A 144,179-nucleotide genomic window follows, 5' to 3' on the forward strand; every position below is an offset into this window, starting at 1 on the left:
CTTTCTCTGACTGTGGCGAGCGGGGTCTACTCTTCGTTGTGGTGCACGGCTTCTCATTGCGGTGGCTTTTCTTGTTGTGGAACACAGGCTCTAGGAGCAGGGGCTTCAGTAGTTGTGGCACACAGGCTCAGCAGTTGTGGCTCGCGGGCTCTAGGGCGCAGGCTCAGAAGCTGTGGCACACAGGCTTAGTTGCTCCGCAGCATGTGGGATCTTCCCAGACCAGGGCTCGAACACGTGTCCCCTTCATTGGCAGGTGGATTCTTAAGCACTGCGCCACCAGGGAAGCCCCATCCCTGGGAGTTTTATGATAATTAAAGGAGTTCATTTTTAAAACATACTTAGAACAGCACCTTGCAGGTTGCATACATAAATATTCATAAGAAGGTAGTACTTACCTTTTTTTTTTGCGGTACGCGGGCCTCTCACTGCAGTGGCCTCTCCCATTGCAGAGCACAGGCTCCGGACGCGCAGGCTCAGTGACCGTGGCTCACGGGCCCAGCCGCTCCGCGGCATGTGGGATCTTCCCGGACGGGGGCGCGAACCCATGTCCCCTGCATCGGCAGACGGACTCTCAACCACTGCACCACCAGGGAAGCGCTAATTGGTCATTTTAAACTAATTAGAACCCTCCCAGAACTTTTATGTGGAAGCTACACTAATATGACCTTCTCCCTCACCCCACCGGAATCGTGACCCAAGACAAACCTGTAAGAGTTGAGTAAACAAAACCCACACAGGCTGCAGGAGTTTAGCCTATTGGAAACTTAACATAAGAAATTAGTGACTAGAGCTACTGGGAGGCATGCTTAGAATGCAGTTGTAATTAAGAAAGCTTAAATCTAATTTAGTCCATTGCCTGAGAATTGACTGTATTAAAAGAAGGGGTTAGCCCAGAGCAGAAGTGGAGGGTGGTTGGAAAATAAAAAGGTGTCCATGAGTCTCTTGCACTGTCTAGGGAAGGAGGCACGCTGACCTATGAACACAAATATGCCAATCTCTTTAACGTACATATCCCTACACTATGGAGGTGCAAATCCATATGATTGCATCAATTAAGTTTTTATTTATGTTCATTTGTTCTGATCCAAGTTTATCAAGCAACATTCTGGTGATAATTTATGGCTTCCTGTGTGGGTTTGTCTATGAATATAGTTGTGCTCATCGTAAAAGAATAAAGTGGCATTCTGGATTATTATTATTATTTAGCAGTTACCATGAATGAATTTATTTAGCATGAGTCCCAAGGAAATCCTCAGCTCTGAGTGTCCAGCAGGAATCAGGTTTAGCACCTTCAGAAGGACAGACCAGAGGACAGGACTATGGAACGAGGGGACCACAGGTACTCCTGCCTCACTCCCAGCTGTTGTCTGTAGGTGACAACTTTCCAGCTCACCTTCTGTGACAGCAGCTTGGGCCAGATACAGAGCTCCCACTCCCAGTGCTGTTTAACTTTGGGTTTTCCTAGTAAGGAAGGTCTCCTCCTACGTTGTTCTCCCCCAGAAAAGTGGGCTAAGGTACATTTTTGGTTGATTTGGAATGTGTGCTACATCAATTATTTAAACTATTTTCAACAACCATTTCCATACTATATTGATGGATTCAGTTCGCTAGTCATCTTGAGCAATGAACAAAACAGTTTGTTGGGAGATGTATGATTATAAAGATGGAGTACGAAATTGTGGAAGCAAGCCAAGTGTCCCACAGATGAATGGCTAAGCAAGGAGGGCGGGAAGAATGGGAAATTGTTGATGAACGGATACAGAGTTTCAGTTTTGCAAGATGAAAAGAGCTATGGGGAAGGAGGTGGTGATGGTAGCGCACAGTATGAAAGTACTTCATGCTTCTGAACTGTACACTTAAACACGGTTAGCACGGTACATTTTATGCTAAGTGTATTTTACCACAATAAGAAAAAATTAAAGAAAATAAGATGGATTTCGGTTCCTGTCCCAAAGTGCTTACTGCCTCCCTGAGAGCCCAAGCAGGGGGGTAGGAACAGTGTTAGGGAATGCAGACTAAAGAGAGGTTAATATGAGGAGACCCCGGCCCATTTTACGAAGAAACGACACAAGAGGCAGGCCATTATGTAATTCCCTCAAATGCTTAAAATCCGTTGAGCAGAAGCTTCCCATTCCAGCTTGAATAACCTAAGGTTTAGGAGACCCTGACCACGATGGACCCCTGTTCTCGGTTTGGCTCTCGCTCCAAGGGTTAGACCCGACAAGCCCTCGCTGCCCAGCAGATGGCGCTGGGGCCCGCAGGGCACCTCCAGGCGCGCAGGGGGGCGCTCCGGCCGCCTCTTGTCCCCGGCCTCGGTGACCCTTCCTTCCGGTTGCCGAGCCCGCCCCTCCACGCCTGCGCGTAGCTGCGCGAACGTTGGCCCGTGGCGGGGAATGGCGGCGTCTTCCAGTGGCGAGAAGGAGAAGGAGCGGCCGGGCGGCGGCTCGGGAGCTGCAGGAGGTAACAGCACGCGTGAGAGGCTGCTGTCTGCGCTGGAAGATCTGGAGGTCTTGTCGAGGTGAGGTCGTCGGCGTGACGGTCTGGCTGGGGGTGAGCAGGGAGGACTGACTCGGGACCACCGGCCTGTCTTGGGCTGGTTCCCGGGGCTTGGTGGGGAGGGCCGCGCTCGGGGCTGCGGCGCACGCTCCCAAGGACAGTGCACGAGGGTCGGGACGTGGGCCTGCAACCCTCAGGGGCTCGGACGGCATATTCTCCCCTTAGAGGACATTTTAATACTGACAGTGACTCTGAAACCCCAGACTGTCAGAATCGTAGCGAAACTTAGAGGTCACCGGGTGTGAGTCCCTTCGTCCACCGACACTCGACAGACATGTCAGGAAGTCCCCTGGGTGCCGCGCGCTGGGAGACGGTCCTGCGGGGGAAGCTAGATGTCGACGAGAAGGAGCCCAGTGTCAAGGGGGAGAGACTTCCGTGTCAACAGTGATTGTGGCGCGGAGCTGGTTTTGATAGATAGTTAGGTCAGGCTTCCTGTAGAAAGCACTGTATGGGACGAATGAGTCCCGCAGACCCACTAGGCGGCATGTGGCTGGAACAGCATGTGCAAAAGCCTGGAACAGGAGCACGCACGACTTGGTGCTGGAATTACCAGCTTGGGGTGGCTGGAGGGCAGCGTGTGTGGCAGAGGTAGGAGATGAAATTGGATGTCCTCCTTATTCTGCCATCTTTCATGGTAATCTGTAAGACTGAAGCGTTTCTTAGCTCCAGTGCATTCACTTGGATGTTAAAATTGTTCTGGTTCTTCCTCCTAAAATGTTCCCATCCCCACAGTTACAATTAATTCTTTTTTTTTTTTTTTTTTTTTTTGCGGGCCTCTCACTGTTGTGGCCTCTCCCGTTGCGGAGCACAGGCTCCGGACGCGCAGGCTCAGCGGCCATGGCTCACGGGCCCAGCCGCTCCGCGGCATGTGGGATCCTCCCGGACCGGGGCACGATCCCATGTCCCCTGCCATCGGCAGGCGGCCTCTCAACCACTGCGCCACCAGGGAAGCCCTATAATTAATTCGTAATGCAGCTTCCCAGCAGTTTCATTTGCCTTAATGCTTCTGCATTTTATCCTTCTATATTACCCGAGAGCAGAGCTATCTTTTTTAAAAAGGCTCTGGTATTACTTTTCTGCTGTAGAATATTTGGTAGTTTCCCATTGTCCAGTGAAGTAAAGTTCAAACTCTTTAGCTTAGCGCGCAGTAAAGCCGTTCTCCACCCCTGTTCATCCATCTTGTCCTTACTGACTGCCGCGTCCCTCTGCCCTCCCATACCCTTTATTCCAGCCTCGGTGAAAACTCCCCATTCTCAAGCTAGCCAGCTTCCTCATCTTCAGTACCATTGTTACTCCACCGCCAACATGATGAATCATTCCTTTATCCTCCAGAATCCAGTTCAGGTGTCACCTTTTCTGTAGTCAACATTCTTTGACGTTTTGGAATAAGTCATATATAGGCATACCTTGTTTTATTCCACTTTATTGCACTTTGCAGATACTGCATTTTTTACAGATTGAAGCTTTGTGGCAACCCTGTGTCAAGCAGGTCTGTTGGTGCCATTTTTCCAACAGCATTATTTTAAAATTAATACTGTTTTTATTTTATTTATTTTTTAAACTTTCTTTTTAAAAATTTGTTTTATTTTATTATGTTTTTAAAAAATTTTTATTTTATATTGGAGTAAAGTTGATTTATAATGTTGTGTTAGTTTCAGGTGTACAGCAAAGTGATTCAGTTGTAAATATATATCTGTAACCAAGTCCAAGCTCATACTGCTCACCACATGACAGGCTAATAGATCAAGAGATGAGTTGTTGGGGCAGGGAATAGGGACTTTATTCAGAAAGCCAGCAAACCGGGAGGATGCTGGACTCATGCCCCGAAGAACCATCTTGCCTGAGTTAGAAGTCAGGCTTCTTTTATACTAAAAGCGGAGGGGCTAAAGTCAAAAATTTAGGTCCGCCTCCAGAGGGGCTGTGTTAATTTCTTCCTCCCCCGCAGTCATTCACAGGTGGGCCTGGTCAAGATGTTTCTCCTGAGCTCAACAAAGGTGTTTTAACTTAATGCTCATTACCTGGGAGGCAGGGCTCCCAGAGATGGGCCATTATGTATAATTTAAGCTTACAGGCAACGTCTCTTTAGTAATTAACTTGTAATAGAATACAAGGTTCTTCCCTATTACATATTTTTCTTTTTCGATTCTTTTCGCTTATAGGTTATTACATACAGAGGTCCCTGTGCTATACAGTAGGTCTTTGTTGATGATCTATTTTATATATAGTGGTGTGTATATGTTGATCCCAACATCCTAATTTATCCCTCCCCCCCACCCGTCCCCTTTGGTAACCCTAAGTTTGTTTTCTAAGTCTGTGAGTCTGTTTCTGTTTTGTAAATAAGTTCATTTATATCATTCTTTTAGATTCCACATATAAGTGATATCATATGATATTTGTCTTTCTCTGTCTGACTGACTTCACTTGGTTTGATAATCTCTAGGTCCATCCATGTTGCTGCATATGGCATTATTTCATTCTTTTTTATGGCTGAGTAATATTCTATTGTATATATATACCACACCTTCTTTATCTGTTTGTCTTTTAATGGACATTTAGGTTGCTTCCATGTCTTGGCTATTGTAAATAGTGCTGTGATGAACATTGGGGTGCATATATCTTTTCGAATTATGGTTTCCTCTGGATATGTGCCCAGGAGTGGGATTGCTGGATCATATGATAGGTCTATTTTTAGTTTTTTAAGAAACCTCCATACTGTTCTCCATAGTGGCTGTACCAATTTACATTCCCACCAGCAGTGTAGGAGGGTTCCCTTTTCTCCACACCCTCTCCAGCATTTATTGTTTGTAGACTTTTTGATGATGGCCGTTCTAACTGGTGTGAGGTGATACCTCATTGTAGTTTTGGTTTGCATTTCTCTAATACTCAGTGATGTTGAGCATTTTTTCATATGACTGTTTGCCATCTGTATATGTTCTTTGCAGAAATGTCTGTTTAGGTTTTCTGCCCATTTTTGGATTGGGTTGTTTGTTTCTTTGATATTGAGCTGCATGAGCTGTTTGTATATTTTGGATATTAATCCCTTGTTGGTTGCATTGTTTGCAAATATTTTCTCCCATTCTGTGTGTTCTTTTCGTTTTGTTTATGGTTTCTCTTGCTGTGCAAAAGCTTTTAAGTTTGTAAGGTCCCATTTGTTTATTTTTGTTTTTATTTTCATTACTCTAGGGGTGGATCAAAAAAGATCTTGCTGCTATTTATGTTAGAGAGTCTTCTGCCTATGTTTTCCTCTAAGAGTTTTATAGTATCTGGTCTTACATTTAGGTCTTTAATCCATTTTGAGGTCATTTTTGTGTGTGGTGTTAGAGAGTGTTCCAATTTCATTCATTTACATGTGGCTGTCCAGTTTTTCCAGCACCACTTGTTAAAGAGACTGTCTTTTCTCCATTGTATATTCTTGCCTCCTTTGTTGTAATTAACTGACCATAGGTGCATGGGGTTATTTCTGGGCTTTCTGTCCTGTTCCATTGATCTGTAAATGTGTCTTTGTGCCAGTACCATACTGTTTTGATTACTGTAGCTTTATAGTATAGTCTGAAGTCAGGGAGTCTGATTCCTCTGGCTCTGTTTTTCTTTCACAACATTGCTTTGGCTATTTGGGGTCTTTTGTGTTTCCATACAAATTTTAAGATTTTTTTCTTCTAAAGATCTGCAAAAAATGCCACTGGCAATTTGATAGGGATTGCATTGAACCTGTAGATTGCCTTGAGTAGTATAGTAATTTTGACAGTATTGATTCTTCCAATCCAAGAACATGGTGTATCTTTCCACCTGTGTCATCTTCCCATTTCTTTCATCAGCGTCTTATAGTTTTCAGAGTACAGGTCTTTTGTCTCCTTAGGTAGGTTTATTCCTAGGTATTTTATTCTTTTTGATGTAATGCTAAATGAGATTGTTTCCTTAATTTCTCTTTCTGATCTTTCGTTGTTAGTGTATAGAAATGCAAGAGATTTCTGTGTATTAATTTTTGTACCCTGCAGCTTTACCGAATTCATTGATGAGCTCTAATAGTTTTCTGATAGTGTCTTTAGTATTTTCTTTGAATAGTATGTCATCTGTGGTGACAGTTTTACTTATTTTATTTCTTTTTCTTCTCTGATTGTCATGGTTAGGGCTTCCAAAACTATGTTGAATTAAAGTGGTGAGAGTGGACATACTTGTCTTGTTCCGGATCTTAGAGGATAATGCTTTCAGCTTTTCATCATTGAGTATGATGTTAGCTGTGGGTTTGTCATATGTCTTTATTATGTTGAGGTAGGTTCCCTCTATGCACTTTCTGGAAAGTTTTTAATCATAAATTGGTGTTGAATTTTGTCAAAGGCTTTTTCTGCAGCTATTGAGATGATCATATGGTTTTAATTCTTCAGTTAATGTGTATCACACTGAATGATTTGTGAATATTGAAAACTCCTTGCATCCCTGGGATAAATCCCACTTGATCATGGTGTATGATCCTTTTAATGTATTGCTGGATTTGGTTTGCTAGTATTTTGTTGAGGACTTTTGCATCTATGTTTATTCGTGATACTGGCCTATAATTTTCTTTTTTTGTGGTATTTTTGTCTGGTTTTGGTATCAGGGTGACAGTGGCTTCATTAAATGAGTTTGGGAGTTTTACTTCCTCTACAATTTTTTGAAACAGTTTCAGAAGGATAGGTGTTAACTCTTCTCTAAATGTTTGATAGAATTCTCCTGTGTAGCCATCTGGTCCTGGACTTCTGTTTGTTGGGAGTTTTTGTTTTGTTTTGTTTTTTTGCGGTACGCAGGCTTCTCTCACTGTTGTGGCCTCTTCCGTTGCGGAGCACAGGCTCCGGACACGCAGGCTCAGCGGCCATGGCTCACGGGCCCAGCCACTCCGCGGCATGCGGGATTTTCCCCGACCGGGGCATGACCCCGTGTCCCCTGCATCGGCAGGCGGACTCTCAACCACTGTGCCACCAGGAAAGCCCTTGTTGGGAGTTTTTAAATCACAGTTTCAATTTCAGTACTTGTGATTGGTCTGTTCATATTTTCTACTTCTTCCTGTTTCAGTCTTGGGATATTGTACCCTTCTAAGAATTTGTCCATTTCTTGTAGGTTGTTCATTTTATTGGCATATAGTTTAAGAACAACTAACGGTTAATTGGAAAATACCTCCCTTGCTACTTTTTGAGCCAGTTTTTTCCACTTGCTTGAATTCTGGGTCTTGTTCTGTTTGAAATATTCCCTTGAGCTCTTTCTTCTTTTGGGAGAATTCTCACCAGAAGCCCAAATCTAATACTTGATTGACTTCTAGCATTTTTGCTAAGGAATCTTGATGACACTGATGAGTGTGAAATTAGTTGAGTTAAAATGATCCTTATTATTTTTTCATTTTGACCAACCACATGGTATGGATGGTGGTAATTAATTTTTCTGTAAATATGTTGACTTTGTGAAGAAGTAACATCCCCTTTGGGAAGCAATGGATGATGCTGCCTTTTGTTCTGAGTAGGTCTTAGTCTGAGAATTTCAAATCTTTGCCTTAGTATAACCAAAGAACTATTACATCTCACCCTTCTACTCTGGAGCCCAGTAAATTCGTTTCTTTTCTCAGCTTTACTTGCTGTAACATAATTTGTCTGTTTTGCTGAGTAACCCTAGTATATATTTCATGTCCACCAAGTTCAGGAACTGTGTTTCTGAGCCTACCCATTCAGTATAATGGTCTTTGAGAACATCTCCTGACATTGGACAGCCTGGTAGTCAATCTTGAGATCTTGCCTCTAGATTGTTTGGCTCCTGGGCTGTCTATATGTGGTGTGTTTACCTGATGTTGTCGGTACCTATAGGAGTGCATATACTTGGTATTCATGTACTCTTTGCTTGAGATAACATAGCTAAGTAATTTATCAGTTATGTTAAATTTGAGACTAAATTGAAATTCTCTTGTATCTACTTTTGACCAATTTATCCCTCTCTATATTTCATTCTTGATTGTCAAGTATAGCATTTTCCGTTTGGTGAAGTGTATTTATCCACTGAAATTTTGAATCATTTAAATTTTCCCCAGGAACCTCGGTGTTTCTGAAACTTTCTCCTTCAGCTTTCCCTTTGTACATGATCACCTGAAGTGCCGAGTTCTCTTTTGCTTCCTCTAAAAGAAGCTGTAGTTCTTCTGCTTCCTATTCTCCAGGAATGCCAAAAAGACTTGGATTTGTCGTTAATTTGTAGTACTCCTCACTGAATCTGTTGACAGATTGGTTAAAGCCACCTTCTTTCTTGAGGCGCTCTGCTGCCTGTGGTAATAGCCATTGTGTTAGAAGTTCATTTTTCTTTTTCTCTGATTTTCTCATGCCGTATCTGCCACATTGTTTTATTTGTTCATCTCTAAAGAAAGACTGGGTGACAGTAGGCAAGTGAGAATTTCTCTCTTTTATAATCCTGGAAATGGTTGTTGGTGGTGATGGAAAAGATGTCACTTTGGTTTGCCACCTAAGACTCACTGGAACCCCTCCATAGAATGAGGCTGCTCCAGTGTGATTGGCTTTCCCAAAAGTCCCATTATGTGGCCAGTCACACATAGATACTTATACTGATTCTGTGATATGTGAAGTTTGTCATTATCCTATGAGTGAACTTTTTATCTCTGCACTTTTTAAATGAAAAATGAAAAAAAAAACCCTCATTATTGTAACCTCTTGACTTTAGAAAGTAGTGGTTGTGAAATTTGGCATGTATGTTTTTACTCTTACCTGATTATATAGGCTTTTAGTATATTATTGGGGTGGCCAAAAAGTTCCTTAGGTTTTTAAGTAAAAATGAAAGACACATTTTTCATTTTCACCAAGAACTTCATTGAACACCGTATTCACCCTTTTGTTCCACTACCTTCTCCCATTTTTAGGCAACTTCATAATTCCATCTTCCCAAAACTTTTTATCCTTTTAAGCAAAGAACTGTTCCAGGTGCCTTTTACAGTCTTCCAGGGAATTGAAATTTTTTTCATTAAGAGAATTTTGTAAAGACTGGAAATAAATGGAAATCTGAAGGTGCAATGTCTGGTGAATACCGCAGAGGAATCAGAACTTCCCAGCCAAACTGTAACAGTTTCTGCCTGGTCATCAAAGAAACATGTGGTCTTGTGGTATCCTGATGGAAGACTGTGCGTTTTCCGTTGACTAATCCTGGACGCTTTTCATGCTTTCATTTGGTCTAACTGGGAGCAGTACTTGTTGGAATTAATTGTTTGATTTTCCGGAAGGAGCTCATAATAGAGGACTCCCTTCCAATCCCACCATATACACAACAGCACCTTTTCTGGATGAAGACCGGCCTTTGGTGTGCTTGGTGGTGATTCATTTCACTTGCCCCACGATCTCTTCCTTTCCACATTATTGTACAGTATCCACTTTTTATCACCCGTCACAATTTGTTTTAAAAACGGAACATATTCGTGACATTTCATTAGAGAATCACATGCGGAAATACGGTCAAGAAGGTTTTTTTCACTTAACTTATGTGGAACCCAAACATCAAAGCAATTCACATTACCAAGCTGGTGCAAATGATTTTCAGCGCTAGGTTTCAATGTTGTGTGTCAGCTATCTCCCGCGTGGTCTAATGTTGACTGTTCTCGATTAATGTCTCGATTTGATTTCTATCAACTTCAACTGGTCTGCCTGACTCTGGAGCATCATCCAGCGAGAAATCTCCAGCACAAAACTTTGCAAACCACTTTTGACATGTTCGATCAGTCACAGCGCCTTCTCTGTACACTGCACAAATCATTTTTTGCATTTCAGTTGCATTTTTACCTTTCTTGAAATAATCAAGCATAATGTGCTGAAAATGTTGCTTTTTTTCTTCCATCTTCAATATTAAAATGGCTACACAAAAATTCACCAGTTTTTATAAGTCCTTTTTTAAATGCATGCTGACATGACAGCTGTCACAGTACAGTCTAACAAAGTTGTTTCTAATGAAGTTAAATAACCACTAAGCACTGCTAGATCCATCTATGGAAAAAACCGAACGAACCTTTTGGCCAATCCAATACTTTGTAAGATGTGATAGAATCAGGTAGTCTTTGGAGGAATTTAAAAAATAGAAACCTACAGGTAGATTGTAGTCTAAAAAGTTTTTCTTAACCTGTTTGTAACGCAGAACTCATTGTGGAACAGAAGCCACAGTGATAGGAGTCTTGAGGTTTCCCCACCAGCCTATTAATTGTTTACCTGGGGCTTCCCTGGTGGTGCAGTGGTTAAGATTCCGCCTGCCAATGCAGGGCATGGGTTCAAGCCCTGGTCCGGGAAGATCCCGCATGCTGCGGAGCAACTAAGCCCGTGGGCCACAACTACTGAAGCTCGCGCACCTAGAGTCCGTGCTCCACAACAAGAAGCCACCACAATGAGAAGCCTGTGCACTGCAACGAAGAGTAGCCCCCGCTTGCTGCAACTAGAGAAAGCCCACGCGCAGTAACAAAGACCCAGTGCAGCCAAGAATAAATAAAAAAGATAAATTAATTTAAAAGAAAATTGTTTACCTGAAGTGTAGTATCACACATACTATAGGACCTAACCCTGTATAAGTTGTATTTGTGTGGAAATGTGGGAGGATTCTAATTTGGCATGCCAGGAGTACAGCTGCTTCCTTTGTAGCACCACGGACCTCCCACTCCCATAATGAGAGAGAGGACAGGGGGTCCTTCAGCCTCTCTTCACCCTTGGAGTGGACAGAGGTTTCCATTTTGTCCTAGACAGTGAAGAGCACTGAATCTTACAGACCTCTCCCTCCCTGTACGCCTCTGCCTAAAGTGAGCCCTCGTAAGGTTTTCTGTTGATTTATACTCCCAGATTGGCAAGAAAGGGTCATTCTGCATCTCCCACCATACCCCCAACCCCTTACCACCATCCCTTCCCCCACAGAAACCAGCTTTTATTTAGGCCAGGGGTTCTCAGCTCTCTCCATCTCATTAATGGGGTGCAGAAAAGGGCTAATATAACATGCTATTTTCATAAAATGTCTGTTTAATCGATTAGCAAGTCCTGTCAGCTCTGCTTCCAAAATGTATCCTAAATCTGTCCATGTTTCCCCATTTCCATTACTAAATCCTAGTGGCTAGGACTAAGTCAAAGCCAGTGTCATCTTTTGCCTGGGACACTACAAAACCCACCTAACTTGATTCCCTTTCTAGCTCTCTTACAGTCTGTTCTCCAGATAGTTCAGCAGTTGTTTAAAAACGTAAATCAGGTCATGTCCTTTGCCTGTTTAAAATAATCCAGTAGCTTCTCTTTGCACTTAAGAGTGAAATACTAATCCTGTACCCTGACCTACAAGGCCCTACACAATCCAGCCCTCCCCCTCCCTCTCTCTTTCAATCCCTCCCTCCCTCCAGTGTCTTTATTTTGTATCCTGCTCCCTGGTGCCTGCTGTGCTCTGGCCACATTTCCTCAAACCCATCTTTGAGCCAGTGAGCTAGCTGGTTCTTTGACCAAGCATTCTTTCCTCCCACATCTCCTGGCCGGCTTCTCTTGTTTAATTCATGTTTTACTTTAAAGATATTCCCATAGAGAGACCTTCCCTGACCACCCAGTGTAAGTAGCCAAACTACCTCACCGACAGTCTGGTTTAACACTCTGCTTTATTTTCTTCCTAACCCCTGTCACTCTGGTGTTTTACTTATATATTTTTTTGTCTTCTCTATTAGAATTTAATTGCCGTTGTTCACTTTACTAACCCAAACATCTAGAATGTGCCTGGCACATGATAGGCACTCAAGAAATATTTGAATGAGTGAATGAAGACTTTTTATTCCCTTATCTACTTTTTTCATTAATTAGGTAATTATTTCATACATAATGGTGTATGAGAGGGAGGTTGAGTCCACTTGGCACCATCCACTGAAATAGCCTGAGGCCAGTGAGTGGAAGGTGGAACTCTGAAGGTAAAAATAGCATGGCAGCCAGTGAGAAGGTACAAACCCTGGGCTGACTAGTAGTGTCAGGTAGTTAATTGTGAAGCTGTCCTCTCCTGGGTAATTTCTGAATTAAGTCCCATCTATCAACAGTTTTGAAACTAACATATAGAATATTACCTGCTACACATTTTTCCCAATCATTCTACTGTTTTTCATGTAGAAAATTAGCATATTTAACAAATGAGCATTCTAGAAATACACGATTTATTATGTGTAAGTATCCCTCTTAGCTGATACCTGTTTGGTTAATTTAAAAATTTGCAGGTGAGAAGTTCTGTGTCACAACTACTCAGTTTTGCCGTGGGAAAGCAGCCTTAGCCATATGTAAATGAAGGGGCGTGGCTATCATTCAAGAAAAGTTATTTATAAAAACCACAGATGGGCTGCATTTGGCCTGTAGACCCCTTATGTAGGAGTTTTTCTTGCATAAACCACACATAATGCATTGTCTGCATTTTCTACTTCGGTTTCTTTAAAGTGAAATGAGCACTTGGACACTCATCAAGCAGTCTTAGGGCAGGCTCTGAGTTTTTATGACTTTACTTCTCCTGGTTCGATAGTTATTCTTTGCAAACCTCTGTTAAGTGTTTCCAAGCTTAAGTTTTTATAGAAACAGTTTTTCCTGTTCACAGTCATACTTCATTTGTACTTATATACTCAATTTATACAATTATAGTAAAGTTTGAATAAATGGGTCTGGTAATGAACACAGCTGAGTCTTGGTGAGAATGCACTGTGCCAGTGAGAGCTGAAGTCCACAAAGTGGCCTGTGGGGCAATAGCTCTGAGTACTCAGCTTGCTGTGGGTACCGTGAATCCAGCAAGTCAGTCAGGTGGAGATCAGGTAGAGCCTCTATTGTATTTACTTTGCAAACTTTGTTTTTGTTTTATAGAGAACTTATAGAAATGCTAGCGATTTCAAGAAACCAAAAGTTGTTACAGTCTGGAGAGGAAAACCAGGTAAGTGGTTTCTTTTTGAATTAAACACAAAAAACCTCCATCATTTCTACAATTTCCTATTTATATTTACTTTGTGGGAGAACAAGAGGATCAGATTCTATTAAATTATTAATTGCAGTTTTTAAATTGATTTTTTTGCATCATTTAGGTAAGATATAATTGACATGTAATACTGTATTAGTTTAAGATGTATATCATAACAATTTGATATTAGGTACATAATGCAGAATGATTACCACAGTAAGTTTAGTTAACATCCATCACCTCACATGGTTAAGTTTGTTGTTGTTGTTGTTTTGGCCACACCACGCAGCATAACCCACGCCCCCTGCAGTGGAAGCGTGGAGTTTTAACCACTGGACCACCAGGGAAGTCCCCAGTTTTCTTTTCTTTTTTTTTCCTTAAACAAATTTTATTTATTTATTTATTCATTCATTCATTTATTTATTGCTGGGTTGGGTTTTTGTTGCTGCACACGGTCTTTCTCTATTTGTAGAGAGCAGGGGTTACTCTTTGTTGCGGTGCACAGCCTTTTCATTGCGGTGGCTTCTCTTGTTGTGGAGCACAGGCTCTAGGGCACATGGGCTTCAGTAGTTATGGCACGTGGGCTCAGTAGTTGTGGCGCACGGGCTTAGTTGCTCTGCAACATATGGGATCTTCCCGGAGCAGGGCTCGAACCTGTGTACCCTGCATTGGCAGGCGGATTCTTAACCACTGTGCCACCAGGAAAGTCCTTTCTCTTCTTATGATAAAAACTTCTAAGAAAATTGCAGGGAAAGTGGCACCTTTTCATGTACCTGTTGACCATTTGTATGTCTTTGGAAAAATGTTTATTCAGTTTCTCTGCACATTTTTTAAGAACTTTTTAGTTGCTGAGATTTATTCTCTTATTTTCAAATTTACAGTACTGTATTCTTAATTATAGTCACCATGGTGTACGTTATATTTCCAGAACTTATTTCTCTTATAGCCTGGAGTTTGTACCTTTTGACCACCTTTACCCATTTTGCCGCCTTCCCCCTGGCAACCACCAATCTGAGCTCTTTTTCTATGTGTTTGGCTCTTTTTACATTGCACATATAACTGAGATCATACGGTGTTTGTCTTTCTGTCTGACTTATTTCCTTTAATGCAATGTTCTTAAGGTCCGTCCATGTTATCCCAAATGCCAAGATTTCCTTCTTTTTTTGTGGCTGAATGATATTCCTTTGTGTGTGTGTGCGTGTGTATAGATTTACATCATGTTTTCTTTATCCATTCATCCATTGATGGACACTTAGATTACTTCCATGTCTTGGCTATTGTGAATAATGCTACAGTGAACATATGAGTGCAGATATATTTTCGAAAATAGTGATTTCATTTCCTTTGGATAAATACTCAGAAGTAGAATTGCTGGATCATATGGTAGTTCTAATTTTAATTTTTTAAGTAACCTCCAAACTTAATGGAATGTTTTCCGCAGTAGTTGCACCAATTCAGATTCTAAGGGTTCCCTTTGTCTCCACATTCTCACCAACTTTGTTATCTTTTGTCTTTCTGATTATAGCCTGTCTAGCTGGTGCAGGGTTCTCTCCAGTTGCGGTGTTGATTTGCACTTCCCTGATGATTAGTGATGTTGAATACCTTCTCATGTACTTTTGGCCGTTTGTGTATGTTTGGAGAAATGTCTATTCAGTTCCTGGTGTCAACTAATAAAATCATCTCAAATTTTACCTTCCCTGAGAAATGAATAAACCTGCTCATTTTGGCATATTGTTAGTTCTGAAAGGTTTGTTTTATTTTGTGTGAAAGAATAGCATATAATTAGAAAAAGCAGAAAACCTTGATATTAATCTCTTCTAAAATAATCATAGGTAGGCTATTTTTAACAATGATTAGTAAACAGTACTTTGAAAGTGTTAAAATTTTATGGACTAGCCAATTCATGTGTGGATTCTCTGTTTCATTGGAATGTAGTTCTTCAGTATTCTGTTGTCTGCATTAATCACCTATTATCTGACAGGTCCTGGAGTTGTTAATTCATAGAGATGGGGAATTTCAAGAACTAATGAAATTGGCACTTAATCAGGGAAAAATCCATCATGAAATGCAAGTTTTAGAAAAAGAAGTAGAAAAAAGAGACAGTGATATTCAGCAACTACAAAAACAGCTAAAGGAAGCGGAACAGATACTGGTAAGTTGATAGAGGCTGGTTCTTAATGTAAAAAAGGATATTATTTACTCTATTTCTGAAAAATAAATCTATTACAATTTTGAAGTGGTAGAAAACTTGAATTTCCAAGTCTAAAAGTGACCCCTTGTCACTTTGGTTAGATGAAAGACCATGTCATTCCCTTTTTTTAAAAAAAAATACTTATTTATTTTATTCATTTATTTTATTTATTTATTTGGCTGTGTCTGGTCTTAGTTGCAGCACGCAGGATCTTCTCGTTGTGGTGCTCGGGCTTCTCTCTAGTTGTGGCGTGTGGGCTCGAGAGCAAGTGGGCTCTGTAGTTGCAGCACGAGGGCTCTCTCGTTGAGGCACGCGAGCTCAGTAGTTGTGGCACATGGGCTTAGTTGCCCCGTGGCATGTGGGATCTCAGTTCCCTGACCAAGAAGAAGGCGGATTCTTTACCACTGGACCACTGGGGAAGTCCCTCCCTTTTTAATTATTGTTTTCCGATAGTCTGAATTACTTTTGAACCATATTTTCATTATTTGAAGATTTCACAAGTTTGAATTAATAGAAATGGGAAGTTTTACTTTTATCCTATCCTAAGTTTTCATTTGTTAATAGTCTAAATCTCTACTTCAGTTTTAGAAATAATTTCTGAAATCAGTAAAAGTATATACCAATTTTATATATTGATTAAAATTTACATTTATTTAGGCTTCCATCCTAAACTAGATGGGATTTGGATATATGTTAAGGACTCTAGTTTTTCCTTTCTTGTTCTTGGCTACTATTTCAAAGAGACAATTTATTTGTTATTATTTGGTCAGTTATTTCACTAAATACTAACTAATGTAATTGTTATGTGGTGGTATTGCAGGAAGACCTGAGTTTGAATCTCATATGGACCAGACATTGCTGGCTCTTCTCCAGATTAGATTTCCAAAAGACAGTGAACACAAGGACTATAAAAAGACTAAATTTTATGATTTAGATAGTGGCAGCTAACAGTTATTAAGTACTAGTGCACCAGGCCCTGTATTTCACACTTTATGTGTATTATCTCAATCTTCATAACAATTATATGAGGCCAGTACCATTATTCTATTGTTTACAGACAAAACCATGATTTTATTTTTTTTAATTTTATTTTATTTTTTTTTTTTTTTGCGGTATGCGGGCCTCTCACTGCTGTGGCCTCTCCCGTTGCGGAGCACAGGCTCCGGACGCGCAGGCCTAGCGGCCATGGCTCACGGGCTTAGTTGCTCCGCGGCATGTGGGATCTTCCCGGACCAGGGCACGAACCTGTGTCTCCTGCATTGGCAGGCGGATTCTCAACCACTGCGCCACCAGGGAAGCCCAAAACCATGATTTTAAATGAATACCTACCTTGCCCAAGAGGTAAAAGTTGAGAGGTGGAACATAAACCTAGATCTCTCTGACTCCATACTCTTAAACGCTGTGATATGGTGGAGGATGCATATACTAGGTTAGCTTCATTTTACCCTTTAGTTTGCCGTTGCCCAGGGGAGGGTGGGTGGAAGAGTTCATTATAATAGTCATTAAGCATGGAGGTAATAGTAATGTATAAATGAATGAGACTATCAGTCCAAGAATTTATCTTATAAACTAGAAAAAAAAAACTTTTGCTATTTTATCCTTGAACTAGATATAAGAATAGGATGCTTTGGGAGTAGTACGTGGTCTGTTTTGCATATTTATGATAGATGACATAAAGAAAAAATGGTAGTGAACAATCCAATTTACATTTTGTTTCTAACAACTAACATGTATGGAGACTGACTCATAAATGTTTCTTTTTTTCATTGACTGTAACTGATACAAAGGACACCCAAGTGGTGGTTTAGAATATTACAAATAAATTGTGGGGATTTCCAGATTTTACATATTGTTTCTATGGGATAAATGATTTTGTGAATTTAGCCAAAAACTGGGCTTGGTATAGTTTTGAATAATCCATATTTCTTTTTTTAATGTTGTTTAAATTAGGCAACAGCAGTTTACCAAGCAAAAGAAAAACTCAAGTCAATAGAAAAAGCAAGAAAAGGTTAGTACTATGGGAACACTGAATGACTTTCTGAAAAATCCAAATTTTGGCTTCAAGAAACTGATGAGAGGATTATTGGTAATCATTTGCGCTGTTGAAAAGTTTCCAATAAACTTTAATGTAAAATTTAAATTGTAAAGTGTCTGCTATGTTATAGCACTATGCTGGGCATTGCTAGGGAGGTGTCACATCCTTTTTCAGGTTATAAGAAGCAATAATAGAAGTTACGGCTATTACCCAAATGTGCAATAAAGACAGTGGGTTTTTTAAATTGTTGGGAGAAGAGAATATGGGCTGGAAGCAAATGGGATTTGAGGTGGATCTTGAAAGACACCGTGAAGTCAGAACTAGATAAGGCTTTGGGATGTGTGCTGCACATGTAGTGGTGCTTCTAGAGGCTCAGTATGACTTCTTTGTCCTGTCCTGCTTCTCTCTTTAAAAGGCTTCCATTTTGGATCTTTTAGACTGCATACAGAATTATAAATTATATAAATTTATATTATAAATTATATAAAGTCAGAATTATAATGAAGACTTTGGTTACTTTTAATGATTTGTAGGTATGCTTTACACCTAACTCGCCTCTTGTCCTAATTTAGATTAACTACTGTTAATGTTTGGTTTGTGTTCTTCCAGATTTTTCTTAGATCTGTAATACATATGTAACAAGAACAATACAAATACATATATGACATATATTCTAAAATAAAAACCAGGTTGTGCTATACATATTATTTATTGTACTTTTTTAACCTAATGAATATATTTTAAGTATGAAGTGTATCTGATGTATGCACTTACAAACTTGTATGTTTACTAGACTGAAATGTTAACACTCTCCTCTTGACTCTCTCAGGTGCTATCTCCTCTGAAGAAATAATTAAGTATGCACATAGGATTAGTGCAAGTAATGCTGTGTGTGCCCCACTGACCTGGGTCCCAGGTAAAAGTAATTCTCTTTTTACTAGATATATGTAGTTTTGAAAGTTCTTAGGTGACTGTACACAAAAAAATAGGAAGAAAAGATTTAAATATGGAATGTATGTATCCTTAGAAACATGTTTCATATTTTCACATCTTTAATGTCTTATAAGTGATAATACAGGCCATGGGTTTTATCAGTTTGGTTTTCTACAAAGCTGTTGCCACTGGAAACTGTGTTTCTTTCCTTTTTTTAAAAAAAAAATCAGTAATAAATTAATAAATTTTAAAAGTATAGTATGTGATGATTCTAAAGCTATAGATTTATATACCTGTAAAACCCAGGCTGGCCAGAAGCTAACTTTTTTGAGCCATTAGGATTTCCACAAGGGTTCCAGCCTGAGAAAGAGACAGTTCCAACTCTTAGGGGATAAAGATGAAGCACTAGACACCCAGCAGCAGACACACAGGACTGCAGAGAGCTGGAGTAATGAGAAATAGCAGAGAAACAGACTGCCACATACATAAATGTATATATATATATATGTATGTATGTATGTATGTATATATATATACACATACATACATACATATATGTTTTTAAAATATTTATTTGGTTGCATCAGGTCTTAGTTGCGGCATGTGGGCTCCTTAGCTGTGGCATGTGGGATCTAGTTCCCTGACCAGGGATTGAACCCCGGCCCCCTGCATTGGGAGCGCAGAGTCTTATCCACTGCACCACCAGGGAAGTCCCTTGCTACATATACTGACAGCAGAGACCTCAGGTAGAGCAGCACCCTTTTGGGAGGAATGGGAGGTAGTTATCTCAGCTCTAGTCACTCCTGACGGTGGTATTTTGCCATACCTGAAACACTAAGGGTAGCTATGGTTTTGGAGGATAAATAATCTGGAGTTGGTGAGAAAATATTACCAAAAATTGGTCCAAATCTGGCCAAGTTTTTATCAACCCAGAACTAAAAAGTGCTTTCATGATTGGAAATGAGTTATTTATTGGCTCCTGATACTCCACTGGAATGTTACAGGAATTAGCCTTCCTTCCTCCCTCCCTTCCCGCAGCGCGTGGCATGTGGGACCTCAGTTCCTGGACCAGGGATTGAACCCGCGCCCCCTGCAGTGGAAGTGCAGAGTCTTAACCAGTGGACCGCCAGGGAAGTCCCCAGGAATTAGTCTTTAAATTACGTGATCAAAGAGGTTGGTTAGGAAAAGGTTTTAATTTAGAAGACTCAAGATTATACTTTTCTTACTTTGTCATTTGGAATGTTTGCTTAAATGAGAGACTTTTCTTTCTTTCATATAGAGAATAGTGTATTATTGTGAAGATCTAGAGGAGAAATGAAAATACATGTATTTAAAAATTTAATATATTATGTTTTAACAATTGATAAGATTACCTTCATATTCCAAAATTGAAAATGTGGCCTGAGTTTTTCAAAGTGAGCCAAGGAAAATCAATATTTCAGAGAAGGTATCAAAGCTTATTTTCATATGTGACTGAATTAAAAGCAGTGTTATTTTTTAGGGGACCCACGGAGACCATACCCAACTGATTTGGAGATGAGAAGTGGATTATTGGGCCAGATGAACAACCCTTCCACTAATGGAGTGAACGGTCATCTACCAGGGGACGCACTTGCAGCAGGCAGATTGCCAGGTAACGTTAATCAGAATAATGCTTTCAAACAAAGGTTTTTTTCAGAAATGATGAGGAAGACAGAGATCTGAACAAGTTTGAGGGTCTGGACCCAACTCATTTTAGTTGCTAGGTTCTCTACCAGTTTATCCTCTCTGCTTCCTCTAGTTTAAAGACTGTTCTAGATGGAGGCTATGAAATTAGAATAAACTGATTTTATGTGCCATTTTCCTCAGGAATTAGGCCTCTCATTAACTAAGCTCCAAACATAGCTTTTTGAAATGAAATATATTTTATAAACAGAATAAGATGTATGTATGTTCAGTTTAAAGAATACCAAGTGAGCACACTTGTGAAAAAACCCCAAATTAACAAAGTGACTGACAAAGCTTTTTATGGGCATTTTAATACCTAAATAGAATATCATTTTTTGTGAGACTCGGCTCATTCTGAACTTCAGCCTTCCTCAGGTTTTGCATATAGGTTTGTACTAATATTCATTTTATGTTCCCCTTTTACCTTTTGTAGGTGACTTGTTTTGTTTTGATCTGGTAGAACATTTTTAGTTTTTTAAAAGGCATAAAAAAGGGAAAAAGTAGTCTTTTTTGAGCAATCACTTTTAATGTTTTACATATTTCATGTTTTTTCTTGTATTTTTTACATCACTAAAAACATACTGTAGATGCTTTTTTATGCTTAACATTTCATTGTAAGGCTGTCCCTGTGTTATTAAAAATGCTTTTATAAACATTGTTATTGTTAACTATCTAAAGTACAAACTGGGAAGTCACTGTGCATTAGTTTCCCTTGGTATCTCCTCATTTTTCTCATTGTAATTGTACTGTATCATAATATGCCAGTCAGGTCCAGGCAGGAGGCAGAAACCACACCAGGAATATGAAGGAAAATTTAAAGAACTACTGAGTAGTAACCAGATACAAACTACTAGACGGTAAAGAGAACTATATTTTTTAAATGCAGTAATAACAGATGCAGGGAGCAGCTACTGTGTGTAGGATGAGGCAGATACCCAAGGAAGGGACCGACTGAGAAGAGGCTCCCCCACCCCGACCCCCCATCCCAAGGCTGATATTCAGCCCAGAGTGAAAAAGGTTTAGCTCTGGCCTGTTGGATGGCAGAGAAGTTAGATGAGGTGTCACAGGCCAGAGCCGGCAAGTAGGAAATTATCCACTAGGGTCCCTGGGAGACTTGCTGGGAAGTCATCCAGCTGGGATGTCACTGATGTCCTACACACCCACCAGGCACCACAGGAGGGAAACGCAGGAGCCCGGAAGGGAAGCCTGTTCCTCCTGTAGAGTCCTTGCAGTGTCCTCTACTGACAGAGCTTAACATTGTGGCTGCTGTCAGGGTCCAGGGAGAAGAGTGGAATTGAAGCTTAAGAGGCAGTTTAAACTGGAATACACAGTATAGTTATTACATTAGCTATTTATAATATATATAGAGAGAATATATAAAAAGTACTATATATGACCTATTATATATGTGCATAAAATATGTATAGATAATGAGACATTCTATTTGAAATTGTGAACATCTTGAATAGTGACTATAGGAAAGTATGATTTAAAAAAAATAAACCATAGAGTCTAGTTACTAAAACATCACATTTCTCCGTGATAAATTTGATTATTAATTTGGCCACATGTATATTTTGATTTCTACCCTTTTAAGAAATTTTACTTCAGATTATTTGCATGAAGGAAAGTATAACTAAGAAGTAAATTAATTTTTAGTAGAAATGTTATCATGTGTGCTTCTTTCTTTTCTCCAGATGTCCTTGCTCCACAGTATCCATGGCAGTCAAATGATATAGCAATGAATATGTTACCACCAAATCACAGTAATGACTTTTTGTTGGAACCTCCAGGACATAACAAAGAAAATGAAGATGATGTAGAGGTTATGTCAACAGACTCCTCAAGCAGCAGTAGTGACTCTGATTAAAAAAGCGTAAGACAATAACATACACAATTGAATAATATAGAATTCTGTTTCTTAAATAATTTGCAAACCTGTAAAAATAGCCAGGTGATAATCGGCTATAGTGGAATTGTGCTGCCTATTAAAAATCACAGTGGACTTTCTTTTTAAAACCAAAAATCATGGTTTCAGTTCTAAACCACTAATGAATATTTAGAGACAATCAAAATTTACTGTTGGAAAAAAAGAGTATTCAGTTCAGTGCTGTCTTGTTCTGTTCCAGTTGTGTTGGACTTGTGCATAGCAGTTCTGGAAACAAGATTTTAGGGAAATGACCCATGTACATATCACTAATAGGCCTGCTGGAATTATTGAGAAAAGCATAAACAAAGGCAGCAGATCACTGAATGTGCATAATAACTCAAAATAACAGAAACCCTCATTTGAAAGTAAAGGCTGTTAGCTTCTGTCACAGGAACAGGAGAAATTGTCTCAATTTGTACTATTTGTAATTATTGTATATTTTGTAAATTCACTTTTGTTTGTACTTTTTATGCTTTTTTAAAAATTTCAGCGTAGGTAGGATATTTCTGTAAATCCAGTTGCATTTTGTACATACTTTAGAATTTGGAGGATGAATGAACATGAGGTAATGCATACATCTGAACTAGTAATGCCAACTTTGATAGGTTTCTTAAAGGCACACACTGCCATTCTTAAGAAATAAAACGAAGTCGTTTTTTAAACTAATTGAAAACTTACCATAATGTCATAACAAGCATAACATATTGTATGCAAGGTTTTAGAATGGAAAACACTCTGGCCTCCACCTTCCCTCTTACGGCAGTCCCCAGAAGGAATCACTTTTAACTTCTGGTGGTTAACCTACATGTTTAAATAATATGCTTATACAGCTATATTTTGACTTACCAGTTTTAGACAGTATTGCACCCTTTACTCTTTTTCCTTATCTTCTGTGGAAAATATAGCACATATGGTTCAGCATAAAGGAGACACGGTGAAATTAGCATTCTACCCAGAGATCGTATCAATTAACATTTTGGTGTAGACTTTTATCTTTAAAAAAATACACATTATATACATTTTGTTTGAAAAAAATGAGAATATTGAAAAAAGAAAAAGCATACCCCGTATGAAGGATGTCAGACTTGTGCAAAGCACAATGACAATGTTGGTTACATTTTAACTGTCTTGAAAGTGGTGTTTCTCAAAGTCTGGCCACAAACCAAGCGTATCCAAATTACTGTGGTGGCCGTTAGAAGGCAGATTCAAGAACCTGCTTCTTACCTGCTGAATGGGAATCTGTGAGGCCTTCACATCCAAATCTAAGTCCTGGGACCCTAAAGCCTTTAAGATCCTTGTCAGTCACTGCCATTCACAATTCAAGAATCTTCGCACCTCTTCCCTGCAGGGGTTTTTACTTATAAACCAACATAGACTAAGAACATAAAAAAAAATAAACCCAAACGGAAAATTAGGACTAAAGAACATATAGATTCCTTATGAGTGTTGATGTATCAGTGGATTAGAAAACAAGTGGAAATTTCACATGTACCTCAAAGAAATCAAGCTGCTGTATACATGCTTGCTTGGCGTTTATCTGTACAGCTCTACAACCCCTCATCCAAAACCCTTGGGTCTAAATGTATCTCAGAACTTGGATTTTAAAAAATATTCTAGGGCTTCCCTGGTGGCGCAGTGGTTGAGAGTCTGCCTGCAGATGCAGGGGACACAGGTTCGTGCCCCGGTCTGGGAGGATCCCCCATGCCGCGGAGCGGCTGGGCCCGTGAGCCATGGTCGCTGAGCCTGTGCATCCGGAACCTGTGCTCCGCAATGGGAGAGGCCGCAACAGTGAGAAGCCCCCGTACCGCAAAAAATAAATAAATAATAAACTCAAAATGGCTTAAAGACTTAAATAAGGCTTGACACCATAAAACTCCTGGAAGAGGACATAGGCAAAACTCTGACATAAAATGTACCAATGTTTTCTTAGATTGGCTTACCAAGGCAAAGGAAATAAAAGCAAAAATAAACAAATGGGACTTAATCAAACTTATAAGCTTTCGCACAGCAAAGGAAACCATAAACAAAAGGACAACCTACAGAATGGGAGAAAATATTTGAAAATGATGCGACCAACAAGGGCTTGATTTTCAAAATATACAAACAGCTCATATAGCTCAATATCAAAAAAAACCGGGCAGACCTAAACAGAGATTTCTCCAAAGAAAACATACAGATGGCCAAGAGGCACATGAAAAGATGCTCAACATCACTATTAGAGAAATGCAAATCAAAACTACAATGAGGTATCACCTCACACTAGTCAGAATGGCCATCATCAAAAAGTCTACAAATAATAAATGCTGGAGAAGGTGTGGAGAAAAGGGAACCCTCCTACGCTGTTGGTAGGAATGTACATTGGTGCAGCCACTATTGAGAACAATATGGAGATTCCTTAAAAAACTAAAATACAGCTACCATATGATACAGCTATCCCACTGCTGGGCAGATATCCAGAAAAGATGAAAATGAATTCAAAAAGATATACACACCCCAATGTTCATAGCAGCACTATTTACAATAGTCAAGACATGAAAGCAACCTAAGTGTCCATCAACAGATGGATAAAGAAAATGTGGCACATATATACAATGGAATATTACTCAACCATAAAAAGGAATGAAATAATGCCATTTGCAGCAACATGGACAGACCTAGAGATTATCATACCAAGTGAAGTCAGTCAGACAAAGACAAACATCATATGATATCACTAATACGTAGAATCTAAAAAAATGATACAAATGAATTTACAAAGCAAACAGAGACTCAGACAGAAAAAAACTTACGATTACCAAAGGGGAAAAAGGGAGGGGAGGGATAAATTAGGAGTTTGGGATTAACAAATATACACTATTCGATATAAAATAAACAACAAGGACCTACTGTATAGCACAGGGAACTATATTCAGTATCTTGTAATAGCCTGTATCAGAAAAGAATCTGAAAAGGAATATGTGTGTGTGTATTTATATATGAATCACTTTGCTGTATACCTGAAACACAACATTGTAAACAACTATACTTCACTTAAAAAAAAATTACTAAGTACCCCAAAGAGTTCTTGTTTTTGTAGGATTTTATCTAGTGATAGGACCATATTAGGAATTAAAACCAAGAAATTTTAAGAATTTTTATTGATTTATTTACAAATAACAAAAACCCATAACTCAAAACCATTATATGCTAACATAATTTTTATAAAAAATATAGCTATTTTTCTTTAAAAAAAAAAGCAAAAGAACCAGTGAGAAGAGTGGCACTGTTTTACATTTTTGTCGATTTCTTTCACATCTAGCCGAATAGAAGAGAGCTAGACTCTCATATCTGCTTTGCATTCAGTCTGCTACAGTATCACACAACATGCAAACTCCTCTGTACACTCAGGAAAGAATGAGAATGAAAAAAGCAAATGAAGTCCTCGTATGACAAAAACAGCTTTAACCCTGAGGACCCCTGAAAGGGTCTTGAGGACTTCCCCAGGCCACACTTTGAGATCCACTGCCCTAGTTTAATCGCATTTTACACATAAGGAAGCTGAATCTCAGAGAGATCAACTGAGATCCCAAATGACAGGGCCTGTTAATGATGGGATACAGATACTGGATGGTTTGTCTCACTTCCCTTGCTTTAGGTTCTCAATCGGAAACCTGGGAAATACACCCTAAAGACCTGTCCTGTTTGCTGTAGTTGCAGGGACTGTCACAATATATTACCCCCAATTTTTTTGATTTAAATAAAACAGAAGAGGAAAATCAACAAATGTGATAAATACTGCAACGGGCATGCTGCGTTAGCACCTGAATTAGGTTCTCTATTAGAAATGAAACACTAAGACAAATTCTGCACTCTCCTCCATGCACACTGGTAATGACAAACAGCACGGTCAAACCACAGAGTAATATGGAAAGCAGAATTACCACAACATCACCATTTATCACATTTTGAGTCTGAAATACAATTCATGACACAATCCCTGAAAATTTTTCACAAGTACAGGCTGAAACGGTATTGGGTATATTAAGAGACTCCAAATAAATTACTGGCAATCATGTGGGACTTTTCAGCTAAAATGGAGTTGTTCTGAAATATAGATATTTTTCATTCTTTAACAGGACCTTATTTTGCCTTTAATGTATGGGTTGGCCAAAAAGTTCCTTTGGTTTTTTGGGTAAAAATAAAAGACACATTTTTCATTTTCACCAAGAACTTCATTGAACAACGTATTCACCCTTTTGTTCCACTACCTTCTGCCATTTTTCAGGCAACTTCATAATTCCTTCTTCCCAAAACTTTTTATCTTTTTGACCAAAGAACTGTTCCAGGTGCCTTTTACAGTCTTCCAGGGAATTGAAATTTCTTCCATTAAGAGAATTTTGTAAAGACCGAAATAAATGGAAATCCGAAGGTGCAATGTCTGGTGAATAGGGTGGAGGAATCAGAACTTCCCAGCCAAGCTGTGACAGTTTTTGCCTGGTCATCAAAGAAACATGTGGTCTTGTGGTATCCTGATGGAAGATTATATGTTTTCTGTTGACTAATTCTGGACGCTTTTCATCGAGTGCTGCTTTCAGTTGATCTAACTGGGAGCAGTACTTGTTGGAATTAATTGTTTGGTTTTCCGGAAGGAGCTCATAATAGAGGACTCCCTTCCAATCCCACCATATACACAGCATCACTTTCTTTGGATGAAGACCGGCCTTTGGTGTGCTTGGTGGTGGTTCATTTCTCTTGCCCCACGATCTCTTCCGTTCCACATTATTGTACAGTATCCATTTTTCATTGCCCATCACAATTTGTTTTAAAAATGGAACGTTTTCATTACGTTTCAGTAGAGAATTGCATGCGGAAATACGGTCAAGAAGGTTTTTTTCGCTTAACTTATGTGGAACCCAAACGTCAAAGCGATTCATATAACCAAGCTGGTGCAAATGATTTTCAACGCTTGATTTGGATATTTTGAGTATGTCGGCAATCTCCCGAGTGGTATAACGTCGATTGCTCTCAATTAATGTCTCGATTTGATCGCTATCAACTTCAACTGGTCTACCTGACCGTGGAGCATCATCCAGCGAGAAATCTCCAGCACGAAACTTCGCAAACCACTTCTGACACGTTCGCTCAGTCACAGCACCTTCTCCATACACTGCGCAAATCTTTTTTTGCGTTTCAGTTGCATTTTTACCTTTCTTGAAATAATCAAGCATAATATGCCGAAAATGTTGCTTTTTTTCTTCCATCTTCTATATTAAAATGGCTACACAACAATTCACCAATTTTGATGTGTTTTTTTAAATACACGCTGATATGACAGCTGTCACAATAGAATCCAAAAAAATTGTTTCGAATGAAGTTAAACACAACTAAGCACTACCTGAGCCATCTTATGGGAAAACAAGACGAACTTTTTTTTTTTGGCTAACCCATTAAAAAAAAAAAAAATCAGGGAGTCTCCTTGTTCACCTCTAGGTGATTTCCTTTGTATCCGACCAGATGATCCAAATCTTCTTTAAATGGATCATAGCCTTGTTCCTTTAAACAACGTAGTGCCCAGAAAAGCTGGTCCAGGGGAGGAAATTCTTCCCAAGGAACCCACTCCCAACCTAGAAAAGAAAGGTATCAAAGTAATTTCTTTAGATGAAAGGAAACAAAGGGTATTTATTTTGGCAAGTTAACCTATACTAAGAAAAATTAATTAAATTTAAAAATGGTTTGCTACTAATAAAATGAAGTGCAATAGTGATGTTAGCTTGGCTATATAAAGATAATTTGCGTTTCGAATGAAGATCTTAAGAAGAGAATGATGATCATTTAAAACATGCTGTTATTTGAATATGAAGCCAAGTTTACAAAGGCCACATTGTGGTAAAACCCAGATTTAATACCATTCAATTTTCATTTAAATATCTTAAGTTAAATATCTTGAGTTAAACAAGACTCACAGAATTTTATATATTGCATTGACACTACAGGTTAAACTAATTAAAATAAGCCACTTTCCTCACCTACAAAATAAGGTAGATTACAAAATTTCTCAGCTATTCTCCATTTCTTAAAAAAGTAATGGAAGCTGTACAGAGAATAAAAAGTATTCTCTGTGCTGTGGTATATTTTAGATAGAAAGACAAGAATGGAAGTTGTCTTCTTAAAAATCCACTGAAAGGTGAAAGATTTAGGTGTCTATTAGTTGTAAAGTACATGAAATCCTGGAAAAATATTCTAGGGGATGGTGTTTTCTTTGATGATTTAAATGTAAATAACATGAAAGCACAGATGCCCGTGACAGGTGAATGCTTAAATATTATGATATTAATAATACAGAAATATAATGATTATTAGAACTCCATTTTCTAAATTAGTTTATGATTACATGCAGAGAGAGAGAGAGAGAGAGAGAGAGAGAGGGAGAGAGGGAGAGAGAGAGGGAGAGGAGGAGGGAGACACTCACAATGTGTTGGAAGATGCTCAATTAACTGAGTCTCAAGAGAGCTGCAGTAAAGTTTATCTTAGGGGCCCCCTGGAAAACGAAGCAACTGGATAATCCTTCTAAGTATAAACAGATGGCTGGAGGAAACTGAAGCAGGCAATCCAGATCCAGGACCTGACGAACATGGGGCAGAAACTGCATGCTTATATTATAAATAAAACGAAGACCCCCGAGTGCCTGCACCTTGGCCAGGTTATCAGCTCCCCCAGTGAACCTGGTACAATCCTGCCTCCCACTTCTTAAGGCATGAATAATTTTTGTTGTACCCTAGGCCAGCTGAAGGCCTTTGGATACTTTCTGTGTGTTTCTTTGTGTGACATTGTGATGTAAGAAATAGGTATTTGGTCTTCATCCCTGTTTCCTGGCAGGGTTCCTAAAATCTTTGTAATTTCCTGAGTGACAGGAATCAGAGGAGCATCTTTTGTTTTCCGTAATAAGCTCCTTTCAACCAATGCTGAGTTTATGCTAATAAGATGGCTGGTGGCTGGGGACCCCTAGAGAGTTTCAGGATGGGGGCTGGTGACCAGAAAGACCCAGGCGTGATCACAGGGTTGGAACTTTCAGCCCACCTCTCACCCCACACTCCACCTTAGGGGTGGAGAGGGGCTGGAGACTGAGTTAACAGCCAATGGACATTGATTTAACCCATCACAGTAATAATAATCCCATTACATAGGAACCTCCATAAAAACTCTACACAACTGGGTTCAGAGAGCTTCTGTGTTGAACACATCGAGGTGCTGGGAGGGTGGCATGTCCAGAGAGGGCATGAAAGTCCTGTGCCCCCTCCCCAGACCTGGCCCTACCTCTTTCATTTGGCTGTTCCTGAGCTGTACCCTTTAAAACAAACTGGTAATGTAAGGAGAGTGTTTTCCTTAATTCTGTGGGACACTCTAGCAAATTACTGAAGAGGGGGTTATGGGAGCCTCGATTTATGGCCAGGCAGTCAAAAGTACAGGAGGCCTAGACGTGAGATTGACATTGGTAATGGGCACAGTCTCATGGGACTGAGCTCTTTAACTTTTCGGATCCAAGTAGATAGTGTAAGAATTGAACTGAATTATAGGACACCCAACTGATGTCTGGAGAGTTGGAGAATTATTTAGTGTGAGGAAAAAAGTCCACACATTTGGTATGAGAAGTGTTGTGAGTAAAAACAGTTCAGACTTTGCTAGCTCATTTTAAACGATTCCAAGTAGTCACCTATTTTATAAAAAATCTTATATGACTCAACGGGCCTTCAGATAGAACATGCCCTTCTGTTCATTCAATCAAGTCAGTCTGTAAAACACTTCAGACATGATTTATTCATTCTAGTAATGTCACTTCCTTCAGGCTCTGCACACATGCCCCCTTCTCAGAAACCCTCCCTGACCACCCCACCTGACACAACACCCATGAATCTTTACACAGCTTTACTTTTATTCTTACTCCTATCATCACTATCATAAAATATGTGCTCCCCCAGATAAAATGTAAAGTCCAGGAGGGCACGGACTTTTTTTTTTTTTTTTTGCGGTACGCGGGCCTCTCACTGTTGCGGCCTCTCCCGTTGCGGAGCACAGGCTCCGGACGTGCAGCCTCAATGGCCATGGCTCACGGGCCCAGCCGCTCCGCGGCACGTGGGATCCTCCCGGACCGGGGCACGAACCCGTGTCCCCTGCATCGGCAGGCGGACGGACTCCCAACCACTAAGCCACCAGGGAAGCCCCAGGGACTTTGTTTCAAACATTACTTTTCCTTTAGTGCTTAGAACAATGTCTGGCACACAGTACTCAGCAAGTATTTGTGAATGAAAAGATTTTCTCTATTAGAGGAGAAATTAAACGTTTGGAGGAGTGATCCTACACGAGACCACCTGGCTAAGGTTTCTTATGGCAAATAATATATTGAACAAGTTTGATATTTTACTCTTTAGTTCCTTTTATCATGCAGTTTTATGAAATTTGAAGAGAGATGATACATGCAAAGCCCTAAGAACAATGCTTAGTACACAGTAAATAACAGAATATCAGTTATTGTCAGTAAAGCTTTCAGAGCACTCAATTCAACACAGAGGGTAACAGCTAAGTGTTTTGTCAAGTTAAGCATTCTCTATAAAAGAAAGTTTCACCTCTCTTGCACAGGTGAGAAAACTGAGGAAGGCACATTAAATGTTTTGCTTAAAAATCACAGTGTGAAACAAAATTAAACACTAAACAATAAAACTAACATTTACTGAGTACTTACTGTGTTCACTAGGCCAGGCCCGTTGTATGTAACAACTCATTTCATCCTTACAATGAGAAAAGAGGCCCAGAGACCTAAATAACTTGCCCAAGGTTACAAACCTCTAAGTAGAAGAACCAGGATGAGAACCAAGTAGTCTGGCTCTAGGCCCAGTTCTCTTTCTTGTTCTGTCCTTATGTATCCAGGATTTAAGTATATTTACATTCTAACTGAAGTATAATTATATTCTAATCTAATTCTCTTCCTTCAGACCATATGCTCTCATAGAAAATGCATTATTTATAATTCTCTTACTTTCATTTTTCTCAGGCTCTACATTCTTTGGTTCTGAATCATGAGTCATGTCCACCTCTCCTTTCATTAAAATAGTGACATAATGGTAATTCTCTTCCTCAACGAAAGAATTCACAACCGAGGCAAAGCGAACATTTTTCAAGTGAAGAGATGCTTCTTCCCAGGTTTCCCTTTGAGCACATTCTTCCCAGCTTTCACTGAAAAACAGAAACACACCACCGTATTCAATACTATTTATGCATATTTTTTTTTGCCATGAAATTCCTGGCTAGAAATTCCTAGTGTAAAGCAAAAAGAGCTGTAATTGGTTCACGCTTTACAACAATAAATCAACAACCCTCTTTTGACACTGTTTATCCTATATCAAGTATCTGAAGACCAAAAGGACTTCATATTGAACAAAAAAATGAACATTTAGCCAATTCAGCACTAGTTCATGTGCCTGGAAGCAGCATGCAACCAGGAGGTGGTTTAAATATATCAGTTAAGAGCACAGCTTTGGAGTGAACTAGACCTGGGTTTGAGTTCAAAGTCCATTATTTTCCACCTTAGACAAGTAAGAAGATAATGCTACTTTCTCATGGGGGTAAGTGTATCAAGAAGTGGACACTGTCTTTTCAGAAGGCTCAAAATTGAGGGCAACAGGCTCAGGCATTCATGAAATATTAAAATACACTGATGTGATTAGTTCACCTTCAACGTATGATCCATAATAACTAGATATTAACAAAAATGCTGATATTCCAAAAGTTACAAAAATCTGTATATAAATTAAAACATTTCACTGCAGTTTTCATACGAGACAAGATTAAAAATATATAATATCTCCCTTTAGAAACTGTTCCAAATGAAATTTTATACAATCAGATAAAATATGAGTATTGAATGAAAACAAATATTATTAAAAGAAATCATTAGTGTGATTCAGTTTTTCTAAAAATCATTTCATATGCATTTAGATTAAATTTCCAAATATTTATGAAGCACTTAGTGTGATATTCAGCAAAAAAGAATACTGTTTCTCTATCTTTTCTAACCTTGAATATTTTTGTATCTCTAATGATCTAAACTACTGTCACTACCCAGTCTACACAGGAAGACAGATTTGGGAGGGAGTTGTGCGTTTTCAGCTGCAGGAACATCCCTCTTCCTCCTGATGAGGACCAGCTCTGCCTTGAAATCAAGTGAGAGGCCCTCCAAGAGAATTAGTCACAGAGACTGGGTGAGACTCTCAAGAAGGAGGTACTGGTATGTTACTCCCCAGTTAAAGACCGAGCTGTGGAACCTCACAGGTCTACCCCAGTGCATTGGAGCAGAGGTGTAGGAGGGAAAGAGCTCTTGGGGTAAGTCTGAAATGTGTCCCGTGGTGTTTAAGGATGCATGTGAATACACAGGTGATGCTCACTCCCACTTTAGGAATCTGGAAGGCAGGAGAGTGGCTAAAGCAGCCCACGATGGCTGAGCAGAGAAAATGGGCAGCAGTGAAAGCATCCTTCCCAACGTGTGTTTCCTTTGGGCCAAGCAGATGCTACAAGAGACTGCTGGGGGCCCCATCAGAAAGAAAATGTAGCGTGGTGTGCTAACAGCAGGAGCTGGTGGCCAGCGTCACAAAAAGTCAGTCACCTATGTCAGGGAACTGTGCAGTGTAGATATCCTTGTAGGACTTCCAACCAACCAATAAACATACCCTAAGAAAGAGAGCACGCAGACTTCCCTGGTGGCACAGTGGTTAAGAATCCGCCTGACAATGCAGGCGACACGGGTTGGATCCCTGGTCCGGGAAGATCCCACATGTGGCAGAGCAACTAAGCCCGTGCGCCACAATTACTGAACCTGTGCTCTAGAGCCTGCGAGCCACAACTACTGAGCCTGCGTGCCACAACTACTGAAGCCCCCGCACCACAACGAAGAGCAGCCCCTGCTTGCCACAACTAGAGAAAACCTGCACGCAGCAACAAAGACCCAATGCAGCCAAAAATAAATAAAATAAATTTTAAAAAAGAAAGAAAGAGCACGCCTGTGAATACTGCACCCAGAGGGCACATAACATAGATCACAGCACCACCACTCAAGTAAAAGTTTTGCTCCCTCCCCTCCTTCCTCAACACATCAGAAAAAGAAACCAGAAACAGTGAGAAGAGGAGGAGGTAGAGGAAGCAAAACAATGGCCCACATCTCGTTTCCCCACTACAAAGGAAAGCTAAATGCCTGGAAGAGGATCATAATAACCAAAATATGATTTACTTTTATAATCAAGTGAAAGTGAGACAGGCTGGGACTGGGATCCTTTACTGCAGTGCTTGCACCTGGACTAACATCTCCTCTCCTTGAACAACAGAATACAAAGAAACTGTAAGGGACGACGAAAACTAACTGCACCCATGTACGGTTGGGGCAAACTGTGAACAAAGATACAAAAAGGCCAAAACCCAACTGCCACTTTTGAGGCGTCAGGAGCAAAACCAGGGTACCACACACGACACAGGCACCCGGCACCACCAAGGAAGTGGAGAGATCACCTAAGCCACCCCTCCAGCCCAAAGCACCTATCCACTCCCACCTTCACCCCGTTTAAGGGACCAACTCGCCGGCCTCAGGGAGCGAGCAGGGGCACCTGTTACTTGTTCCCTCTCATGCTGTAGCATGAGTCCCAATAAAGTCTTGCCAGAATTCCTTTGTCTGATCAATTTCTATTGATTAAAGAGTTCAAGAACCCAGGTTGGTAACAAGAGGAAAACAACTGAATTTTCACAAAACGTCATGGAGAAGCAGAGAAGGGAAAGACAAATCATGTCTGAAGACAATGAAAAGAGAAAATAAAGCCACTTCCTTCCCGTTTGTTTCCCATCGATTTAGCCCATTCCGTTTACCAGTTATACAAAGATAAGTGATGGGCTTCCCTGGTGGCGCAGTGGTTGAGAGTCCGCCTGCCGATGCAGGGGACGCGGGTTCGTGCCCCGGTCCGGGAAGATCCCACGTGCCGCGGAGTGGCTGGGCCCGTGAGCCATGGCCGCTGAGCCTGCGCGTCCGGAGCCTGTGCTCCGCAACGGGAGAGGCCGCAACAGTGAGAGGGCCGCGTACCGCAAAACAAACAAACAAAGATAAGTGAAAGCACACATGTGAAGAGCTTAGCATAACACCTAGCACTTCGTAAAAAAGGTCATTAAAGTTCAATTTTGGCCATTATCATTCAATATGAGTCAAGATGCCAATACTGTCTTGTGTTACTGTTAGGACAGCTATCTCAAACCACTACTCTAGAAATTACACATTCTAAATAGTGCTTAATTTGTGATCTAACTGTGGCGAATGCTCCCCCGCCCCCCAAACTGACAAAGTACAATATGGTGTGCTTGTCTGGGCAATTTGATTCTTAATCTAGGCATTTTATTATTTATTAAGTGATAGCTTATCTTAATTATCTAAAAACGGGAAACTTACTGATGCTTTTAAAAATTCTGAAGACCATTTAAACAATTCCCTGTGCTAGAAGATAAGAATTCCATATTCTATAAAGATCTAAGTCTGATTAAAAGGCACTAGGATCAAGTCCCTACTTCTAACAACCACTTTATAAGAAATAGGTAAATTAGAAGAATATAGTCATAATGTGAGAAATTCAAATGACCCATATTCAACATGGCATAGGAAAAAGGGAAGGGCGGGTACTGCTAGATTAAGAGACTTAAAAAAATGTGTCAATCACATGCAACATGTGCCCTTCCTTTAATCTGAATTGGTACAAAACAGTAAAAAGACATTTTCAAGACAACTGCAGAAAATGGTACAGACTGGGTAACAGATGCTATAAAATATTTTAAGGTTTGAAAATGGTATTGTTACTTTTTTAAAAAAGCCTATTACAGATAGATACTGAATTACTTAGGGGTGGTGTAATAAGATGCCTGCTTTCCTTTAAAATAGTTTAGAAAACAAGGGGTGTGTGTGTCTGTTTGCCAGGAGGGAGGAGCAGTAAAGATGAAACAAGAACAAACTGAGTAATGGGTACATGAGGATGCACTGACTATTCTATTTTTATGTATGTTTGAAACTTTCTATACAAAAGGAAAACCAAGCTGTGTCTTGAACGCTTTATTCACACTTTGAGATAGATCATTTACCAGAGCGCTTGCACCTGAACAAAGGTAGAGGCTAAAACAATAACTGCACGCATGCGCAGTTGGGGCAATTAGAAACAAGCTATAAAAAGGCCACAAACCAACTGCCATTTCGGAGCTGCTGAGAGCAAAGCAGGGTACCACGTATGATTCCCACACACAGCACCACCAAGGGGTTAGGCGGGCCACCTAAGCTGCGCCTCCTGCACATCCCGCAGATCCATCCCTATTCTCACCCCATTTAAGGAACCAGCCCACCACCACGTCCCCTCCAGGGCAGCCGAACAAGGGCACCTGTGTCTGGTTCTCGCTCCCTCTTGCTATAGCATGAGCCCCAATAAACTTCGCCTAAATTCCTCATCTGGCATCTTATCAACTTCTATTGATTAAAGAGTTCAAGAGCCTGGATGAATCCACCTTCTAGCACAATCTCAGCCTTTTTTCACCCTTGTGTAGAACTTTCTTTGTCGGGTCTGACACATCATCAAATCACAATATGCCAAAGCAAAAGAGAAACTGAGGCCCAGAGTTTCAGTCGCCCATTCGCTTGGTTAGAGCGCAACTAAACTTACTGGAGCAGGAAACACGGAATATATCCATGTGCGTTTAAATCACCAGCAAACCATGCAAAAGCCTTAACAGAACTACATTGATCGCGGCCTATAAACACCAACTTCCGGTCTCTCAACTGCGAACAGTAAGAAAAACACAACTCACCAGCCAACTCCCAGCCGCGTCAGGTCTCGCGAGGAGCTGATGGCGCAGGCGCAGCACACACGGGAACGAGGAAATCTCTTTCAGCCATACCCAGCGCAGTGCCCCCTCCCGGCCCGAGAGGAGAAAAGAGGAACGCGCGAGAAATGACGCAGCGTCGGCGCGCACGCACGGACGCATGCAGGGAGCGAGGTAGTCCTTCCCGCGCATGTCCCGCTTTCCCCGTCCGCCAGGCGGCTGCTTACCCGAACTCCAAGTGGCCCCCGGGAAGTTGGAAATTGCCGGCTCCAAATGACCCTTTCCTCTTCCCCAGGAGGACGCAGCGAGGATGCCTGCAGCTGGTCACCACTACTCCTACTCCGACTCCTGGGCGCCGCCCCCGCGCCTCCGCACTGGCCGTCATAGCGCGAGAGGACCTCACGGGCCGCGGCAGGAAGTGACGTTCTCTTTGCCCCGCCCCCGGGGCCGTCGCCAATCTCCCTGAGCAGGTGAGGGACTGCAAATCACGGTGGGATCCCCCGGGAATCCGCCGCTTCTCCTTTGTTCGTGGTGTCTCTCCCTCATCTACGGGTCCAAACTTGTGAAGGTTGTTTCCTCCCTAGAGACTGTGTGGCCAGAGTTTGGCTTTAACTAATGCTGTTTACTGTTGCACTTAAAACATTCATTATTTATCTACTCTCAGATTCCTCCATGCACTTAACCAGCCACCTACTTTTATAAACCTCTGTGTCTTTGCACATCTTTTTTTTTTTTTTTTTAAATAAATGAGCTTCACCACAGTAAACTCATTACACTATAGCTCAAATCAGTGTGGTACCGGAGCAAGGACAAATAGTATAGGAACATCCTGGTATGAATAACTGAATATTAACAAATCATGGGAATAAAAGCACTAATCAGTTATGCTGGGACGAATTAGTTACCTAAATAGGAGGAAAAATAGACGCTGTTCCAGTTGTTTGCATGCCATGCACCAACAAAAAAATCCCAACTGAATCAGAGTTGTAATGAAAACAAGCTACTAAAAACAAATGACTGGTTTCTGGTTGGAGACTTTTTTAAAAAATTAATGTAAATTAAGTTTTACTTCTAAAATAATGTGCACATAATTTTTAAAAGTCAAATGGTGCAGAAGCTGTAAGAAGAACAACCTTAGTTTCCAGTCATGCTTCCATTCACTTTTAACTTTTTGTTTGGGGGTGTTTTTGGTCCCGGCATGCCAGGTCTTAGTTCCCAGACCAGGGATCAAACCTGTGCCCCTGCATTGGGAGTGCAGAGTCTTAACCACTGGACTGCCAGGGAAGTCCCTGCTTTTAACTTTGAACTGTTATTTCTGATATTTGTTTATATATTTTTAAGTAATATGCTTATTCTGCATGTTACGGTCAATGAAGACTGATTCAACATTTTTATAGCATTTCTCCTTCCACCCAGAAACTCAACAGCCTTCAATGTGGTGTGCACCACAAAAATACTCCATGATAGTTTCCCAAATAAAAATTGTCAACATATGAAAGGATAATACATCACGAATGGGGTTATTCCCAGAAATACAAGTCTGGCTTGAAATTTGAAAACTCAATCTATGTAATTCACCATGCTAAAAGAGGGGGAAAGGAAACACATGTTATCATTTTAATAGATGCAGAAAATAATTTGATAAAATTCAGTACTCATTCAAGATTTTTTTAAAAAAGCAAACTAGAAATAAGAGGGAATTTTAACAACCTTAGGTAAGGTATCTACAAAGAGCTACAGCTCACATCATATTTAATGATTGTTATGGCTGAATCATGTCCCCCCAAAATTCACATTTTGAAATCCTAACCCGCAATACCTCAGAATATAACTGTATTTGTAGACAGGATCTTTAAAGAGGTAATTAAGTTAAAATGAGGTCATTAGGATTAATCCTAATCCAATATGACTGGTGTCCTTAAAGAAGAGGAGATTAAGACACAGACACAGATAAGGACAGAAGACCATGTGAAAACAGGAAGAAAACAGCCATCTGCAAGACAATGAGTGAGGCCTCAGAAAAAGCCAACCCCACTGACACCTTGATCTTCAATTCTAGACTCTAGAGTTTGAGAAAATACATTTCTGTTGTTTAGGCCACCTAGTCTGTGGTACTCTGTTATGGCAGCCCCAGCAAACTAATACAACAGTGAATGAGTAAGATTTGAGAGAAGCAAGGATAGCCACACTCAGCACTTTTAGTCGTCATATTGCTGGAGGTTCTAGTTAAAACTAAAAAATCAAGAAAAATCACTAAAGGACAGTTAAATTGGAAAAGAAGTAGCTGACCTTATTCACAGACAATCCTAAGGAATCCACAAAAAAAGCTACCAGAATAAGTGAGTTTAGCAAGTTCATAGGATTCAAGGTCAATATACAAAATCAATTATATTTCTATACACTAGCAATGAATAATCAGAAGATTCTAAAATTACCATGAGAGCTTTCATGGTGGCGCAGTGGTTGAGAGTCCACCTGCCGATGCAGGGGACGTGAGTTTGTGCCCCGGCCTGCGAGGATCCCACATGCCGCGGAGCGTCTGGGCCCGTGAGCCATGGCCGCTGAGCCTGCGCATCCGGAGCCTGTGCTCCGCAACGGGAGAGGCCACAACAGTCAGAGGCCCGCGTACCACAAAAAATTAAAAAAATAAAAAAAATTTAAAAAAATGAAAAATAAAATTACCATGAAAAATTGAAAATATAAAATACTAGGGGCTTCATGGTGGCCCAGTGGTTAAGACTCTGCACTTCCAATGCAGGGGGTGCAGGTTCGATCCCTGGTCAGGGAACTAAGATCCCACATGCTGTATGGTGTGTCCAAGAAGTAAATAAAATAAATGGACATGCTACTAAACAATATGTACTAGACAACAATGTGGTGTGCTCCAAGGACAAAGAACAAGATAAATTCAAAGGGCCAATATTGCCAGAACAGAGTTACAGGACTCCTATCACTGTCAGAATGTGACCATTGCAATGTTCCAGAGTCCTCCCAGGCAGCATGCCCTGTCCCTTTCCCATCCCATATAAGGAAAGGTATTTGCCCCGTTCTTCTCCCGCTCCCCACACTGAGAGTATACATACTCTGCCCAGTGAGCAGATGACTTACAGGTTCCCTGACTATAAAAACAGACCAGAAACCCACGCTCATGGTCGACTTTCCCTGGCTACCAGGAAGTCGGCCCGCTGTTCTTGTAGCAACTCTTCTCTTGAATAAACTATATCTTCCTTTTGTTCTGCCTTGTGTCTGGAAATTCTTTTCCGACCTGTGCTCGGGCCAAGACAAGCAATTAATGTTTAAAACAATTTTAAAAATAAAATACTAAAGGGTAAATTTAGCAAAAGAGGTTCAAGACCTGTACACTGAAAACTAACCTTACTGAGGGAAGTTAAAGAAGATTTAAAGAAATGGGGAGAGATACTGTGATCATGAATCAGAAGACTCCATATTGTTAAGCTATCAATTTTCTTCGCATAAACTCAATGAAATCCTAACCATAATGCCAGAAGCCTTTTTTTTTTTCCAGTAGAAACTGACAGGCTGATTCTAAAATTTGTATGGAAATACAAAGGGCTAGAAAAATCAAAACAATTAAAAAATTTTGGAGGATTCATACCACCTGATTTCAGACTTAGGATAAAGCCACACTAATCAGGAGAGCATAGTACGGGTAAAAGCATAGACACATAAATCAATGGAAAAGAAGAGAGAAACCAGAAATAGACCTATGGATTTTTGGTTAATTTTTGAAAAATTTTCAAAGGAAATTCAAGAGAAAAGATAGTCGTTTTTTAACAAATGGCTCTAGCACAATGTGACATACGAATGTTAAAAAAAAAAAGCTTTGATCTATACCTGGCACCATGTATAACAATTAAAAAGGATTGTAGACCTACATAAAAACAGCTGAAAGTATAAATTTTCTAGACGAAAATATAAGAGAAAAGCTTTGCTATTTGGGGTTAGGCATAAACTTCTTAGATATGACACCAAAGGCATGATCCATAAAAGAAAAATTGTTTAGTTGGACTTCCTCAAAATTTAAAATTTACTCTCTCTGAGAGACACTGCTATGGACTGAATTGTATCTCCCCACAGACTTATACGTTGAAGGCCTACCCCCCAATATATCTGATTATGGAGCCTTTAGGAGGTAATTAGATTTAGATGAGATCATGAAGGTGGGATCCTCATAATGAGATTAGTGACTTTATAAGGAGACCAGAGAGCTTGATCTCTCTTTCCCCACCATGTGCGGAAACAGCCAGAAGGTGGCAGTCTGCAAGCCAGAAAGAGCTCTCACCAGGTACTGAATCTGCTGGCATCTTGATCTTGGACATCTCAGCCTCCAGAGCTGTGAGAAATAACTGTTGTTTAAACCACCCAGTCTACAACATTTTATTATAGCTGCTGAGCTGCTAAGACAAAATATTTAAGAAAATGAAGAGAGAAACTACAGGCGTGGGAGAAAATATTTGCAAAGCATATTTCTGCTAAAGGACTTGGATCTAGAATATGTAAGGAATCCTCAAAACCCAACAATAAAGCAAACAAGTTAATAAGTAAATAGGGAAAATAATTAAAACTATATTTCACCAAAAAGAAATATGGGTGGCAAATAAGCATGTGAAAAGATACTCAAGTCATTAAAAATTTAAACTACACTGAGGTACTGGTACACATCTATTACAATGAATAAGATTAAAAAAACAACAACAACAGAAAAACTGGTATTACTAACTACTGCTGTGGATACAGACTAGTTAGAACTCTCATACGTTGTTGGTAAGAATGGAAAATGGTACAAACACTTTGGCAAACAACTTACTATTTCATATAATGTTAAGCATATGCTTATCACACAACTCAGCGGTTCCATTCTTAGATATTTACCCAAGAGAAATGAAAACTTATCTTCATTCAAACACCTGTATGCAAAGGTTACAGAGGCTTTATTTGTCATCATCAAAAACTGGAAATAACTCACATGTTCTTCAACTGGTGAATGGATAAATCTACTATAGTACGTTCATACAATGGAAGAAGACTCAGCAATGCAAGGAGTGAACTTCTGATACACTTAATAGCATGGATGAATCTCAGTTGCATTATGCTAAGTGAAATAAATCAGATATAAAAAGCTACCAGCTGTTTGGATCCATTGGCGTGACATTCTGAAAGAGGTAAAACTATGGACGCAGAAAACAGGTTACTACCTGCCTGGGGCTGAGGGTATAAGGAGGTTGACCACAAAAGGACACGAGGGGGCTTCCCTGGTGGCGCAGTGGTTGAGAATCCGCCTGCCGATGCAGGAGACACGGGTTCGTGCCCTGGTCCGGGAAGATCCCACATGCCGCGGAGCAACTAAGCCCGTGAGCCATGGCCGCTGAGCCTGCGCGTCCGGAGCCTGTGCTCCGCAATGGGAGAGGCCACAACAGTGAGAGGCCCGCATACCGCAAAAAAAAAGGACACGAGGGATTTTTTTGGGTGAAGCAACTGTTCTATGTCCCGATTGTGGTGGTGGTAACATGGCTATGTGTTTGTCAAAACTCAGAACTGTACATTAAATGGGTGAGTTTTACTGTATGTAATTAAATCTCAACAAATCTGAGTTAAAAAAGAACAGAATAATGCACCGTGGACTTGAGAAAGGAAAAGTCAAGATGCCATTCATCAGTGGTGAGATTGAAGACATCGCAGAGCTAAGCTGCTCTTTTAACAGTATCAGAAGTTGTCATCCTTGTGGGTAGAGTTGTGTAGATGGTGATGTCTCCCAGAAGGCTAGCCTTAGGCTGGAGCTAAGGGGAGACAGGTTCCTCCTCTCACTGGGCCTTAGAGGATTCGAGGAGCCTGAGCTCTGGGGGAATGGGGAGTGATGTCCGCGGTCACAGGCATCTCCTGTGTTAAGGAGAGTAGGCTACTCCTAAAACATAGTAGGAAGTCCGGGGCTAAAAGGAGTGGGTAGGTAAGGACATTGACATTCAGAAGTCACATTTTGGTTTTTTCTTCTTCCTCTTCCGGGGACGGTACTTAGAGGCATTCAGGATGGTTCAGCGTTTGACATACCGTCGTAGGCTGTCCTACAATACAGCCTCTAACAAAACCAGGCTGTCCCGAACCCCTGGTAATAGAATTGTTTACCTTTATACCAAGAAAGTTGGGAAAGCACCAAAATCCGTATGTGGTGTGTGCCCAGGCCGACTTAGAGGAGTTCGTGCTGTGAGACCTAAAGTTCTTATGAGGTTGTCTAAAACGAAAAAACATGTTAGCCGGGCCTATGGTGGTTCCATGTGTGCTAAATGTGTCCGTGACAGGATCAAGTGCGCTTTCCTCATTGAGGAGCAAAAAATCGTTGTGAAAGTGTTGAAAGCACAAGCACAGAGTCAGAAAGCTAAATAAAAAAATGAAGCTTCTTTGAGTAATAAAAAAATCAAAAAGCAAAAAAAAAAAAAAAAAAAGAAGTCACATTTTGTCGACAGTTTAAAGTTTTCCTCTACTACGTTGTAATTCCATTTTGCTATCCTGAAACCTTCAGTAAAGTCTAGTTATATGTTACAGCCTGGTCTTAACTTGCTTTGAAGGGCTGGGATGGGCCTGGGTTTACCTTCCCATGAAGGAGTGAAAAAAGAAAGGCGTAGGGCCAGAGAGCTTTGAGGTCAAGGAGAATGTCTTTGATCTCACTGCCCCGTGTACTCAGACCAGTGATTAACACATGAGTGCCCTATAAATGAATACTTAAACGAAAGCTTCTCTCCTCATTATCATTTAAGCAAACTAGAAAACAACTTCTCTCAAAATCTTTATGCTGATTTATGTGAACTACAAATGGTTATGAAAGGAAAAAGGCACCAAGCTGATGATGTTTAGGACTCCTCCAAGAGAAACATAAATCAAGCCACGTAGATGTTACTTATTCTAAGTAGAGAATCCACATACCAAAATTCCTTTCTGCAGGACCCCCCAACCAGTTGAACAGGGTATACCAGTAGTTATTGCAACATTAGAATCTGACCGAGCTTTTTATCACCACATCTCCTCCTAGTTTATCCAGATTGCCAGCTGCAGGGTAGGGTACTCTGGCCCAGGGGCCCCTCCCCTGCCCAATTCCAGGACTTTACCTGGAGAGCACCCTTCTCCTGCCCATCCACATGGAAATATTGCACACTCGGTCTGGAGGGTTCCCAAACTGGCTATTTTGTCAAGCTTCAGTACATCCTGGTTTTTGTTGTTTTCCCCACACACTGCGCGGCATGTGGGATCTTAATTCCCTGCTGAGGGATCAAAGCCACGCCCCCTGCATTGGAAGCACAGAGTCTTAACCACTGGACTGCCAGGGAAGTCCCAGTACATCCTTATCTTAATGAAAGCCCGTTTAATTTATTTTCCATACCTCTTCTATTTATTTATTATAATTGAATCAGCTTTTTACCAGAAGGTTATCTGATCTTACCTCGCAATTTATACTTAGGCTGAGAATATTCCTAGCAATGAATTATGAAGTAGACCCTCCTTTATTTTCTTAAAAAAATATCTAACTAATACAGTTAGGGCATAAGATGGAATGATACAGTTAAAGTAATGCTTTTTCCTCTTTCCTTCACTCGTAACTCCTACTCAGGAGCTTGATTTGGAAGAGAGCCCACTGTAGCTGATCAAGTCCTTCGCCCCGCCCTGCCCTGGACAGCCCTGTGCTGATTGGATGTCCTTAGTCCTTATCCCACACTCTTATGTAGTATGGTATGGTATGTATTGCAGAAGAATCACAAATATAACTCATACTGCAACTCAGACGTGCAAAAATAATGACTTTCTTTCCCTCCCTCTCACCCTCCCTTTCCCTCTCTCTCTCTTCCATTTTTCTCCCCAAACCTTGCTACTAGTTAGGGTATGAGTCTGTGCAGAGTTCATTAAATGTTCAATTTAATTCAAAACAGTTCAGTCTAATAAATTTAATCAGTCTCTTTAAATCACATACAGGCTGTCTTAGTTTTTTTTTTTTTTTTTTTGGCTGCACCCCACAGCATGCGTGAGATCTTAGTTCCTTGACCAGGGATCGAACCTGGGCCCCCTGAAGTGGAAACACAGAGCCCTAACCACTGGACTGCCAGGGAAGGCCCCAGGCTGTCTTAGCTTAAACAACTGACCTCTCAGTCAGCTTTCTCTTCTTTATTTCCATGGAAGATGTCCAGATGTATGAGGTTGATGTGTGTGGTTTGTGCCATACTGTAACATTTCTGGAAGACAGTTTTCTTGAATCCATGTGGACTCAACGTGGTGCCCAGGGATCAGGCAGGCAAGAAATCTCAAGTGTCCACACAGAAGAACCAAGGGTGACTAAGACCCCTTCTCCCTACCATACAATTAACAAGTATGCTTTGGTTCAGGGGACTCTTCAAGGCAATCTTCTCGCAAAGCCTTAAAGGGGAAGTGTGACAAGACTGGGGCAGGACAAAAGAATCCTCCTCCACCTTCACTCACTTCCTTCCTCTCTATTTACAACTATCCTCAAGGGGCAGAAAGAGAAGTTTGCTACTTTACATTCTTTACAATTTATGGACTAGCCCTAGTCTTTCAGATTCTTTTTTTTTTTTTTTTTTTTGTGGTACGCGGGCCTCTCACTGTTGTGGCCTCTCCCATTGCGGAGCGCAGGCTCCGGACGCACAGGCTCAGCGGCCATGGCTCACGGGCCCAGCCGCTCTGCGGCATGTGGGATCTTCCCGGACCGGGGCACGAACCCGTGTCCCCTGCATCGGCAGGCGGATTCTCAACCACTGCGCCACCAGGGAAGCCCCAGATTCTTAAGGAAGAGGTAAAGTTCTGATTTACAATATGATGTAAAGCATAGTGACATACTTCATGATTCTATTTTGAATGTTAGAAACTGAATATTCCATTGGTCTATCTCTTTGCATTCTTTCTGTAACACACACTAATTTTGTCCCCACAAAATGAATGTATCAAGTGGATATTAGCCAGTGATAGATTAAAGATAGTATTAGCTAAATTCTTTGCTCTTCCTTCCATTGGGATGTGGAGTTTAATTTCCCTTCCTTTTTGGCTGGGCTAGCCTTAGCGACTTTCTTGACCAATAGAATGTAATAGAAATGATGTTCTGTGATTTCCCACGTGAGTTCGTAAGGATTCTTGAATTTTTTTTCCCCAGGCTCTTAGACTGCTCACTGTAGAGAATGCAGGGCTCCATGTGAAAAGTCTGATTACCCTGCAACAAAAAGAGGCCCCTTAGAGAGAGGGAGCGAGATGTTTGGCCATCCCTAGCTTTCCCCAGCATCCCAACACAGGCAACCAAATATGTGAGTGAAGAAGCCGTCTCTGACGTTTTAGCCCAAGCAGACATGACGTAGAGAACTGAAGAACCCAGCTGACAACGAGAACTGTGGTACTGACTACGTATTTTGAGGGACCCCGTGCTAAATGAAAATGTGGAGCCTTTTTTCAAAAATTGTTCTGAGGTTCAAGATGGTGACAACCCCAAGAATTAAACCAGGCATGATTTAAGGAGTACGGGACCCTTTTATTTTTGAGTCAGCATAGGTCACACACCTGTGAAGCCAGACCTTCTCCACATATATAAGCCACATAATGGCTTCTTCTATTTGAAGCCATTCTAGCAGATCTCTAGCCTTTTGAGCCATCCTAGTTATTATAAATCAAGAAAAATTCCCTGCTGTGCCCTGTGCAAATTCCTTACCCACAAAACCATGTACATAGTAAAATGGCTGTGGTTTTATGCCACTAAGATTTAAGGTGGTTTTTTTACATAGCATTACATTAGATACAGTTCCATTACAGAATGATATCTGTCTGTCCCAAATATTAACCTTCATGTGTATTTAACTAACAAAATACAAAATGTTATGAAACCAGTCTGTAGCAATCATTAAAATGTTAGGCTGTGTTACAACACTGGATGACCCTTGAAAGCGTTATGCTAAGTGCAAGAAGCTAGACACAAAAAGCCACTTGTTGTATGACCCCATTTATATAGGATATCCGTAAAAGAGAGATTCATAGAGACAGAAGATAGGCTACTGGTTATCTAGGGTTGGGGAAGGTTGAAGGGAAATCGGTAGTGATTGTTAATGGGTAGTGACTGCTTTTGTGGGCCATGAAAGTGTTCTGAAATTGATTGATGCACAGCACAACTCTGTGAATATACTAAAAACTACTGAATTGTACTGTTTAAATGGATAAAATGTATAATATGTGAATTATATATCAATAAAGCTGTTATAAAAATGTTTGGCTCATGGGAATTCCCTGGTGGTCCAGTGGTTAGGACTCTGCACTTTCACTGCCGAGGGCCTGGGTTCAGTCCCTGGTTGGGAAACTAAGATCCCACAAGCCACACGGCATGGCCAAAAAAAAAAAAAAAAAAAAGGAAAGAAAAGAAAAAGAAATATGTTTGGCTGAGATGTGTGAAGCCTGAGATAATAGATGAGAAATGAACATTAATATGTTTGCCCAAGACCTCTACTACTTTGTATTCAGACCACATGCTCTTCCAGCTTCTTTGAGTGTCACTCAAGAATTAGCTCTTATGCATATACCCTGCTTCTGCCACTTTTACTCAACATAGTACTGGAAGACCTAGCCAGAGCATTTAGGCAAGAAAGAAGAAACGTGGCATTCCAGTTAGAAGGAAGAACTAAAATTATCTCTGTTCACAGATGACAGGATCTTATATGTAGAAAACCCTAAATATTCTATTAAAAATGATTAGAACCAATAAAGGAATTCAGAAAAGTTGTGGATACAAAATCAACGTGCAAAAATCACTTGTATATGAATACATTAAAAATGAACAACTTGAAAAGGAAATTAAGAAAATTACATTTACAATAGCATCAAAAATACTTAGCAATAAATCTTACAAAATGTTGCTGAAGGAAATTAAAGAAGACACAAATAAATGGAAAGAAATCCCATGTTCATAGGTTGGAAGACTTAATGTGGTTAAAATGTCAATATTATCCAAAGCAATCTATAGATCCAACACAATCCTTATCAAAATGCCAATGTTGTTTTTTTGCAGAAATAGCAAAATCTATCCTAAAATTTGTAAGGAATCTTGAAGGATCACAAATAGCCAAAACAACTTGTAAAAGAAGAACGAAAGTTGGAGATCTTACATTTTCTGATTGCAAAACTTACTATAAAACTATAGTTATCAAAACAGTATTGTACTGGCATAAAGACAGACATATAGACCGATGGAATAGAATAGAGAACCAAGAAATAAACCCTTGTGTGGTTAGCCAGCATTGTCCAGCCGTTAGCTTCTTCAGGGTCTCCCCCGTTCAGTGTTTGGCTGAGGTCACATTCTTCTCATGGTGGTCCTCAGCCAGTGACCGAGGTCACAGTTAGAGTCAGAGGTACAAGGCATTTTTACCTCATGTAGAATTTATCTAACAGGCCATTTTTGCTCCAGAGTTCCCTATTGGGTTAGCAGTCTTGTGGTCAGGTTATTGCTTGATGGTTCTCCTGCCCAATATTTCTCCCTCACTTTTTCTTAAGAAGCATCACTCTCCAATAAAGCTTTTGCACTCCTAACTCAATCTCTATATTTGCTTCCAGGGGAACCTAACCAGCACAACCTCCTTAGAGGGGCCTTCCCTGCTCGCTGGCAACTCTACATAAACTACAGCCCTTGCTCTAACCCCGTCTTTTTCTCCCATCCTACAGATTTCTACTGTTGATACCTTATTATGTTGGTGTTCTTTATATCTCTTATCACAATTAAAAATAATAAATTCTTTGTGTGTTATTTGTTGTTGCTTTCCCTCTAGCCGTGGTACTGTAAGCTCTTAATGACAGAGGCTATTTACTTCTTGTTCAATACAGTGAAGGTAAACATAGTCAAGTGCCTGACATAAGCTAGGCTGGTCACTCAGCAATATCTGTTACAAGCATGTTGCATGAATGAATGGCATGCATGACTTTTCAAGATCCCTCTTCCACCCCAGAGAAGAAGTATAGCTTAGTAGAAAGAACAGGGGCTTTGGAGACAGACAGACTTGTACCCAAACTCCTTTCCTGTCCTTTCTTCCTGCGTTTTAGTTAGCTTTTGCTTCATAACAAACCACCCCAAAACTTGGTGACTTGAAACAACTATTTATTTAGCTAATGATTCTTAGGCTCGCTGGATGGCCATCTCAGCTGGTCTCTACTGGGCTGTCTCATGCATCTGTTGTCAGGTGGTGGTTTGTCTAGTGGCTGGATGATTTAGGATGGCCTCACTCACCTGTCTGGTCATTAGATTAGCAGGCTGTTAGTTGGGACAAGAGGAGCAATGAACCACATGTTGCTCATCTGGAAAGATAGCCTGGACTTCTTCTCATGGCACATGATTCAAGAGCAGCAAAAGGACAAGCCCCAGTGTGCAAGCACTTTTCAAGCTTGTCACATGTACTAATGTCTCATTGACCAAAGCAAGCCACATGGCCAGCCAATCTGATTTAAGAGTGGAGAAATAGTCTCCATTCCTTAATGGGAAGATCTGCCAAGTGACATTGCAAGGTGTTGATGCAGGGAGAAGATTGTGGCCATTTTTACAATCTACCGGAGAGACCTTGGAAGAGTTAGCCAACTCCAGTTTTCTTTTAAATAAAATGAGAAAAATGAGCACCTATAATTCCTGAAAGTGTTACTGAAAGTCTTAAATGGGACACAGTAAGTAGAGGATCTAGTGTAGTATATGCCGCACAGCAGGCACTCTATGTAGCTATGCACTGAGCTCCTAAGAATACAAATGATGTTTTTCATCTTCTTTGCATTTTTCCAGTTCTCACCATCATAGTAGTTGCTCAGTAAGTGAATACATTTTGTGAGAGATTGTATTATTATTCCCAAATATCCACTGATCCCTTCCTTGTAAAATGATTGTACACTTCTGCCTACTGCCATGTAGTGCATCCTTTGGAAGGAGTATAAGTCACTGCCTTATCACTAGGCTTAGCCATGTCTCTTTAATAACAACAAAAACAACAACAAAACAACAAAACCCCACAAAAACCAAAAATGGAGATTACAATATGCCAGTTCTTAGAAATGTTAAGAGCCATTGTTGTTTCCCACTAACTCACGTAATATTTTCCTCTGCCATGAGAATGTCAGCTCCAGATAAAGACCATTCCTTCAGCCCGGATCTTAAAATGAGAAGAAAAATGGAGCAGAGCCACAGCTGACCTGCAGCCCCTCGCAGGTAACATGAATGAGAAATAAACTTGTTGTAAGCCATTGAGATTTTGGGGGCTGTTCGTTACTGCAGCATGATCTAGCTAAATCAAATACATATTTCTAGTTCTTAGTTGCGTTGGAGTAATGGATGTATCCTTATAGGTACTTCAAGTAAGGAAAAATTCTGTTTAATTTTAAAATTTCTCATCTAGTTTCAAACTAGTATCACTCTGAGACTATTTATAATAATAGTTATTTAGTTATTTTCCCTTGGGTAGCTTGTCATGCAGATTTCCTAAAACGTGTCTTTCTCCCACTAAAAGTAGCAAGGTTTCTTGTAGCCTTCAATCTTCCTTCTTGTATGCTGTAGATCAATATCAATATTAAGTCACACAGCTGGTGTTTTGCATGTTGTTTGCTTTCCTAACAACTTTCATTTTATTAAATTTACTATGTATTGATTCTTCACAATTACTGCACCACTGCTGAAATTACTAGAAATAATTTCTTTTGAAGCCTTATAATCCCTTTAGTTTGCAATCAATTTTGCCCTAGAAAAAGATATTCTGGGCTTGTGGGAAATTTAGAAGAGGCATAATATATTTCTACAGTTTTTTCTAAGAAAATCAAAGTCAGGTATATACAATATAGAATACGCAGATATGAAGAAATGTACAAAGAGGAAAAACAAGTCTACCAGCCAGAGATAACTACTGTTAACATTTATGCTGTGTCTCTCTCCAGTCCCTCTCCTAAGATACTACTGGAAAATTAATAAGCATCTTATGTATCTACTGCTCCTTCTAACTTCATACAAAACATGGGATAAAATCAATACGGGCTTGAATTTCCATCTTTGAATTTAGATGAGTACTTGGTTACACCCTCTTCTAATAGAGACAACTCTCTCTTTTTCTCTCTCCCTCTCTCTCCCCCATTTTAGTTACTGCTCAGCCTCTACTGTAGTACTTGAGAACTTCTTGGGAGGAGGCATCCTCGGGTACAGTGCATTTCTGGAACAATGACTTTAGAAGTCAGGGGACAAAGGCACTTGGCAAACCTTCTCTTGAGGGCATTTCAATCTCCTTTGTGCTCTATATCCACACCTTATTTCTACCTATGGAGGTTTAAAGTATCACTGTTTTGCTCACCCATGTCCCTTCCAGACTACAACTCTAGTAATAGGAAGTTCATTCCTACTTTTAACTAATGTATTTCAGGAACTTGCTGTCTGCTAGAGATAGTGCTGGGTCCTGGGGCGACAATGGTTAACAAGCTGCAGCTTGTCCATCCAGCTTTCAATCTAGAGATAAAACCTTAGAGTTTTCTCTTAAATGACTGAATGACTATTTATTCTACTGCACCCTTGACTAATCCATAATCAGCCTTTCTCTGCCATCCCTTCCATCTCCTTGCCTTAACTGGAATCTGACTCTTCCTTAGGTCAGCACTTTCCCAGCCAAGGTCACAGCCAGTCTGGAGGGTGCATTTGGCAAATCTGAAAGACATGCCTTTGGGCTGATACAGTCCACTGGGGCACAGCTTAGGGAATGATTCTTCTAATGTGTTCCGTTCACTGGATTAAATGTTGACTGTTTATGCCCTTATACCCACTGTCCTCAGGAACCAATTATCCTAAACTCCCTTGACCCACTGGCACTTCCTCATCTCAGTTTGGCAAATCCCCAACCCTGAATGAAACCAACTGTATGATTTCTCTGTGGTTTCTGGGGGAGATTACACAATAGGCAGACTGTTGTTAGTATATCGTCACCATCACCTACCTCAGATGGGTTCTTCTTAACACACCCCAGCCATCCTGCTGCGTTTCTCAGTTGACTTGCTTTCGTGCAGTCCATGATGAAAGCTTCAAACCCTCTCCAGACTCTTTCAGATCTCTGCCTTTCTCCCCTTCTGCCTTATTTCCAGTAGACAACTTTGACTCCTTTCCCTCAGGGAAAATCCAAGCTTTTGGACAGGACCTCATTCAATTTTCTGGTACAAAACCTGACACCCCCCTACTTCTGTATCCACTCTCTCAATGTTCCCTCTTGTGGCTTCAGAAGAGGCCAGTCCCTCCACGAGGGGTGTAAGATCCTCCTTATCCTCTTCAGAAGCGTGCTCTGTTATTTAATTCTTTTCTCTCCTGTATATTATTTAACCTTTTTCACTCACCTGAATTGTTCCCATCCAGTCTAAATATACTCAGATCTATTCCATCTAAAACCAAACAAACAAATACAAACAGAAAATAAAAGAGATAAATAGTCTAGATCATGGTCATTTTTTAAAATTTTTATTTATTTATTTATTTTTGGCTGTGTTGGGTCCTTGTTGCTGTGTGTGGGCTTTTTCTAGTTGTGGCGAGAGGGGCTACTCTTCATTGTGGTGTGCGGGCTTCTCATTGTGGTGGCTTCTCTTGTTGTGGAGCACAGACTCTAGGCGTGCGGGCTTCAGCAGTTGTGGCACACGGGCTCAGTAGTTATGGCAGGTTTCGTCTCCCCAGTGTTGGAGCCTGACTAGGCTGGTGAGGAGGGAAGGACACAATTACAGGTCATTACACATTTATCAATGCTTAAATTCGTTATTCTGGACAGTTTCAAATGGTTACAAAATTCAGGGTATGGCTGTGGGAGTGGGTGGCAGAAGTGGAAAAAGGCCATTGGAAATGAGGAATTCAGCGTCTTGAAGGGTCATCCATGCAGGGTGATGGTACACTTGGTGGAGAAGGCTGAGTTAAGCATAAAAGTCTTCATTGAATGATAGAATGTAACCCCAAGGTGGGCATATGACAGAGACCTGAAGACAGATGGGACAACACATGACCCATAGGAAAGGAGATTTTTTTGCAGGAGAGTGAGGGAGTAACGGTCTGGAAGAAGCAGTGGAAAGAAGGCAGACACAAAACCTAATGCTAATTTATTTTAATTGATCTTGCCCTTTAAGGGCTTGGTTTTTTGTTGTTATTGTTGTTGTTTTTGTTTTGTTTGTTTGGTTTTTTGGCCACAGGGCTTAAGGGATCTTAGTTCCCCGACCAGGGACTTAACCTGCACCCTCGGCAGTGAGAGCGGTGTGGAGTCCTAACCACTGGACTGCCAGGGAATTCCCAAGTCTAGTTGATCTTTAACTGGTAACATTAGAATAGCTTCTCTCCAGGCCAGACAGTTAAATCGTCAGCTTGCCATCCTTCAACATTTATTAAAACCTCAAATGAGAGATAAATGATGTTCTAGGTCAAGAGATTAAAAGACCTACATTCAGTTCACCTCCTAATCCAGATTCCAAAATACATCCCTGCACTGGCCTGGGTATTTGGATTATCATTGTATTCTCCCCACCTCCCCAACCTCTGTTTATTTTTGTTCTGTTTTTTGTTTGTTTGTTTTAATATTTATTTATTATTTGGTTGCACTGGATCTTAGTTGTGGCATGAGGGCTCCTTAGTTGTGGCTTGCCAGCTCCTTAGTTGCGGCATGCATGTGGGATCTAGTTCCCTGACCAGGGATCGAACCTGGGCCCCCTGCACTGGGAGTGTGGAGTCCTATCTGCTGTGCCACCAGGGAAGTCCCTACTTTTGTTCTGTTTTTTTTGTTGTTGTTTTTTTAAGTTGAATTGACGTTTGAATTGAGGACTATAAGAAACTGTGGCCCCTGCATTGGAAGTGCAGAGTCTTAACCACTGGACCACCAGAGTAGTCCCTGTACATCTATTTTAAAGGTAGAGAAACTGAGGCATGAAAAGTTGAAGAAACTTTCCCAAAGTCATAAAGTGGTAAAGCCAGGATTTGTGTCTAGGCAGTCTAGCTCTATATTCCACTCTGTTATCCACATGCTAGATGCATGCATAATTGTGTCCTTTTCATTGTATCACATGTGTGTGATTAGTGCACTCACAAAAGGTGCATGTTCTGATGACAAATTGAAATTATCATGGAGTAATCACAGTTCAGGTAGACAAAAATGGAGTCGGGCGGCCACTGAGAATCTGGTCTCAGATACATCTCTGCATCACGGAAAACCTGAACTTTCTTTGAACTGTACCAGACCTAAGGACACCACCAGCTGTATTCAGAATAATGCCTGCCAGCTGCAAACTTATGGTCTCAAGGTCTTCCCTTGTAACTATGCCACTATTTTGGACCCCAACCAACTGTTACTTAATAAGCACCCTTACTTCTTGCCATCTCCAATTATAACTGTTGATACACAATTCATGTAACTAATTGTAACCTTGCGTTTTTTGCCTCCCCCATTTTGTAGTCCTGTGGGACACAGTTCAAGAGCTTCTTGAATCTGTCTCCTGGGCTGCAGTCTTAACAAACCCCAAATAAACACCTTTTAATTTCAATCAGATCTCTGTTTCTAAAATTTTGGTTAACAGTACTAGAAAACAAAGATATGACTGATACCTATTATTATTATTATTTTGGTCCTACTAGTCCATGAAACTCTTACATTTGATCACTAAATTTTTTTTCTTTTGAGATAATTTCAAATTTACAGAAAAGTTGCCAGGATGGTACAAAGAGTGTTTCCATTCTGAACCACCTGAGCAAAAGAAAGCTACAGACATGATTCCCCAGCACCCCCAAATACTTCAGTGCAGATTTCCACAAATAAGGACATTCCCTTATCCAGCTGCAGCTACTATGGGCTGAATTGTGTCCCCTCTCCAACCCATTCTCACCCAATTCAAATTTTGAAGTCCCAACCCCCAGTACTCCAGAATGGAATTTGGAGATAAGATAATTTTTTATTAATTTTATTATTGGGGTATAGTTGTTTTACAATGTTGTGTTAGTTTCTACTGCACAGTGAAGTGGAGTTCCCTGTGCTATACAGCAGGTTCTCATTAGTTATCTATTTTATACATATTAGTGTATATATGTCAATCCCAGTCTCCCAATTCATCCCACACTCCCCCTTTCCCCCTTGGTGTCCATACGTTTGTTCTCTACATCTGTGTCTCTATTTCTGCCTTGCAAACCGGTTCATGGAGAGATCTTTAAAGAGATGATGAAGTGAAAATGAGACCTTTAGGATGGGAACCTAATCCAATATGACTGGTGTCCTTATAAGAAGAGGGAGAGACACCAAGGCCATATATGCACTGAAGGACAACCATGTGAGGACAGAACAGCAAGAAGGTGGCCAATTACAAGACAAGGAGAGAGGCCTGGAACAGAAACTCCTATTATGGTCCTTGGGGAAAACCAATTGCTAGCACCTTGATCTTGGACTTCTAGCCTCCAGAACTATGAGAAAATAAATTTCTGTTCTTGAAGACACACAGAGTTTTCCAGTCTGTTTTCAGTCTGTGATATTTTGTTACAGCAGCCCTATCAAACTAATAACACCAGCAAGGTGAACAAAATCAGGAAATTAACACTGATATATTTTCATCATCCAATTCCCACACTCCATTTAAGTTTCCTCAATTGTCCCAACTCTGTCCTTCATAGCAAAATTATCTGATGCAGTTATTATATCTCCAGCCTCCTTCAGTCAGAACTGTTTCTCAGTCTTTCCTTGACTTTCATCTCTTTTGCAGATAATAGCTGGTCATTTTGCAGACCATCCGCTGATCTGGCTCTGTCTGATGTTTCCTTGTGACTAGATTAAGGCTAAGAACTTTTGGCAGGAATATCACAGGAATGATGCCATGCTCTTCCCATTGAATCCTATCAAGTGGCACACGCTTGCTTCTTATCCTAATATTGGTAATGCTAACCTTGATCAATTCATTAAAGTGGTGTCCCCTAGGTCTCCCTGCTGCAGTTACTTTCCCTACTTTGCATTCAATGAGTAGTTTGTGGGGAGATACATTGAGACCAGAAAAACATCTCACTCCCCATTAAACCACCCACTAGTTTCAGTATCTAATGATGCTTCCTGTCCTGATTAATTATTTCTCCCATGGTTGCCAAATTCCACCATTTCTTCTACATCTATTTGTTGGTATCCTGCTATAAGGAAAAACTTACTTCCCCCCCATTTGTTTATTCAAGTATTAAATTATATAATTATGGGCTCATGGATTTCTATCTTTTTCATGGGTTATAATCCAATACTAACCTTTTCAATTTACTTTTTAAATTAAACTTTTGAGATAATTGTAGATTCACATGCTTTGTAAGACATAATACAGAGAGATCTTTGCCCAGTTTCCAACAATTGTAACATCATAAACAGGATATTGATACAGTCAAGATACATCAATAGAACATTTCTATCACCACAGAATCCCTCATGTTGCCCTTTTATAGCTACACCCATTTCTCTCCCACCTCACCACCCCACCCTGGCAACCAGTAACCTGTTCTCCATGTGTAGTTTTGTCATTGAAAGAATGTTATATAAATGGAATGATACAATATGTAAACTTTGGGGATTGGCTTTTTTTTTTTTTTTTTTTTTTTGGTGGTACGCGGGCCTCTCACTGTTGTGGCCTCTCCCGTTGCGGAGCACAGACTCCGGACGCACAGGCTCAGCGGCCATGGCTCACGGGCCCAGCTGCTCCACGGCATGTGGGATCTTCCCGGACCGGGGCCCGAACACGTGTCCCCTGCATTGGCAGGCGTATTCTCAACCACTGCGCCACCAGGGAAGCCCTGGGGATTGGCTTTTTGAATTTAGCATAATTCTGGGTGTATCAATAGTTCCTTTTTATTGCTGAGTTGTATTTCATAGTATAAATGTTACATAGTTTGTTTAGCCATTCATTCATTGAATGACATCTGGATTGTTTCTAGTTTTGGGCTATTATAAATAAAGCTGCTATAAACATTCATGTACAGACTTTTGTGTGAACTATATTGAATAAGAGTGGTGAGAGTGAACATCCTTGCCTCATTCCCAATCTTAGGGGGAAAGCAGTCGGTCTTTCACCATTAATCACCATGTTAACTGTAGGTGTTTTGCAGATGCTCTTTATCAAAGTTGAGGAAGCTTCCTATACTTCTGTTTATCTGAGTTTTTATCATGAAGCGGTCTTGAAGTTGTAAAATGCTTTTTTTTTTTTCTGCTTTGATTGATATGGTCAGTGAGTTTTCTTCTTTATTCTACTAATATGGTGGATTACATATTTTCAAAGATTGAAACAGTCTTGCATCCCTGGAATAAATCCCACTTGGTCATGGTGTATAATTTTTTTATATGTTACTGAATTGTATTTGTTAATATTTTGTTATGAATTTTTGCATCTATTCATAAAAGATATTGGTCTGTATTCTTTTTTTGTGTGTGTTCTGTGTTTTTCTGGTTCTGGTATCAGGGTAACACTAGATTCCATAACATGAATTGAGAAGCGTTTTCTCCTCTTCAATCTCTGGAAGAGATTGTATAGAATTGGTGTTAATTCTTGTTTAAACATCTGATAGAATTCTTCAGTGAAACCAATTGGACTTGGAATTTTTTTGAATTTTAAAATTACAATTTCCCTTATAGTTATAGGATTTATTCAAATTATGTTTTTCATACTGGATGAGTTGTGATAATTTGTGCCTTTTGAGAAATTGGTCCATTTCATCAAAGTTGTCAGATTTATGTGTGTGTGGTATTATTTGTGATATTCCCTTATTATCCTTTCAACATCTGTAGGGTCTATAAATGATACTCCCTGCTACATTGCTCACACTGGTAATTTATGTCTTCTCTTGTTTTTTCTTAGTCTTGTTAGAGTTTTATTAATTTTATTGATCTTTTCAAAGAATCAGCTCCTTGTTTCACTGATTTTCTCTACTGTTTTACTTTTTTTGATTTCATTTATTCATGCTCTCATCTTTATTATTTTCTTCCATCTGCTTGCTTTGGGTTTACTTTGCTTTTCTTTCCTAGGTTCTTGTGGTGGGAGCTTAGATTATTCATTTGAGAATTTTATTCTTTTCTAAGGCAAGGATTTGTGTTATAAATTTCCCCGTCAGCTCTGCTTTGGCTGTGTCCCACAAATTTTGATATGTTGTATTTTCACTGTCATTACTTCAATGTATTTAAAAAAAAATTCTCTTGGGACTTTCCCTTTGATCTGTGGATCATTTAAAAGTGTGTTGCTTAGTTTCCAAGTGTTTGGAGATTCTTTTGTTATCCTTCTGTTACTGATTACTAGTTTGATTCCACTGTGACCAGAAAACGTACTCTGTATGATTTCAATTCCTTTAAATTTGCTGAGATTTTTTTTATGGCCTAGGATATGATCTATCTTGGTACACACTTGAAGTGAATGTGTATTTTGTTGTTGTTGGGTGGAGTGCTGTATAAATGTCTATTATCTGTTGGTTGAGAATGTTGAGCTCTTCCATATCCTTGCTGGTTTTCTGTATAGTTGTTCTAGCAATTATTAAGAGAGGGGCATTGAAGTCTCCAACTATAATTATTGATTTGTCTATTTCTCCTTTTACTTCTGTGTTTTTGCTTCACATATTTTGCACTCTGTTGTTTGGTGCCTATATATTTAGGATTCCTATGACTTTGTGGACTAATTCTTTTATAATATATAATGTCCCTTTTTCTCTGGTAATTTTCTTTCACTGAAAGTACTTTATCTGATATTAATATAGTCACTCCTGCTTTCCTTTGATTAATATTTGCATGACATTTTTTCATCCTTTTACTTTCAATTTGCCTACATTGTTATATGTGAAGTGTTTCTCAAAGACAGCATATAGTTGAGTTGTATTTTAAGCAACCCTGTCAATATCTGTATTTTAATTGGTGCATTTAGACTATTTATATTTAATGTAATTATTGATATGTTAGGGCTTAAGGCTGCCATTTTATTTTCTGTTTGTTCTCTGTTATTTGTTTCTCTGTTTTCCTTTTCCTGTCTTCCTGAAGGTTACTTGAATACCTTTTTAGAATTCTATTTTTATTTACTTATACTGTTTTTGTGTCTCTTTTTATAGCTTTTTTAGTGGCTGCTCTAGGTATTACATTATACATACGTTACATATGTCACTTACCATAGAATACTGTTGTTTTTACAGGTGTGTGAAGTATAGAAAACTTACCTCCATTTATGTCCCTTTACTGTCATCTGTTTATAGTATATAATTGTCTTAAGTATTTTCTCTGCATACATTTTGAACCATATCTGACAGTGTTAATCATTTTTGCTTCAACTATCAAACATAATTTAGAAAACTCATGAGGAAAAAGAACACCTATTGTATTAATCATATTTTTGCTTGCCATGTTCTTTTTCCTTACTGATGTTCCAAGGTTTCTTCTTTGATCTTTTCCCCTCTGTTTGGAGAACTCCCTTTATACCTTCTCTTAGGTCTTAAGTTCTCTGGTGACAAATTCTCTTGGTTTTCATTCATTCGAAAATGTCTTGATTTCCTCTTTGTTCCTGAAGGATATTTTTACTAGGTAAAGGGTTCTGGGTTGACAATCCTTTTCTTTCAGCACTTGAGGAATATTGTGCTATTTCCTCCTGGCCTCAAAGATCACTGATGAGAAAACTGCTATGATTTGAATTGTTTTCCCGCTCAGGTAAGAATCATTTTTCTCTGGCTGCTGTCAAGATTTTTCTTTGTTTTAGTTTTCATAAGTTTAATTATGATGTGTCTTGTGTGGATCTCTTTGGGTTTGTCCTATTTAGAATCTCCTCAACTTCTTCAATCTATTGGTTTATGTTTCTTGCCAAATTTGGGAAGTTTTCAGCCATTATTCCTTGTAGTACTTTTTCAGCCCTGTCCTCTTTCCTCTCTCCTGAATTCTGATGTCATAAATATTCAATCTTTTGTTACACTTTTGTGAGTCCCTGAGGCTCTGTTTATTTAATTTAATTCATTTATCTATAGTTTCCTTTCTGTTGTTCAGATTGGATAATATCTATTCTTCTATCTTCCAGTTCACTCAGTTTTTGCTCTGTTCCATTCTGCTGTTGAGCCCATCACTTATTTCAGTTATTGTATTTTTCATTCCTGCCGCCAGCTGCGGCGGGTCATCAAAGTGCAGCAACAATCGACGAGAAGGGGTAGGGAACGGAAAGCACCAAGGTATGGGATCAGAAGGGCACAAACAACTGATGGTTGCAAGGCAAATTTAATAACAGAGCATAGCCATATATATACCCCTAAAGCAGGGACTTTGCATAGTCATTGGAAAGCAAGGACTTTGCATAAACATTTTTCTATAGAACTGGGCTTTCTTCTTGGCTAGTCGCCACCATATCTGCATCAGTGGGTTTATTGCTTGTTCCACAAAGGCACCAACTTCCCCTCCAGGGTTGCTTTTCCTAGCTTTAGGGAACAACCAGGGACTCTCAGTACCTGAGCAGGTCTCTGGAGCGATCTGGCCAAAGGCCATCTCCTTTTTTACATTCAAACCATAAAGTCCAAGATGCATACCACGGAGATTACAATCGGGCCCTGAGGCTTATGAGGGTCTTAATGGTGCATTCCTCAGAGGGCAATGCTCGCCACACATTCCTAAAATTTCCATTTGGAAATTCTTTATATCTCTGATGGTTTGCTGAGGTTTTAAATTTTTTCATCTGTTTCAAGCATTTCTATAATTGCTCATTGAAGCATTTTTATCATGGTTGCTTTAAAATCTTTGTCAGGTAATCTAACATCTGTATCATCTCTGTGTTGGCATGTAGTGATTGTCTTTTTTCATTCAGTTCGAGATTTTCTGCTTCTTCATATGATGAATGATTTTGTATTGAAATCTGGACATTTTGTATTATGAGATTCTGCATTTTATTTAAACTTATTTTTTTTTGACACTGCTTTGTCAGGGAAAAGGAGTGCTGCCTAGATACTGCCAGGTAGAGGTAGAAGACAAGGTTCTCCTCTTGGCCTTCATTGACCCCCAAGGTGGGGAGATCCTTATTACTGCCAAATGGGAATGGGAGTTCTGGTTTCCACTGACACCACAGTGGAGGTGGTTTTGTTACCACTCCTCAATAATGAAAATACTGACTCTCCATTAGGCTTCTTCTTTCACCACCCCAGTGGGGAAGGGGAGGAGCATCTCATTACTTCTGGGTTGGGGTTGAAGTCCAGGTTCCCTGTATGGTCTCTACTAACACTGAGGGATGGGGGGGGGCTCAATGTCAGTCAGTGGAAATAAGGTTCTCAGTGTCCTTCTCTGACACACCACCCTTAGTGGGGTGCTGGAGTAACTAGCTACACTCTTGCAAGGATGAAATTCTTGATGCCTCACTCAGACTTTGTTGGCATTGGTGGAAGTGGGGCCACAATTTTACTTGTGGTGTTTGGCCAGAGTAGAATGTTGTCTGAAAACTTTATATCTTGTTAGGCTGCACATTTCCTAGTCTTTTAGCTACAGTGAGCTGGCTTGGATGGGAGTGCTTTTTTCTGGTCTGCATCCAATGGCATTTCTGGCTCGCAAGCTTCTTTAGCACCAATGTGGGATATATAGGGCAGAAAGGAAAACCCAGGGAACTCACCACCATGCTGTTCCTTGGTTCCAGAGGTTCCTAGCTGGTTTGTCTTCTTCTCGCCTCCTATCAGAATCTTGTTATGATTGTTTTATATATAATGTCTAGAGTTTTTAGTTGTACTAAGTGGGAAGAATAGGAAAAGTACATCTGCTCCATGTTCCCCACTATTACTTATTTTGTTATTCAAACTGTCTCATAACTGGCCACTGGGAGACCCTTCAAATTGGCTTCTGCATATTTCTGATGCATTTCCATCATTCTTTGAATACATCCTAACTTTTTGGGCTCACAAAATATTCCAGGCTCATCTTGTACTTTCCCTGCCCAATCCTGTAAGCAGCCATTTCTCTAAGAAGCTCTAGTACCTTCTAGTGGAGGAGGGTAGTTATATATGGGCACTAGATGTGCTTATTTTTATTGGGAGTTGCTGCTCCCAGGCCTTCTCAGTGGACAGAGCACACACACATATTTATATCTGTGACAGTTAATTTTATGTGTCCACTTGACTGGGCCATGCTGCCCAGATATTTGGTCAAACATTATTCTACATGTGTCTATGAGGGTGTTTTTGTTTGTTTTTTTGTTTGTTTTTTATGGTATGCGGGCCTTTCACTGCTGTGGCCTCTCCTGTTGTGGAGCACAGGCCCCAGATGCGCAGGCTCAGCAGCCATGGCTCACGGGCCCAGCCGCTCCACAGCATGTGGGATCTTCCCGGGCCAGGGCATGAACTCACGTCCCCTGCATCGGCAGGTGGACTCTCAACCACTGCGCCACCAGGGAAGCCCTATGAGGGTGTTTTTGTAAGAGATTTACATTAAAATCAGTGGACTTTGAGTAAAGAAGATTGTCCTCCATAGTGTGGGTGGGCCTTACCCAATCATCCGAAGGCCTGACTAGAACAAGAGACTCACCTCTCCCAAGAAAGAGAAAATTCTCCAGCCTGATGGTCTTTGGACTTGAATGAAACATTAGCTCTTCCCTGTGTCTCCTGCCTGATGGCCTTTGCACTTGAACCATAACATCAGCTCTTCCTTGGGTTTTCTGCCTGATGACTCACCTTGTAGATTTTGCATTTGCCAGCTTTCTTTTTTTTTCCGGTACATGGGCTTCTCACTGTTGTGGCCTCTCCCGTTGCGGAGCACAGGCTCCGGACGCACAGGCTCAGCGGCCATGGCTCACAGGCCCAGCCGTTCCGTGGCATGTGGGATCTTCCCGGACTGGGGCACGAACCCGTGTCCCCTGCATCAGCAGGCGGACTCTCAGCCACTGCACCACCAGGGAAGCCCACCAGCTTTCATTATTGAATGAGCTAATTTACCAAAATGAATCTCTCTATATATTCATATCCTATTGGTTCTGTTTCTCTGGAGAATCCTAATACAATATGTATATTTATTTATATATCTCTATCTATATATTGTAAACCATGAGTTTACACTAATGCTTAATTCCAATTGAGAGGAAATTCTTTCTTGCTATGCTTTAAGTTCCTTCTTTGATAGAGAGAACCCTGGCTACCATTGTTCTTAATATAGTCACTTATTTGCTCAATTTCCTCTTACAACACGTTTTTGAGAGATGGTGGAATATATTTTGTTAATTTTCCAACAGGCAGAAGTGAAGTGTCTTGAGGATAGAGTCACTACTCTTTCTAATTCTCACAAGGGACTGTACAGACTTGAGGTGGTACTGGTTCTGCCTCAAGGGAGATGTTCTAGGAGAGCAGCTGGGAAGCTGCCATGGCTGCCAGGGGCACAGCACACGTCATTGGGGGTTTTAAAAGCTAAGTCATGAAAACTGGTAATATTGATTACAGCTTAGATTTGTCTAAAATTTAAGGAGCTTTCACATACTTATATTAGTTGTTCCTAACTACATTTACCTTACATACTTTGTAACTTATATGGCAAAGAGTACTTTGCAGATGTGATTAAACTAGGATTCTGAGATGAGATCATTCTGGATTATGGCTGGCCCTAAATGTACATGTATCCTTATAAGAACAAAGCAGAAGGAGATTTGACACAGATAGAAGAGAAGGAGGAAGAGGTTGAAGTAACGTGGCTACAGGCTAAGAAATGCCAGTATCCACCAGAAGCTGGAAAAGTCAAGGAACAGATTTTCCCCTAAATCTTCCAGATGGAACGTGTCCCTGCTGACACCTTCAATTTGGCCCAGTGATAAGGATTTTGGATTTCTGGTTTCAGAACTGAGGATAAATTTCTGTTGTTTTAAAGCCACCAAGTTTGTGGCAATTTGTTACAGCAGCTATTGGAAATGAATACACCCGCGTTTAGGAATGTAGAACCTGAAACTCAGAGAGAGTAAACAGCTTGTTTAAGACCATACTGCTAGCAGATGGCCGAACTGGAATTCAAATCCAGGTCTATTGACTTTAAATCCAATGCTCATCCATGGTGGCTGGGTAACCAGATATGTTGCAAGTTGTTTCTTACAGCACTTTGTGATTCTATTAATTCTATAGTTAACAGTAGGACAGTTTAGCTAAGGCTTTGCTCTGGGCATTGAAATGTAGAGGGTGTAAACCTTTAATGTTTTTATAAAAATGTGAAAAATTGAATTTAAAAATTAAAATTAAATTTCCCTCAGGAAATTTCTTTTGCCTTTTTTCCTGCATACCATCCTACCATTAATCACCTAGTAAAACAAAAAGATAGACTAAGTGGGAGACTAAAGGTTAAGGATAGGAATGCCATTGTACCTGAAGAACAATTCTTCCTTTCCCCTCTTCCTCAAGGATTCTCCCTCCTACCTCTCCCAACTTAACAACAACAAAAAAGCAAACCAGGACCTCAGCGTCTATTTTCCTTAATCACATTCTGCTATCCTTTACTGCTCATTACTAGTTTCTAAGATCCTTGTAGATACGGACTGCACAAGTTTTTGCTGTGCAAAAAGTAGTTTCTTGATAAAATGATTTCACTTTTTTTTTTGTTGTTGTTGTTTTTGTTTTTATGGTACACGGACCTCTCACTGCTGTGGCCTCTCCCACTGCGGGGCACAGGCTCCGGACGCACAGGCCCAGCGGCCATGGCCCACGGGCCCAGCCGCTCCGCGGCACGCGGGATCCTCCCGGACCGGGGCACGAACCCGCGTCCCCTGCATCGGCAGGCGGACCCTCAACCACTGCGCCACCAGGGAAGCCACGATGATTTCATTTTTTACGGCTCGTTGTGTAGTGGTGAAGCACTTAGCAGGTATGACGCCCATCATCGTTTTACCTACCTATCTAGAGGTACAGAGCTCTGAGCACAGCCCAGAAATGCTGTGGGACGAGTTTGTTGCCACCTCCTTGCCTACGCTTCCAAAGGAACTGGGGCCCGTGGGACCTGCATGTGCTATTTCTCACTCCTCCTATTCCCTACTTCTGCTGTTGCTGTTCTTGTTTTTCAGCTAGTATTGCAGAGGGCATGGCAGTGGAGAAGTTTTCTTTAATGAATCACCTATGACCGACTTGAAGCTTGCGAAGCAAAGTTAACCCAGTCAGGATCCTAGCCGGGCTATAGCATTACATCTTATTTTAGTATGCTGACGTATTCTGCCTTAACCCACGCGCCCTTTAAATAACTGGCCTTGGACTCCGACGGTTGGTGGTACTTGGTAGCTCAACTACTGTGTCTACTGTCAATTAAAAAGAGCTGGCTTGAAAATAAGTATAAGCTCTATTCATATCTGATGGGATAGCTGTCCCTAACAGAAACTGGTAGGTCTCAATGCTGGGTTTGGGGACATCATCCAGATTTTATTTGATTGGTTAGACTGGGCAGTAGAAAGGTGGAGGAAGAGACATCTGAACTGCTAATGTCTGTTTCCCCTCTTCCTGTTTCTAACTGCACAAAATATCAATTAGTGATGAAAGGAGCCTTGAGGTCAGTCCCCGCATGAGTGTCAATGAAACAATAAAGTCTTTAGGAAAGTCCTACCTTTAAGAACTTAAGAGATTTGGGTGGGGGGGGAGGGGGGATGCAAAAAGCTCCTTTCCATTCCCTAATTCAATAGACTGCTTGTTTTAGATTCACTTTTTCTTTGCACAGTGCTGTTCTGTGGATCGGGTCACTGTGCATCAGAGGTAGGTGCCAGAGCCTGGCTAATGTCCGTCAGCAACGCCCACTTACTCTTAGGTTAAGACCTTGCCCACAGAAATCGCTTTGACACGTTTTAAAGCTCGCTGTTCAGAGCAGAATGGGCACCCAGTCATTTGTCCAGTGGTCAACTCTTTGGTGGGGCACATGTCATCTCAGGGTTTTTTTCCATGCACAACGTGTGCATGTGATTCACCTGCAGAACTCTAAGAAATACAGATGCCCTGACTCCACTCCTTAGATGGGTTCTGGTGAAAGTATTTTTAAAAAAAGCTTCCCAGGTGATTCTGATACATCCTCTGGGTTGGTAATGTGGATAGTGAATGTTGCCCCCCATTCCATTTACCCAAGGATCAAGCCATCATCAGCCAGCGGAGCCCCAGACACACACACCTCCTCTTCTGGGTGTGCCCCGAGGGGAATTCAGGATGGAGAAAAACAGGAAGCATTCTGTGCTCTGGATACTGGTCCTAGTTAGTTAAGATGCATTTCTGAGGAATAATTTCAATGAACCCAGATCCTTGCATCTTCCCATACCTAGAAAGGCACTAAAATCATTAACTTGAGACGTCTCTGCTCTTTGTGATTAGCAGTGATCCTTTTATATTCGACTACATGTTTTTTTTTTTTTTCCCCACCAAGAAGATCCTGTACAACCTGGCTCCTCCCTGACCTTTTTGGAGCAGTTCCTCAGAGCTATCTGAGAGGCTGTCTCCCGGCAACAGTTCTCAGAAACCAGTGGCTGAGCATCTTCTCTTAGAGGGCAGAACCGCTCTGTTTTACTCACTGCTGTATCCCAAAGCTCAACTGCAGTGTTTGGCACAAAACAAACATGCAGTTCTTATTTTCTGAATGAACCCCATCTTAAAGAGATGAGGCACCTGAGGCTCAGAGAACTTAAGATCACACAGGTGGTGGCGCTGGTCGTGTATTACATTTCGCTAGGAAAACTTCAGGTTGCTGAGCGATGGCCGAAGGTCGTATATTGAGGCTGCGGTGAACAGTTACAAAGGTCAAAGTTTGCTCTACGCCTGCCCAGCCCAGCTTCTCAGGAGCAATTCCTGCTTCGCTTGCCCGGAGCGAGCCGCCGCAGCAGTTAACCCGAGGCTCCGCCCCATGGGCGGGGCCAGGGGCGGTCCGCGTGTCGGGAGCCGCTGCGTCGCCAGCCGCCTAGAGCTTCTGCGCCTGCGCGCGGCGCCCAGGAGTCTGGGTCAGACTCAGAAATGGCGGCCTCCATGTTCTACAGCCGGTTGCTGGCTGCCGCCACTCTTAGGAGCCACCGGCCCCGGACGGCGCTGCGGGCCGCTGCCCAGGTATTGCGGCCCAGCCTGCCCTCGCTTTGAGGGTCGGCAGGAGAAAGGGCGAGGTGGGGGACTGGCTCCTGTGGGCGAGGTGTGAGGGGATCCGGGGCCCGGCTCGGGGTCACTCCGCAGTTGGTGACATTGGGTAACAGGAGGTGCCCCGCCGGGCCGGCGGGCGGCTTGCCCGGGAGTGCTGCCCGCCAGGACTGCGAGCGGGCTCTTGTTTGTGCTTTTCTGCTCCAGGCTTAAGTCTGCGAGGAGCTCCAGCATTCTGGCGAGGGCTGCTCATCCAGTTACTGAGCGGGCAGCGGGGAGCCAGGGTGGGCTCCGTGTGGAGAGGTGGCAGCCAGACACTTTCTCCTGCTGCTCCGGCGTCCGGCGCGGTGGGCCGAGGTTTCCGCGGCCTCTTTTTGGGGAGGGGGAAAATGCCCTTTAGATGTACTTTTGTGTCTCTTGGAAGCTGTCACACGTAGGAGTGGCTTCTCAGAACCAGCCGTGCTTGCTGACTGGCCTTTTCTGGGACGAGGCCGGGAAGTTTCCCATCTCTCCCAAGTAGTGGTGTACTGTTCTGTTTAATAGCGGTAATGACATGATGTTTACCAGCTTACCAACTCTGTCAGGGGTTGTTTGCAGCAAAGTAAGCGTTTATTTGCAGCGCGCCAAGCAAGGGAGTGTGAGACAAGTCACAAATCCACTACAACTTGGTCTTTGAGTTAGGAGTTGTTTTTAAAGGGGAAGAACAAAGAAGCTGGGATTAATCCTTGGCTTGTGTAATTTCTGTGACATTTCTTAACTCTAGTTTCAGAGGGTCAGGTTGTCTCCTGTTTATGGTTTTCTGGCCAAATGGTCCATGGCTTGGTGGCCTATTAGCTCATCTTGCCCTGGAGAAACAGCCTGAGTTTGTACTTTAATGATGGTATCTGCAATAGCAATTTTAGTGCATTAATGATGTTATCAATACAGCAATTTTAATCATCTGACTCTGGTTGATTAGTGTTCAGTTAGCACAGGATTGAAGTTGGAGGAGACAAGAAAGGGAATAAGCTTTTGGGTAGAGAGATTAATCATAAGTTCAGTAAGGGAACTTGGTTGTAGGGAGGGCTCAGTTGGAGCATTTGTGGTAGGCCAGGAACTGTGCCAAGCGTTTTACCTGTAATCTCTTAGTAGGTTTTTCAGCAACACTGGAAGTCAGTCATTAATTTCCAAATCGCTGATGGAGAAACCTTGGCTAAGAGAACGAATTTGGTCTAGGTCACCAAGCAGGTGAGGTCATAGCTGAGGCTTAATTCCAGAAGTGTCTGGCTCCAAAACCCGTGTGCTTGAATCTGCTCTACGGTTTTTCCTAGAGCTTAAGAATTAAACAATTCTTTCCCACATTGACACTGATAAACTTGTGGAAGGGCATGATTAGCTTCCTAAGTCAATTCCAGAATTTTAGGTTGTGTTCTGAAGTAACCTCAGACATGCCATATAAATGAATTGATTTAGATTATATTTTTTTTCTTTTTAAAGCTATACTTTCAACCTAGTGAATTCTGTGAGTTTGCTTCCTAATAGGAGACGTGATTCTTTTTTGGCCTTGAACTTCCCTCATATGGGTCTTAAATGGGGCTGTCTAGAAAATGAGACTTTGGTGAACAAATATGTTTCCATTCTAAACACTGTTTTTATACTTTTGGAAATTCCTTTAAGTCTTTATCTCTCCATATAGAGATGCCTAATATATTGTCTTAAACACCTTCTCTTCCACCCTCAGATTAAGAAATATAGCTTTAGAGTTTGGAATCACCTTAGTCTAACCCCTTGCTTTTTGTTTTTAATTTAATTTTTATTTTATATTGGCGTATAGTTAACTTACAGTGTTGTGTTAGTTTCAGGTGTACAGCTAAGTGATTCAGTTATACATATATCCATTCTTTTTCAAACTCTCTTCCCATACGAGTTATTACAGAATATTGAGTAGAGTTCCCTGTGCTATACAGTAGGTCCTTATTGATTATTTTATATATAGTAGTGTGTATATGTCAATCCCAATCTCCTAATTTATCGCTTTACCTCCCCCCCGAGCGTTTCCCCTTTGGTAAGCATAAGTTTGTTTTCTGTGTCTGAGTCTGTTTCTGTTTTGTAAATAAGTTCATTTGTATCAATTTTTTTTTAGATTCCACATGTAAATGATATGATATGGTATTTGTCTCTCTCTGTCTGACTGACTTCACTTAGTATGATAATCTTTAGGTCCATCCATGTTGCTGCAAATGGCATTATTTCATTCTTTTTTATGGCTGAGTAGTATTTCATTGTATAGTGTACCACATCTTCTTTATCCATTCGTCTTTTGATGGACATTTAGGTTGCTTCCACATCTTGGCTATTGTAAATGGTGCTGCAGTGAAAATTGGGTCTAACCTCTTGCTTTTGTACATGGGGACATAGAGGGGCAGGGCCTAAGGAATCTTGTTAAGGTCACCCACTGAGTTTAGCAAATTCTGTTAAACATTTTGTTTAGTTCTCTGACCCTTTTCTAGTTTCTCTGTATCTTTTGTCCAGTGTATATTTGGTAAAAATAGTTCAGGTTAAATAATTTAAGGTATCTTCTTGTTTGTTGTGAATCATACTCCCCAGTAACTACATTTTTCCACTTTTGACTAAGTATTATTTAAACTAGGTATGTGATTGGATAGGTGGTGGGGTAGGAATTTGGCCAGGAATTTGTGGCCTTTTGGCAGTAGGAATCTTCTAAGTGATAATATCAGGAAAGAAAAATACTTGAATGTGGGAATCTTTGTGATTATGCAGCGATTTGTATTACCAATATAATTCACAGCTGATGATATTTCAAGTTACAATTTCTAGTGGTGCAAGGAAAGGATTATCAAAATATTTCAGATATTTTTAAAAAAACTTTAAAGTTGTATAAAAGCTATCAGCAGTACCTTTTGAGTACTACTAATTCTTTGTAAATAAAGATATTTGAAAATAGATATAGATATTTGAAAGAAACCATAAAAATATACTTAGAGTTTTGCATCATGGATTTATCCTCAGCCTTTTTTGGAAAAATTTCAGACTGATAGGTATGTTCCAGCCAGTACATTGAACACGCATATTGCCTTCACCTACATTTAACTTTACGCCACATTTGCTTTATCTTTAAAAAAATTATATGATATGCAGTTATATAATTTATACACATATGTATGTATGTATAAATTATATTCATTTATTTTTGCTGAACCATTTGAGAGTAAGTTGCAGGTATCATGGCACTTCTTTTCACCCTTAGATGTTTCAGTGTATGTCTCTTAAGAATAAGGACATTCTCCTAAATAACCACAATATAGTTATCATACTTAGGAAATTTAAAATTGCTGAAATACTTATATATAGTGTATAAGTCAGATTCATATTTCCCCAGTTGTCCCCGAAGTGTCCTCTATAAATGTTAGATTTTTTTTTTTTTTTTTTAAACTAGGATCAGGCCTCTATGGTATTTTTTTCTGGTCAAGCTAATTAGGTGCCACCTAGTGATTGTGATTGCTCTTATATGTGTTGCAGCTGCTTATTTATACATCTGTGAACTCTGTGGTTGACCTCATCCTTTATGTGGTCCTGGTACAGTGTCTGGTATATAGGCATTCAAAAATGTTTCAGTGTATGACTATTTTCGCCAAGCTTATCCTAGGTACTCCCCTTTTCCCCCTTATTTTTATTGTTTTGAGGTATAGTTTATGTACAGCAAAGTGCATAATTTATGTACAACTTCAGTGGATAGCTAGATTAATTTTTATGTATGTGTCCATCTATGTAGCCACCATTCAGATCAGGATATACATACAGTGTTTTTAGCCCTCAGAAGGCACTCTCTTTACCAGTATTCATCAACAGAAGGTAACCACTTATTCTGACTTCCATCACTGTATGTTAATTCTGACTGGGTCCGAACTGTATAAAAAGAAATCATATAAGTATGTATTCTTGTGTCTGTCTTCTTTCCCTTAAAATTATATTTGTGAGATTAATCCATTGTTTTGTGAGCAGTAGGTTTTTTCTTTTTTGCTCTGTAGTATTCTATTATATTAATATACTTCAGTTTACCCATTCTTCTATTGATGGGCAATTGAGTCATTTCCATTTTTTTGTCTATTATGAATAAGCCTGCTATGAGCATTCTTGTGTATGCCTTTTGGTACACTAAGCACTCATTTCTGTTGCGTATATACCCAAGAATGGGATTTTGCAAGGTAGATGTATACTGAAGTTTGAGAAGTTGTTGGTTTTTAATATTAAAGTGAAACTAAATCAGGGAATTGAGCTACCCAAGAGAAATGTTATCCAGGATTTTAACTTACCAGATGAATCAGAAATAGCTTGCTATTCTATGTGATTGATTTGTTAGACTAGTGGTTCTCAAACTGTAGAGTACTTAAGAATCAGCTGAATAACTTCTTACAAGTGCAGATTTCTTGTGGCCCAGTCCAGAGGCTCTGATTTTGTAGATGAAAGGGGGACCCTGGAATCTGCATTTTTAGAGGCATTCCCAGGTAATTTTGATGCAGACTTTTCTCTTTTAAGAATCAGACTGTTTTGTATAAGATTTCTTTCAATTCAGTTCTTATGATACTGTTTCGTATGTACAATGTTTCAGTATTCTGTATTCTGTGTGGAGATAATGGGAATGTATGGGTGGATAACACTTTTAAATGTGTGATTTCAGTGCAGTTTTCCAAGGCTTTCATAACACTTAATTTGTTCTACGTATTGCCATATAAAGTTGATAGGATGGAGGAGTTTGAAAAAAGAGAGGGAGGTGTTTCTGTGTGTTGTTAGTGATGGGTTAAGACTAGGCTCTAACTTAGTGGGGCTTTGGGACCATAGATGCTAGAGATCTTTCTGATTGCATCCTTCCTTCAGTAGTTCTCATTGTTGTGGCCTTGCCACCGGTGGCTGACAGCTCTCATACTCCTTTGTCCTTTAGCAGTGACTTATTCAGCTGGTAGAGGGACATCTCATTTCTGTTTCCTACTTATTTCTTTTTGAAAAAATAATTCTTACTCAGCTCTACTGAGGGATATTTTAGTGGAGAAAACTCCTCCAGCCGTATGAAATAGCACTTCTTATTTTTAATTTTCTATCTCTTTACTACTGTTTGATGTATTTTGTTTATTGTCTGTGCCTCCCCCTACCCCCGACACACAAATACACACTAGATTGTAAGCTTTAGGTGCAAGGGTTTTGTTGGGTTCACCTAACTATTTCCAGTGTCTAGGTGCTCAGTAAGTTTTTGAATGAATGAATGTTCTACGTAGATTGAAAAAGGGAAGTTTGTAGGGCATTTCTTTCTTGGAAGCTTTCGCAGTCCAGTTGTGAAGGACATACACCTGAACTGGGTTTGTAAAGGAGACACCAGTTAAAGGAATCATTTAGAAGGAATGCGTTAAAGATGATGTTGCAGATTGGTTCTCTGAGCTGTTATTTGCAGACTATTAGATGGAGAGTTTCATGGAGGAAGTTTACTAGAAAGTGATCTCTGGATCAACACCTGCAGGAGAGTGAAGGAAGGAGGACTGAATAGAGGGAGTCATAGAACTGTGGTGCAGTGCATTGGGGACCTTTACTCTTCCTATGGAAGGTGCACAGCTGGGATGGTCCTGAATTGTCCCAAATTGGGGTGAGGTGCCAGGTCTTTACATCCTTCCCTTAACCCTCATTGGCCAGTCATTGGTTGCAGGCTGACAGTGGGAAAGGAGGTATGACTTAAGGCAGGGAGGCTCCAGTGAGGGGACTCAGCTGAGACCTGTCAGCTGCCAACACTCCCAGCAGCTGGGCTATGAATGCCTTGGTCCCAAGAGAGGACCTGGTCAGCCCACCACAATGTGCACTACAGATGAAGTAGGGGTTTGAGCTTTGAATGCACGAAAGCTTAATGGTACCAAATCATTCAGTTATCTCTAGTGTCAGGCAGTTTGTTAGGTGCCAGAGGAACGGTGGAGAGAAGAAAGATGGGAAGGATTTTTGATTTAGTGGAAATAGGAGATTGGTTTTAGATCTGAGAAATTTGGCATTGAGGTAGAAATGCTCTGTAAATCATTAGAGGTATGGTAGTAAAGCTCAAATAAAAGATAAGACTAGAGGTGATGAGGAAAGTAGTTAAAACTACAAGGGTAATATTTGATATTAGCTAGTAGATTAGCTCTTAGTTTTGTGTTGTAATTTACTCTGAATATTATATTTTGATGTCTTAATATAACAATTTTGTTACAGTTTTGAAGAACAGAGTACTCTAAAGTATTTTGAGAAGATGTTTTTAACAAGAATGACTGCTAAATCACTCTCTGTATAAATATGTCCCCAATTTCTCTAGGTTCTGGGAAGTTCTGGATTATTTAACAACCATGGACTCCAAATACAGCAGCAACAGCAGAGGAATCTCTCACTACATGAATACATGAGTATGGAATTGTTGCAAGAAGCTGGCGTCTCCATTCCCAAAGGACACGTGGCTAAGTCACCAGATGAGGCTTATGCAATTGCCAAAAAATTAGGTACTAAATTAAGAAAAACTTATGCCATCTCGACATGGGATCTTTGATAAGATATGAACTTTACTTTTGGTTTAATAACAACTTTTGGCTTTTATTTTATATTTAAAAAATAAGTTTTATTAATGTAAAAGAGGAGGTGGAACTTATGATTGTTGGCATCCTAAAATTATTATGATTATTCTGTGCTCCCGTAGTGCTGATAACTTAAGAATCAAAGCTTCAGGAAGCTGAAGTCCTGTTTTTAGTTATAACTATGGGGAAGAAAATTCTGGCTGTGATGATTCTTCAGGGAAATGGTGACGGAAAATCTTACCTGTTTATGCGATTGTAAAGAGAGGTCCAGTATTTCTCCCGTCCTTTTTTTTGGACATGAAAAATAGAGAGCCAGAAGGGGGAAAAAGAAGTTGAGCATTAGAATGTAAGTTCTATAAGAGCAGGGTTTCTTTGTCTTATTTTGTTCACTGATATATCCCAGTCTCTTAGAAGAGGGCCTGACACTTAGGTAATCAATAAATGTTAATATCGTTAAATGAATTAAATAGTTGCCTATGTTTATTAGTAGATTATTTTATTGATAACAGAAACCTTAATACGTTTTGTTAGTTTGAATTTATATTAATCTTTTAATTAAAAAATAAATTTTGAGTTTGGAAAGTATGCTTCACTTTATATTTTTAAGGATTTAATAAGAGAACATGATAATGAGTAATGTAATAGCTATACACTGCATTTTCTTAGTAGTAGTATTTAAAATCCCACCAATTTTATGTAGATTATCATAATTAATCTCTTTTGTATGTACATTTGATTAATGTGGCTTTAAATGTGCTTTGGTGGAGACTTTGCTTTTATTAGTTTTTCAAGAAAGACTAAAAAATGGATGGAACATTTCCACTTTAAAAAGTGGAACATTTTAAACTTTAAAATTGTAAACGTCTTCATCTCTATTCGTACTTATTTGTTTCTAGAATGGGTTTTTCTTTCAAAAGTGAGAGCATGTAGAAGATCAGAAAGTTGTCATATATTATATGATATGTTTTTGAATGAGGTAGCTTTGATTTCCTTGACTTGGAAGCATGATTTTTTTTTTAAACATCTTTATTGGAGTATAATTGCTTTATAATGTTGAGTTAGTTTCTGCTGTATAACAAAGTGAATCAGCTATATGTATACATATATTGCCATATCCCCTCCCTCCCACCCCTCTAGGTGGTCACAAAGCACCGAGCTGTTCTCCCTGTGTGATGCAGCTGCTTCCCACTCGCTATCTGTTTTACATTTGGTAGTGTATATATGTCAAGGAAGCATGATTTTTAATTTACAGTTTTGTTTATTGTTAATCAGAGAAACAATTTTTTGTTTTAAGGACTGATGGTTTCATTTATTTAATACAGAATCCCAGGAGTGAAACTGCTGGCTTGAAGGGCATATACATACTTACTTACTTACTTTATTTATTTAACATCTTTATTGGAGTATAATTGCTTTACAATGGTATGTTAGTTTCTGCTTTATAACAAAGTGAATCAGCTTTACATATACATATATCCCCAAATCTCCTCCCTCTTGTATCTCCCTCCCATTCTCCCTATCCCACCCCTGTAGGTGGTCACAAAGCACCAAGCTGATCCCCCTGTGCTATGCAACTGCTGCCACGAGCTATCTATTTTACATTTGGTAGTGTATATATGTCCATGCCACTATCTCACATTGTCCCAGCTTACCCTTCCCCCTCCCCATGTCCTCAAGTCTATTCTCTATGTCTGTGACTTTATTCCTGTCCTGCCCCTAGGTTCTTCAGAACCATTTTTTTTTTTTTTTTTTTTTTTAGATTCCATATATATGTGTTAGCATATGGGATTTGTTTTTCTCTTTCTGACTTAATTCACTCTGTATGACAGTCTCTAGGTCCATCCACCTCACTACAAATAACTCAGTTTCGTTTCTTTTTGTGGCTGATAGTATTCCATTGTATATATGTGCTACATCTTCTTTATCCATTCATCTGTCGATGGACACTTAGGTTGCTTCCATGTCCTGGCTGTTTAAGTGGTGCTGCAGTGAACATTGTGGTACATGACTCTTTTTGAATTATGGTTTTCTCAGGGTATATGCCCAGTAGTGGGATTGCTGGGTCATATGGTAGTTCTGTTTTTACTTTTCCAAGGAACCTCCATACTGTTCTCCATAGTGGCTGTATCAATTTACATTCCCACCAACAGTGCAAGAGGGTTACCTTTTCTCCACACCCTCTCCAGCATTTATTGTTTGTAGATTTTTTTATGATGGCCATTCTGACCAATGTGAGGTGATACCTCATTGTAGTTTTGATTTGCAGTTCTCTAATGATTAATGATGTTGAGCATTCTTTCATGTGTTTTGTTGGCAATCTGTATATCTTCTTTGGAGAAATGTCTATTTAGGTCTTCTGCCCATTTTTGGATTGGGTTGTTTGTTTTTTGATATTGAGCTGCATGAGCTGCTTGTAAATTTTGAAGATTAATCCTTTGTCAGTTGATCATTTGCAAATATTTTCTCCCATTTTGAGGGTTATCTTTTCATCTTGTTTATGGTTTCCTTTGCTGTGCAAAAGCTTTTAAGTTTCATTAGGTCCCATTTGTTTATTTTTGTTTTTATTTCCATTTCTCTAAGAAGTGGGTCAAAAAGGATCTTGCTGTGATTTATGTCCTAGAGTGTTCTGCCTATGTTTTCCTCTAAGAGTTTTATAGTATCTGCCCTTACATTTAGGTCTTTAATCCATTTTGAGTTTATTTTTGTGCATGGTGTTAGGGAGTGTTCTAATTTCATTCTTTTAGCTGTCCAGTTTTCCCAGCACCACTTATTGAAGAGGCTGTCTTTTCTCTATTGTATATTCTTGCCTCCTTTATCAAAGATAAGGTGACAGTGTGTGTGGGGGTTTATCTCTGGGCTTTCTATCCTGTTTCATTGATCTATATTTCTGTTTTTGTGCCAGCACCATACTATCTTGATTACTGTAGCTTTGTAGTATAGTCTGAAGTCTGGGAGCCTGATTCTTCCAGCTCTGTTTTTCTTTCTCAAGATTGCTTTGGCTATTCGGGGTCTTTTGTGTTTCCATACAAATTGTGAAATTTTTTGTCCTAGTTCTGTGAAAAATGCCATTGGTAGTTTGATAGGGATTGCATTGAATCTGTAGATTGCTTGGGTAGTATAGTCATTTTCACAGTGTTGATTCTTCTAATCCACGAACATTGTATATCTCTCCATCTATTTGTATCATCTTTAATTTCTTTCATCAGTGTCTTATAGTTCTCTGCATACAGGTGTTTTGTCTCCTTAGGTAGGTTTATTCCTAGGTATTTTATTCTTTTTGTTGCAGTGGTAAATGGGAGTGTTTCTTTAATTTCTCTTTCAGATTTTTCATAATTAGTGTATAAGAATGCAAGAGATTTCTGAGCATTAATTTTGTATCCTGCTACTTTACCAAATTCATTAATTAGCTCTAGTAGTTTTCTGGTAGCATCTTTAGGGTTCTCTTTGTATAGTATCATGTCATCTGCAAACAGTGACAGCTTTACTTCTCCTTTTCCAATTTGGATTCCTTTTACTTCTTTTTCTTCTCTGACTGCTGTGGCTAAAACTTCCAAAACTATGTGGAACAGTAGTGGTGGGAGTGGACAACTTTGTCTTCTTCCTGATGTTAGAGGAAATGGTTTCAGTTTTTCACCATTGAGAATGATGGTGGCTGTGGGTTTGTCATATATGGCCTTTACTATGTTGAGGTAAGTTCCCTCTATGCCTACTTTCTGGAAGGTTTTTTTCATAAATGGGTGTTGAATTTTGTCGAAAGCTTTGAAAAACAATTCTTTTTATTCAGATTACAAGCAAGCTTCTTTTTATCTAGCAAAAGCCTTATGTAAATTCATACTACTTTTGCTGAAATTTTTGTTAATTAATGGTGACTTGTAGTTTGAACTTATCCATGGTAAAAGGTGTACCTCATTTTAACCTTTAAAATGCTATGTATGTTAGAGGCTCTTAAGGGTCAATGCTTAAAGAAAACTCATGATTGTATTTCTGTAGTATTTCTTGCAAAGGCAAGAAACTACCTTCTTGAGATTCAGTCTTATATATATGACCTAAATGTTAATTTCTAAAGAAGACCCAGCTACATAAGAAGGAAAATGTGGAAATGTAATTGAGAAAGTATAAGGTTTTCTTATCCTACCCTTCTATCCTTAAGGATGAATTTCAGATGCTTGACTTTGTTGTTTTAATTTTGTTAGTTTAATCTCTTGAGTGATGCTTATTTTGTTTACCAGTTCTTTCCTTCTTAATAATGCTGAAGGCATAAAGTGTTTTTCATACCACTGACTAAAGGGCCTGATTTAATGAAGTCAGTGAAAGCTAGTATTTCTCTTTCTATTTCCAAATTATTATAATTGGTTTTCTTAATTAGTTTTCCATATGTTTTCTCATTTAGTCAAATTTCACTATTTTGTCAGAAAAAAATAATTTGTATACAAACTTTTTCATAAAACGAGTAGGATTTATTCAGATGCCAGTCTCTTGATTTCTTTACTCATTGTAAAAATCTTTAATGATATTTAGCTGTAGAGAAAGGAATAGTTAATATGTAAAGGATATACTGTAGCTGTATTTCTGGCAAGTTCTCTGGAACCAGGACTTACAAGTAGTAAGGAGCAGGTAGGCAGCTCTAATTTTCAGTTCCTTGGAACAGAAGGCATCTTGTTTATCTAGAAAGTGTGTCTTTGTCAAAGAAGGCTGCAAATGATGATTGTAGTATGGGAGTGGGATTAGTGACTAATAAGCACCTTTAAATCTAGAGGAGCAGAAATACTACTTTTTAAAAGATGTATTTCCTAGCTACTTTGAGGATGTTGAGACAGTTTTTTTTTGTGGTGAGTCATTAATATCAGAAGATATTGATTATGGGATAAAATTGCACAGGGTGTGATATGAGGTTCCCTAGAAATACACCTGGTTTTTTCCATCTAGCTAGCAATTCCCAGTGCTGAGTTTGGGTAATTTTTGCTTCTCAGTTACTACAAAATTCATAAAATTTTAATTCCCATTTATATAAAAAGTCTTACCTCATCAAGCAGTATAATGCATAAATGCATTACAGGTGTGACAAACTATTGCTTGTCTTTGTGGGTGGCAAGAGAAGCTGAGTTAACATGGGGACTGGGGCCACTGAGCCCTACAGCTGGTAACTCCTCCCCAAATATCTCTGACCTCTTTCCCCAGTATTCCCTACAAATTCTGTCATTTTCTGTGTGTGTCATGATGTGATAAAAGTTGGAAAACACTGTCCTGGAGGCAAGTTTTACCTGTTGTGAATAACTGAAGTTAGGGATGGAAGAATGGTTAGAAAGAAATCTAATTCCAGTATTCTAAAAGACTATATGAGTCCACAAATGAAGGTTGATGAGCTGGAAGATCATGGAGAAGTTTCTGGAATGGATTATCAAAGGGATGGTTGTTAAGCACAGAGAAATGAAGTAGTTATAATTTGGGGTCAGTTTTTTTTTTTAATTTTTCTGTATTTTTGTGGTATGCGGGCCTCTCACTGTTGTGGCCTCTCCCGTTGCGGAGCACAGGCTCCGGACGCGCAGGCCCAGCGGCCATGGCTCACGGGCCCAGCAGCTCCGCAGCATGTGGGATCTTCCCGGACCGGGGCACGAACCCGTGTCTCCTGCATCTGCAGGCGGACTCTCAACCACTGCGCCACCAGGGAAGCCCTGGGGTCAGTTTTAAGAGCAGATTCCCATCTCCTTCTTGTAGTTACAAGAAAATATGATTTCAGTAAGGCATTTGGCAGAGTTCTTATGATTTCCCTATTGACTGTGGAAGTATAGTTTGGATTCTAGTATAGTTAATGTAGAATTTCTCTCTGGGTGAATAAACATGCAGAGGGTGTCAATTAATGAATGTCAGCCCAGAGGGAGATTTCTAATGGCATACAGTAGGACTTTGCCTTCTCTTTCCTTTTTCCAGTGTTTTATTAGTTGACTGTAAATGAGGAATGCTTACAACATTTGTGAATGACTAAAGCTAGGAGGGATGGTGAATATATTTTAAAGACAATCTTGGGATCCAGTAACGATCTTGTCTGGCTAGAGCAAAGGGCCAAATCTAGCAAGACTGATTTGCTCACTGTTGTATCTACAACTCCAGCACAGTGTCTGGTATGTAGATGTAACTGTTGACTGAATTAATGGAATTGAATAAAATCTTTGTTTCAGTCAGTTGTCCTCAGCTTTATCTTCTAATTCTTCTCCCTGTCTTGATAGTTGATGAGATTGTATGTCATTACTTTTTGTTTGTTTGTTTTTGTTTTTCTTGTGAAGGTCTTTTTTATTTTATTTTTTAAAAAAATATTTATATTTATTTATTTAGACTGTGTCATGGACTTCTTAGTTATGGCATGTGAACTCTTAGTTGTGGCATGCATGCGGAATCTGGTTCCCCTGCCAGGGTGGACCACCAGGGAAGTCCCCGTGAAGGGCTTTTTTAGAAGTAATTTTTGAGGAATCATTTGTGCCCTTATGGAGTTTATTTTCTTACAAAAAGAAAATTGACGCCTTAGGGAAGAGCCTTCTGTCTTATAAAATGTTTTTGAAAAAATAGAGCTTCATTACTCTTACTTAATATCTCAGTATGTTAAGTTCCCAACTTAATTAATAGGAATGTTTGAATTTAGCCCAGCAAAGCACCAGTTTAACTGTTGTCCATTTTTACATTACATTTACACTGTTTGGATTATAGGTATCCTCTTTGGAGATAAACGAATATTGCTGAAGTACTAGAAAACTGACTTGACAGGTAACCAGAAACAGGTGGAATGACTAGTGGCTGCTCCTTTTAGTTTGGGCATGAACTCTCTAATTTGCCATGGTCCCTGAGGCTACCTGTTGTCTTCTCAGTAAGAAAATTATTGTTAACTTTTAAGGAAATTTCTAAACTTTCTCTAATTTTCATCTGATATTAGTTGTGGCACTTGGGAATAGTGGGGACTGTGGCAAATTGAAACGATGTCTTGTGCAAACAAGGCACTTGTGGTCAGTTCCAGTTGCAGGGCCCAGGATTTCCAGTTCTGTGTTTCTCAAGAGCAGTGGAAGATCAGATTCATAAGAATTCTCTTGATTTCTAAATGTTCTTTTATTTATCATTCAGAAAATATTATGTGCTAGGAACCCTCCCAGGACCTTGCAAACATCAATGAACATAACAAAGATTCTGCCCTCCTGGAGTCTATATTTTAGTGGGGGAGCAAAACAAAAATGATCAACATGGGAAGATTATATGTTATGTTTGAAGGTAATGACTTCTATGAAAAAAGATGAGTGGGCTAAGGGGGATTGGTCATGGGTGGGCAGTTGGCAGTGTTAAGTAGGGTGATCAGGGTACGTCTGATGGACAATTTAGACTTAAAGAAAAACTGGAAGGGAATGAGGACCTTTCCCAAATGGATACCTGGATGAAGAGTATTCAGGGAGAGAGGGAGCATCAGTGCCAAGCCCTAAAGGAAGGGAGGAACGTGCCCAGGAACAGGAAGATTAGAGTTGGCTGGTGTGGAGTGAACACTGAAGAGGGCATGATACAAAGGGCAAGGGTGTTGAGGGATTACACCTGGCCTTGAGGCCATTGTAGGGACTCTGGATTTAACTCTGAGTGAAGTGGGCATTCAGTGCAAGGTTTTAAGTAGAGGAGTCATATGTGCACTTTGGCTGCTGCTTTGAGAATGTTCTTTTGGGGACAAGGGTAATCTAGGTGAGATGTAATGGTGGCTGGGACCAGGGCCTAAAATGGAGGTGATGAAGAGTGGTCAAGATTCTAGATACATTTTGAAGGTGGAACCACTATGATTTCCTGGCTGAATGGATGTGGAGTATGAGAAAGAGGGTGGTTGTTTTTTTTTTTTGACGGTACGTGGGCCTCTCACTGTTGCGGCCTCTCCCGTTGCGGAGCACAGGCTCCAGACGTGCAGGCTCAGCGGCCATGGCTCACGGGCCCAGCTGCTCTGCGGCATGTGGCATCTTCCTGGACCGGGACACGAACCCGCGTCCCCTGCATTGGCAGGCGGACTCTCAACCACTGCGCCACCAGGGAAGCCCAAGAGGGTTTTTTTTTTAAAAAAACACTGCCTGGACTGATTCATAGGGCTGTCTTCTGACTTAAGTGTGCATTCCCAATGTGGACACATTTATATCATTAATTTTCTAAACATTTTGTAGTAATTGTTTAAGTGTTAACTTTTGGTCATTTCTTATTTGTTTGATCACAAACTATTTGTTACCTCCTTGATCAGGTGGGAGTGCCCTCTCGTTCAGCTTGGTATATGCGCATTAGAGAGTGGCCTTTCCCCAGTAGTAGAATTCCCATCTTTAGCCTATTCAGATACACATTTATGGAGTGGTGGTTATATCCCAGGTACTGCTTTGTGCTAGGGATACAACGAATAAGACAATGTCCTTTACCCTGACCTCAAAGGTTAATTGTTTTTCATAATGTAATATTGGTGTTACACTGCTAGTATGGGCAAAATACTATAAGAAACAACATGAGGAGGCTTTGAAATTCTGCCTGTCTTGGGAGACAGAATGCCCCTCTAAGATGTATTGCTCTGGATCATGAAGAGTAGTACCGAGGCTTAAACAGCTAGTTTGGTAATTTTCTTCAGCATGTTAGAAAGGGGAAGAAAAGAGAGAGACCAGTTTACCTGTTAAAGAAGAAAAATTCAGAATACTTCTTAAAAACTGTTTTAAAGACTTAGAAGTGAAACATTCTAGAATCTTTTGATTAACATACCTTAACTCCTGATAGTCCTCCTCACAACAGTACAGCTCATGTCTATTAACAGGACTTTCTGTTAGTGGGATAATGTGAATTGGTATCAATAGTGGCACTTTCCCTGAAAGTCATGGTACATTTCTGCTCAAAGCAGCATTTAAACTCAAATTGTCATAGTGTAGTAAGTTTACATATCAATAGAGGGAAGAAATTGTTAGGAAGACATTTGACCCTCAATTTTGTACTTTTAGTACCTTCCAAAGTACTAGATATTTAAAGTATCAAGGAAAGGTAAAATTATTTTCAATATGCTTTAAGAAATGGCTTAATATGAGTGGCTCATTTTTTTAAGTGTGTGGGTCTTTAGGTGGTGAATGTTTTAGGGTTCTAATCTAGAAAATCTATGTACATGGAATGCCTCCTTTTTTGATATTGTGGGTAAATGAGAGACTTTACTACATTTAATAACACTGCTTAATATGTATGTTTAATAACAAAATATTGTGTGTTGCATGCTGCTCCATGCTTTGTATCTAAAAGAAGTGTTTTTCTTCTAGGTTCAAAAGATGTTGTGATAAAGGCACAAGTTTTAGCTGGTGGTAGAGGAAAAGGAACATTTGAAAGTGGCCTCAAAGGGGGAGTGAAGATAGTTTTCTCGTAAGTTATGTTTTAAACATACAAGCATCATTATTAAAGAAAACAATGTATATTTGTGAAAGATGCCCCTTATTATTGAATTGATAAAAATACTGAGATTTAAATATTAGATGAGGTAAGATTTTGGCTGTCATGTGCTTTTATTTTTCTCAGTTGGAGGAGAGAAGAGTTTGAGTTCTTTTTCTTATTTTAGTCCAGAAGAAGCAAAAGCTGTTTCCTCACAGATGATTGGGAGAAAGTTGTTTACCAAGCAAACAGGAGAAAAGGGCAGAATATGCAATCAAGTATTGGTTTGTGAGCGAAGATATCCCAGGAGAGAATACTACTTTGCTATTACAATGGAAAGGTCATTTCAAGTGAGTAATTGTAGACATGATACATTTAGGATGATCTTATTACATTCAATTTCACAAGTTGATTATTATTTCTATTTGTATGGGAAGGGTTAAAAAGGTATGGTCCCTAATCTATTTGTATATATCATGGGAACAATATTTTTATGTCATTTTTTAAAACCAACATGATTAATGCCATCAAACTTAATACTGTAATATTGTGGTAATAAAACCTGTAGGCAAAACCATGCTGAAATAAAATCCACAGAATTTCCAAATTGTTAATTTGCTAAGAGCAGCTTAAATCATTTCTGATTCACCTTTAGATTCCATAGACTGAGAAAATAATTTCTAGCACAGTAAGATATTCTAACCAAAGAGAAAGTCTCTGGAACCGCTAAGAGAATGTGTATCCCTGGCTTCATCTTTTTCTTTTTCAACCTGTTCGTATTTTTTATAGTTTGCAGTTTGTTTCACAGGAGGATTTGATACTTGGTAAGTTCAAGGATGGCATTCAGTAGCAAACAGTATGCTTCTAAGGAGCATAACCTTATTCTGCTCTGCTCTCTTTATGGAACTTAGAATGCTAGCAATGAACTTAAGGCATCACATGAAGAGAAAATTCCTTCATAGACCTAGGGCTTGGAAAGGGCATTGACAGTGATTTTATGGTGTAATTATCTGCCTTTTTGAGTGCATTGGTTAACTTTTATGAGCTGAATCTGTGTAGTAACTAGCTTGTCTTTTGAAGCAGGCTGGGTACATATTTGGTAGCCCTAGTCAGGATTTGTTGTAGAACATCACTAATTACATAATTAGTAATGTAACAGAAATTTTAAGGGGTCATGAAAACGTTTTCTTATATAAAACAGCTTTTAAAAAAATAGCTATTTTCCATATTGTGATTTTTTTTTTTACAGTTAATTAAGTTTTCTTATGTTTGAGTGATATTATAAAATATCTTTTGTAACTTTGAATTTTTATAAGAAAGTATTTTTTAAGGCATAACACTAGATGGTAGTAAAAACCCACTCAGAATATAAGATTAAAGAACATTGTTTTGTTCGTAAGTGATGTCTTTACCTCTGTAGCTTTCTTTATGTGATAGAATTTAGTTTTGTAAGTTACTTTAGAAATCCCATGACAATAACCTTATATATTACAAATATTTGCAAAAATTATGTTTTTACAAATTCATTTATTTTCACTACATTTTCTTTTCCTTTTCATTGATGTTATATATCAACATCTATCATTTTGTTAGTTATTAATGTTTTTACTTTCTGTTATAGCCAGGAACAAGGTATATGTGCCTGGACAGTTTGAGATATGAGTCCTGTAATATTGCACAGAGTAGCTCATCTTGATTAGAATAATGTAGCAAGCTGAATATGTGTTATTAAAGATATGAATATAACACAGTGAATATATTGTATTAAAGATATGTTAAAGCATTAGGAAAAATGATCAAACTTGAATTCATTTTAAGAACTTGAATTTTTGGAGAACTCTGAGTCTTACAAAGGAAATATGTTCTTATTTCATTTGCACAAGTAATATATAGTTGTAATAATTCATGCTAAAAATTCAATAGTACTAGTTGAACCATCTGGCCAAAGACATTATAATGTGCTTTGATGCTGTCATATTAGGCCAATGTGGAGTTGGTTGGTATTACTTTTTGGGGTAAAAAGAACTATTTTGGGAATCCCTCTGGGCAGGTTCCTATTAAACAACAAAAAATAAGTCGGCTATTTAAAAAGAAAAGCCCATTTTGATTGAATTAAAGTCATATGCTTAGGACTTAACTGATCTTTTTTTTTTAATATGTGGGCTTAAAAAAAAAACCTATTTATTTATTTATTTTTGGCTGTGTTAGGTCATGGTTGCTGTGTTCAGGCTTTCTCTAGTTGCAGTGAGCGGGAGCTACTCTTTGTTCCTGTGTGTGGGCTTCTCATTGCTGTGGCTTCTCTTGTTGCAGAGCACAGGCTCTAGGTGCACAGGCTTCAGTAGTTATGGTACGCGAGCTCAGTAGTTGTGGCGCATGGGCTTAGTTGCTCTGCAGCATGTGGGATCTTCCCAGACCAGGGCTTGAACCTGTGTCCCCTGCATTGGCAGGTGGATTCTTAACAACTGCACCACCAGGGAAGTCCAGGACTTAACTGATCTTTAAAAATTGCTTTTGTTGCTTATCTGCTTTCAGGATATGAATCATAAACTCTACTGGTATTCTTTGTATGTATTGCATCAGGAAACCTGGGCAGATATGTACCATGGGGTTGACGTGCCCCCCAAAAATCAATTTAATTTCCTATTCTGTGTTTTGGTACTTTTTAAAAATCAGATTTCTTAACATTTGCCCAGTGCCTGTTGGGAACTTCTGTGCTGAGACAAATTTGATTTAACAAATCACATTTGCTGCTTTATTTTCCTAGTAAAACATAGCAATCTGCTGTAAATGAATGGTATGTTTAACTGTGTCAGTTTTTTACTTTGCTTGGATTAAATATAAAATGTGCTGCGAGAATTCCAAATTTTATTTTCCATACTTTTCTTAAAAAGAGATATTTATTTTAAGTGGCCTCTTTGTCATATGATTTTAAATTCAAATCCATTTTAAGGCAAAACCTTTTGCAAGACCAACAAGAAAAGAGGAATTTAGGTTAAGAAGGTGAAAATAGCATTATTAATTTATTTGAAATTACAGTTCTTTGCTAGAACTTAAATTGTTCTGAAAGCTTATTACTAAAGTTTAAAAGTTAAAACCAAATCATTTAAACAGAAGCACCAATTCATTCAGCAGTCATGATAATATGCAAAACTACAGTCATTGTTTTAACTGATCTCTATTTTATTTACCTATATAAGCTTTCTTCTGACTAATCGGCTATAAATTTTGGGGTTTCTTTCTAGTTGGTCAGGGAATTAGTACAAAGAGAATTTGTTCACTTTCTTTTATATATTTATTATTTCATTTGTATTCTTTTTAGACTTTTCTCTAACTTATAGCGAACTCTTGGAGATCTAATCGTTACTTTAGTGAGAAACTTTTTTCCCCCTGTAGTGCTGCCTTTTATGTGGCTCTTCACTTCTCTTATAAGTAGATATGAAAAGGACAGTAAAACTAGAATAAAATGTTCAAATACTTTAAAAGTTTGTTGAGTCTACCTTTTCAGTTGAATAAAATTGTATTTGGGGGTTATCTGTAGATTAATTTACTTACATTATATTTCAATAGCATGACAGATTCATTTATCTGTATTTTACTTTAATAGCATGACAGTAGTTTATAGATTCTTCTTAAATCTGAGTTTTTTCCTCTCTTTAGATCTCTGTAAAAGCTTATAATTTTGAATTGCCTTTCTAGGGAGGAAAGGAAGAATACCTTTTCATTTGAAGTTTATAAAGAAAGTAAAAATCAGACTTTAATTTCAAACATTTCCCTTGACTTAAGCTTGCCATTATTCTCTTCTTTAGTCTCAGAAACGCACAATGAATTCTTCTATTAAATTTTTTTTGTGTTTGTTGCAGTGAGTTCTGTCACCAAATAACCAGAATTGAGCCAGACTTCACAGGTTAAGGGCACAGTCCTCCACATGACTGCCCTCACTTCAGACATCAGCCTCAAGTTTGGGGGTCCCCAGGTCATCCTCACTTCTGACAAGCTGGCAGCAAGTTTGGGAATTCTTAGTACCCCTCAGGTTTCATAATTTGCTAGAATGACTCACAGAACTTAGGAAAATACTACACTTGTAATTACAGTTTTACTATTGCCAAAGGATACAAATCAGAACCAGCAAAATGGACAGATGATGCATAGGGCAAGGTGTGGGCGAGTCCCAAGCATAAAGTTTCCATTTGCTTCAGGGATGTGTCACCCTCCTGACGTATTGATATGTGACAATACACAGAATATTGGCAACCACAAAAGCTCACTGAGTTTCTAGTCGAGTTGTTTTTATTTTTTAAATTGTGGTCAAAACATAGAATATGAAATTTACTATCTTTAACAGCTTTTATGTGTACAGTACAATAATGTTAACTTTGTGCATATTGCTATACAACAGGTCAAGGACATTTTCCATCTTTGAAACTGAAACTCCATATCCATTGAAAAACACCTTCCCCTTTATCCCTTCCTCCAACTCCTGGCAACCACCATTCTTTCTGTTTTTAAGATTTTGACTATTTTAGATACCTCATATTAGTGGAATCATGCAGTATGTGTCTTTTTGCAATTGGTTTATTTTGCTTAACATAATTTCCTCAAGGTTCATCTATGTTGTAGCATATGTCAAGATTTCCTTACTTTTAAAGGCTGAATAATATTCCATTGTATGTATGTACATTATTTTCTTTATCTTTTATCTGTTGGTGGACATCCAGGTTTCTTCTGCCTCTTGGCTATTATGAATAATGTTGCAGTTAACATGGGCATGGAAGTATCTATTTGAGGTTCTGTTTTCAGTTTTTTTGGATATATACCCAGAAGTGGGATTGCTGGATCGTATTTTGAAGTTTTTGAGGAACCTCCATACTGTTCTCTACAGTGAGTCCACTATTTTACATTTCTACCAACAGGGTACAAGAGTTCCATTTTCTCCACTTTCTCACAAACACTATTATTATTATTATTGACAGAAATTATCCTAATGGGTATGAGGTAATATTGTGGTTTTGATTTGCATTTCCCCAATGATTAATAATATTGTGTACCCTTTCACATGCTTATTGGCCATTTGTATGTTGTTATGGAATGAATGTTTATGTCTTCCCCAAAATTCATATATTGAAGCCCTAGCTGCCAATGTCATGGAACTGTGTAACTGGAAGAGTTTCGAGGTGCATGTTAGAAAAAGCTGAGATTGCCATGAAAGGACTTTTAAAGTTGATTCTGGTGAGGACTCAGAAAGAAAAGAGTAGAGATACAGAGAAAGCTTCCATCTTCCTAGAGATTATATAAATAATCATGAACAGAATGTTGGTAGACGTACAGATGGTAAAGACCATTCTGGTGAGGTCTCAGAAATGAAGAACATGTCTTTGGATGATGCAAAAAAGATGATCCTTGTTGTAAAGTGGCAAAGAATTTGACTGAATTGTATTCATGTTCCAGTGTTTTGTGGAAGGTAGAACTTGGGAGTGATGATATTAAATATTTAGCTGAGGAGATTTTTTAAACAAATTTATTTATTAATTTTTAAATTTTTGGCTGCTTTCGATCTTCGTTGCCGTGCATGGGCTTTCTCTAGTTGCGGCGAGCGGGGGCTACTCTTCATTGAGGTGCACAGGCTTCTCATCTAAGTGCGCAGGCTTCAGTAGTTGTGGTGTGCAGGTTCAGTAGTTGTGGCTCTAGAGTGCGGGCTTAGTTGCTCTGTGTCACGTGGGATCTTCCTGGACCAGGGCTTGAACCCATATCCCCTGCATTGGCAGGTGGATTCTTAACCACTGCGCCACAAGGGAAGTCCCATCTGAAGAGATTTCTAAGCAAAGTATTGAAGGGGTGGCTTCATTTCTCCTTACTGCTTATAGTAAAATTTGAGAAGAGAGGGATGAATTGAAGAAGGAATTGTTAAGCAAAAAGGAATCAGAACTTAAACGTTTGGAAAATTCTCAGCCTGCCTATGTTGCAAAAAACTAGAAAGATTTTCGGAAGATAATTATGAAGGGTGTGGCTGAAGAACCATTTGATAAGGAGATTAGTATGGGTGTGAACCATGAATTGTGAGAAATAAATGTCTGTTGTTCAAGCCACCCAGTCTGGTATTTTGTTATAGCATCCTAAGCTAGGACATGTATTTCCTTTGGAGAAATGTCTATTCAGGTCTTTTGCCGATTTTTAAATTGGGTTGTTTGGTTTTCTGATTGAGTTGTAGTTCTTTATATGTTCTGAATATTAATCTCTCACTTACAGTTTGCATATATTTTCTCCCACTCTCTAGTTACCTTTTTGTTGATTGTTTCTTCTGCTGTGTAGAAGTTTTTAAGTTTGATGTAGTCCCATTTGTATATTTTGCTTTTGTTGCCTGTGATTTTCTCTTATTCAAGAAATTATTGCCAAATCCAATGTCATGAAGCTTTTCCCCTGTGTTTTCTAGGAGTTTTACAGTTTCAGGTCTTACATTTAGGTCTTTCATCCATTTTGAGATAATTTTTGTATATGGATCAGGTAAGGGGCTAACTTCATTATTATGCATATGGTATCTAGTTTCTCTAATACCATTTGTTGAAGAGCCTATCTTTTCCCCATTGTGTAGCCTTGGTACCTTTGTTGAAGACCATTTGACCATATATGAGGATTTATTTCTGGGTTCTCTATTCTGTTCCATTGAGGTCTGTCTTTATGTCAGAACTGTACTGTTTTGATTATAGCTTTGTAATATGTTTTGAAATCAGGAAGTAAGAGGCCTCCAGCTTTGTTTTTCTTTCTCAAGATATTTTGGTTATTCAGGGTCCTATGAGATTCCCTGTGAATTTTAGGATTTTTTTCCCCTACTTTTGCAGAAAATGGACAGTGGAAAAAAGATTGTATTGGGGAAAAAATACCATTAGAATTTCAATAGGGATTGCAATGAATCTGTAGATTGCTTTGGGTAGTATTGGACATTCTAATAATATTAAGCCTTCCAATCCATGAACACAGAATGTTAACTTATTTGTGTCTTCTTCAGTTTCATTCAGTATTGTTTTGTAGTCTTTAGTGTACAAGTCTTTTGTCTCCTTGGTTAAGTTTATTCCTAAGTATTTTATTCTTTTTTACTCTATTATGTCAATAAATGGGATCATTGTCTTAATTTCCTTTTTGGATTGTTCATTGTCAGTGTATAGAGATGCAAGACATATTTGTGTGTTGATTTTGTGCTATAACTTTGCTGAACTCATTTATTCTTAGCCAGTTTTTTGGGGGATTCTTGAGAGTTTTGTATATGCATGATCATATCATCTGTGAACAGAGGTAATTTTACTTCTTCCTTTCCTATTTGGGTGCTTTCTGTTTCTTTCTCTTGTCTGGTTTCTCCAGCTAGGACTTCCAATACTATATTGGATAAAATGGTGAGAATGGGCATCCTTGCCTTTTTCCTAATCTTAGAAAGCAAGCTTTTAGTTGTTCACCATTGAATATGATGTTGGTTATAGGCTTTTCATCTGTGGCCTTTATTATGTTGATGTAGTTCTTCTCTTCCTAGTTTGTTGAGAGTTTTTATGAAAGAGTGTTGAATTGTTTCAGATGCTTTTTCTGCAGCAATTAAGATGGTTGTGTGGTTTTTGACTTTGATTCTATTAATGTGGTGTGGTACACTGATTGACTTTCCTATGTTGAACCATCCTTGCATTCCAGGAATAAACCCCCTTTGATCATGATATATAATCCTTTTAATGTGTTGTTGAATTTGATAGGCTAGTATTTTGTTAAGAGTTTTTGCATCAGTATTCATCAGGGATATTGGTCAGTAGATTTCCTGTAGTATCTTTGTCTGATGTTGTAACAGGGTAATGCTAGCCTCATAGAATGAGTTTCGCAGTGTTCCCTCCTCTTCCGTTTTCTTGTTTTTTGGAATAGTTTGAGAAAGATTGGTGGAATTCTTCAGTGAAGCCATCTAGTCCTCGGCTTTTCTTTGTTGGGAGGTTTTTGATTACTCATTCAATCTCCTTATTATAGGTCTGTTCCGAATTTTAATTTCTTCATGGCTCAGTCTTGGTAGATTGTGTGTTTCTAGGAATTTATTTCTTCTAGGTTACCCAATTTGTTGGTGTTTGATTGTTCATAGTAGTCTTCTATGGTCCTTTTCAGTTCTGTGGCATCAGTTGTCATGTCTCCTCTTTCACTACTGATTTTTGTTATTTGAATCTTTTCTTTTTTTCTTAGTCTAGCTAATGGTTAGTCAATTTTGTTGATCTTTTTAACAAACCAACTCTTAGTTTTGCTAATTTTTTTCTGTTTTTTAAAAAATTTTATATTTTATATGTTTCTGCTTTAATCTTTATTATTTTCTTCCTTTTGCTAACATTGGGTTCAGTTTGTTCTTCTTTTTCTACTTCCTTGAGTTGTTAAAAAGAAAGCCATGAGTTGGGTGCTTTCCTCCAACTTTGGTGAGCTGTGTTGGCTTCTGTCTATAGTATTACAAGTTCTCTGGTGCTGTCACAAGCTGCTGAGCTTTCTTTTGTTCTCAATGCTTCTCCTCCACAAGACATTCAGAGTTTGCAGTGGGGGTGTGCAGGGGTTATGAAGTAGGAATGATTGACTGAATCATTGCCCACTGAGTTAAACTTAATCTCCAGGCCTCCTTCTCTCTTGGAAGTGTAGGCTGATACCATGTGGCTCAAAGCTCCAACCTTCTAATCACATCATTACTCTTTCTGACCTGGTCAGTGCCCACCTGAGTCATCTCCTTTGTATTATCTAGGGGTCCGTTGTGAGTCACCTCATTGACATAAACTCTCAGATGTAGGGGAGGGTTTAGAAGTTGCCTCCCATGCACTGGAGACAAAGGCCAGCCAAATTCTTTATTACACATGTATATTGAAATCTAGTCAGGCAGTATAAAATTTAAAAGGTACAAAGATGTACAGGGAAATACAAATCTTCCACCCATCCTTGTTCCTCAACCACCCAGTTTTTCTCCTGGAAGGCTGATACTTAAATCTTTTTTTGCCTAAATAAGAGTTAACCCTCTTTAAAAAATAATAAATTCCACCGCCCCCACCTCCCCCACCCTGGTCCCTTTGGCTATTGCCATATTTTGAGGATTTGATGGACTGTATTGTTCTCCAAACAGTAATGAATATATTATTTCTTTACATTATACCTTGAAATGAATTTGTTACTGAAACACTTAGGTGCTGAGACAGAAAAGTGAAATTAGTCTTTTGAGGGTTTTTTTTTTTTTTCTGGATTAAGGATAATCACTGTAGAAATTTTTTTTGGAAAATAGTGACACATAAAATAACAAAAGTTTTATCATTTAATGTTTTATTTCTTATCTTTTTTCTGCTTGTGTGAATAGTGGAAGGGTGCATATTTAAACACATTTTATGTTAATAAAAAACACAGTTGAGAGTAAAATCTAAGGTTTTGTATCATTTTTTCCTAGATTACACTGCTGAGATCATTTTCCTTTCCAGATGCATTAAATAATCTTTAGTAGCATGGTTTTACCATTTCCTTGTTTTTGCATGTTAAGATTATTTCTGGTTTTGTGCATAAATTAGCAAATCTAGTAGATAATTTTACTTTGTTTTTTCTTGATTGATTTTAGAAGACTTAAAAGTTAACTTAATTGTTTGGTATTTATCATCTTACCTTCTTATATTGCTCATGATAATAGCCAGAGCTATTCTTTCAAGGTAGGAAGCTTTCTTTTTTACTGACTTCCAGTAGGGCTAGAGCTTATAAAATCAGGGTCTTTTGTTCATTAGGCTTTCCCTATTAAATATCAGTAAACTGTTTTATAATTTTTTAATGTTCTTTAATACTTTAATGTCCCTTCAGTTCTTATAAAAAATGCATAGGTTATATTTCACATATGTATATATTTATATTAAGTTGTTTGGTATACATTTGTATCTATTTTTAATCTTTTTCCCTCACAGGTGTGCCATTGTCTTCCTCTTCCTTTTCACTTCTTTTCCATTATTTCAATTGAACACTTAGGGGGGCATTGTGCAGGAGATGCAAGGATAAATTCTCAAGGGAATTTAAAAATAGTGGGGAGTGATGTATAAGTCTGATAATGTACACAAATAGATTTTAAGATTTTATTGACGGTTCCAAAATAAAATCTAGATATTTTGGCTGTTTCCCCTCCTGCTAGGGTCCTGTATTGATAGGAAGTTCTCAAGGTGGTGTCAACATTGAAGATGTTGCTGCTGAGACTCCTGAGGCCATAGTTAAAGAACCTATTGATATTGTAGAAGGCATCAGAAAGGAACAAGCTGTTCGGGTATGTTGTACTCCGAAACATTTCTAGCTTTTGATTGGATAATTACAACTCTGAAAGAGAATTAAGTCTGTGTAAGTGAAGTGATTGACAAAACTTCTTAAAAATTTTTTTTGAGTGTCAAGGCATGTTAATATGTAGTTTGAAATTGCAACTTTTTAGAAGTATCTAAAGCGTTTTTCTTCATATACTCCATAAATATTTTACTATGTATCTTTAAAAGATAAGAATTCTTTTAAAATAGCCACTATACCATTGCCATCCCTAGTAAAACTAACAATAACTTCTTAATATCTTCACTTACCCAGTCATTCAAATTCCCTAATTATCTCAATTTTTTTTTTGTTTTACAGTTTGAGTTGGGATCCACATAAGTTCTTTCATTGTGGTTGGTTAATAGGTCTCATAGATCTTCTTCTAGTTTATAGGTTTCCTTTCCCTCACTTTCTTCATCCATTTTCTTTCATTTTGTTGAAGCACCTGGGTTAATTATACTTTATCGTTTCTCATAGTCTGGATTTTACATCCCCATGGTGGCATTTAACATGTCCTATCCCCCCTTTATTTCCTGTAAGTTGTATGGAATGGTAGGGACACTGTCTCATATATCCCTACGATAGATCAGTGATTTTATTTTTGGGGGGTTTTATGGACGTTTTTAACAATCTGTTTAAAGCTGTGGACTTTCTCTCAGTGTATGCACATATTCAGTAAATTTTGCCTACAGTTTCACTAGTTTTCTGTACCATCCTTCTTGTGTGCCTCTTCCTCCTATTTCGATTCCCACCCCACCAAAGAAAACCCCCAAAAACAAAAACTTAACCATGAAGTTTAGTATTATGACCTGTAAGAGTTGCTTGTTAATGTTTGTAATACTGCTATTAAATTGTTTAGTTTATATATTAAAAATAGTGACCCATCTTAAAAAGAAGTTTGAATATTAAAGTTTGAATGAAATTAACATCTCTTATTAGGAAACTGTCAAAACAAGCTTATGGTATTGAAGTACAGTAGAGCAGGAATTTTGACTGATAAAATGATTTCCTTGCTAAAGCGTGAAGCAAGTCATTTAGGCAATTGAATGGTATAAATGTTTAAAGGGGACAGAGATTTGATTCATTAGGTAGTTATGTGAGAGTGATGACTGGAGACTTAAATTTAAATCAGAAAGAAAACACTTAATTTACAAGAATACTTGAAGGAATAATCTACAAAGATTGTACCTTTTTGAGTGATGGATGAACAGAAATAGTTCCCAGCACAGTGCTAGACAAACTAATGTCATACTGGGCTGATCAGAATTCTTTTGCAATTTTCAGATGTTTACATTTAAAACAGTAGATTGTAACCTAGTGAAAATCTTTCTAAATGAAATGGTACTTTATTTCTCATTATTCTTTTTTTGAAATGTTTTAACCCAAAATTACATTTCTTAGTTTGATCATCCACTTTATTTTCATTTGATTATTTGCATTTGTCTTCTTGCAAGAATCACATTCACTTTCAAAGAATTTAATATTTTCTGTTATTGAAAGTCAGATGTATTGTAGCCTTAGATAGCAATTGGAAGAGAGGAGAAAACTACTCCATAGGTTTCCTGAGCAGTTGCAACAGTTAGGATAAAAAAAGAGACATGTGGCTTCTATACCAGTGGTTCAGAATTGCTTATAGAACTTTAAAATATTATGGGTTTTTGGTCCACTATAGAACTTGTGAACCACAGCTTCTGGTTTGAGACCTTGGTGTATGTATAGTGGATAAGGATCTGCCTGCCAATGCAGGGGATACAGTTTTGATCCCTGGCCTGGGAAGATCCCACATGCTGCAGAGCATCTAAGCCCATGCACCACAACTACTGAAGCCCGCGCGCGTAGAGCCTGTTCTCCGCAACAAGAGAAGCCACCACAATGAGAAGCCCGTGCACCGCAACAAAGAGTAGCCCTTGCTCCCCACAACTAGAGAAAGCCCATGTGCAGCAACGGAGACCCAACGCAGCCAAAAATGAATGAATGAATGAATGAATGAATGAATGAATGAAAATAAGCTCTTCAGGTATATTTAGGGAGGAATCTCTGCTCAAGACTGTAAACTCTTCTACTAGATTAGAAGCTTAAGTACCTGTATATCTTTTGAATCTAGCATATATTAGGTGTTCAGTAGATTTTTGAATGAATGGGATAATACTTGTTTGACTGGATGTGTCTTCATTGCTTGGTAGACACTCTTCATAAATTACCTAAAAGGTAAAATAGGGTGAGTTAATATTTTGGCCATTGTTTTTAGATCATTTGGATTATCAGTCTACCTTTTATATGTAGTTTTAATAAAATATAAGCCTCTTTTTTCAGTTTAGGTTGGCCATAAGGCTTAGTGGTAGTATGGAGGCTATGGAATAACACAGGAACAGGAATTGAGGCAAATGACAAGTCATTTGACATCTCTGAATCTCTTTGTAAAATGGGCATACTACCTGCTTTGTGAGGATTTTGAATAAAAACTTTTGTTTAACCATTTAGTGATAGTAGATGTTATTTCAGTGATTAATGTTTGACCATAAATGAGTCATGCTTATTATTTAAATGATAAATTACAAGGTTTTTTATTTGTAATAATTTAATGTTGACTGGATATATACAGCATTCCTATAATAAAGAGACAAATTGCTTTCAGCTTGCACAGAAAATGGGATTTCCAGCCAATATTGTGGATTCTGCAGCAGAAAACATGATCAAGCTTTACAACCTTTTTCTGAAATATGATGCAACCATGGTAGAAATAAATCCAATGGTAGAGGATTCAGACGGAGCTGGTAAAGTATCTTCTTTTATCAAACATTGATTGTCTGTTTATCCACTTATCATATTCTTCACTGAGGAAGTTGAACTCATAAGGAAGTGAACTCATTTCTATGTAGAATCTTACTTTATTTTATTTTGTTGTTATTATTTTTTTTGTGGTACACGGGCCTCTCACTGTTGTGGCTTCTCCCATTGTGGAGCACAGGCTCCGGACGTGCAGGCTCAGCGGCCATGGCTCATGGGCCTAGCCACTCCGCAGCATGTGGGATCTTCCCAGACTGGGGCACGAACCCGTATCTCCTTCATCGGCAGGCAGACTCTCAACCACTGCACCACCAGGGAAGCCCAGAAGCTTATTTTATAATGAAAAGAGTGAATGTGAACAAATATTAAAGAGACCCTTTAAAACAAACACCTTAAATATATATTTATATACACACAGAGGGGTTAAAGCTGCACTGTGTGGCAGCTACCAGTCACATGTGGCAGTTAAAATTTTTTTTTTTTTTTTTTTTTTAGTGGTACATGGGCCTCTCACTGTTGTGGCCTTTCCCATGGCGGAGCACAGGCTCCAGACGCACAAGCTCCAGAAGCACAGGCTTATGGGCCCAGCCGCTCCGCGGCATGTGGGATCTTCCCGGACCGGGGCATGAACCCGTGTCCCCTGCATCGGCAGGCAGATTCTCAACCACTGCGCCACCAGGGAAGCCCAGTGGCAGTTAAAATTAATTGAAATGATATAAGATTAAAGTATTTCTCAGTTGCACTAGTTACATTTCAAGTGCTCTGTAGCCCCATGTATTGGACAGCTCTGTATTGGACAGCACACATAAAGAACAATTTCATCATTGCAAAAAGTTCTTTTGGGCAGTGATGGATTAGAGTATCCGCTACGGTAGTGAATAAACAGTTGTAGTTTTGGAGAATTAGCCATTTTAGTTTCCCCAGGTTTCAAACTTTAGAGACACCATGATTGTTATTGTACAAAGTGTGTATTCTGATACTAGAGTCCTTTAATATTAGGGAAGTAAGATTAGCTTGTCACTTTGACAGCTTTTCTTTTACATATGTTTAAAAGGTAAATCAGGTTTTGAATTATCATGCCTTCCATGTATAGTTTTTCTAAAAATATACGTTGCTTTATTGTAGCCTAAATTTTTCTTGATATTTTACATTAATTGCTTCTGTTGCTGTAATTTGTTTGATTTTTTTTAAAGTCTCTTTGGACATTTCTAATCTTCTTAAGCATTTGTAGATCTCTTTCACTTTTATATTTCTAATTAGTTATATTCGTTATTATAGAAGTCAATTTTTAGCTGGTCATTTATATGGTTATATAAAGAAAAAATGAGTAAATTTTCTTGTGATTGTAGAGGTAGTTTATAAAACTAAAAATAATTAAATTTTTTTAAAGAGTGAGGGCTGACGCACATTTTAAAAATGAAATGTCCAGTGAAGGAGTATTATCTGTATGAAACCAGTATTTTTTTTTTTAAGGGAGGCAGTTCTTTCCTGTTTATTCTTTTAGATTGGCATTACTTAACCCTTTGTGGGTCAAGGACAAATTTTAAGAAATGCAGTGAAAATTGCATGAAAGCGAGTAACCCTCACCAGGGAGTCTGCACCAGTGTTCCCACGTGTGCATGTGCATATGCACTGTTTTTCATGCAGTTTAGGGGTTCTCAAACTCCTTGAAGCCTTTGGTCCTGCATTTGGTACTTGGCTGTCAAATTACTAACTCCTATTGCTAGGCAACCTTTAGAATCCTTTTGTCAGGTTTCAAAATCGATCATACTGGAATTTTATTGGAATTGTATTCATCCTATAAATTGTTGGGGAAGAATTAACATCTTCCTAGTAATCAGTTTTTCCAACTAGAAATACCTTATTTTTCCATTTATGTAAGTCTTGATTTATATTTTTTAAATAAGACTTATTTTCTTTGGGTAGGTATTATATTTCTTTTTAGATTTATTTGTAGAAATATATTTTTGTTGCTATTTTGAATGGGATCTTTTCTGCCATTGTATTTTCTTACTATACAGAGACTGGTGATTTTGTTCTTCATTTGAAGATTTTAATTCTATTGTTGTATTTGTTTTCCTTAGTCTTTGAAAAATATCTCTACTCAGTTTCAGCTTGTCTCCCAGGTTTTGGTTTATTTTCAGTTTCTTCTTTCATAGTACATAGTTTTGAATTTTGACCATACAGAAGAGACATTCTAAGTATACTTTGGTTTCCTATAGTAAAGTTTATTTTTTTAAAAAATATTTTCCCTCTATTTAACAAAAACATAGCAAATACTATATGCTAGGCACTATTGTAAGAACTTTTCAGATATGGACCCCTATAGTTCATTAAATGTTTATAGCGGTTCTGTGAGGTAGATACTATTACTATCCTTATTTTATAGGTTAGGAAACTGAGTTACCAAGAGGTTAAGTGACTTGCCCCAGGACACATAGCTAGTGGTAGAACTGGGCGGTGAATCTAAACAGTCAACTGCAGAATTTGTTCTCTTACATATGACACAGTTGTATGACAGGGATATTTTGGGTAGAGAGTAGTATATCAACATTATTGGAGTAGGAAGAGATTAGTGATAAGGTATATCTTTTAGGTTAGGAAGATATAGCAGTAGTCCAAGCAGGAGGTAACAAAGGCAGTGGGAATGGAAAGGAGAAGGCTTTATTTTACAGATGAGTTCAAGCCCAGGCTTTATTTTACAGATGAGTCCAAGCTCAGGCTCAGATCTACATTTCTCACAGTACTTTCTTTATATATTTTGAATGGAGGCTTTAGACCAATGCAGACTATGTAGTTATAAACATATGGAGATTGATATGTTTTATTTATAAGGTTCATATTGAGTTTCAAAAGTAATATTTTTTAAAAATAGAAAATATAGATATTTGTCTCCTTTTGGTACTAAGTTACCATATGACAAGATAGAATATACATTTGGGGAAATTATCATAGTACTCCTTAAAATAGTAGTTTAAGGATATTTTGAATGACTAAATTTGGAATTATTTCCTTTGTGCACAGTTTTTTGGAGCATATATGCTGCATAGAATGAAGTATACCTCTTAATTTGTACCAGTTTAATTGTTTGAATAATTGTAAGAAGAAAGCTTATAGACTCTAGACTTATTTTCCTAGGAATGCTCTGAAAACATAGGGTAGTATAAAATATATATATATATATATATATATATTTGAATACAGTTGCTTAAATAGCTTATCATACCATTGCCATCATTGGGGTTTCTGAGAGATCTTCCAGTGATTACTGATCTTCCCTGACAGAGTTCTAATTAAAATGGATCCAACAACTAAATTACATAATTAGACAATAAATCTATTCAAATATGAGGCTTTAACAGGGCAGTCCTTTCAGGGATAGACTATGCCTTGGGAATAGCTGTTGGAAATGGTTGCTCGCTGTGGGAAGCTTACATCCAAGAGGAAGAAGGATTGAGCAGAATTATGCATGCCTAGTTTTATAATATCTAGATTAACTAGACATAATTTGCATCCTTTCCTCTGGGAAGAAATAAGTAAGGAGACAGAGACAGATCTTATACTAAGTGAATTCTTTGAATATGAAAGGAAGCATCAGGAGTAGGGAAGATTTGATCCCGCCTCCTCTCTCCCAAACATTCCATTGTATTTTCTTTACCCACTGAGCTCAACCGTCAAGCCTGTGATCTATCAGGGTGGATGTGGAGCTCTTGAGGGAGGAGAGGTTAGCTGTCTGTTTGGGTAATCTTGTTCTGACTTTGAGGCTGCCTTTCCAATCCCAGACATTGTTCCTTTGGCTATTATGGGAGGATCTATAGGTAGTTTGGATTTTTACCCCCAGAAATTTCTAACATGGGTCAAAATAGTACACCAGTATCAGCTTTAAGAAAGTGTTATGCTCAATTCTGAAAATTTATTCTTTTCTGTTTCTGACACCACATTATGTTCAGTCAGGTTGTCTATTGGAATGTCAAAAGTTCATCAGTGAGATTAGATTATGGCATTAAAATACTCTGGAATACTCTAATAGTAAATTACATAAAGACACAGCTGGATTTAAAGTCCAAATGTGATAAAAGTCCAGAGGACCTAGAGAACTGAAGTCCCAAGTCACATTCTCTTATCTGAGTTAGAAGTTCAAAGAAATTAATGTTCTTTCTAATTTCATAAATATTTTGATTGAATGAGAGGTTATGAATTCTAGATAGTTTTAAAATTCTTTTAGCCATGGCAGTTTGGACTGTCTGTCATAGGAATGGGTAGAGTTTCTTTGTGATCTCAGAAGTTATATTGTTTGAATTTCAGATCTCTCATGTGCCTGAATTCTAAAAGTGTACAAAAGGTTAATAATATATATGTTTATCACAGCTTTGACCCTCAATTACCAAATTTGGAGGAACACCCCCCCCTCCAAAACTCAAGCCATTCCCACTGCCAGGGACAGTGATCTCAGGCACAATAATGTTCTCAGAACCATGTACTTCGTTTTATCAAGGGTCATGGCAGAGACTCAGTGAAAGCTGAATGAAAGAGAATGGACTGATATTAGTCTTCCCAGGATGCCAGTTTCTTGATTATCTTACCTATGGACCTGAAATCAGTTGGGAGAAATCTCCAAGTAAGGAATTAATTTTGGCCTGGTGCATTTGTGACTTCTGGGGGAAAAAACCCAAAATGTACATTTCTTAAAACTTTTTCCTCTTTTGAACACTATGAATTGAGTATGGTCTCTGTTTACTGATATTACACATACCCTTGCTGTTAGCAGAGTTGCAGTGGCTGGTTCTACTGACTGTTGCAGAGCTCGGGTCTAGGAAATATGCTTCCTAGGTATTTCACCTCAAGTATGTTTTTATTGGAGAATCACCATCACCTGAGTGAACCTGTCTTTATCTTCTTGAGTCTATATACTTTAGAGGCCTACTAAGGATTAATGCCTTTACTATGTGTTCCTCATTGTTTTTTGAATGGCATGTTAATTTTATTAATTTAATAGATACACGGTTGACTCTTGAACAACACGAATTTGAACCATGAGGGTCCACTTATAAGCAGATTTTTTTTTCAATAAGTATGTACTACAGTACTACATAATCCGTGGTTGGTTGAATCTTCAGATGCAAAACTGCAGGTATGGAGGGCCAACTGTAAAGTTATATGCAGATTTTTTTGCTAACATATCTTGAGCACTTTTTGCATTTACTAAAGCATTCTTCTAAAACACTTATTTTAATATTTGTAAAATCTGTCATATATAGATACGCCACAATTTATAACTATAAATTTATAAATGATTATCAAACTACAAGGGATCTGAAGGATCACAATCCAAGAAACATACATATTATCATTCACCAGTGATTTCAGATATTGTACTTTTTATTTCCAAATTTTCAATATGGTTCCTTTCATAGTTTTATTTTCTGCTGAGATTACTTACATGGTGCTTTATTATGACCATATTTTCCCTTAAATCATTAAACATGTTTAAAATAGCTATTTCACAGTCCCTCTGATACTTTAAAATTTGAGTCATTTTGAGTTTGGTTTCTTTTGACTGCTTTGTCTCTTTACTGTTGGGTACATTTTCCTGTTTCTTCACAGATCTAGTAATTTCTAGTTGTATACTAGACATTTTGGGAGACTGAATTCTGTCATCTTCCTCTGAAAGAATGTTGGTTTCTGTTGTTAATAGTTAATTTGGCTGACTCTAAACTTTGTCTCTTGTTTTGTGCAACAGCTGAAACTGCTTAGTTCTTTTAGCCTCTATCTGTTCAGGAATAAGGAGAAAGTTGTAGTTACATTGGAGCAAGGAAGGGATAGAATATATATTGAAAGATAAAGTCAGAGAATTAACCTTCTTAAGGGCCATTTTGGTAGAGTGCTGGAGATAAAAGCCTGATTAGAGTGGATTTAAGAGAGAATGGCAGCAGAAAAACTTGGTACAGGGAGTTTTTTAAGCAGGACTTAGCAGATGTAGTCTCAGTTACTGCTATTTCTCTACTTGTTCTTCTCCTTCTTCCTTTACCCTTTCTTTCTTCTTTCTTCTTCATAACCTGGTTAAAAATATAAAACCCTTTGTAGGCTTACAGGCCATAAAAAAACCAACACAGGCTGAATCTGGCCCATAGGCCATAGTTTGCTGACCCCAGGTTTAAAGAGACAACTCTTTCTGTGAGTTATGCTGTATAGAAAGAGGAGAGTAAAGGGGTGGGGGGAGGTAGGGAGTAAAGAGTTTTTTCTTTCTTTTTATTGAGGTGGGGGAAAGAACAGCATTTTTACAGGTCAGTTTGATTTAGCCAATAGAGAAGTGGGGTGGGGTAGAATTTACAGTGCAGGAAAGACAGAATTAGTGGAACAATCACCTTGAGTTGAGACCCTGGGCCCAAGCAAAGGAGTTAGCTAGGAGCATGGACAGTTAATTCTTGGTAATTAAAAAGAAAATTAAATGCTTTTGAGGGGGTTTGTTTTCCCCTTCTTTATCAGTTGCTTAAGATAGGTGTAGAACCAGTAACTTTGATGGGGCAGTTTTAATTCTCACATATTCTTTTTCAAAAAACAGTTTGAATTAATTATGAACATAAATTGAAATACTTTCAGTAAGTAACAAAATGTTTTTCTTCTGAAGTCAAAAACATTTGATTACTGTATAGTTTATTGTGTCTATCTTGAAATTAACATCACTTTCTTTTTTTCCTTCAAAGTGCTGTGTATGGATGCAAAGATCAATTTTGATTCTAATTCAGCTTATCGCCAGAAGAAAATCTTTGACCTACAAGACTGGACCCAGGAAGATGAAAGGGACAAAGATGCAGCTAAGGCAGATCTCAACTACATTGGCCTAGATGGAAATATAGGCTGTCTAGGTACCACCTGTTTTTATGTTAAGAGTTGGATTGGCTAAGCTTAATTTATTTTCTTTGTTTGTTGCTTATACAAATCATTTTCCCTTCTTGATAGTAAATGGTGCTGGTTTGGCAATGGCCACAATGGATATAATAAAGCTTCATGGAGGGACTCCAGCCAACTTTCTTGATGTTGGTGGTGGTGCCACAGTCCATCAAGTAACAGAAGCATTTAAACTTATCACTTCAGATAAAAAGGTAGGGGTAGAACTTATGTTTTAGAATTTGAATGGCGAGAAGTAACTTGATTAATTAGTAAATGTGGTCGTTATAATAGTTGAGCATTAAAATTCAAAAGTCCTCAATAGTTTGGAAAAATTTGCTGAAATCAATAAAATAAAAGTTAGCAGGAAAGAAAGATAAACTTTCCCATTGTGATTTAGAAAACAAGGTGAAGAAATACTGGATGGTATTAGATAATACTATAAATGGTAGTGATTTGGCATGAGAACCCATTACTAAAGAAAAAATTTTGGAGCTGTTAGTTGACCAAAAAAGCCAGAAATCTGGAAAGTCTGTAAAGCTAAAAAGAAAATAAAAATCATCTTTAATTTTATCCAGACATAGCTTTTGTTACTATTGATTTGATTTATTTTCTTTAAGACTTGTTAATGTTTATATATTTCACACATACACTCATACACATTGCATATGTATCGTTCTAGAAACAGCTTTATTAAGATATAATTCACCGGGCTTCCCTGGTGGCACAGTGGTTAAGAATCTGCCTGCCAATGCAGGGGACACGGGTTCGAGCCCTTATCCGGGAAGATCCCACATGCTGCGGAGCAACTCAGCCCGTGTGCCACAGCTACTGAGCCTGCGCTCTAGAGCCTGCACGCCACAACTACTGAGCCTGTGTGCCACAGCTACTGAAGCCTGCGTGCCTAGAGCCCATGCTCCGCAACAAGAGAAGCCACCGCAAGGAGAAGCCTGTGCACCACAAGGAAGAGTAGCCCCCTCTCACTGCAGCTAGAGAAAGCCTGCGTGCAACAATGAAGACCCAGTGCAGCCAAAAATAAGTGAATAAAATAAATAAAAATTAAAATAAACCAAAAATAACCCGGCTTCCAAAAATTAAAAAAAAGATATAATTCACATGCCATTTATTTCACCCATTCATATATATATCTTTCAGTACACACAGTTTGAGTCTTTTTTTGCTAACATCTCTTGAGCACGTTTTGTGTAAAGTATTATTCTAAAACACTCATTGTAATGTTTGCAGAATCTGTCATATATAGATATGCCATAATTTACAATTACGAATTTATAAATGATTATCAGAATACAAGAGATGTGAAGCATTGTGATACAAGAAACAGACATATTATCATTCATCAGATATCTTTTTAAGGAATATATCTACTGTGGGACCAATGTGGATTTTTTAAGGCTTATGGAAATAAGATAATGGCCTTCATGTAACTAGTCTTACTGAATTTAGACTGAGAATTTGTCATTGGTAGGGATCAAGATACCTTGAACTGTGTTGATAATTGAATGAGTTGGGCAAGGGGAAGGAAATGTTCAGAGACATGGGGTCCAGAGAGGGCCACTGTGTTCATGGATTGGTAAGATGCTTATGCATAAAGATATAGCATTACTGGGATGAATGATAAGAAGTAGTGTTGTCAAATTGAGACCCAAGTTGTGAAGATCCCTGCATCTATAGCTAAGGAGTTTTGAATTTAATACTTCTACCCCAGCACATTTACAAATACATATATCAACTCCTTACCTTTTTGTTATTTTATTTTATTTTATTTATTTATTTATTTTTGTGGTACACGGGCCTCTCACTGCTGTGGCCTCTCCCGTTGCGGAGCACAGGCTCTGGACGCGCAGGCTCAGTGGCCATGGCTCACAGGCCCAGCCGCTCCGCTGCACGCGGGATCCTCCCAGACCGGGGCACGAACCCGCGTCCCCTGCATTGGCAGGCGGACTCTCAACCATTGCACCACCAGGGAAGCCCTTGTTTTTTTATTTTTAAAAAAGAAGGTAATTATGCTAGTAAAGGGTGAAATGGAGAATAGGGAGACACTGGCAGGAGAGATCAATTTGGTTATTATACCTGCTTGTTCGGAGGGATGGAGAGGTCCATAACAAAGGCAGTAGTCAGTAAGAATAAAGCAATGAAACCTACACTGCTGAGATAGAATCCTTAAGTTCATTTTTTTTCTTTTTGGGCATGGCATGGTGAGGGATTGGTTAGGACTTCTGGCTGCAGAGAATCATTGGTTGGTGATATCTTTTGTGCTGTCAGAGGCAAAGTAAAGAAATTTGGTATTTTTGAATGAATGTGTTAAGTTTGCCCTGTGGTGATTATACCTGCTAGATAGTTGTAAAGATATTCTTCCTATAATGGTCAGATGTGTATTTGAGAGTCCTCAGTATGTTGAGAAAAGTTGAAGTGTTAGGTGTTGGTGATATGACTCATGCAAGTGATTTGAGGAAACCAAGAATGGAACCTGGCTCCTCCCACCCAGTGCTAAAGGTTTGAATAAGGAAGGAAGACCCAATAAAAGAGGGAGAGAACAAACTGACAAGAGATAGTTGCGGATCAGGAGAGAGTGGTGACATCAAAGGCCAGGGTGAAGAGTTCTGAGAAGTAAGGGAATGGGCACTAGTGTTACGTGCTGAAAGAGAGGAGAGGGGGGCAGAGGCCAGGCTGCAGTGAGTTGAGTTGTGATTGGGAATTGAGGGTGTGGAGTCATACAGGAGAGTTACTCTTTCGGCGGTGGAGTCTGGAGGAGGCACAGGAGGACGTAGTGCTCGCAGTTGAGTGGAGGTCGGCTTGAGAAGAGCTGTGCAGTATACGCGTGTTTGTGTAGAAGACCAAGAAGATGGGCTGTTGCTAGCTGGAGAAGAGATTTGAAGATAAAGAAGAGAGTGAATATAGCTAAAGGAGTGAAGACCTGGAGGAGACACAGTACAGGAATTAGTGATGAGGTTAGTTCTGGAGACGAGGTTACTCCTTAAGGTATTACTGGAAAAGGAAGATCATACGCTAGAAGTTAGCGAGTTTCAAGTGGGATAGGAGGCTCATGAAGAAAGTTGAAAGGTATGAGTCAGATTCCTAAGGTATGAGTCAAACTATTGCTGATGAATCATTATATTGCTCTTCAGGTTATGCTCATGTTTCACAGGTTTGGTGTTTGGTTTTGTTTTTTCCCACTCTTTTGCTTTTCTTGAAGTTGGAATGGATAAACTAATAGGCTGGAATCATGCATTGTTTAAATGGGGGTGGCAGGTAGACTGGGTATGAGAGAGGAGTGGCTGTGAGGAAGCTGAGTGTGCCCACGACAGTGTCCTTGATTTGCTCAGCTGTGGCTTCTAGGCTCTATAGTGAAGCACGCCAGATTGGGGGAGAGCTGATAGACTGGTTGATTAGGAAGGGGTTGAGGGACTAGAGGCTTTAAAAGATTGGATTTGATAGAGATGAAAGGCATTAAGTGAAAGGAGAGGAGGTTGAGCAAGAGTGGGATTTACACATTTGATATTCTAGAGACGTTCATTCTGGTCAGGTCAAGTATTTGTCTTTGGTAGTAATCAGTTGATATGGACTGGAGGTAAAAGTGACATGGTAGAGCTCCAGTCACTTAAGGCTCAAGTGCTAGATGATGCCTGTGGTGCATACTGTAGCTATCCCAAATGCGGTGGGAGGGGGTGAGATGGGAGGGTGCCAGAGTCCACTGTGAATTCTATTCCATTATGAAGTCTAGACCTTTATTTCTTGAAGTATAGAAATAATAGTGGTAAAGATAAGGAATGCTTAGTGTAACTCAGTGTGTCTTAGCTTTTCCTGTCATGGCATTCACAGAAAGTAACATTTCAGTGGGGCATGGGAGGTACATGGGGAAGGTGGCTTGTTGTCAGAGGCCACTGGCTCAAGGTGCCAGCCGTCCCAGAGCCAACCTTTTTGGCACCAGGGACCAGTTTCATGGAAGACAGTTCTTCCACGGACGGGGTGGGGGTGGGGGATGGTTCAGGCGGTAATGCGGGCGGTGGTGAGCGGCAGGTGAAGCTTCGCTTCTTCGCCCGCCGCTCACCCCCTGCTGTGCGGCGCGGTTCCTAAGAGGCCACGGACCGCTAGCGGTCCGTGGGGACCCCTGCTCTAAGGGGTGAGGGGAACAATATCTTGGTGTGTCTATAACCCATTTGTATCTCACTGGTTGAGAAGTTCTAGTGTAGCTGAATAAGCCTCTTTTTAAAAAACAAATAAGGTTTTTTTCTAAAGGATAGAAGAACAGCGATTCAGACTATCAGTGTGATAATGAAAGAATGCCAACCCAAATAGGCCCTGAGGTTTGGATGTGATGTGTAACCAGGAGTGGCCATACAGATGTTGAGTAATTTTGTGGGCCTGGTTTGTGTGAAAAGTTGGTAGAGCTGATGGGGAAAAATAAAGCGATGATAGTTAATGAGGACTAAATTGGAGATCTTGCATATGATGTTGTCTTACAACATGGTCTGGGTTAGTAATGTTGGTAATGGCTATGCTTAATAGGAAACAAGTAAATGGAATCAGGAGGTCTCGTTAATATGTGACAGGAGAGAAGAGATTGTGAGCCAGGTGTTGAAATTACCCAAGGAGGGGAAATAAGTTTTGCCTGGTGGTGGACTGCACAGACTTCAGTGATGAGAGCTGCATGCAGAGAGTATGGCTGTTTGGTCTGAAAATGTTTCCATGGAGTTAACTTTTATCATAAGGCACAGATACTAGTGCTTTCTTGGGAAGGAAGGAAAAACAGTCATTCCTTTAAAATTTTAATCTAAAACATTTTATTGGCAGGTACTGTCTATTCTGGTCAATATCTTCGGAGGAATCATGCGATGTGATGTTATTGCACAGGGTATAGTCATGGCAGTAAAGGATTTGGAAATTAAAATACCTATTGTGGTACGGTTACAAGGTAAGTGTAAAAGGATTTTGCAGTTGTTCTATGAACTCTAATTGCTTAAAAGTTCATAATTCCAAGGGGTTTGGTTCATTTAGTTTTAAATTTAGTTTTAAATAGCTGTATTTTTTTTAACATCTTTATTGGAGTATAACTGCTTTATGATAGTGTGTTAGTTTCTGCTCTATCACGAAGTGAATTATCTCTATGAATACATATATCCCCATATTTCCTCCTTCTTGCATCTCCCTCCCACACTCCCTATCCCACCCCTCTACGTGGTCACAAAGCATGGAGCTGATCCCCCTGTGCTATGTGGCTGCTTCCCACTACCTATTATACATTTGGTAGTGTATATGTGTCCATGCCACTCTCTCACTTTGTCCCAATAGGTGTATTTTTAAAATGAGAGTATATTAGGGAATTTTTAAAACATGAGTTAAAAAAAAATTCTAACTTTGGAGCAAAATTATTCATACTTTTGCTTGGCATAAGTTGATACATTATTTATTTGTTGTGCGTATCTTGAATTCTGACTTGTCTGAATTACCATTAATGTGATAAGGCAAAGTATTTCACAACGTAACTCCAGGTTTTTATAGTATTTTCTTTGGTTTAGAAGCATTTGTATTAAATGACCGAAGTTAGTTGAAATTTTATATTTGTAAATGTATATTGTGACAAACATTTTAAGTGATTTTGTGTAGATATTTAAAATGTCTATATTTGCATAAATCATTTCCAGGTACACGAGTTGATGATGCTAAGGCACTGATAGCGGACAGTGGACTTAAAATTCTTGCTTGTGATGACTTGGATGAAGCTGCTAAAATGGTAAACAGGTTATGTTGATCTGAGGATAAATTTGCAGTGTATGAAAGATTTATAAACATTTAGATTCTAAAATGAACTAGCTAATATTGCTAATAATTAGTGTTTCAGCTAAACACTAGGAGTATTGAACCCCACATGGGATTCAATACCTATCACCCATCTTAAACAGTTACCCGTTCATGCTCAATCTTGTCTCATCTTATTCTTAACTACTTCCTTCCTTGCCCATGATTATTTTGAAACAAATCCCAGACATTATATTATTTCATACTTATCATCATGTATCTGTAAAAGATAAAGGTATTGATGATATAAAGGAATTACTATTACTTGTTTCAGATGGGATAGTGGTATTATGTTTATGCTTTATAAAAAAAGAATCGAGTCAGTGTTGAAATTTCCCTGATTCTCTTAAATATTTTTTGCCTAGGTTCTTTGTTAGAATTAGGATCAAAATAAGTCTATGCTTGCAGTTGGTTAATATATCACTAAATTTCTTTTTATAGATTTTCCCTTGCCTCTTTTTATTCTTAACTTTATTTGTTGAAAAAACCAGGCCGATGGTCTTGTAGTGTTTCCTATAGTCTGTATTTTAATGATTGTATTCATGGGGTCATTTAACATGTTCCTCTGCTCCTGTATTTCCTATAAACTGGTAGTTCAATCTATAGGTTTGATCATATATGTATTTGATTTTGAGGAGCGGGGAGCAAGAATATTTTATGGTTGATTTTGTGTAATTCCATAAGGAGGTATATAAATGTCAGATAATTTCTCTTTTTGTAATACTAGCAGTCATTGACATTCATAACTTAGATCCAATATTTTGTTTATGCAAAGTGGTAATTTTCTAACTCTGTGATTATTTATTATATGGCAAACTTATAAAAAGCGAAACTTTCTTGTATCAACTATTTGTTGGTGTGAAGTACATTTTTCATAGAAAAAGCAGGATCCTTAATTCTTTGGTTTTATTTATCAGTTTACAAAATAATGGGATTGTTCCATTATAGCCTACTAAAGTGACCCAGGCTTTTTTGTTTCTTAGTTTTTGTTTTTAGGTGTGTGTGTTGTGTGTTGCATGCACGTATGTATGCACATGCTATTTTGAACTCATAGATTTAAATATATCTGATGTGGTTCAGTCCATTTTAGTTATTTTTATTGATGCTTAGACTATCTCATCTTTGGTCAGTGGGAACCTCTTCAAGTTGACTCCTGATTCCTTCCTACATGCCCTGTGATATGCTTTCTGATATGAGATTTTTCAGGCTCATCTTTACATTTCTTGCTGCAGACCTGGAATCAGCCAGATGGTGTTTAGACAGCACAATTTAAGCTTTAAGGGTGCTTACAACTATTGGGTTATTCATTGTTTCTGGATATTTTTAAGTGGCAAATCTAGAAAAATATGTATTTTTTAAAGAGATAAATACATGAGTACATACTTCCAATATTTCCAATGCAAATCCAAGGTACAGTTTTTTTTTTTTCTTATCTGATATCTGTTCCTCTTTTTTCCCATTCTGTACTAACATAAATATTCCCTGTGCTTTGTCCCTCAATACAGACATGACAGTTTTAGAATAATAATACCAACAATATGACTACTGAAAGTAGTTCAAGACTTGTATGTGCAGTTCTTTTTGTCCTTTGAAGTATTTCCCATAATTTGCTGGATTTTAAAATTCACATGAAACAGTTCTCTGTTTTATCCCACCTTTGATGCACGGTTAGCTTCATTTATTTATTTTAAAGGAATTGCTTTAAAATTTTTTTGTTAAAATATTTCTAAAGTCAAACTGTAAAACAAGGTATACTTAGAGAATCTAGCCTTTATACCTATTCCTTTTTGTTCCTTCCCCATAGGTAACCAGTTTTTTGGTTTTCTTAGGATTTTTTAGTTCGTCTTTTCACTTTTTTAAAAACACAAGCAGGGCTTCCCTGGTGGCGCAGTGGTTGAGAATCCGCCTGCCGATGCGGGAGACACGGGTTCGTGCCCCGGTCCGGGAAGATCCCACATGCCGCGGAGCGGCTGGGCCCGTGAGCCATGGCCGCTGAGCCTGCGCGTCCGCAGCCTGTGCTCCGCAATGGGAGAGGCCACAACAGTGAGAGGCCCGCATACCGCAAAAAAAAAAAAAAAAAAAAAAAAACACAAGCAAATAATGTATGTGTATACATATAGATGTACGTATACATATATCTCTCCACTTTCCCACATTATATGATGGTAACATGTATTTTACCTCATTTCTTTTACTTAACACTATATCTTGGTGCACACTCCCTAGTAGATACAGAGATGTTTTTAAATGAGAACTTCTGATTCTTTCCCACCTATATTTATAGATGTTTCACAGAATACTCTTTGGGGCTATATGGTTTAATCAGTAACTAGGCTTTTGATATTTGCTTTGTTAATGTGATATCTTTTCATAAGAATAATAAAGGTCTTATTTCCTTCTTTAGGACATACTTTGGGAAAAAACTTAGCTAGTAAATAAAATTCAACTGAAGTTTAGAGACAGAGGAATTTACACTCAGTCCTGAGTTTAAATTAAGATTTTGAGCAAGGGAATGGTAGGGAGAAATGTTTCAGAAAGCCTGTTTTGACTTTGAGATGTGGAGTCAGTTGTTGAAGGGAAGAGTGAGGGACAGTAGGAGTCTGGCTAGTGTAATAATAGATGTGAGGTGAAGGTAATGGATAGGTTATAACTTTTCTCTGAAAGTATGCTTGTTTGCAATGAGAGCCTGAATTAAGAAAAGCTTTGTGGACATGGAGAGAAAGGAGAAGAATCAGTAGGAGCTTGATCAAATAGACCATGAAAGATAAAAGTGAACAGTTGATTTTCATTGTGTTTGTAGTGCTTTTCTACTGAGTAGGAGGTTATGAAAGTCATGACAATATTAATAATATAATATTAGCAACTGCTACCATTTATAATTTATTGTGCATGCAATGCTAAACCTTTTTTTTTCTTCAGGTATTATTTAATACAAGTTTGGTGAAATAATCTCCATTTTTATAGATGAAGAAACAGAGGCTAGATAAATTAACTTATTCAGGATCATGTATTATAAGCATCAGAGTGGGAACTCAAGGTGTCTAACTTTAAAACCTTCTCTTAACTACTGTACTGGGGAGGAGAGAAGCTAAATCTGTTGTTTGGTTTTAGATATGTTTAATTTGTATATGTTGTATGGCACCAGCTGGTATTATAGAGAGAACTTTGGAATTCAGCTTGATAATTGTTAACTTACTGACAGAAAGTGAAATACTAACTCCTAAACCCAAGTCCCTATCCCAACATTGTAAGTTAAGATTATTTACATTTTTTTTAAGATTTACTTATTTATTTATTTATTTATTTATGGCCGCACTGCGAGGCTTGTGGGATCTTAGTTCCCCGACTAGGGAGTAAACTGGGGTCTGGCAGTGAAAGCACCGAGTCCTAACCACTGGACCACTAGGGAATTGCTTTTATTTAGATGTGCTTTGCGTTCTGTAGTATCCAACTAAGACAGTCACTGTTTCTGTCTTTAAAGATAAAGGCAGAAGATCTAAATAGACATTTCTCCAAAGAAGACATACAGATGGCCAACAGGCACATGAAAAAATGCTCAACATCACTAATTATTAGAGAAATGCAAATAAAAACTACAGTGAGGTATAACCTCACACTGGTCAAAATGGCCAGTTTGTATTTTAGTCTGCAAATAACAAATGCTGGAGAGGGTGTGGAGAGAAGGGAACCCTCGTACACTGTTTGTGGGAATGTAAATTGGTGCAGCCACTATGGAGAACAGTATGGAGGTTCCTCAAAAAACTAAAAACAGAACTACCATATGATCCAGCAATCCCACTCCTGGGCATATATCCGGAGAAAACCATAAGTGGAAAAGATACATGCCACCCCTATGGTTATAGCAGCACTATTTACAATAGCCAAGACATGGAAGCAGCCTAAATGTCCATCAACAGATGAGTGGATAAAGAAGATGTAGTATACATATGCAATTGAATACTACTCAGCCATAAAAAAGAATGAAATAATGCCATTTGCAGCAACATGGATGGACCTAGAGATCATCATTCTAAGTGAAGTAAGTCAGAAAGAGAAAGACAAATACCATATGATATCACTTATATGTGGAATCTAAAATATGACACAAATGAACTTATTTACAAAACAGAAACAGACTCACAAACTTAGGGTTACCAAAGGGGAAAGGGAGATGGGGAGGGATAAATTAGGACTTTGGAATTAACAGATAAAAACTACTATATATAAAAAATAACCAACAAGGACCTACTGTATAGCACAGGGAACTATATTCAATTTCTATAAGGGAAAAGAATCTATATATTAAAACTGAATATATATATATAAAACAGAATCACTTTGCTGTACCCCTGAAACTAACACAACATTGTAAATCAACTATACTTTAATTTAAAAAAAAGGAAAAAATATAAAATTTAGGCAATGATGAAGAGATATATACATATATCAGATATGTATCTGATATTATATATATGAATAAAATCCAGTGTAGGTTATGGTGTGGGTTGTGAACAGTGTTAGATTTGACTATCCTTCAAGAGCGGCAAATGCTTATAAGACTGTGAAGTGATTTATAACAATGTCAGAATAGCCTAGATATTTTAAATGAAAAAGACTGAAAATGCAATTAATTTTACATTGACCAATTGTTCTGATTCTATGTTTTTATGAAAATAGAGACAAAGCTTGTTTTTTTCCTTTCAGGTTGTAAAGCTCTCTGAGATAGTGACCTTAGCCAAGCAAGCCCAGGTGGATGTGAAATTTCAATTGCCAATCTGATTTGGGAACCCAGTGGTTGGCTGAAGATGTTAAATGTGTTATAATTGTTAAAAATACTGAGTTCTGTATTATTATTGTTCCTTTTCTCTTTAGTGTGTGACGATTGTAATTATCATCTAGGCACAAAAACTTTTAAAAGCATTTGGTCTGCATTTAATTCTGTTCAGAATGGGCTGTTTGTATAAAGAATGTGTAATGCAGTTATCTAGTTTGTTTTGTTGCAGCTTTCTTTTTCAGTTTTACAGAATGTCACTTGCAATATGCCAGTTTATTCCTTCATTGATAAGAGTCTTATGAATGAAATAAATATGAAGACAAAGCTTTATTCTTTAGTGTTCAAAATGTATTATATCTAATAACTAGTTTCATTAGTAGAGCAGTATATTAAAACAATGTTTATATAAGAAGTGTCTATCTTCAACACCAAATATCTAACTAAATATATCAGTCACTATTTATAAACAGACCTTTCAAACACTCCCCAGAATATTCTTTTAAGTATTTCAGTAAAGTAACTTGTGAATTATTTGAACATTGTTTTAATCATTACAGAACAGTGATATCTGCAAGTCCTCGTGATCTTGTGGTATTGAGAAGAACCTGTAGGTTTGTATCATGTAAGGATATATTTACTAAGGACTTGGCAGACAAAATTAACAATGTCAATTTAAATTAATAAAAACTCTTCCAATGTGATTTGCATTAATGTTTTTTTTTTCTTTTTTAAGTAAACACAGTGAAGGTGATGTGTTTATCATTGCATTAAACACCTCTCAGGAACTGATTTGTAGATCATGTACTGGGCCATGATATTACATATTATAAAGTGATCTACAGATATTTCAGTTGAATTCTACTGTTTACGTGTATGCCATCTGGTACCTTCTCCAAAAAGCCCACATTGTCCTTTGTGTCCCAATTTGTATATGTGTGTGTGTGTGTGTGTGTGTGTGTGTGTATGTATATTATGTACCTGTCCATCTTTTCTTCATTGCATAGAACAGTTGATATTTAACTGTTAACAGTGTTCAGACCGTGTGATAATAACAGCGTAAGTACCATGGAAGGAAATACCAGCCAAGCAGTAGACTGTGTATGTAAACATACTGGTGAATTTGAGAACTTCTACCTATTTCTTAAAATGTGATCTCTCTCTCTCTCTCTCTCTCTCTCTCTCTCTCTCTCTCTCTCTCTCTCACACACACACACACACACACACAATCACACACACAATGAGAGGCAGCATAGCATAACTGATTATGAGTGCAGAATTTGAAAGTGAATCTGGTTTGAATCTTGGCTCCACTACTTACTAGCTATAAAAGTTGGGAAAGTTTCAGTGTACCTCAGTTTCCTCAAGCTCCTTTCTCACCTTCACTAGAATTATTTAGAGGGGAGAGGGAGACAGAGGCAAACAGAGGGAGGGAAATTATATAGAGAACACATGAAATATATATATATTGAAACCAACTTTATATCATATGATTATATATTGGTCTGTCTTCCCTGCCTATACATTAAAAGACTAAATCAGAGCCATTAAACCATTTAAAATTGTGATAAAGTTATAATTAAAAGTCCAAGTCTTTAACTTTTAATTAAAAAAAAATTATTCCAAAGAATGCCAGCCAGTGATTAGCTTAGAAGATATTGGCATTTGTCTTGGTTGGGTCTAGTCAGGAATTAAAGACAATGCTTGGTATTTCAGAGCAGATGTAATGCCAGTGTTCTAGTTATCTATTCTTGCATAATACATTATCCCCAAATTTAGTGATTTTTCAAACAACAAAATTTTAATCTCATCATTTCTGTGTGTCAGAAAATTGGAAGCAGTTCAGCTGGGTTGTAGTTCTGGTGATGCAGTTATTTGCAAGTTTGAGTACTACTCCCAAGATGGCCTCCACACATGGCTGTTGACCTCAGTTTCTCCCTGTGTCTGCCTATCCTCGGGGCTGATTGAGTGTCCTTGTGATAGGGCAGTTGGCTTCCTCCAGAGCAAGTGATCCAAGGGAACAAGAAGGAAGCTACAATTCCTTCTGTGTTCTAATCTCAGATACTTGTGTTCTCCTCTCTTTGTCATTTCTGCCACACTCTGTTAGAAATGAATCTAAGTCCAGGCCCCAAGAAGAGGGGAATTCAGCTCCATTCTTTTTTTAAAAATATCTTTATTGGAATATAATTGCTTTACAATGGTGTGTTAGTTTCAGCTTTATAACAGGGTGAATCAGCTATATGTATACATATATCCCCATATGTCTTCCCTCATGGGTCTCCCTCCCTCCCACCCTCCCTATCCCACCCCTCTAGGTGATCACAAAGCACTGAGCTGATCTCCCTGTGCTGTGCGGCTGCTTCCCGCTAGCTATCGGTTTTACATTTGGTAGTGTATATATGTCCGTGCCACTCTCACTTTGTCCCAGCTTACCCTTCCCCCTCCCTGTGTCGTCAAGTCCATTCTCTAGTAGGTCTGTGTCTTTCTTCCTGTCCTGTCCCTAGGTTCTTCATGACCATTTTTCTTTTTTTTTTAGATTTCATATATGTGTGTTAGCCTATGGTATTTGTTTTTCTCTTTCTGACTTACTTCACTCTGTATGACAGACTCTAGGTCCATCCATCTCACTACAAATAACTCAATTTTGTTTCTTTTTATGGCTGAGTAATATTCCATTGTATATATGGGCCACATCTTCTTTATCCATTCATCTGTCGATGGACACTTAGGTTGCTTCCATGTCCTATCTATTGTAAATAGAGCTGCAGTGAACATTGTGGTACATGACTCTTCCTGAATTATGGTTTTCTGAGGGTATATGCCCAGTAGTGGGATTGCTGGGTTGTATGGTAGTTCTGTTTTTAGTTTTTTAAGGAAACTCCATACTGTTCTCCATAGTGGCTGTATCAATTTACATTCCCACCCGTAGTGCAAGAGGGTTCTCTTTTCTTTGCACCCTCTCCAGCATTTATTATTTGTAGATTTTTTGATGATGGCCATTCTGACTGGTGTGAGGTGATATTGTAGATTTGATTTGCATTTCTCTAATGATAGTGATGTTGAGCATCCTTTCATGTGTGTGTTGGCAATCTGTATATCTTCTTTGGAGAAATGTCTGTTTAGGTCTTCTTCCCATTTTGGGATTGGGTTGTTTGTTTTTTTGATATTGAGCTGCATGAGCTGCTTGTAAATTTTGGATATTAATCCTTTGTCAGTTGCTTCATTTGCAAATATTTCCTCCCATTCTGAGGGTTGTCTTTTCGTCTTGTTTATGGTTTCCTTTGCTGTGCAAAAGCTTTGAAGTTTCATTAGGTCCCATTTGTTTATTTTTGTTTTTATTTCCATTTCTCTAGGAGGTGGGTCAAAAAGGATCTTGCTGTGATTTATGTCATGGAGTGTTCTGCCTATGTATTCCTCTAAGAGTTTTATAGTGTCTGGCCTTATATTTAGGTCTTTAATCCATTTTGAGTTTATTTTTGTGTATGGTGTTAGGAACTGTTCTAATTTCATTCTTTTACATGTAGCTGTCCAGTTTTCCCAGCACTGCTTACTGAAGAGGCTGTCTTTTCTCCATTGTATATTCTTGCCTCCTTTATCAAAGATAAGGTGACCATATGTGCATGGGTTTATCTCTGGGCTTTCTATCCTGTTCCATTGATCTATATTTCTGTTTTTGTGCCAGCACCATACTATCTTGATTACTGTAGCTTTGTAGTATAGTCTGAAGTCAGGGGGCCTGATTCCTCCAGCTCTGTTGTTCTTTCTCAGGATTGCTTTGGCTGTTTGGGGTCTTCTGTGTTTCCATAAAAATTGTGAAATTTTTTGTTCCAGTTCTGTGAAAAATGCCATTGGTAATTTGATAGAGATTGCATTGAATCTGTAGATTGCTTGGGTAGTATAGTCATTTTCACAATGTTAATTCTTCTAAACCAAGAACATGGTATATCTCTCCATCTATTTGTATCATTTTTAATTTCTTTCATCAGAGTCTTATAGTTCTCTGCATACAGGTCTTTTGTCTCCTTATGTAGGTTTATTCCTAGGTATTTTCTTCTTTTTGTTGCAGTGGTAAATGGGAGTGTGTTCTTAATTTCTCTTTCAGATTTCTCATGATTAGTGTATAGGAATGCAACAGATTTATGTGTATTAATGTCGTATTCTGCTACTTTACCGAATTCATTGATTAGCTCTAGTAGTTTTCTGATAACATCTTTAGGATTCTCTATGTATAGTATCATATCATCTGCAAACAGTGACAGCTTTACTTCTTCTTTTCCGATTTGGATTCCTTTTATTTCTTTTTCTTCTCTGATTGCTGTGCCTAAAATTTCCAAAACTATGTTGAATAATAGTGGTGAGAGTGGGCAACCTTGTCTTGTTCCTGATCTTAGAGGAAGTGGTTTCAGTTTTTCACCATTGAGAATGATGTTGGCTGTGGGTTTGTCGTATATGGCCTTTATTATGTTGAGATAAGTTCCCTCTGTGCCTACTTTCTGGAGGGTTTTTATCATAAATGGGTGTTGAATTTTGTCGAAAGCTTTTTCTGCATCTGTTGAGATGATCACATGGTTTTTACTCTTCAGTTTGTTAATATGGTGTATCACATTGATTTGCGTATATTGAAGAATTCTTGCATTCCTGGGATAAACCCCACTTGATCATGGTGTATGATCCTTTTAATGTGCTGTTGGATTCTGTTTGCTAGTATTTTGTTGAGTATTTGTGCATCTATGTTCATCAGTGATCTTGGCCTCTAGTTTTCTTTCTTTGTTATATCTTTGTGTGGTTTTGGTATCAGGGTGATGGTGGCCTCATAGAATGAGTTTGGGAGTGTTCCTCCCTCTACTATATTTTTGAAGAGTTTGAGAAGAATAGGTGTTAACTCTTCTCTAAATGTTTGATAGAATTCATTTGTGAATCCATCTGGTCCTGGGCATTTGTTTTTTGGAATTTTTTTTTTTTTTTTTTTTTTTTTTTTTTTTTTTTGCGGTACGCGGGCCTCTCACTGTTGTGGCCTCTCCCGTTGCGGAGCACAGGCTCCGGATGCGCAGGCCTAGCGGCCATGGCTCACGGGCTTAGTTGCTCCGCGGCATGTGGGATCCTCCCGGACCAGGGCACGAACCCGTGTCTCCTGCATCGGCAGGCGGACTCTCAACCACTGCGCCACCAGGGAAGCCCTGTTTTTTGGAATATTTTTAATCACAGTTTCAATTTCAGTGCTTGTGATTGGTCTGTTTATATTTTCTGTTTCTTCCTGGTTCAGTTTTGGAAGGTTGTGCTTTTCTAAGAATGTGTCCATTTCTTCCAGGTTGCCCATTTTATTGGCATATAGTTGTTTGTAGTAATCTCTCATGATCCTTTGTATTTCTGCAGTGTCAGATGTTACTTCTCCTTTTTCATTTCAAATTCTATTGATTTGAGTCTTCTCCCTTTTTTTCTTGATGAGTCTGGCTAATGGTTTATCAATTTTGTTTATCTTCTCAAAGAACCAGCTTTTAGTTTTATTGATCTATGCAATTATTTCATTTCTTTTTCATTTATTTCTGATCTGATCTTTATGATTTCTTTCCTTCAGCTAACTTTGGGGGTTTTTTTGGTTCTTTCTCTAATTGCTTTAGGTGTAAGGTTAGATTGTTTATTTGAGATGTTTCTTGTTTCTTAAGGTAGGATTGTATTGCTGTAAACTTCCCTCTTAGAACTTCTCTTGCTGCATCCCGTAGGTTTTAAGTGAGCATGTTTTCATTGTTTTGTTTCTAGGTATTTTTTGATTTCCTCTTTGATTTCTTCAGTGATCTCTTGGTTATTAAGTAGTGTATTGTTTACCTTCCATGTGTTTTTATTTTTTACAGACTTTTTCCAGTAATTGATGTGTAGTCTCATAGCTCTGTGGTCGGAAAAGATACTTCATACAATTTCAGTTTTCTTAAATTTACGAAGGCTTGATTTGTGACCCAGGATATGATCTATCCTGGAGAATGCCCCATGAGCACTTGAGAAGAAAGTGTATTCTGCTGTTTTTGGATGGAATGTCCTATAAATATCAATTAAGTCCATCTTGTTTAATGTATCATTTAAAGCTTGTGTTTCCTTATTTATTTTCATTTTCAATGATCTGTCCATTGGTGAAAGTGGTGTGTTAAAGTCCCCTACTATGATTGTATACTGTCGGTTTCCTGTTTTCTGGCTGTTAGCATTTGCCTTATGTATTGAGGTCCTCCTATGTTGGGTGCATAAATATTTACATTTGTTTTATCTTCTTCTTGGATGGATCCCTTGATCATTATTTAGTGTCCCTCTTTGTCTCTTGTAATAGTCTTTTTTTTTAAGTCTATTTTGTCTGATATGAGAATTGCTACTCCAGCTTTCTTTTGATTTCCATTTGCATGGAATATCTTTTTCCCTCCCATCACTTTCAGGCTGTATGTGTTCCTATATCTCAAGTGGGTCTCTTGTAGACAGCATATGTACAGGTCATGTTTTTGTATCCATTCAGCCAGTCTGTGTCTTTTGGTTGGAGTATTTATTACATTTACATTTAAGGTAATTATCGATATGGATGTTCCTGTTACCATTTTCTTAATTGTTTTGGGTTTGTTTTTGTAGGTCTTTTCCTTTTGTGTTTCCTGTCTAGAGAAGTTCCTTTAGCATTTGTTGTAAAGCTGGTTTGGTGGTGCTGAATTCTCTTAGCTTTTGCTTGTCTGTAAAGGTTTTAATTTCTCCATCGAATCTGAATGAGATCCTTGCTGGGTAGAGTAATCTTGGTTGTAGGTTTTTCCGTTTCATCACTTTAAGTATGTCCTGCCACACCCTTCTGGCTTGCAGAGTTTCTGCTGAAAGATCAGCTGTTAACCTTATGGGGATTCCCTTGTATGTTGTTGTTTTTTCCTTGCTGCTTTTAATATTTTTTCTCTGTATTTAATTTTTGATAGTTTGATTAATATGTGTCTTGGCATGTTTCTCCTTGGATTTATCCTGTATGGGACTCTACTTCCTGGAGTTGATTGACTATTTCGTTTCCCATATTAGGGAAGTTTTCAAGTATCATCTCTTCAAATATTTTCTCAGTCCCTTTCTTTTTTCTCTTCTTCTTCTGGGACCCCTATAATTCGAATGTTGGTGCATTTAATGTTGTCCCAGAGGTCTCTGAGACTGTCCTCTATTCTTTTCATTCTTTTTTCTTTATCCTGCTCTGTGGTAGTTATTTCCACTATTTTATCTTCCAGGTCACTTATCTGTTCTTCTGCCTCAGTTATTCTGCTATTGATTCCTCATAGAGAATTTAAAATTACATTTATTGTGTTGTTCATCATTGTTTGTTTGCTCTTTAGTTCTTCTAGGTCCTTGTTAAACGTTTCTTGTATTTTCTCTGTTCTATTTCCAAGATTTTGGATCATCTTTCCTATCATTATTCTAAATTCTTTTTCAGGTAGACTGCCTATTTCCTCTTCATTTGTTTGGTCTGGTGGGTGTTTACCTTGCTCCTTCATCTGTTGTGTGTTTCTCTGTCTTCTCATTTTGCTTAACTTACTGTGTTTGGGCGTCTGCTCTGCTCAGGCTGCAGGTTCGTAGTCCCTGTTGTTTTTGGTGTCTGCCTCCAATGGCTAATATTGGTTCAGTGGGTTGTGTAGGCTTCCTGGTGGAGGGGACTAGTGCTTTTGTTCTGGTGGATGAAGCTGGATCTTGTCTTTCTGGTGAGCAGGACCGAGTCTGGTAGTGTGTTTTGGGGTGGTGTCTGTGACCTTACTATGATTTTAGGCAGCCTCTCTGCCAGTGGGTGGGGTTGTGTTCCTGTCTTGCTAGTTGTTTGGCATAGGGCGTTCAGCACTGTAGCTTGCTGGTTGTTGAATGAAGCTGGGTTTTGGCATTGAGATGGAGATCTTTGGGAGAGTTTAGCTGTTTGATATTACGTGGAGCTGTGAGCTCTCTGGTGGACCAATGTCCTGAACTTGGCTCTCCCACCTCAGAGGCACAGGCCTGATGCCTGGCCAGAGCACCAAGACCCTTTCATCCACACAGCTCAGAGAAGGGAGAAGAAATAAAATAAAATAAATAATAACTATTAAGAATAAAAAATTTAAAAAGTAATAAAAAAAGAAAGAAGGAAAGAAGAGAGCAACCACACCTAAAAACAAATCCACCAATGATAATAAGCACTAAAAAGTATACTAAAAGAAAGAAAAAAATAGAACCCTAGGAAAATGGTAAAAGCAAAGCTATACAGACAAATCTCACACAGAAGCATACACGTACACACAAAAAGAGAAAAAAGGTAAAAAAATATATATTGTTGCTCCCAAAGTCCACCTCCTCAATTTGGGATGATTTGTTGTCTATTCGGGTATTCCACAGATGCAGGGTACATCAAGGTGATTGTGGAGATTTAATCCACTGCTCCTGAGGCTGCTGGGATAAATTTCCCTTTCTCTTTTTTGTTCCCACAGCTTTGGGGGTTCAGCTTTGGATTTGGACCCGCCTCTGCATGTAGGTCGCCTGAGGGCATCTGTTCTTTGCTCAGACAGGACGGGGTTAAAGGAGCAGCTGATCTGGGGGCTTTGGCTCACTCAGGCCGGAGGGAGGGAGGTGTACAGAGTGTGGGGGCAGCAGAGGCAGGCATGACGTTGCACTAGCCTGGGGCGTGCCGTGCGTTCTCCCTGGGAAGTTGTCCCTGGATCATGGAACCCTGGCCGTGGCGGGCTGCATAGGCTCCCGGGAGGGGAGGTGTGGACAGTGACCTGTGCTCGCACACAGGCTCCTCGGTGGCAGCAGCCGCCTTAGCGTTTCATGCCCATCTCTGAGGTCCGTGCTGATCGCCACGGCTCGCGCCCATCTCTGGAGCTCATTTAGGCGGTGCTCTGAATCCCATTTCCTCACGTACCCCGAAACAATAGTCTCTTGTCTCTTAGGCAGGTCAAGACATTCTCCTGGACTCCCTCCCGGCTAGCCGTGGCGCACTAGCCCCTTCCAGCTGTGTTCACATAGCCAACCCCAGTCCTCTCCCTGGGATCTGACCTCCGAAGCCCGAGCCTCATCTCCCAGCTCCTGCCCTTCCCGGCGGGTGAGCAGACAAACCTCTCAGGCTGGTGAGTGCTGGTCGGCACCGATCCTCTGTGCTGGACTCTCTCCGCTTTGCCCTCCGTACCCCTGTTGCTGCGCTCTCCTCCATGGCTCCGAAGCTTCCCCCCCATCCACCCCTCATCTCCACCAGTGAAGGGGCTTCCTAGTGTGTGGAAACCTTTCCTCCATCACAGCTCCTTCCCACTGGTACAGGTCCCATCCCTATTCTTTTGTCTCTTTTTTCTTTTTTCTTTTGCCCTACCCAGGTACGTGGGGAGTTTCTTGCCTTTTGGGAGGTCTGAGGTCTTCTGCCAGCATTCAGTAGGTGTTCTGTAGGAGCTGTTCCGCATGTAGATGTATTTCTGATGTATCTGTGGGGAGGAAGGTGATCTCCACGTCTTACTCTTCCTCCATCTTGAAGCTCCTCCCAGCTCCATTCTTGAAGGGGGAAGTATCAGGGAGTTTATTGACATATTTTAAAACCATCACAACTCCTGCTGGGTGCTGAAAGCAAACAGTGCATGCTGAGTTCACTCAGAGATTAGTAACTGCTAGGACTGAGGTAGTAGTGAGAATCTAGGAGCTTGGAAGAGTTCTGATGCTCAGACCACTGAGAGGGAGAGGGCCATGGCTGCTGATGTTCAAACCTGCTTTAACTGGTGGACCCAGAGTGATTGATAGTATCAATTACTGCTGAGAAGTCAGGTAACAGGACAAAAACTATCTAGTGGAATTGAAACAGGCTACAACTAATCTTGGTAAGAATGATTATAACGTAATGGTGGGGGAGGAATTCCGTTCTGTGGAGAAGGGAGAGTTGAAACAACTGATTGGTGGCTACTTATACACCCTTCTACCTCATGCCCCAAGCACGCATAGAGACACACCTCAGCCATATCGTGGGTTTGGTTCTAGAAGACTGCAATAAAGCAAATATCCAATAAAGGGAGTCACACAAAATTTTTGGTTTCCCAGTGCGTATAAAAGTTATGTTTGGGCTTCCCTGGTGGCGCAGTGGTTGAGAGTCCACCTGCGGATGCAGGGGACGCGGGTTCATGCCCCGGTCCGGGAAGATCCCACAGGCCGTGGAGCGGCTGGGCCTGTGGGCCATGGCCACTGAGCCTGCGCGTCCGGAGCCTGTGCTCCGTAATGGGAGAAGCAACAACAGTGAGAGGCCCACGTACCGCAAAAAAAGAAAAAAAAAAAAGTTATGTTTATACTATACTGTTGTCTATTAAGTGTGCAATGGCATTGTATCTAAAAAAACAGCATACATACCTTCACTAAAATGTCTTTATTGCTAAAAAATGCAAACCATCTTCTGAGCTTTCAGTGAGTCATATTAGTGACATCAAAGATCACTGATCACAACAAATCACCATAACAAAATAAAAATGAAAGAGTTTGAAATATTGCAAGAATTCCAAAATGTGACACAGGACACTAAGTTAGCAAATGCTGTTGGAAAAATGGCACTGATAGGCAGGGATGCCACAAACCTTCAACTTGTAAAAAACAGCATCTGTGAAGCACAATAAAGTCAAGTGTAGTAAAACGCAGTGTGCATGTATACCCATGAATATTCTTTATACAGTCTTGATGCTTCCTTCCCTACAGCTCTACCTGCTTCATGTGGAGAAACCTACTTCAACATTTAAATTCTCTAAGTTACAATTGAGTAGATACATATAAACGTCTCCAGTTTCTACATAGAATATAACCAATTTTGACTATTATGTCAACTTTATAGCTACAGAACCTAGGACAGTAAGCCCGATAGATACTGGTGCTTTGTAGCAGATGGGATTAAAAAACCAACACATGTTAAGGGAGAAAACAAGCAAAAACCTAAAAAGAGAAACGACACTCAACAACCCCAGCAGGACATTGAAGCTATTTACGTTTTAGTGAGTTGTTTCTGCCTGGCAAAGAATTCTATTTAGAGAAATGAAAAGATCACGGGTGTAAATGTTAGCAGGCCGTGGGGTCAGGTGTGCAGGGCTGTAATTAGAATCATGCTCTTTGGTCATGTTGAAATGCAAAGGGTGAGAAAAACCTGTGGAAAAATCAATTTTCAGATTTATGTAATTTATCGTGTGGTGATAACCTGAAATGAGATTTCGAGGTTTGCCATCTAAAATGAAAGATAAGAGGTTGGTAAATCAATTTTTGTTTAAAGTTTGATTTAAAATGACGCAGTGAACGTGAAGGGATAAAATAATAATGATTTGAAAGTTGCTGTCTAAGTGACAGCCTGGTGAGGAGAAAACTGGGCAAGGAAGGCCTGTCCGTGATGATGCAGAAGAGACTGGAGATAGAGCTGACTGCCCTTGAGCGCCAGGATTTGACCTACTGTCGTCCTCGGATCGAGGCTTTGGCAGTCTTTGTTCTCCTTTTCAAAAAGCCAGCTTTTGGGCTTCCCTGGTGGCGCAGTGGTTGAGAGTCTGCCTGCCGATGCAGGGGACACAGGTTCGTGCCCCGGTCGGGGAAGATCCCACATGTCGCGGAGTGGCTGGGCCCGTGAGCCATGGCCGCTGGGCCTGCGCGTCCGGAGCCTGTGCTCCGCAACGGGAGAGGCCGCAGCAGTGAGAGGCCCGCGTACCACAAAAGAAAAAAAAAAAAAAAAGCCAGCTTTGTCAGCATCTTTTTCTGCTCTGAAGAAATTGAAGGGCTTTGTTATTCATGACTTTGCCTCATAAGGAGGTCAAATCGTGGACAACTTTTTGTTTCTTCACACATAACCAGCTCCTTTCCATTTTTAGTTTCTTTCAATTGTGTGTGTACTTTGCTGTTTTCCCGTATATTGCCTCCCCTTCACCTGTAGTCAGGGGGAGCCACCACCACTTGTCTTCTTCCTTCACTTGACAATCCCACTGATGGTGCAGTCAGCAGCGAACTCTACTCAGTCAGCAGCCGTCCTGGAAAAATGAGACTGGAAGGGCCTACCTTGCCAGGTCAGGCTGGTCAGCTCCTTGTGGGAGTTTGATGTGTCCTCCACGGTCACTTCCACTCTTTGTCATTCCATCGTTATTGTTCATTCCTTTTATTTAGCCTTTAGGTTCCCCACCTGAAGAACAAGTCTGTGAGGACTCCTGGACTTCACCTTGCCCTGTCTGTGGTCAGAAGAATAATGCCCCCTGCACAGATGCCCACATCCTGTGGTTCCAATCCCTGGAACCTGTGCCTGTGTTTCAAAGGACTTTGCAGGTGTGATGAAGGCTGTGGCCCTTAAAATAGGAAGATTATCCTGGATTATCCCTGTAGACCAATTTTTAGTCTGTTTGGGCTTCTATAACAAAATATACCATAGACCGGGTGATTTATAAACAATGGAAATGTGTTTCTCACAGCTCTAGAGGCTGGGAAGTCTAAGATCAAGGTACTGGTAGATTCATGGTCTGGCGAGAGCCTGCTTCCTGGTTCATAGATGACGCCTTCTCACTGTGTCCTCACGTGGTAGACAGGGTGAGGGAGCTCTCTGGGGTCCCTTTCATAAGAGCACTAATTCCACTCATGGGGGCTCCCCACTCATAATCTGGGCACCTCCCAAAGGCCCCACTTCCTAATACTATCACACTGAGCATTAAGTTTCAACATGAATTTGGGGGACACAGATAGTCTGTAGCAAGGCCCAATCTAAATCACAGGAGCCCTTAAAAGCAGAATACAGTCGCCAGCTGGAAGCAAGAACGATGCAGCTGAAGGGGAAGTTGAGAGATTCCAAGCATGAGAATTCAGTGCATCATTGCTGCTTCTGAGAAGGAGGATCCACGTGCAAGGACCAGAGACGGGCCTTTAGCTGAAGATGGCCCTCAGCTGACAGCCAGCAAGGGAAGGGTGACCTCAGTCCCACAGCTGAAAGGAATCGGATTTTTTTTTTTTTTTTTTTTTTTTTTTTTTTTTCGGTACGCGGGCCTCTCACTGCTGTGACCTCTCCCTATGCGGAGCACAGGCTCCGGACGCGCAGGCTCAGCGGCCATGGCTCACGGGCCCAGCCGCCCCGCGGCATGTGGGATCTTCCCGGACCGGGGCACGAACCCGCATTCCCTGCACCGGCAGGCGGACTCTCAACCCCTGCACCACCAGGGAAGCCCCATTTGTAGTTTTTTATCGTGGTGAGAACACTTAACAGGAAATCTACCCTCTCAACAAAATTCTAAGTGCACATAACAGTATTGTTAGCTGTAGACACAGTGCTGTTCAGCAGATCTCTAGAACTTGTTCATCTTGTATAACTGAAGCTTTATACCCATTGAATAGCAGCTCCTCAATTTCCCCCTTCCCCAGCCCCTGGAAAACCACCATTCTACTCTTTGGTTTTTTTTTTGCGGTATGCGGGCCTCTCACTGTTGTGGCCTCTCCCGTTGCGGAGCACAGGCTCCGGACGCGCAGGCCTAGCGGCCATGGCTCACGGGCTTAGTTGCTCCGCGGCATGTGGGATCTTCCCGGACCAGGGCACGAACCCGTGTCTCCTGCATCGGCAGGCGGATTCTCAACCACTGCGCCACCAGGGAAGCCTCACCATTCTACTCTTTTTCTGGGAGTTTGACTATTTTAGATACCTCATATAAATGGAATCATATAGTATTTTTCTCATATGTAATTTTTTAATAAATCAAAGGTACAGTCTTTGTGGTTTCTGGTTTTTGTGACATATTTTGACAGGCTTAATTTATTTTGGCATAAGGTCTGAACTTGAGTTACGAATGCATACATTTATTCCCCCTAAATGGCTGGCCAACTTTACAAACACAATTTGTTTACTCTTTCATCCATTTCCCACCTATTTTAGAATACCATCTTTATTATATACCAACTTCCTGTGTGTTCTTGGGTGTACATGAAACGAGCATTTACAGACACACTCTTTATTTAACTTTTACTTGCAGTTGGAGAATGTTGAAACCACGGCACAAGTTACCACAGGCGAAGGATTTTCCCCTTCAGTCATTTAGCTATCAAAGTTATCACTGGTTATTTGTGAAAAATTTAACTTGCCTCTTTCTGATGATTCAGATTCTACTAGAGGAAAAATAAGCTATAATATTTGACACCAGATGTATAAGCCTGTGCAGGCAGATAAGGAAGAAATGGAAATACTGGTTTGAGTGATGATTTACTTTGTGTCTGGTGCACCAAGACTCTTGTGAAGGGGGAAGGCATAGATCTGAATCTTTCTGTCTAATCCTTTTCTTGCTGTTGGAGGTCCTCAAGAGGACCAGATAAGGAACCGTATCTGACACCTTAGGCAAACCCAGCATTCCTGACATTTGGTGTCTGGTATGATTCCTTTCTGTGGTGCTTCCCCCTGTGGTTTAGATTCTGCCCTTTGATACCTGTTCTGTACTTGACTGTGGACTGAGAGCAGCTGCTTGGCTGAGCATTAATGCCGCAACAGGCAAAGGTTTCTTTTTGTGGTACAGCACTTGGCCTAGTGCCCATCTTACAGAGGTATCATTGTTGATAAGACCGTGTAGTGAGTGAGATTATAAAAATCGACATCCCAGTTTACATTGTCACTGCAATGCCAAATAACTTCTAGTAGTGCACTCAGCTTGCTTACTTGAGCAGGGCTTGGCAAGACAGTTATTTAGGGGACTTGTGAGTAAAATGCTATTTGAAATAAGTCCATCGTTTTGAAATTTCCTCAGTGAGAAAAAGGCCAATTGAATTTCAGGCTGGTTCTAAGGTGAGAAAGTTTCATTAAAAAAAAGAAAAAAAAAAAAAAAAAAAAGATCAGGGACTTCCCTGGTGGTCCAGTGGGTAAGACTCCGAGCTCCCAATGCAGGGGGACCGGGTTCAATCCCTGGTCAGGGAACTAGGTCCTGCCTGCTGCAACTAAGACCCGGCGCAGCCAAAGTAAATAAATAAATATTAAAAAAAAAAATCAAAACCAAAGAAACCATTGTTTCTCACTTCAATATAATCAGATATCCAGTATCTTACTGAGAAATGGGCTATCCAGTGTCAAGAATACTATGAGGTTAATGACAGTTAATCATGGGCCAGGAAATCATCATACATTTGGTTTGCTTAAACAATAAATGGTAGACAGACTGTAGGGCAAGGCCTCTTTATAGATTAAGCAGTATTTGCATCAGTTGATCAGCTACACTGTACTCACATAGTTTCTGAAATAAGTGTGGCAGCGACACAAACTTCTTTGATAGCCACTTTTGTCTTTTATTTTTGTTTCCTTTGTAGCTGTAAAACTGTGTAATAAGATCTCTTCTGCAGTCTCAGCTGACCTAGTCCAGTGGTTCTGGATTTTAGCGTACATAAAAAAATCTTTCAGTTGCCTATTAAGCATGCAGCTTCCTAGTTCTCATACCTAGAGATTCTAATTCAGTTGACCTGGCAACATGTATGTTTATTAAACCCCTTGGGTAATTCTAATGCAGGTGGTCCTTTGCAAAACACTGGTTTGGGGCAGAGGGTAGCAGAAAATGAGTTGATACTGGTTTACGCCCCTGCTAAGTACCAGATTCGGTCATGCCAGGATACCCCATTTCAGTGGTTCCCTCCCAGACCTCAAGTACTGTGTCTACCTTCTAGAAGTGATATTTTTTTGTGTTAGAACCCCTACCTAGGGAATTGTTTCTTTGGTTTTAAGCTTCTTATTGTCCTTTAGCCCCAGGAGGAGATACCATTTTATGCCTTAGCACAATGCCATTCTCTGAAGCTATTTGTTACTGATTTGCAACCAGGCAAGGATCTTCTGCCAAGATGTACATCAATTACATCGCTAAGCACAGTATTTAGTTCAGCTGATATGTATTTTTGTCTTGGTAGCAAGATTTTTCCAATGAAGGAAGCTTCAGTGCTTTCATTTAGTTCTGGTGTAAGTTCTTACCTTGTTGCATAGACTGGTAACAGATTCAGAGACCAGCTTACAGACGTTCAAGCCTACTGAAGGCAAAAATAGAACAGCTTTGAGTGGAGGGATGGAGAAGAGTCTGAGTGGGAGAGTTCCAAAGAGACAGCACTAGAGTCAGGCTCACGAGTCCTGGCTTTTATTATAGTTGCCAAATTCATGCCCATAATTTGACTTGATTTCTTTTCTCTGCCCAGACTGTCCTCCAGCAGAAGTGGCAATGAGAAGAGAAACACAATTAATTTCCCGGAGAAGAGGACTAATTTAGTTAATCTGTAGCCCCCGGATTGACTGTGAAATCGGCTTGCAGATGAAAGTTGTAGACTAGTAAAACATTTCCCTCAAAGAACTTGAAACAGTCTTGGTGGGACTCTTATGAGAACTTGTGAATATCAATTAAGAAGAAACATCCTTGATATTAGTATCGCATCTTTGCATGGTCAGGTCACTGTGACATGAACCTGGCCTTTTGACTTAAACGCCATGTTTTTTCAAACGATATCTCACACACTTCCTCTGTACCTTGTTGGTTTTACAGTGAAAGCAATGTTAGAATATTCTGTCATTTGATGGTAGTTGCTGGAAGATCTCAATTCAGAAAGATTCCCTTTCTGAATAGGAGGAGAACTCACACAGGGGCTGTTCCTGTTGGGGCTCCCCTATTCCTCACGAGCTTCATGCTGTTTCAGTTCTTCCTCTTCCCCTCTTCCCTTTTGGTTGCCCACCTTTCCTGTCTATTCTTTAGTTTTCTGTTTGCTCTTTCCTTCTGCTAATGCACAGGCTTTCATCGCCCAGACTGGAAAGGTTGTTGACCTCAGAGCTAGAGCATTTTCTGTCATCGGCAGGAGTAGGGGTCAGACTCAACCCTGAATCTGCAATCTCTGGGGTGCAAAGATAAACATACTCCTTAAGCCACCAAATCGAAATGTATTTGGAGTAGATTTTATGCCCTAAGTTAGGAGACAGTGAGAAATACTCTCCCAAAGGAAAATAGGCTGCTTGGTAAACTATAGCAAAGCTGGAGCGAGCATTAGTTAAGAACACAGATAACAAATGTTTAAGGGGGTGGTGCTTTTATAATCACATTCCCAAAAAGCTGTTAACGCTGCGTAGGAGTAGGACAACACCAGACCCTGTGTGAAGAAATGAGACATGAACTCCTCCGAGGTGGCAAAATCAAATGAACATCTCACTTCTGAATTTGTAAGGGTAAGACATCTCTTCTTGTGTCTGGCTAAAAGTAACTCAAGTAGCTCACTGCTGCTGTATCTTTAATCAGCAAAGAACACAAGTTTGGGCAGCAAATAACTTACGAGGGATATGATTTGTGCTTAACATTGACTTTAATGTTCCTATAAGCTGTCACCTTAGGTCAACACAGCTCAGTATATTACTTTTACCATTTCTAGACAAGACAGTGCTATAATTAAGCACCCAATAATTAGCTGCTTTTTCTCACATGAAAATCCCAGTCACCCTGAGAGATGGCACTAGAGGTTGATTTTCCACAAGTCAAACCAACCAGTTCATTATCAGATAAAATCCCTTCCTTATTTTCTACTGTGACACCTACGATTCAGCAAAGGGAATTTCTGAGAAGGATTGTTCCTTTTCTTGAGAGGGTAGAGCTACTTCCACCCACCAAATTTCATATTTCCTATTTATTTATAATCTTCTTTCCGCAAAAATGCTTCAGTGGCTTACAACAAAAGACGACGTGCAATTCAGCTGGGTTGAACAAACATTTGTCAATTGCTAAACTCTTTAGTAAGTACTGGGGATACAAATGTGACTAACGTCTCTGTCATTTTAGGGGCTTTAAGGGGAAAATTTACGACATTGCTAGAATGTAGTTTCCACTGTGATAAGGGTGTGCTCAGGGCGATGAAGGGGGAGAGATGGTGGAGAGAGAGAGGGGGCAGTACGTCACCGCCCTGGGGAGATCAGGGAAGGTTTGGGCAGCCAGGTCTTGAAGGAGGAGTGGGAGTCAGCCCCGTGGGGACAGGTAGGGCAAGGGCATTCCTGGTGAAGGAGTGGCCTGAGCACCTGGGCAGAGGTGAGGCAAGCAGCTCTAGTGCTGGCACCACATGCACAGTGACATCAGTTAGCTTGGGAATAGAAAAACTCACAGTCCAGGCAAGGAGGGTGCAGCACCTATGTGAAGCATGAAGGTAATTGTGTTTCTCAACTGGTCTTTGAGCTTCCTGGCAGCCTGCAAGGCCCAGGGTTCAAAGGATCTTATTAATGGCTCTTTTTTTTAAAAAATTGAAGTGTAGTTGATTTAAAATATTATTAGTTTCAGGTGTACAACATAGCGATTCAATATTTATGTGGATTTTACTCCACTTAAAGTTACTACAAAATAATGTCTATATTCCCTGTGTTGTACAATATATCCTTGTTGCTTATCTATTTTATACACAGTAGTTTGTTCCTCTAAATACTCTACCCCTGTCTTGCCCCTCCTCCCTTCCCTCTCCCCACTGGGAACCACTAGGACTCGCAGATATAGAAGACAAACTAGCGGATATGAATGGTTCTTTTTTTGTTTTAAATTAATTTATTTTTGGCTGCGTTGGGTCTTTGTTGCTGCGCGCGGGCTTTCTCTAGTTGCGGTGAGCGGGGGCTACTCTTCATTGCGCTGTGCGGGCTTCTCATTGCGGTGGCTTCTCGTTGCAGAGCACAGGCTCTAGGCGCGCGGGCTTCAGTAGTTGTGGCACGTGGGCTTAGAAGTTGTGGCTTGCGGGCTCTAGAGCGCAGGCTCAGCAGTTGTGGCACACGGGCTTAGTTGCTCCGCGGCATGTGGGATCTTCCCGGACCAGGACTCAAAGCCGTGTCCCCTGCATTGGCAGGCGGATTCTTAACCACTGTGCCACCAGGGAAGTCCCATGAATGGTTCCTGAATGCCTGCACAGTTGAAAGCCCCGTCTACTTCACATTTATGAAGGATAATTTAAATTTGTTTTGTAGCCACTTCATGTGGTATCTGGGATCATTGTCATTGCCCTTGAGTCTCACCTTGCCCTTTAAAGGTGCTTCAGATTTACTTGGTCTCATGTGGCATAGATGTAAAATGACCTGTGAAAAGCACTAGAGGCCCAACAAACTGTTCAAGCTGACAATAGAAAGGAATCATGTCACAGACGGAAGCTGTTTTTGAATCCGAATCAATGTTCGCATGTCCTTCCTTCCACAATGAGAATCGTGTATTTCAGCAATATCAACGTATTCACTCTTTTTCTCGGTCTAATACTGCATCCAAGATAGTTTCAGGATTGTTTTGCCCATCCCACGGCCATAAACCAAGCTACTAAAAAGAGTTAGGCTTTGTTTGCACTCCTTTCCCTTACTCTCTATCCTACCTGCCCCAGGTGGGGGGAATATAGTCACTTTGCTGTAACTGTGTTCATAAGTTACCCGGATTGGTTCTTTCTTTTCATTTTTTTCTTTCAGTGTGATTATACTATTCATCCATACGATTTGGTTTATTTGTTTCAGTTTGCTTTCAATTTTAGGGCTTTTTCCTTCCTATTCTTACTGATTCCACTTTATCTTTTGGGACAAGTAAGAGATCAGTTGACGCTTTCAAAAGTGAAAGCTGCACAAAAAGACAAATACAGAAGCACCATTGCTTCCCATTTCACTCTCTTCCCTCCCCTCTGTAGGTAACCAGTTTCATTGTTTACTGGTTTATTATTTCTGGTGTTTTTTTTTTTTTTAAATAATAATAAGAGAATCTGTGCCTTTTTTTCTTATTTAAAAAAATTTACACAAATGGTGGCATGCTACATATGCTCTTTTTGCAACTTGCTTAAAATTTTCTTTTTAACTTAATACCTCCTGGAAACTGCTTTACTTCAGTTCATAGGCATCTTCCTCTTTCTTCTTTATGTGGTACTCACTTGGGTGTACATACCGTAATGTATGCAACCAATTCCCTTGGTCTGGACATTTAGGAAGTTTCCAATATTTTGCAGGTACAAGTAATGCTGTAATGAATAACCATGTGCATGTATATGTTGGTGTTATTGGACGTGTATCTTTAGGATACATTCCCACAAATGGGATTACTGGTTTGATGTAGTTTTTAAATTTTTTTAATATTTATTTATTATTTTTTTAAAAAGGTTTTTTTTTATGTGGGCCATTTTTAAAGTCTTTATCGTATTTGTTACAATATTGCTTCTGTTTTATGTTTTTTGGTTTTTTGGCCACAAGGCATATGGGATCTTAGCTTCCTGACCAGGGATTGAGCCCACACCCCCTGCATTGGAAGGCGAGGTCTTAACCACTGGACCACCAGGGAAGTCCCAATGTAGTTTTTTAGATATTGCCAAATTCCCCTCCATGGGGACTATTCCACTTTGCTTTCCCCTCAACAATGTATGGAAGTGCCTGTTTTCCCCACAATCTTGTCCGGAGAGGGCATTGCAACTTTTTGATTTTTTTTTTTTTTCCCCAATCTTATAAGTGATAAATGCTATCTCAGTAAAGTTTTAAAGTTTTGCATTTCACTTATTATGAGTGAAGTTAAACATCTTTTCATTTATTGAAAGACCATTTTAAAATCCTTTTATGAATTGTCTGTTCATGTCTTTTGCCCATTTTACTTATAATTTTCCCTCAATTAAAAAAGTTAAAAAAAATAGATTGGGGATATTAGCTTTGGTATATGTCGCAGGTATTTACTACCAGTCTGTCCTTTGTCTTTTGACTTTTGCTTACAGTATTTTTTTTAACATCTTTATTGGAGTATAATTGCTTTACAATGGTGTGCTAGTTTCTGCTGTATAACCAAGTGAACCAACTATATATATACATATATCCCCATATCCCCTCCCTCTTGCGTCTCCCTCCCACCCTTGCTATCCCACCCCTCTAGGTGCACACAAAGCACTGAGCTGATCTCCCTGTGCTATGCAGCTGCTTCCCACTAGCTATCTATTTTACATTTGGTAGTGTATATATGTCCGTGCCACTCTCTCACTTTGTCCCACCTTACCCTTCCTCTTCCCCTTGTCCTCAAGTGCATTCTCTACGTCTGTATCTTTATTCCTGTCCTGCCTCTAGCTTCTTCAGAACCATTTTTTTTTTTAGATTCCATATAAGTGTGTTAGCATGAGGTATTTGTTTTTCTCTTTCTGACTTACTTCACTCTATATGACATTCTCTAGGTCCATCCACCTCACTACAAATAACTCAATTCCGTTTCTTTTTACGGTTGAGTTATACTCCATTGTATATATGTGCCACATTTTCTTTATCCATTCATCTGTCAATGGACACTTAGGTTGCTTCCACCTCCTGGCTATTGTAAATAGTTCTGCAGTGAATATTGTGATACATGACTCTTTTTGAATTATGGTTTTCTCAGGGTATGGTTTTCTCCTTGTCAGTGTCTTCTTAACCTTTATTTTCCCATGTGAATTTTAGTGTCGTCTTTTATGAGACATTTAATTCTTGATTCTCTTTATTCCTGAAGGTGTTCTGCGACTCTTTGTTGGAAGCCGTCTATCTCTAGGAACCTCCCTCCCTCGGCCCTATGAAAGTAACTGTAGTCCTGAGAACCTGTTACTGATGGCATACATCACAGCTTGCAGGTATGTCAAAGTATTAGAACAATAATTCTTAACCTTGGCTACACATTAGAATCACCTGAAAATCTTTTAAGAATTACTGATGTCAGGGCCTTCCATTAAATTAGAATCTCTGAGGTTGAAGCCTTGGCATTTGCATTTCAAAAAAGCTTCCCACGTGATTCTAAGGCTTGAAATCCATGGCTTCAGAGATGTAACTGGGACTATCCTTGTTTAACCTTTTAAGGTCCACAAGGGAACAGAAACAGTATGTAATAGGCTATGATACAGGCATGCAGCCACAATATTAGTCCCACAGCAGAGTGGAGGTGACTGAGCTAGTGGAAGGCGATACAATGGTGATATCTGTGAGGGAAAATTATGGGAAAGAGAAGATGGTGACTGCCCAGGTGGCCCAAGAACTCTCAGAGTGGATATAGAACATAAACTTCATGCTTAATATCTACGTCATACAGTGTGCTTTATAATTACACTTATTGAAATCAGTCAGGTACAAATGTTTTTCTTAAACTTCACATATTCCCAGGAATGCTAAAAAGTGGTTTGGGTTTGTGTGGGGAGAGGGCAAAGGTATTTACCCAAATAATAGCTAGAGGGAATTCCCACGAAGTTATACTAACCAGAAGTGACTCTCATGATATAAGAACCTTACCTTTACTTCTGAAGGGTATGGTACATGCCTCATGGTTCTCCTTGGGAACATTTCCAAAGCATACTAGCTTATCATATGTCTTAGCTCAGGCTGCTATAACAAAAATACCATAGACTGGGTGGCTTAAACAACAAACATTTATCTCTCACTGTTCTGGAGGCTGGGAAGCCCAAGATCAAGATGCTGGAAGATTCACTGTCTGGTGAGGGCCCGCTTGCTGGTTCTTGGTTCTTTCTGTGGGCCCTCCCATAGCAGAAGGAGCAAACTCTCTGGGGTCTCTTTTATAAGAGCACTAGTCCCGTTCATGTGAGCTCCACCCTCATGACCTCAGCACCTCCCAAAGGCCTCACCTCTAAATACCATCACGTTGGGGTGGTTAGGATTTCAACATATGAATTTTGAGAGGATGTAAACATCGAAATCACAACATCATCATCGTAAAGTACATAATTTCTGACCCTTGCATAAGAATAATCATTCTGGGCTTCCTTGGTGGCGCAGTGGTTGAGAGTCTGCCTGCCGATGCAGTGGACACGGGTTCGTGCTCCGGTCCGGGAAGATCCCACGTGCCGCGGAGCGGCTGGGCCCGTGAGCCATGGCCGCTGAGCCTGCGCGTCCGGAGCCTGTGCTCCGCAATGGGAGAGGCTACAGCGGTGAGAGGCCCGCGTACCGCAAAAAAAAAAAAAAAAAAAAAAAAAAAGAATAATCATTCTAATTTTCATGCCACACGCTCCTGTTTTGTCAGTTATCCCTCTTTAAAGAGTAATCCTTGTCCTTCTACCTACAGTTTTAACAACTGCAGTTGAGATATATTCAAAGAGAGATAGAAAAGAAGAATGAGACTGTTTTGAATTTTAAAAAAATGGAGACCGCTTCCCAGGAACATGCTTCTCACTATAAACCTTTTGCAGGATTATGTCAGCCACATTGTCCACAAGTTGATTTAAAAAACCAATCTCTCTAGCTGTATCTTTCCCTGAAGCAAATCCTCTGGGGGAGCTGGTGACTGAGCTGTCCCTCTCTTTTAAATCAGAGGGTTAGCATCAGAAATGGTATGTTGCCTTTCCTCCCCTTTTATTTTATCCAGTCTTTGGCACAGTGTGTCAATTAAAACAAGTATAATTTTATATGACTTCCCCTCTTTTCATGGCTTATTATTTTTCCTCCAGTTTAGGAAATTGCTGTACACATCATTTCTTAATTCTTCCTCTTTCTCATAGAAAATGACCAATTTGAAAGACATCTTTAGTTTACTCCTACAAAAGCCATCTAGTGACCTACCTGCTTGCCAACAAAAGAACCGTTTCCTGTCCAGCATCAGCAATCAACTCCTTTACAATTGATTCCATTTGAGGTCATTGCTGGCCTGTAATATAACTACTTCAATAAAGGTAGCTTTAAAGAAAATGGAGGTAATGTGTGAGAATGCAAATGAAATCTCACATCACAGAGTAAAGCAGTTCATTTTCTGATGTTTTTAAAGCAGTAGCCAACGGTGTGGGTGTGGTCTCTATAAAGAAAGCTCCCACCACCTTGGAAGCCACTGGCCACATCCTATGACCAGAAAGCGCCTCTGTATCTTGTGCTGGGTTATTCAGTTCAGTTCCTCCCAATGTGAAGTTTCAAGAGAGATGCTGAATGTTAAGGGAGCTGGAAAAAAAATATCTTGTTGAGAATATTGCAAAAGTTTAGCTGGGTATAGAAAAGATAGGGCGGACATGATGACCACTGTCATATCTTTGAAGGGTATTTTGTTATGAGATGTAGTCTTTTTTAAAAAATTGGAGACCAGTTCTCAGGAATATGCTTTTCACTATAAATCTTTTGCAGGATTATGTTAGCCACATGGTCCATAAGTTGATTACAAAAACCAGTCTCTCTCACTGAGTCTTTCCTTGGAGCCAGTCATTTAGGTGAGCCAGTGATTGAGCTGACTCTCTCTTTTAAATCAGAATGTTAGCATCAGAAATGGTTCTTTTTGCTTTGGAAGCATAATAAGTACCAAAGGATATAAATATGAATATGGCAAACAGTAGTAAGGATACCTGTAAATTAGTGAGTAGGTCCCCATCATTTCAATGTATTAAGTGAGAAGCTAGATGATCATTTGCAGGACTGTTGCAAAGGGGTTTCCTGTGCTGGGTGGTTTTCTATGATTCTCATGTGAACACACTGTGTTTTTCATGATGCTAGAGAGGAAATCCCCGCTTTTTCAGTTTGAAATGGTTTAACTTAAAGAACACTTGAGTCCTTTCCCATCATAAAATGTGGGCTAGAATTTTAGGTTGCAGATACATTCTTCATTTACCTAAGGAAAAACTATTCAGTATAAAATGCTAATTAAATGTGGGTTGTTTATAAATTTTTATAAACAAAATGCTACTCTAAATGTGAATATGATAGACACACATGTACCAATTTCTGGCAGACTCTGTAGATGGAGCAATTTCTCTGGCCTTCATTCAGCCTCAGAGAATGGGAATTATTACAGATCCTAATGTGAGCAAGAAGTTGGTTGTTGGCTGTGCTGGGAATTCTAAGCCACAATATGTCAAATATGTTAAACTTTAAGAGACTGGCCTTTTCTCTTAACAAGACACTTTCTCAAAGCCCTGACATGCGGTGTTCAAAGTCAATATCTGTTGTCTTTGTTTTCTGAAAATGCCATCTTGATACTGATAATGTGAAGCCAGTGCATTCAAGGTGTTAAATCAGGATGTGTGTTTGAGATACTCCAGGATTTCCTAAAGTAATAAATGGTTCTCTTCGGTCTATGCAAAGTGAGAAAAAGAAAGATGTACTTCCCACCTGCCTCCCCTGCCAACCAGAAGGTCCCCCATAGTCCGATAAGCTTTTTGGTCTCTTTAGATCTTTCTTATTTATAGCTTATCACTGACAACTTACTGCTTATCATTCAACAAATCCAAACAGCCTAAGGATGAAATTTACTGCTATCTGCTTTGTAGGGAGGGGTTAGCTTGGGTACCTGAAGCATGTTGCACTCTCAGCCTCTCACTTTTTTTGCAGCAGGAACTAAGGTAACTCACAGGTATCAATATTTTTTAATGTGTTTTTTAAATATAAATTTATTTTATTTATTTTTGGCTGCTTTGGGTCTTTGTTGCTGTGTGCGGGCTTTCTGTAGTTGCAGTGAGCGAGGTCTTCTCTTGTTGCGGAGCACGGGCTCTGGGTGCATGGGCTCAGTAGTTGTGGCGCGCGAGCTCAGTAGTTGTGGCTTGCAGGCTCTAGATCGCAGGCTCAGCAGTTGTGGCACACGGGCTTAGTTGCTCCGCGGCATGTGGGATCTTCCCGGACCAGGGCTCGAACCTGTGTCCCCTGTGTTGGCAGGCGGATTCTTAACCACTGCGCCACCAGGGAAGTCCAATATTTTTTTGAAAACAAATTTTTGAGAGCATGAGACGCCCCAGTGAAATGCCATAAATTAGCAGGCTGCGTAGCTAATGATTTCCCATGATCAAAGGATTGGTTAAGTTCGGCCACGTGGTAGATGCCTATCAGATTGTTGTCCACCATCTCTTTTCTACTAGTTTCTTCTTCCCGCATCCATTCACCTGATTGTGGTAGGAGATGCCCTGATTAAATGTGATCCTGACCCCTGCCACATTTTTTGGGTCTAGGGGCATTAGATCCAAGCTGGCCAATCAATCCTTTCCTGGAGATTTTGGCCTTGGGAATAAGAGCTAGAGATGGGCTTCTTATTGGGCATATGAGTTTGAAACGTATAAACGCCGGGAGCAGTATGGCTGTGTCTCACCAAGTGTATGAAAGAGCGGAGGAGGCTGGTCTGTAGTAACAGGGAGGAGTAGGGCAGATGTGTAGGGAAAATAGAGGGAGTGATGCAGAGAGAGGCCCCCAGGCTCCCTACAGGGCTCTAGGCCATGATTCCATCCTGGGGCTGTGTCTCTAACAACTTGGGTTTTTTTTTTTTTTTTTCTTTTTTACTGTAGCCAAGAGCTCTAACTGTTAACAACACAGGAGTGATTGAAAAGATCTTGGGACAGTTCACAAAAGGGGAAGAAAAGTGGTGCAAGCAGTGTGGGAAAGGCAGGGAGCCGGCAGCCCTGTGGCCTTGGCCACAGGGGTTCTGGTCCTTGAATGACAGTGTGGCTCTGGTCCCCCTTGCATCCTTGTGTCAGCACTAGTGCTTCATGTGCCCAAGGAAGAGACTCTGACGGGCCCTGCTGGGTCACTGTGAAGCCTGTTCCAGAAGAAAGGAAGGAAAAGCGCTGGTTGACAAAAGCAGAAGCCAATCATATCTGGACCTGATTTGTCCCCTTAGAACATTCTTCATTTTCATGTATTGATTGCCTGGTTGCCTAGGGCAGGAGTGGAGTTTCTGTTTCTGAAGTTTTGCTTAATCTCTTACCAAGAAATGTAAAGACCCAGAGCAGGGCTTCCCTGGTGGCACAGTGGTTAAGAACCAGCGTGCCAATGCAGGAAACACAGGTTTGAGCCCTGGTTTGGGAAGATCCCATATGACTCAGAGCAAGTAAGCCCGTGCACCACAACTACTGAGCCTGCACTCTAGAGCCCACGTGCCACAACTACTGAGCCCGTGTGCCACAACTGCTGAAGCCCGCGCGCCTAGAGTCTGTGCTCCGCAACAAGAGAAGCCACCGCAATGAGAAGCCCGCACACCGCAACAAAGAGTAGCCCCCGCTCGCCACAACTAGAGAAAGCCCGCACGCAGCAACAAAGACCCAACACAGCCAAAAAAAAAAAAAGACCCAGAGCAGAGGAACCTGGAAAACCCATTTTTCCCCCTCTTGGTTAGCGTCCTGGCTTTGCCACTCACTGCAGCGTGACCTTGAGCGAGACATGTCATTATTCTATAAAATGGAGATAATGATAATACCAGCACCTACCTTATAAAGTTGTTGTAAGTATTAAATGAGGTCATATTTGTAAAATGCTTTGTCTAGAGCCTGGTGCCTGGAACGGGCTTCACACAGTTACAATTATTCACCTGCAGATATTTCCTTCAGTTACAGCCTCTGAATCCTGAGCCATCTGGATGCAGGGCCTGAGGGCTCCAACCTGAGCACCTCTATTGGAAATCTCTCCTTATTCCTCATCATTTTAAGACTGAAGTCCTGGGTCTCAAAAGCCTCTGCCTTTTTAAAAAAAGTAATATAATATTCATACAGACATATACAAATTATTTGAATTTTCACCTACATATGTACCTATGTAATCACTATTAGGGCAAATATCCAGGACATTTACAGCATCCTGGAAGGTTCCTTTATGTTCCCTCCCAGTTGATACCCACCCTCTCTCCCTCAGACTTGACCCATATTCTGACCTCTTTCACTACAGATATGTGTTTCCCCTTCTTGAACTTCCTATAAATGGAGTTGTACAGTGTGCACTCTTGGTGTCTAGCCTCTTTTCACTCCGTGTTATATCCATCCATATTGTTGAAGATAAAAGTGGTTTACTCTTTCTTACTTCTGTGTAATAATGTATGAATATGCTATAGTTTGTTCATTGTATTGGTGGACTGCGTCCAGTTTTTGCCCATATGAGCACATGTTTCCTGGATGAGACATGCACACATCTTTCTTGGGTGGATACTTAGCAGTAGAATCACTGAGTTAGTGTATGTTTCGCTTTAATAAGTTCAAACAGTTTCCCTGAGGGTCTTTCGAACCTTGAACTCTGAGCCTTTGCCTCCCTGAGCCTCAGAACTCTCAATTTCCTCATGATATGTACAGAGCCCAGAGGTTGGAGACTAGGAGTGGAAGTAACTAGGAGTTAAATGTTGGCTTAACCGGAGGTCTGCGGGGTGTCGGGAGCAATCCCAGCCTCAGAGGTCAGGCGGGGTACAGCAGGTGACCTCACACTCTGTGAGAAAACCAAGGCCTGGAGAAGGGATGTATCCCATCCAACCCAGGCAGGGAAAGAGCTCAGATGGACTTAATTCCATTCTTAGTGTGGGAGGGGATGACGGAGCTTAATATGATTCTGGGTGAACATACAGGGAAGTACCTAGTTTCAGCAGTAAATCCTGCGAGAGAGGATTCCTACCTGAGATTGGGAGGACAGGGTCCAGCTGACGCAGCTGATCCCCACTTTAGAAGCTCCAACAGACAATTTGCTACTGTCACCTACTCTGTGGGCTTCTTCTCAATATTTTTTTAAAAATGATGCTATGATTCTGTTGGTGACTTGGCTGCCAAGCTTGAGAAGGGACGTTTGATCAGATACTTTGGTTTTCACAGTATCAGAATTTCTTGCTGAACAAGATATTTTATCTCTTTTCACTGTACATATTTGTTTTTCCAACTGTTCTCATTTGCCAAACAGGAGCTTTACAAAGTGTCTCAGAATTTGTAATGGCTAACACTTTTAAAAAGAAATTTGGTTTGGTCAGTCAAGTTGACACAACACAATTTCTCAGATAAATTAATTCCCCAGCTTTACTGCCTGAATAATTTGTGGCCTGAATAATTTGTGGCCTAAATTATTTAGCTATTTACATCAATTTCCTTTGGACCGTTCCCAGAAAAGTAGGGAGTTCCAAGTTCATTTCTCTTCCTTCAGGGAAAAGCACATGTAACTTGTTCCAGACAAATAGGCATAAAGGCAAACTTAAAATATTGTTCTGGGACTAGTTCAGAATCAGAACCTTTGAATTTTTTCTTAATACTGTCATTTAAAAAGTTCATTTTCAAAGAGGTAAATACCTGAAAGTTTAAAAAACATTGATCATTATTGCTCCAGAGAGCTCCAGTACATATATTATAGTCAGAATGCCTGGGTTCAAATCCTGTATTTGCCCTCTGCTAGCTCCATCGCTTGGCAAGTCTCCAAACACGAGTTTCCTCATCTATGAAATTCAGAAAGCCTAGAGGTGCTGCCGTGTTCAGGTAACAAATAAGGAGCTTGGTAAGGGCCCGCTACATGGGCTGTGTTCATTAAATGCCTAATTGTTATTTTGCTATTCACAAAATATATGTAGTATATTAAATTGAATTGTTTTAGAAAGTTGTGTGATACATATAATACCACTCAGTTCAGGAGTTATTCAACGCTGACAAATACTAGAGACCTACTTACTGTGTGTCAGGAAGTGTTTTAGGCTGGCAGCTGAAACCTACTCTGGTTAATGGAAGTAGAAAGGAAATTTATGAGAAAGCATTGGGTAACTTAGGAATCTCCAGAGGGCCCGACTCAGAGGACTCCCGGGAATCAGGATGCAGAGCTCGTCCTGCAGAGACACCTGGACACACTGGACTCCTAGTCCAGTGCTCTTCCCTCTAGAACACACAGTCTCTGTTATATGTTCACTAGCAATTGGGTTTCTTTCAGACCAAACCACCAGCTTTGCATGTACACAAATTCCGGACTCTGATTCTCTAAGAGGATTGTCCACAGGGCCTCCCCATGCCCCCGTGCTGCTGCTCAGGTTCAGGCAGATGAAGGCTTCCTGCCCAGGGCTGCAGGCCTGTGACGGTCAGCAGCCTCGGTTTGGCCTGGGGTCGCTGAGTGCCCTGAGGATTTGGCCGAAGGTCCTGGCGTGGGCTGTGGACTGAGGGTGGATTCTGGGAAGTACAGACCAGGTCCTGGAAATGACTGCCAGATTCTCTTGAGAAAGGAGAGAGGACCCCAGAAGGACAGCAGCTGCCTTTCTCTGCTGGAGAAAGATATAAGGACAGAGAATTTCTAAAGGAACTTGAAGGAAAAAAACCTTTATGCTGTTCTCTCCTGCTAGGAGCAGGCTCCTAGAATTGAGCTTAGATCTTTGTCACTTGAAAAGCAAGAGATGAGAGGTCACCTTCCTGAGATCTTGGTGGAGCCGAGGTTCCCAGTGGGTATTCCAGAAGCCTTTCAGGGGTATCTGTGGGACTTTGATGTTTAAGACGTTGAGATAGAATATTTAGCCTCTGTGTTTTCATTTTAATGTTGTTGAGGGCTGAAAGATTTGTGATAATAGAGTGGCTTCTAAAGATGTTCATCTCTGACAGGACATTAATTATAAGAATAAAACAAGACCCAGATCTTTCTTTCCTCCTTGCCACTTTCCAGTCCTCTTTGTCTCCGTTTCATCATATTTTTATCCAAAAAGAGCTCCGATGTGAAATTTCTTTCTTCTCCACACTTTTCTGGGCATATCTGAGAAAACGATCTAAGGGCTTTCTAAACAATTCTTTCCCCTTCATTGGATTTCCACCTTAGTGAAAGAAGCTGCTCTGATGATAAACACTGGGAAGTTTTCATAGGTCCTTACCCTTCCTGAATTTTCTTTTCCCTTTGAGATGGGGACTCCCTCACAGGCAGCAGCCCCAGCTTCTCCTTTATTGGGACAGCCATTCTGAGTTTGCGCGTGTCTATACTTTCTTCCTTCTCATACTTACTTGTGGCTTATCAGCACCTCTGGGAGAGACTGGGCTAGTCCTGAGGGCCAGGAATGCATCAGTTGTTTCAGCTCAGGTTACATATGAAGGAGGGAGGATTTGGGTTTTATGGCTAGTGTTAGATTTTTAAAAATTTATTATTTAAAAAAATTTTTATTGAAAGTTATAGTTGATTTACAATGTTGTATTGTTTTCAGGTATACAGCAAAGTGATTCAGATGTACATATATATATGTATCTCTTTTTTTAAGATTCTATTCCATTATAGGCTATTACAAGATACTGAGTATAGTTCCTTGTGCTATACAATAGGTCCTTGTTGCTTATTTATTTATATATAATTGTGTGCTTATTTTAATCCCAAACTGCTAATTACTCCCTCCCCTCCCCTTTTCCCTTTGGTAACCATCAGTTTGTTTTCTGTGTCTGCGATCTATTTCTGTTTTGTAAATAAGTTCATTCATATCATTTTTTTTTTAGATTCCACATATAAGTGGTATCATGATATTGCCTTTGTCTGACTTATTTCACTTAGAATGATAGTCTCTAGGTCCATCTATGTTGCTGCACATACTGTTAGATTTTTGATTGACCTGTCCTTTCTTCCTCGCCACTTAATCCCCTTGACTTTGCAGGATTAGTTGTGTACTGCAGTGTCTCTCACTGTGACTGTCGCTTAGTCAATGTTTGTTATATTGAGCTGAGTCTTATTAGTCATGGCGCAGATCCCCAGGTGAACTGGCTAAATGTCAGAAGAACCAGAAGCTGTTTTGCTTGAGGAAGTTCTCTTCCTGGACAATTTAAGTTTTTAACAATTGTTCTGTTACCATATGTATTCGCTTGCTAGGGCTTCCACAGCAAAATACATGGACTGGTGGCTTACAAAAGAGGAATTTAC

At 39.5% G+C, this 144,179-nt stretch overlaps 4 protein-coding genes across 6 annotated transcripts; 3 read left to right on the forward strand and 1 right to left on the reverse strand.

Moving 5' to 3' along the window:
• The first annotated feature begins 2,343 nt into the window (after window positions 1–2,343).
• Window positions 2,344–22,695, forward strand: MED4 (mediator complex subunit 4). The gene is made up of 7 exons (XM_059042276.2): window positions 2,344–2,518; window positions 13,401–13,467; window positions 15,473–15,643; window positions 17,633–17,690; window positions 18,547–18,633; window positions 20,152–20,283; window positions 22,055–22,695. The coding sequence occupies exons 1-7, from the start codon at window positions 2,394–2,396 to the stop codon at window positions 22,225–22,227; spliced, it is 813 nt and encodes a 270-aa protein (XP_058898259.1). The 5' UTR covers window positions 2,344–2,393; the 3' UTR covers window positions 22,228–22,695.
• A 3,508-nt stretch (window positions 22,696–26,203) lies between these two features.
• On the reverse strand, window positions 26,204–36,617 carry NUDT15 (nudix hydrolase 15). Of its 3 annotated transcripts, none has more exons than XM_059042279.2 (3): window positions 36,375–36,609; window positions 31,298–31,494; window positions 26,204–27,890 (listed from the first exon to the last, which is right to left on the reverse strand). In XM_059042279.2, the coding sequence occupies exons 1-3, from the start codon at window positions 36,530–36,532 to the stop codon at window positions 27,730–27,732; spliced, it is 516 nt and encodes a 171-aa protein (XP_058898262.1). In that variant the 5' UTR covers window positions 36,533–36,609; the 3' UTR covers window positions 26,204–27,729. The 3 variants fall into 3 exon arrangements, 1 of the variants encoding a protein (XP_058898262.1); XR_010837237.1 differs by having other exon boundaries at window positions 26,477–27,890; window positions 31,004–31,494; window positions 36,375–36,617; XR_010837238.1 differs by lacking the exon at window positions 26,204–27,890 and adding an exon at window positions 28,736–28,888 and having other exon boundaries at window positions 31,004–31,494; window positions 36,375–36,617.
• A 5,533-nt stretch (window positions 36,618–42,150) lies between these two features.
• Window positions 42,151–42,596, forward strand: LOC131743478 (large ribosomal subunit protein eL34-like). The gene has a single exon (XM_059042280.2). The coding sequence runs from the start codon at window positions 42,193–42,195 to the stop codon at window positions 42,544–42,546; it is 354 nt and encodes a 117-aa protein (XP_058898263.1). The 5' UTR covers window positions 42,151–42,192; the 3' UTR covers window positions 42,547–42,596.
• Window positions 42,597–65,986: 23,390 nt separating this feature from the next.
• SUCLA2 (succinate-CoA ligase ADP-forming subunit beta) lies at window positions 65,987–113,427 on the forward strand. The gene is made up of 11 exons (XM_059042272.2): window positions 65,987–66,169; window positions 72,519–72,699; window positions 82,053–82,152; window positions 82,346–82,508; window positions 92,300–92,428; window positions 95,096–95,234; window positions 101,952–102,113; window positions 102,208–102,350; window positions 106,948–107,068; window positions 107,799–107,887; window positions 112,657–113,427. Exons 1-11 carry the CDS (start codon window positions 66,080–66,082, stop codon window positions 112,729–112,731), a joined length of 1,392 nt encoding a protein of 463 aa, XP_058898255.1. The 5' UTR covers window positions 65,987–66,079; the 3' UTR covers window positions 112,732–113,427.
• The last annotated feature ends 30,752 nt before the right edge of the window (window positions 113,428–144,179 follow it).

Source organism: Kogia breviceps, chromosome 16, assembly GCF_026419965.1.
Source record: "Kogia breviceps isolate mKogBre1 chromosome 16, mKogBre1 haplotype 1, whole genome shotgun sequence".
NCBI classification, from domain to species: Eukaryota; Metazoa; Chordata; class Mammalia; order Artiodactyla; family Physeteridae; genus Kogia; species Kogia breviceps.

Bases quoted from the DNA above. Each gene is read 5' to 3' on its own strand.
- MED4 (XM_059042276.2), top strand. From the start codon at position 2,394: ATGGCGGCGTCTTCCAGTGGCGAGAAGGAGAAGGAGCGGCCGGGCGGC. The intron at 15,644-17,632 runs GTAAGTTGATAG...TGTTTAAATTAG, and splicing joins AGGAAGCGGAACAGATACTG to GCAACAGCAGTTTACCAAGC. The intron at 20,284-22,054 runs GTAACGTTAATC...TCTTTTCTCCAG, and splicing joins TGCAGCAGGCAGATTGCCAG to ATGTCCTTGCTCCACAGTAT.
- NUDT15 (XM_059042279.2), bottom strand. From the start codon at position 36,532: ATGACGGCCAGTGCGGAGGCGCGGGGGCGGCGCCCAGGAGTCGGAGTA. The intron at 31,495-36,374 runs GTAAGCAGCCGC...TCTGTTTTTCAG, and splicing joins GGGGGCCACTTGGAGTTCGG to TGAAAGCTGGGAAGAATGTG. The intron at 27,891-31,297 runs GTAAGAGAATTA...TTTCTTTTCTAG, and splicing joins AGAGCCTGAGAAAAATGAAA to GTTGGGAGTGGGTTCCTTGG.
- LOC131743478 (XM_059042280.2), top strand. From the start codon at position 42,193: ATGGTTCAGCGTTTGACATACCGTCGTAGGCTGTCCTACAATACAGCC.
- SUCLA2 (XM_059042272.2), top strand. From the start codon at position 66,080: ATGGCGGCCTCCATGTTCTACAGCCGGTTGCTGGCTGCCGCCACTCTT. The intron at 92,429-95,095 runs GTATGTTGTACT...AATTGCTTTCAG, and splicing joins GAAAGGAACAAGCTGTTCGG to CTTGCACAGAAAATGGGATT. The intron at 95,235-101,951 runs GTAAAGTATCTT...TTTCCTTCAAAG, and splicing joins AGAGGATTCAGACGGAGCTG to TGCTGTGTATGGATGCAAAG.